Source organism: Vulpes lagopus, chromosome 10, assembly GCF_018345385.1.
Source record: "Vulpes lagopus strain Blue_001 chromosome 10, ASM1834538v1, whole genome shotgun sequence".
Taxonomy (NCBI): domain Eukaryota; kingdom Metazoa; phylum Chordata; class Mammalia; order Carnivora; family Canidae; genus Vulpes; species Vulpes lagopus.
In genome coordinates this window covers 18531029-18648358 of record NC_054833.1, presented here as the reverse complement: position 1 = coordinate 18648358, position 117330 = coordinate 18531029, and the positions used below count along the sequence as shown (strand labels likewise).

At 45.0% G+C, this 117330-nt stretch overlaps 2 long non-coding RNA genes across 3 annotated transcripts; both read left to right on the top strand.

Annotated features, from left to right (window-relative positions):
- The first annotated feature begins 40218 nt into the window (after nt 1-40218).
- Nucleotides 40219-44486, top strand: LOC121500241. 2 transcript variants are annotated; one of them, XR_005990340.1, is made up of 3 exons: nt 40219-40367; nt 41051-41235; nt 42742-44486. It is a non-coding gene; the product is annotated as an uncharacterized LOC121500241 (long non-coding RNA). The 2 variants fall into 2 exon arrangements; XR_005990339.1 differs by having other exon boundaries at nt 41051-41941.
- A 13226-nt stretch (nt 44487-57712) lies between these two features.
- LOC121499612 lies at nt 57713-116705 on the top strand. The gene is made up of 3 exons (XR_005990188.1): nt 57713-57823; nt 75724-75837; nt 116599-116705. It is a non-coding gene; the product is annotated as an uncharacterized LOC121499612 (long non-coding RNA).
- Nucleotides 116706-117330: the final 625 nt, after the last annotated feature.

The following is a 117330-nucleotide window of genomic DNA, read 5'->3' as shown; positions in this document are numbered from 1 at the left end:
ATGCCACCCTGCCTGGACTACATTGGTCACCAGGATGTTTGCTTCTCCTGTTTGTTTCTGGTACAAGATGTTTGCAAGGGGGAAAAATGCCAGCAAACCCATCTTCCAAATGACTTCACTTTATGTTGTCATTTGAAAAGTGTCTTTTTTTTTTAATTTTTTAAATTTTTTTTTGAAAAGTGTCTTTTAAATGTGATCTCTTCTTAGTTTCCTGCTATAAGCTTTTCCACAAATGCATGATACCTGTTTCCTCCTGACTTCAGCTAAATTTCTCGTCTTTCATTTATCTATTTATCTATTTATTTATTTTTAAGATTTTATTTATTCATGAGTGACACAGTGAGAGGGAGAGTGAGGCAGGCTCCCTATGGAGCTCCCTCCTGAGGTTCCTGACCCCTGGTCGATGTGGGACTCGATCCCAGGACCCTGGGATCACAACCTGGGCCGAAGGGAGGTGCTCCACCACAGAGCCACCCAGGTGTCCCTCGTCTTTCCTTTGAACAGAATCATGCTCACTTCCCCAGGTCCCACCTAGAAGGCTTCCTGGTTAGGGCAGCTCCCACTCTTCAACATTAAAGCACCTCTGTCATCCCATTGATCCCTTAGTGGATATGTTCAGGGTTGGTTTGTTTGTTTGTTTCCCTAGATTGTAAGTGCTTAGAGCAAAGGAACCTTGGTCTGAATACCCACCACAGTAAGAATATTAGCATCGCTCTAGGGCACCTGTTGGTGCCAAGCACTTTGTGTGCACGATTTCTCCGCCTCACAACAGCGCTGCACAGAACATGCCACCCTGCGACGTTGTCCCTTGGGATGATTAATCTTGTCGGGAGGGGTGATGGGGTTTTGTCCTGTGTCACCCCTGCCAGCGCCTCCCTGCCCGGCCCCCACCTGCAGACACCCCGACTGCTGGCCCCGGGGCTCCTGTCCCCCTGGGACTCCAGGCACGTGCGCCCCGCGAGCACCGCCCGTCGGATGGGCCGGCTCCTGCTGCCACCTGCTCCGCGGCTCCGCGGGTCCCTCGGTGCGGGCGGCCGGCCCGGTCCCCGTCGGCGCCGCTCGGGGACGCGAACACGTGCCCCCTCGCCCCCGGGGCCCGGGCGGCTCCTCGGAGCAGAGGCCCTGGCGTCGCTGCGCCTCGGGGTGCACTGGCGGCTCCGATGCCCCGCCCCGGGTCACCCCGACGTCCCCGGCCCCGGTCCCGAGGTCCCCGCCCCCTGCTCCTGGGTCCCCGCCCCGGGGTCATCCCGAGGTCCCCGCCCCAGGCCCCGAGGTCCCCGCCCCCTGCTCCTGGGTCCCCGCCCCGGGGTCATCCCGAGGTCCCCGCCCCAGGCCCCGAGGTCCCCGCCCCCTGGCCCCGAGGTCTCCGCCCCCTGCTCCTGGGTCCCCGCCCCGGGGTCACCCCGAGGTCCCCGCTCCAGGCCCCGAGGTCCCCACCCCCTGGTGCTGGGTCCCCGCCCCCCGGTCCCGAGGTCCCCGCCCCCTGGTGCTGGGTCCCCGCCCCCCGCCCCCGAGGTCCCCGCCCCTGGCCCCGAGGTCCCCGCCCCCCGCCCCCAAGGTCCCCGCCCCTGACCCCGAGGTCCCCGCCCCCGCCCCCGAGGTCCCCCGCCCTGCCCCGAGGTCCCCCGCCCCTGACCCCGAGGTCCCCGCCCCCCGCCCCCGAGGTCCCCGCCCCTGCCCCCGAGGTCCCCGCCCCTGCCCCCCGAGGTCCCCGCCCCCTGGCCCGAGGTCCCCGCCCCCTGACCCCGAGGTCCCCGCCCCCCGCCCCCGAGGTCCCCGCCCCCTGGCCCCGAGGTCCCCGTCCCTGCCCCGAGGTCCCCGCCCCCTGGCCCCGAGGTCCCCGCCCCCCTGGCCCCGAGGTCCCCCGCCCCCTGGCCCCAAGGTCCCCGCCCCCTGGCCCCCGAGGTCCCCGCCCCTGACCCCGAGGTCCCCGCCCCCTGGCCCAGAGGTCTCCGCCCCCTGCTCCTGGGTCCCCGCCCCGGGGTCACCCCGAGGTCCCCGCCTCCAGGCCCCGAGGTCCCCGCCCCTGGCTGGGTCCCCGCCCCCCGGCCCCCGAGGTCCCCGCCCCTGGCCCCGAGGTCCCCGCCCCCTGGCCCCGAGGTCCCCGCCCCGGGGTCACCCCGAGGTCCCCGCCCCAGGCCCCCGTGTCAGCCCCTCGCCCTCTGCTGCGCTGCCCCCGCAGGCCCCTGTGCGCCCCCAGGCCCGAGACAGTCGCAGCCCTCGAGTCCCTGGCGGCCGTGAGCGCCCTGCCCGGGGCTGCCCTGACCTTCCCCGCGGAGGAGCCCGCAGGGCCTGGATGGTGGCGTCAGCGCCCCTCCCCCCCTCAAGGCTGGAATGTCCAGCTGGGGGGGGGCTGGGGGGTGCCCTGGGCTTCCCCGGTGTCGGGGTGGTGTGTGCCCCCTGCCCTGTGCGCCCCCCCATCCAGGGGTCTCCTCCCGCTTCCCTGCTGGGCCTGGGCTCCCGGCCGAGCCTCCCGGCCTCTGGCCTTCTCCGTCCCGCCTCCATCCACCTGCGGCGTCTGTGCCCCCGGGGAGGGCCTGCTGTGCCCCCACCTCCGCGGGGGGACCCCGGGGCCTGAGACACGGCTCCCACGGCAGGGATGCCTCTGCCCTCCCGGGGCCAGGGGGCGGTGACTGTCCTTGCGGCCCTTGGACCCGCCCCCCCTTACCCCGGGCCTGCAGAGGTGGGGGCTCCTGCAGTGGCTCACATGCCCCCGGGCCACAGCTGCGCCCCCGTGACCGCGGGCGGGGGCCTGGCCGGCGTCCGGAGCAGAGTCTGGGGGGCTGTGGGTTCCCCCTCCCCGCGCCCACCCCAGGGGGGGCCTCACCCTCGCCGTCTCCAAGGAGCCCGTGGCTCCTCCTGAGGACACGAGGACACGAGAGGGGAAGGAGGACCAGGCCAGAGCATCTCACCGGACACAATGGAAGACCCCTGGAGGTTGTCCAGCCCATTGGGGGGGTCTCCCCTCTGCAGGCGCCCTCCAGGCCCCCCCGGGTCTGCCTGGACAGCAGGGCAGCCCCCCCCCCCGCCCCCCAGCTCCCTGTGAAGTTCCGTGGTGCGCACGGAGCCGGCGTCCGGAGGACAGATGTCCCCAGGGACGGGTGGCCGCGGGGTGGGCTGGGCGCGCTCACACCTGCGCTGATGCAGCAGTCCTGGGGGGACCAGTGAAGGATGCCCCTGGCAGGGTCGGGGCAGGAGCGGCGAAGAAGGGGGTGCACTGGTGGGCTTGGTGGCGCGGGGGGCTGGGGTGCAAGGCTCAGCTCTGGGGCCTGCTCTGCAGAAGTCCCAGGGCGCCCCCTGGGGTGGTGCGCCCGCCCAGGGGTGACCCTCCACCCTGGGCCCCGTAGGGCAGTATCCGTTTCTCTGGTGGGCCCGGGCGGAGGCCAGAGGGGACTTGGCCGGGGAGCTGGCCATGCTTCCCCCTGCACCCCGGGCCCACCCTCCCGCACCTGCAGACTTGCTGCCGAGCCCCCCACCTCTGCCCCAGCACCAGCCCGCCCACCCTCCTCGGCTGGCCTGGCCTGGCTCTGCACCCCCCTGGGGGTATCAGGTGGCCCAGGACCTTTCCAACAGACAGCAAGGGCTTCCCTGGAGCCTGAGGGGGGCCTCTCGCAGGTGCGGGCCCACCGTGCCCAGCTCCAGGCGTAGCTCTTGTTCCCTATGTCTACGAGTGGCCATCTCGAGAAGCAGCAAGAAAGGAGCCTGGTTAGTGCTGAGGTCTTTTCAGAGCCCGTCCCCTGGTGGCCCGGCGTGTCCTCTCCCCGGCTGGGCCGGCAGCATGATGTTGGGGCGCAGGCCAGGTTGCTCACGCCGTGCCCCCTGCCACCACCACTGTGCACACGTCAGTCCCTTCTCTTCCGTTGGGTTGAACCAAGTCAAACACTGGTGCCCGTGTCGGTCTCCCCTCCGTGGCAGCCTCTGCAGGTCCCCGGGCAGGGGCTGAGCATCCTATCCTCACTGCACAGAGGGGCTGTGTGATGCGGTGACATCCAGCCACACCCATCGGGGCTCTCTGTCCTGCGCCTGGCTTTCATCTCCCTTGCAGGGGCTGTGGGAGCTAGTTGTCTCCCTCTGGGACCTCGACCCCGCTGCCTGGCTGTGCTCCGCTGCCACCGCCCTCTGTGACCTGTCCCACCACACAGCTCTTCTCCTCGGCCCCCCCACCTCAGCAGCTGCTGCCTCAGGCAGGGTTGTCACCTGCAAGGAAGGGGGCAGGTGGATGCATGCAGGAGTGGGGTGCACATCTTCATCCTGCCTCTACTTAACTGTTGGGAAGATCAAGGTGAAGAACCACAATCTTCTTGCTTATGTCTCATCATGTCCTAGGTCTCTAGGTAGAACCAGAATCCCCAGTAAGGGGCGGGAGGTGGGCTGGCTGTCCTAGTTCTGATTCTACAGTGGGTCACTGAGAGATCGCGGAAGAAGGACCTGTGGTCATTATGTTTTGTGACCCACGATGTTAACATACAGGAATGTACAGTGACCCCTGAGCACTGGCCCTGTGTGGTTTGATGCCACCTGTTGGCGCAGGAACCTGAACTGGGGCCGCTTCTATCGAGATCACGCTGGCAGCTGATAACAAATACAGATTTGGGGGCTCTCTCTCCAAAGATCTCAATTTCCAGGCCTGAGATAGGACCCAGGAGCCTGTCTAAGCACATGTCCCAGCTAATTCTGATGTGAGTTAAACGTATAAACTCACTGGATTGAGAAAGCACAGAGAACGAAAGTGGCTAATTCAAGAGGACGGCTAGGGGGAATGAAGATCATGATCATTTTCCTGGACCCTGTGTTAGAGATTTGCCGACAGAAAGGAAAAGGGGAAAGAGGGTTCCGCTGGAATTATCAGCCACGCACCTTGTGCGTTTTCTGTTGGTGTTAAGTTCAATGACTCTAAAGACAACGCAAATTTTTAGATAAACTCCGTGTTTCCAAAGCACTGCCTCCTAAAACTGCAGTTCCCACACCCCCCACACCCCCTTCCCACGCAATGCGTACTAATCATAGAAATGAATACAATTTAAGGAGGGAAAACTTTGTGATGACCAAGGAAAGCTCTCGGGTTTATTTTTGGCACATGGGAACATATGACCTTGCCCCCTGATTTAACCCTCAGGGATTTTCCTTGGAAAGGATGAAGGAAAGGAGGGCTTTATTTTTTTGTTTATTTATTTTTTTAGATTTTATTTATTTATTCATGAGAGACACAGAGAGAGAGAGAGAGAGAGACACAGGTAGAGGGAGAAGCAGGCGGGTCCCTGCAGGGAGCCTGAAGTGGGACTCGATCCCAGGACCCTGGGATCACACCCTGAGCCAAAGGCAGACGCTCATCCACCTGGCCACCCAGGAGCCCCAGAAAGGAGTGTTGTTTTTTTTTTTAAATATTTCTTTAAAGCTTTTGTTAAATACTTTTGTACATCTCCGAATGTTTAGGGCCAGAAAAGCCATTGGGAGTTTATCTGATCATTTCTTTCCCGTCACATCATAGGTAGACACTAAGGTCGCCTGGCGTATTAGTCTCTCCCGATGCCAATACACAGACTTGAGCAACAGAAATGGACTTTCTCACAGTTGAGGAGGCCCGGGAGTCCAAGGTGAGGATGCCGGCCTTCTGGTCCCCGGCGGGAGCTCTCTCCTGGCTTGTAGACAGCTGCCCTCTCCGTGTCCTCACGAGGCAGAGGGAGTGAGCTCTGGTGTCTCTTCTCACAAGGGCACGAATCCTATCGGATCAGGGTCCCACTCTTATGGCTTCACGTAATCACCTCCTTCTAGGCCCTACCTCCAAATACGGCCACACTGGGGGTTAGGGCTTCAATATTTGGATTTGGGGGGACATGACGTCCAGCTGGCATGGGACAGAACCAGGTTTACAATCCAAGATTTCTAACTTGATTCCCGTTCTCTGCTGAATACTCGTAAATATTGCTTCTCTTGATCATGCTATCAAAATGACATGCTTATAAATTTTTTTTAAGATTTATTTATTTGAGAGAGAACTCACGCGAAGGGAGGAGCAGAGGGAGAGAGAGAGAGAGAGAGAATCTCAAGCAGATTCCCTGCTGAGCGTGGAGTCTGATGAGGGGCTCATTCTCATGACCCTGAGATCATGACCTCAGCTAAAATCAAGAGTCAGATGCTTAATCAGCTGAACCAACCAGACACCCCCATTATGGGCTCTTTAATCATCCATGTCAAATCTACTATTGCTCTAAAGCAGGGGTTGGCAAGTTATTCCCCACAAGCCAAATCCAACAGGCCACCTGTTTTTGTTGAGTCTGTGAACTAAGAATGGTTTTTGCATTTTTAAACAGTTGGGAGAAAAATCAAAAGAAGAATAGTGTTTCATGGCACATGAAAATCATATAAAATTCAAATTTCAGTGTCCAGAATGACTCTTTCTTGGAACACGATCGCACCTAATTGTTTACATATTGCCTATGGTGGTGTGGGCGCTGCAAGAGCAGAATTGAGGAGTTGCAACTGAGACGGTATGACCTAAAACATTCATTAGCTGCCCCCCCCCCTTTTTAAAGATTTTATTTATTTATTCATGAGAGACAGAGAGAGAGAGAGGCAGGGACACAGGCAGAGGGAGAAGCAGGCAGAGGGAGAAGCAGGCTCCATGCAGGGAGCCCGACGTGGGACTCGATCCCGGGTCTTCAGGATCAGGCCCTGGGCTGAAGGCGGCGCTAAACCGCTGAGCCACCCAGGCTGCCCCATCTGCCCCCCCACTTTTTGGCCCCTTTTTCAAGAAAGTTTGCCCACCCCTCATCCGAAAAGCTGGGTTTTGTTCTCTTTTCTGAAAGAATGACTAATCATGTGTATTTTTTTATTTTTTATTTTTTAAAATTTTATTTATTTATTCATGAGACACACAGAGAGAGAGGCAGAGACACAGGCAGAGGGAGAAGCAGATCCATGCAGGAAGCCCAACGTGAGACTCGATCCCGGGTCTCCAGGATCAGGCCATGGGCCAAAGACAGATGCTCAACCGCTGAGCCACCCGGGCTGTCCGTGTGTGTGTTTTAAAGAATGTAACAGTGTCTTCCAAATTTTATTCTGACAAGTTTCTGTCCATGGAGCATATTCCTATAACCCCAACACTCTTATGGGGCCAGCCTCATGGATGTCACACTGAGTCCCATGCTCAGAAGGGGAATCTGTGCTTGGCATTCAATACTCTGTCACTGAATACACTGTCGTTGCAAAAGAATTCTGAAATTCTTTTTTTTTTTTTTTTTTAATTTAACCTGTTCATGAGAGAGAGAGAGAGAGAGAGCACACAAGCAGGGGGAATGGCTGAGGGAGAGGGAGAAGTATGTGTCCCGCTGAGCAGGGAGCTCGATGTGCGACTCAATCCCAGGACCCTGGGATGATGACCTGAGATGAAGGCAGACGCTTAACCAACTGAGCCACCCAGGTGGCCCTCCATTCTGGAATTCTTAACAGCTTTTATCTTTAAATTTGTGTCTCGTTAGAGTAGTCCTATGGGACACTGGAGCATATGATGGGGTTTGGGACCTTGGTCCACATGTGGCTCTCTCACCTCCTGCCTCCCTAGGATAGCCCCTTACAGCTGTCCTGGCTCCTTGGGAGCTTGGGTGCACTCACCCCGGTGTTCCTCCGGGGCTCAGATCTTGACTTGTGACCATCCTCATGTCTGTGAGAGCATGACATTGAAAACAAAAACAAAAACGACCATGACGGGTCAAGAAAGAGATCATGAAAGAGGAAAAGAATCTTTTTTGTTTTCCTGCTTTTTGAACAAGGAGCTCTGCATTTTAATTTTTCCCAGGGCCCAGCAAATTATGTAGCTGCTCTGCTCTTATGACTCATAGCCTTGTGGTTTTATTGAATATAAGGAACTATTTGTCCAAATTAGAGAATGTTTTAGCACATAAAAAGGGAGATAAATTACTTGTCTTTGCTTTTTTATTTCTACTTACTCCTACTATTAACATTTTTAAATGATCGCTCTTTTGATTTACTAACATTCTCTAATATTTATTTGGTAATGAATCAAGGCATTTGTTTGGGAATTAAAGACTAACATCATCAAAAGTTATGAATTTTCCTTTTGGTAGAGGTTTAGTAATATTACAGATACTTAATAAATATTTCTTTTTATGGTCTTTCCACTTAATAATGATCAAGTGTTATATGACTTTACTATTTTGAGAAAAAATGTGGAGAGAGGTTTAAAAATATTTAGTCTTGGGATGCCTGGGTGGTTCAGTGGTTGAGCATCTGCCTTCGGCTCAGGTTGTGATCCTGAGGTCCTGGGATTGAGTTTTGCATTGGCCTCCCTGCAGGGAGCCTGCTTCTCCCTCTGCCTCTCTCTGTGTGTCTCTCATGAATGAATAACAAAAACTTAAAAAAAAATAAAATATATAGTTTTCATTAAATAACTATGCATAACTCGAAGGGCAATTTTTAAAATTAAAAAAAATTATTACTCAGTGCCCAGCATGGAGCCCAACTTGGGGCTTGAACTCACAGCCCTGAGATCAGGACCTGAGCTGAGATCAAGAGTTGGACACTTGAAGGCTTAGTCAGTTAAGCATCTGCCCTTGGCTCAGGTCATTATCCTGGGGTTCTGGGATCGAGCCCCATGTCCAGCTCCCTGCTCAGTGAGGAGTCTGCTTCTCCCTCTGCCTCTCCCCTATGGCTTCTGTTGTCTCTCTCACTCACTCACTTTCTCTCTCAAATAAATAAAATCTTTAAAAGAAAAAATAAAAGGAGTTGGACACTTAACCCACTGAGCCACCCAGGCGCCCTGCAAACTGTTTTTTAATAACCACTTTGATATAGTACAGATCAAATAAGTGCCCCCAAACAGGAGCATAGCATATTTACACATTCATAGAATCAGCCCTCAGAATCTCATTGTCACAGAGCCCCCAGGTAATTCTGATGAAAAGGCCTGGTCATTGTTCACTGGCCAGCCTTGGAGAACTAGTGCTCCATCCACTGATCAATCTATTGGCTTAAAACCATCAGGTTTTGATACAGTTCATTCTTCTTTGAAGGTCCTAAAAATCGTGATCTTTGAGGGATGCCTGGTGGCTCAGTTGGTTGAGCCCGTAACTCTTGATCTCCGGGTCATGAGTCCGAGCCCTACATAGGGTGTGGAAATTACTTAAAAAAATAAAATCTTTAAAAAGACAATTGTGATCTTTGAAGCAACTGTTTGATTACAGGTTGGGGAAGAAGGGGAAAGAATTGTCAAGGAAAACCAACTAATTTCTTTTATTCCATAGAGGGGAAGGGATGTAAACAGGTAGAGATTTCTCTTGATTAAAGACCTAGATGAATAAACATGGCATGTTTGTGTTTTTAGCAAACACATGTTTAGATGAGTTAATTTTTAAAGAATTTTGAGTTTTACTTTCATACTAGAAACTCCTGTCTTTCTTTATTCATGGGTCTTGCAGGGAAGAAGGCAATGATTCATGAGGATTCTTGGTTGTTCTTGATTAATAGGCAACCGGGCAATGATTCTTGATTATTAAACCGTTCAAGATTTTACTAGTCAATTTACAGTTGATATACGTCTCCTGCCTCTCCTCCCATTGCCTACTTCACCCTCATCAACATGTCCATTGTAAACAAGGGCAAGGGATTGGAAATAAATCTCAAGTATATTCAATGTTGCTGTGATCAGCTCAGAGTATAATTGCAGAATGCACTTAATATACTCAGTACCTTTGTGAGTGTTAATGCTCTCCGACTAAAATGAAACGCAAAGCAAAACCTATAATTGGATAGCAGTCAATCACACTCTAGTGAGAGTTTGCATAAATGTATTATTCCCTCTGCAGGGTTTAGAAATTTTGGAACATATCCCTCATCATAAAATGAAAGGGATCATTACCTTAAAGGGAATGATCAGCAAAATGCAGATGATAGTATAGGGATTTTTTTTTTAAGGGAGTTGGGTTCTGATAACATAGTAAGCATGCTTAGGCTGGCTTTAAGTCTGCTCTAGTCATTCTGTAGTCCCTAGGGATGGTGGGGGGACAGAACCAGTTTCTTCTCTCAGTCATCTCTGCTTCTGTGAAAGGACCAGGATAGAAGTTGGGGACAGCGGTGGCTGTTGGGGCATCAGGAAGCAGAAGCCACCTGGGGTGGGTACTATGAGCAAGAGCAGCTTAGCCCAGGGCTATGAGGTAGGTTTGTAGGGAACTCTGGATTGAAGGAGCTGTGGCATTAAGAGATATTGTGGCTTTCTGTGAAGTATGCAGGCCAAACAGAAGATTAGGATTTTTCTTTTTTAAAGATTTTATTTATTCATGGGGACACAGAGAGAGGCAGACACTCAGGCAGAGGGAGAAGCAGGCTCCATGCAGGGAGCCTGACGCAGGGCTTGATCCTGGGTCTCCAGGATCAGGCCCTGGGCTGAAGGCGGCGCTAAACCGCTGAGCCACCCGGGCTGCCTGAAGATTAGGATTTAATTCCAATTCTTTCACCAGCTAGCATGGCTTTAGGTAAGTAAAGCCACTTCTATGAATCCTACTTTCTTGATCTGTAGAAAAGGGGGACCTCTAAGATCCTTCCTGCTGATATCAGTTTAGGTCTGTGTTCGTATGAGAAAAACGGTCATTGTCATCCCTAATCAGAAATACTGTGGGATTAACAGAGCACGAGGAGAAAGACGGAACATGTGGTTTGTCTATATGGTATAATAAAGAAGACATCTGGTTTTTGCCCCCAGTTCCTGGCACAGAGCTTCAGAAAAACCCTTGGAATTTCCTGAGTGGCCAGGGTGTCTTTGTTATGCTAACGAAGTGACTTGTGGTGGGTCCTAAGATAGCTGCAGGGTAAGATCTGGTCACCAGAAAGACCAAACGCAGAAGGGTTGGAACTTTGGGCCAGCCCATCCTCTGCAGAGGAGAAGGGGCCTAAAGACTGAGTTCAAGCATGGGATCGTGTGTAATCCTGAAGCCCCAATAAACTCTCCAGACATTGAGATTCAGCAGAGCTTCCCAGTGGGTGAACCTGTCGGTGTGCTGGGAGGGTGGCGTGGCTAGATTCCTTTAGGAGAAGGCGTTCCATAGGGCAGTTCTGAGCTCCCTCCTGGCTGCCCCCTCCTCCTGCCCCCAGACCTCGCCCTACGTGTCTCTTCACTTGGCTGTTTCTGAGTTGCATCCTATATACTAAGCTGTAATCACAAGTAAAGCTTTAAGTGACCTCTGTGAGTCATTCCGGCAGATTATTGAACCTGCAGGGCTTATGGGAATCCTCAAATGTATAGCTGGCTGGTCAGAAGGGCATGTGGCCTGGGAACCCCACTTGAGGCTGGCGTCTGGAGTGAGGGCCGTCTTGTGGAGGATACAACCTTTAAGCCTATGTTAGTGTGATACTGACTTCAGGTATCACAACTGTGATAGTGTCAAAATTGTGTCGCAAGACACCCATTTGGTGTTGGAGAGTTGATACTGGTTTGCCTAGGATTAAGATGATTTTTTGGATTAATGTGATTTTTAGTATTTTATAGGACTTCTCATCTTCATGCATTATTTCAATAGAACTAACTAATGATTGTACTTGTAACGGAATATGTGAACTTATATATTTAATATAAAATTATTTGATTACAGTCCTAGACTCTGGGTCATGGATACCCAACCTTTAGGTTCACTTATTTTGATCACCTGCTTACCTAGTATGTTTATAATTTTAAAAAGAATAAGGAAATACAACTAAGAGAGTACTTTAAAAATTGTTTTGCTTTGGGGCACCAGGGTGGCTCAGTCAGTTGAGCATCTGACTCTTGATTTCAGCTCTGGTCATGATGTCAGGGTCGTGAGATTAAGCCCTGTGTCAAGCTCCGTGCTGTGTATGTTGCTTGCTTGGGATTCTCTCTTTCTCAGGCCCTCCCTCCCCTGCTACAAAAATGGTTTTGCTTTTAAAAAATAATGCGTTAAGTCATCATGTATAAATGCAAGAGCCTTAACTGATAATTCATAGGATACATGTCAACATAGAACTAGAAGATGGTACATGTCAACGTAGAACTAGAAGGTGGAAATGTTCAGGGAGAGTCCAGGTTCTGATGATTTGAGAAAGAAAGTGTCCGTGGAGAGACTAGATGTGCTCATTGCGTTCAGTTTCTCTCTACTTCCTGGGCACATGGGAAGACTTCCCAGACCTTTAGCAGTTATGTTAGGGCCACACGACCAGTTTTGGCCAATGGGTTGTGGGCAGGAGCAAGTGTCACTTCCAATCACAAGGCCCTTATGAGGATACCCAACCTTTAGGGTATCCTAAATGGATGCTCTGTGTCCCATCAGACTCTGAAGCTGTGTTAATATGGGGGCATCACGAGCTGATGGGCCACCTGTCACCCCGGATGGCTGAGTGACCGCAGAGCCTTCTGCTGACCCACGTGGGCTGTGGGACACCAGGAAGAAATAAATCCTTATTAGGTGAAGCTACTAATAGTTCAGGATTAATTCGTTACCATGGCACATCCTAGGCTGTCCTAACTGTAGCGACTTTGGGTTCCTTTTTCGCGTGCCTCTGAATACTTGTCCTCAACTGGGCTCTTGAATGAATCCTGAGGTTCTCTGTGGAAGATCTGAACTGACGTAAAAGAACAAAGAGGCAAATCTTATGATGTGTGCATGTTAGAGATAAGGAGCCCTAGTCGGCCAGCGTTACATGTTGGTTTTTCACATGGCGACCAGATACTTGAGGACCCTTCGGGATCATTCAGCTCACTAGCAGACACCACTGGTGGCATGCCTAAATCCATTCTTGCCTACAGAGTCCACGTGCTCAGGAAAGGGCTTCTCTGGGCTTCGCGGTCTAAGCTAGTCATGTGACGTCCCCCCCCCTACCCCCCCCTTTGGTAGTAATCAGCTTTTTGAGTCATGTGACACCAATCTGGTCAATGTTACCTAAGAGGCAATTTTCTAGGGGCCTCCTGGGAAAGGCTTTCCTTGCTCTTAAAAAGAGGGATCTCAGAAAAAAGCATTCACTTCTTGTACCTCGGCACGTGTGTGTGTGAAGCACGATGCTTGGAACATCAGAGAACTTTGGTTCTTGGTGGCACTCTTGGGACTCTGAATAAACCAACCCTGGAAGAGCCCCTCATCTGGACTTGCCAAGTGTGTGGGATGGAACGTTCTTGTTGCAAAGGCACCTGCAGCCCCCAAGGCTCCTATCTGATGTGCTCACCCCCATCGTTTTGCAGGTGGAATCTGCCATGTGTTGACCTGAACTCTGTTTCACCACGTATAATTGTAGAAGAAACCTGCGTACAAAATGTTTTCACTACTTTAAAAAAAAAAAAAAAAGCTTTATTGCTGCGATTCACGTACTCTACGATTCACCCACTTAGGGTGCACAATGCTGTGGCTTTTGCTATATTCGTGGAGTTGGGCGCCCCTCACCATAATTGGTTGTAGAACATTCGTACCAGCCTAGAAAGAAACCTGTGCCCCCTTGGCAGTCACTCGCTATATGAGTCCACTTGGGCTGCCCTAACAAAATGCCCCAGACTGGCTTGGGTGGCTTAAAAAGTAGAAATTTATTTCTCACAATTCTGGAGGCTGAGAGGTCCAAGGTCAAGGTAGATTTCATTCTGAGGCTTCCTCTCTGGGCCCCTAGGTGCTCCTTCTCTCCATGTGCTCATGTGACCTTTCTGTGCACGATCAGGGACAGAGGGCAAACTCCCTGGTGTCTCTTGGTATAAGGGCCCTATACCCCTATGTAGCAGGGCCCCGCTCTTCTGATCCCATTTAATCTTAATTTCCTCCATACAGGTCCTATATGCAAATATAGTCACACTGGGGCTTAGCTTCCATCTATGAATTTGGGGGGAACACTATTCAGTCCATAGTACTCCCCATTCCTTCCTCACTCCCCCCAACCCCTGCAATCACCAACCTGCTTCCTGTTTCCATAGAAACACTAGACATCCACTATCTCCTAATTGGTAGGATTTATGATACCCTTGCTCCCTACCCAAATTCAGAACAGGATGGACAGAGGGGCCAGATGGAGAGGTGATGTCAGCTTTCCTAATGCTACTGGTCTAAGGGAACAGAGCAGAAGTATGGGGGACCCCCATGTTCATCCTGAGACCTGGCGAGGCATCCCCCCTCCAGGTTGGCACAGCGGGGCACATGCAGACCCTCCCTCAGGCCCTGCTCCTGCACCACACACCTCACCCCCGGGGCCTCCTCCCAAGCTCACCCAGCAGCCGGGCCTGTCCCCAGATGAGGGGAGAGGGAAGGCGGAGACAGGAGGCTTCCTGTGGAGCCCTCCCGGGGCCCCACCCTGGCGTCAGGTGCCATGTCCCTTCCTGTTGTGAGTGAAATGACAACTTTGTTGTGGGAACTCCCCATTTGTCTTGGTTTGCAGGCATTTTACAAACTCTCCGGCCACGTTGCAGTAACATTTTTCCTCCCTCGTGCTTGAAATCCACATTTGTAAAACTGAACAACAGGTCAGCGTGTGGCCAGGAACCCTTCCTTTGTTGCCCTGGGCCCCGAGATCCAAGGGCCTCCTTCTCCTGAGGCCGCCTTCAGCCAATGGTCGGACTTCCATGGGGGCCATGGGCTCGCTTCTCAGGCCTCTGGTCTCAGAGGGGACGTGGCAGCGCGAGGGGCAGGTGTCCCCCACCCTCCGTCCTTGGCAGGCAACTGGGTGCTTAATCCCCACCCCCCCTTTAGCTAGTTCCTGGGGTAGTATTTGACCTTCTGGGAAGAAACAGTCCCCTGCTGGTCGCAGATGGCTGGACGAAAGTCCAGAGCCGGAGGTGGACGTTGTCGCGCGTCATGCAGCCATCGGGGTGGATTTTGTGGCCGTGTATTTGCCTATTTGCACCTAGTTAGTCTTTCCCCAGGTGCCAGGTCATTCCTGCCCTGGGGGCGAGGTTTCTCCGGAAGGACTACTTGGTGAAGAAGAGTCCCGGAGATCAAGAAGGGAGTGATCTTCTCTCTTGAGGCAGTAAGCCCGAAGAGGCTCTGTTCTTGGGCATTGGAATCCTGGTAGCGGCTGGCGATGGAGGGGAGGCAGGAGAGGAGGACTGGCTTGTCCGGCGCACCCCTCATTGCCTCCACACTTGCCGTTTCCACACTCACCCACCTGCCTCCATGCTCCCCCCATCATCTCCACACCCACCTCAACATCTCCATACTCCCCCCATCATCTCCACACCCACCCCCATCATCTCCACACCCACCCCCCATCATCTCCACACCCACCCCCCATCATCTCCACACCCACCACCATCATCTCCACACCCACCCCCATCATCTCCACACCCACCCCCCATCATCTCCACACCCACCCCAACATCTCCATACTCCCCACATCATCTCTACACCCACCCCAACATCTCCATACTCCCCCATCATCTCCACACCCACCCCCATCATCTCCACACCCACTCCCATCATCTCCACACCCACCCCAACATCTCCATACTCCCCCCATCATCTCCACACCGACCCCAACATCTCCATACTCCCCCCATCATCTCCACACCCACCCCAACATCTCCATACTCCCCCCATCATCTCCACACCCACCCAACATCTCATACTCCCCCCATCATCTCCACACCCCCATCATCTCCACACCCACTCCCATCATCTCCACACCCACCCCAACATCTCCATACTCTCCCCATCATCTCCACACTCCCCCCATCATCTCCATACTCTCCCCATCATCTCCACCCCCACCCCCATCATCTCCACACTCCCCCATCATCTCCATACTCTCCCCATCATCTGCACACCCACCCCCATCATCTCCATACTCTCCCCATCATTTCCACACCCACCCCCATCATCTCCACACTCCCCCCATCATCTCCACACCCACCCCCATCATCTCCACACTCCCCCCATCATCTCCACACCCATCCCCATCTTCTCCATACTCTCCCCATCATCTCCACGTCCACCTCCATCATCTCCACACCCACCCCCATCATCTCCACACTCCCCCATCATCTCTACTCTCTCCATCATCTCCAAACTGTCCCATCGTCTCCATACTCACCCCCATCACCTCCACACTCCCCCTCATTATCTCCATGCTCCTCCATCTCCTAACACCTCCACACTGATGCCCCTTATTTCCACTCACCCACTGTCTCCTGACCATGAGTTCTGGAATTGCCAATCCTATGACCAATCCATTTGGAATTGCCAGTCCTATGGAGCCAAAGTGATATCTTTCAGAATATGACTCTTCACACAAATTTAAAAGTGCAAGAGGTTGAGATAACTTTGATCACTTTAACTTCTATTTACAAGCCATCTTCTTCCTGGTTTCCTGGAGTTATAGAGCAGTTCTTGAGGCAGCTTCAAATACAGTGCATGGTGCTTCCGGAGGGGGGGGGGGGGTTGTTGTAGTTTGTACTCTGCCTTTATGCCTTCCAGTTACTGAGACTATTCCTATAAATCAGAATAGGTTCAACCTTTGTAATTGCTTGGTTTCATTTTAATATTTTAATATACACATTACTCAGGATTAATGTACATATTAAATATTAAATGTTTCACCTCTTACTTTCAGGGTTCATCTTTCCACTCTGGCCACAAGGGCATCATCATATCAGTGTGTGTGTGTGTGTGTGTGTGTGTGTGTGTGTGTGTGTGTGTGTGTGTGAATGTGCTCATACACTACTTGGCACATTTATCGAAATCTTAGGAGTTCAGATTGGATTCAAGATAAGGTGCCAGGCACATCGTGATAAGGAAACAGGTGCTTCTATTCTTCCTCTGACTACTGAGTGTGTCACTTCCCTCTTTCTGCCTCTACTCCCTTCCCTAAAACATTTTCATATCCACCATTCTCCGTATCCAGAATGCATTGAACGTGACCAGAGGAAACTGATCCTTCAGTCTCCATCTGAATCTGACTGAATACAAATGATTATCATTAAACATCTCCAGGATTGAAATTAAGTCTCCTGGAAAGGTCTTCTCAAATGACGCCCTCTCGTTTTCGGTAGAGCCAATTCCTGGCAGTGTCACTTCATGTTTGTAGTGTACTCATCACAAATCAGAATGATGTCTGGGCAAGTCTGCATCCTCATGCTCAACACCTATTTGGTGAATAACATCAGGGGTGTTGTCACGGTTCCGTGACTGGCTCTGCACCTTGCACCTTGATGGAGCTCAGTTCAGATTTCTGCAAGAATGAGAGACTGTTGACAGGTACTATGTCCCTGCACATGTCCCAAGCCCCGAATAAGGGAGACGTTTCTGTTTGTGCCCCAAGGAGGTTGAGGAAGTGAGAGGTGATACAGATATCAAGCGAGGGAACCAAAACTGTGGGTGAGCCCTCTGCATGGTTTCTCTAAATTTCATTCATTTTTTTTTCTTCATGATTTTATTCCTGTGCTGGTTTTATTACACCACAGAAGCAATTATTTATGCAAACTACTTTCTTTCGATTGCCTAATACAAAGAGCTTTACCTTTCCTAAGCACGTTTTCTACATATTGTAGGAAATGTGAGAAATAGAGACATGCCAGAAAAAATAATAATCTGTAGTCTAATTCTAGCATTCAGAAATTCTACCGCAGTTTACAATGTGGCCTTTGTCATTCACTCACTTCCTCATTGAGCACCCATGTTGAGCTCCCACCGTGTCTGTGAGTTGTTCCCGGCATCGTTCCGGGGACATAGCAAGGCACAGGACGAGATCCCTGCTCTCATGGAACTCACAGTCCAGAGGGGAGCAAGGAGCAGATGCACAAAGAAAGCTGTCGGTGATGCCACAGTTCTGTGCAGACAATGGGCGTGCTGTGATAGTGAGGGTTGGGTGATGGCTGTGGTCAGGAGGTGGGGAAGGCCTCCCCAGTGAAGGGACATCTGAGCTGGGACCTAACTGATAAGAGGCTTCTGGTTATGTGCAGAGAATGAGTGGCTGGAGAAGGCATCCCGGGCAGAGAGGCCCCAAGGCAGGGACAAGGCTGATGTGGCAGGAGCTTGCCCAGTGAGGGGGCAAGGAGCTGGTGGGGAGGCGGAGCAGTTGTGAGGTGCCAGCAGATGGTGACCTCACAGGCTATGGCCCTGAGCTGGGATTGGATCTAGATATTTCAAACATTCTGGAATCTGAATGGAGAATGAATGGAGGCCAGAGAGGGAGCAGAGAAAACAAGGAGGGGATTACATTAGCCAGCTGAGAAACCAAGGATCACTGTTCCTCCAGTGTTCGATTTATTTATTTATTTATTTATTTATTTATTTCTGTTTTTTAAGATTTTATTTATCTGTTCATGAGAGACACACAGAGGGAGGCATAGACTTAGGCAGAGGGAGAAGCAGGGTCCCCACAGGAAGCCCGATGTAGGACTCGATCCCAGGGCCCCAGGTTCAGGACCTAAGCCAAAGGCAGACGCTCACCCACTGAGCCACCCAGGTGCTCTCTTCCAGTGTTTTAAAGAAAAAAAAATAAACATGTCTTTACAAAAGGTATTTGTTATAGATCTAATATAGATTTGAATGAGATTATGCTGTACATATAGCTTTCAACCCACTAAGCTTACAGTTCATATTATGAACATGTTTCTTTGTCAGCTGATATTCTTCAAATTACCATTATAAATGGTTGGTCACTATTGCTTGTGTAACCCTGAAACACACTAGCTTCAGGAACTGATTTGTGATGACAAAGAGAAGCTGTGTGCTAGACTCTCAAGGTCCCATGAGACTAGTAGACCAAGAAAAGAACAAGCAGATTTATTTATTTATTTATTTGAACAAGCAGATTTAAATAGGTTCTCGATAATAGTCCTCATGATGATGCTAACAAGAATAGTTACCATCCAGTAAGTGACTACTGTATGTCAGCCTCAGCCTCTCTTCCGCGTCCTTCACATGTATTAACTCAGCCAGTCGTCATCTCTCCTATTCTCTGGGAGGAAGGCACTATTATTCTCAGTCTTATTCTATTGATGAGAGAAAGGAAGCAGAGAGCATTAAGTAAATCTGTGTGAGGTCTTTATCTTATTAGTCTCTTTATTAAAGAAGCACAGTATGGGCAGCCCGGGTGGCTCAGCGGTTTAGCGCCGCCTTCAGCCCAGGGCGTGATCCTGGAGACCCGGGATCGAGTCCCACGTCGGGCTCCCTGCATGGAGCCTGCTTCTCCCTCTGCCCTTGTCTCTGCCTCTCAATCTGTGCCTCTCATGAATAAATAAATAGAATCTTAAAAAAAAAAAAAAGAAGAAGAAGCACAGTAGCCAAAACATGAAAGCAGCCCAAGTGTCTGTTGACAGATGAATGGATACAGAAAATGTGGTCTATGCATACAATGGAATATGGTTCAGCTTTAAAGAGGAAGGAGCTGTGGACACATGTTCCAACAGGCGTGAAACTTGAGGACATTATGTTCAGTGAAATAAGCCATTCACAGAAGGACAAACACCGTCCACTTATATGATGAGGCTCCCAGAGTAGTCAAATCACAGAGATGGAAATTAGAAGGGTGGTTGCCAGGGCCTGGGGTGGAACGGGGGTGGGGAGTCTGTCTAGCAAATACTTCAGAGCTTCAGTTTGGGAAGAGGAAGAAGTCCTGGTGGTCGTGATGCTTGCATAACAATGTGAATGTACTTATTACCATTGAACTACACTTAAAAATTGTTAAAATGCTTCATTTTATGTTATGTATGTTTTGCACTCCCCCAATGATGCACACGGTTCCTTCTCTAAGCAAGTTCCCAGCATTTTCAGTGTGAAGCCTTCAAATTTAAACATAACCAAACCTAATATTAAACTTACATTTGTTTGGCTTAAAGGAGTATTCTTCGGTCCTTCCAAAATTAGTTGGAATACCCTCAGGCTGAATATTCTAAGCATGGAAATGTTTATCTTTAAAAGGAAATGTTTTCAGAGGGTGCAGTTTGAAATTAGGGAGTGAAAGGGAAACATTTTCCGCACGTAACTAGGTTGTTTGTTATTGTGAGTGAAGCGACAAGTAAAGGCACTTTTATTTTTTTATTTTTATTTTTTTTTAATTTTTATTTATTTATGATAGTCACAGAGAGAGAGAGAGAGGCAGAGACACAGGCAGAGGGAGAAGCAGGCTCCATGCACCGGGAGCCTGATGTGGGACTCGATCCCGGGTCTCCAGGATCGCGCCCTGGGCCAAAGGCAGGCGCCAAACTGCTGCGCCACCCAGGGATCCCAGTAAAGGCACTTTTAAAGAACCTACCCACTACGCATAGAAAGCTTTGATGACCAGGAAAATTGTGTGGGGCTGGAGATTCTCTTCCCCCAACCAAAATATTATGCTGCCCTTGTGTGATGAAACAACAGACCTGCTTTAATGGAACATGAATTTTGAGCTTTTGGATGCTGTGTGCCTGTAGCAGACGTGGTTGGTGCCTGACCTATATCTACCTCCTTGGCCTATCCCTGAGGCTGCCTGTCGACAGCCCTTGTACACATCCCTGACCCCTGCACCTCTCTGTGCCAGAGCATTCGCTGGCCTCTGGTGCGTGCCTTTGGCTGGTGCAGGCAGGCTGGAAGGGTCAGAGAGTTAAATGCTCCTGGAGCTAGCATGGGACTGCGGGTGGTGGATAAATACCCCAGCTCCCTCACTCTCAGGGGGACCATTCCTTTTTTTTTCTAAAGATTTTATTTATTTATTCATGAGACACACACAGAGAGAGAGAGAGAGAGAGAGAGAGAGGCAGAGACACAGACAGAGGGAGAAGCAGGCTCCATGCAGGGAACCCTACGTGAGACCTGATCCTGGGTCTCCAGGATCATGCCCTGGGCTGAAGGCAGGCGCTAAACTGCTGAGCATCCAGGCATCCCTCAGGGGGACCATTCTGAGGTGTGCTTTGCTCAGAGAAATTGAGCCCAGTTGCCTGTCCCAGTGGGAACCCTACATGGAAAGGTTTTCTTCCCTTATGGCACTTCCTGGGGTTTCTTCTTTAGGGAACTACTTGGATCCATATGATTTTATTTTTATCATATTATTTATGTGTATGAAGTATACATAACATGAAATTAAACATTTTTACCATTTTTAAGTGTTCAGTTTTATGGTATTAAGCTTATTCATATTGTTGTACCGCCACCATCACCATCCATCTTCAGAACTTTTTCATCTTCCCAAACTGAAACTCCATCCCCATTAAACACTAACTTCCCCATGTCTCCCAAACCCCAGCCCTTGGCAGCCATCACTCTACCTTCTGTGTCCATGAATTTGACTACTCTGGGTACAACATATAAGTGCAATCATATAGTATTTGTCCTCTTGTGACTAGCTTATTTCACTAAGCATAATATCCTCAGGTTTCATCCAGGTTGCAATATATGACAAGATTTCCTTCCTTTTTAAGGCTTGATAAGTTTCTGTGTCAGTGCACACCACATTTTGTTTATCCATCCATCATCTAGGGACACTTGGGTTGCTTGGGTTGCTCTTATCTCAAGATCGGCTTTGGAGAGAAACTAAAATATTTTGAATACTCTCCAGGAGGGAATTCATGTGATGGTTACTGGAAGTTGGAATCAACTAGTTAAATGGAAGGATCCTAGAACTCCTTGTGATGCAGCCCCTCATCTCAGCCCGAAGAAGCATCTACACCATCAATATGTGAGCCATGGAAGCAGAAGGTAAGGAACATGGATGATGTGCAAAGAAAAAAGAATTCAGTTTTGAATATTGGACCTATTGCAAATGACCTTGCAGTGGGCCCAATATTTAAGCAAGATCATGTGTTAGGCTCCGTTAAATGTCAGAGGGCAAGTGAATATTTGACTTAGGTCGTGAGCTACCAAAGAAGCGTATATGCCAATGTCACAGACTAAAAGAATATAGTATCAAGCGGGTTTATCTGGTGAGTGCTATTTTCTTTTACAATATCTATAATACACTGCTGCAAGGGGTTCTCCGGGATTTGTAAACATTTGGGACCCAGTTGCTAGTTCATTGGCATGCCCTTCCTCATGGTGTCACTAGCTTTCAGCATGAGGGGACCACACTTAAAATTCATATGTAGGAAATACATGACTTGGGACGTCCTGAAGATGGTGCCTGTGTGCATGAAGCAGGACTCACATTCACCTAATTACCCAGTGCAAATAGAAATTATCTTTCCGCAAAGCCGTGTTTATTTCCTACGAACATGTGCATATACCAGAAGGGATCATTTGTAGGGAATATGGACACCTTGTGTACTTGGATTCTCTCTCTTTTGTATCTTACAAAGAACGTGTGCGGAGTCAGGAGTATTTGTGTTTCTCTGCTGGAATCTGAAATAAAGCATCTCTTTGTAAAAAAAAAAAAAATTTCCAGATAGCATATTTGTTATATATGAACAGTTGCATTCATATGCATTATTTTATTGTTTTTTTATATGCCTTATTTTATTTTATTTTTAAAGATTTTATTTATTTATTCATGAGCGACACAGAGCGAGAGAGAGAGAGGCAGAGACACAAGCAGGATCCATGCAGGGAGCCCGATGCGGGACTCGATCCCAGGACCCCGGGATCATGACCTGAGCCAAAAGCAGACGCTTAACTGCTGAGCCACCCAGGCGCCCCTATATACCTTATTTTAAACTATTATATCTCTACTGTCTCCCAAATCAGACATTTACAACCTTAAAAAAAGAAGTGGTTTAAAACTTTTGGCTCTGCCCTGGAAATGCCAGTTCCTGTGTACAAGCAGGTGGGAAGGAGGTTATTTGCTCTGCTAAAAACTAGGAAATGGAGGAAGAACTACAGTAGTAGAAAGAGGATTCCCTCTGTGGGTCCTCATACTGGGGGATTCTATGCGGTGTTGGATAAGACCTGAAGTAAAGCAAACTCTAGGGGGACCAGAACTTTCTACCTTCAAGGCTGAACTACTTTTTATTTTTTTAAACCAAATTTTAAAAGGTATTTCTTTTCTAGCTTAATTGAGATATAATTGATATATAACATTGTATGAGTTGATGCATTTAATTGCAAAGTGATTACCACACTAGCATCAGTTCCATCCTGTCACATAATTACCATTTCTTTTTATGGTAAGAACATTTGAGATTTACTCTTAGCAGCTTTCAGGTGTATATAATACAGTATTATAAGCTATAATCACCACGCTGTCCATTAGGTCCCTCAGGACTTGTTAATTTTTTTTTAAGATTTTATGTATTTATTCATGAGAGACACAGAGAGAGAGGCAGAGACACAGGCAGAGGGAGAAGCAGGATCCCTGCAGGGAGCCCGATGTGGGACTCGATCCCGGGTCTCCAGGATCACGCCCTGGGCTGAAGGCGGATGCTCAACCATCGAGCCACCAGGTGTCTCAGAAATTGTTAATCTTATAACTGGATATTTGTACCCTTTGGCCAATATCTCTCCATCTCCCCTCCCCGCAGCCCCTGCTAAGCGCCACTCTACTCTATGTAAAGGTGAAATATTTCTCTACTAAATGAACTATTTCGCCACTATATTTCCTTTTGTTTGCCTTATTTTATATACATATATACTATATAATTATATGCTATATTCTATATTAATATATATTATGGCATTATAATCTTTTAAGGTCTTCTTACCAGCAAGCCTCAGCTAAGCTAAGCAAGGAACTGGGTGGTCCAGGAGTAGTAGGAGCCCAGGTCATGGAGGCAGGGATACTTTGCGGCTGAAGCTTATAAGGTTGGAGCTGCTGTGTCACCAGAACCCCTGATGCTCTCTTTTCTGGAGTTTCTGGGTTATTAGAGCAGTGGGATCAATGTGCCATATGATCTGATAAAAAGCATTTGTTAAAAACAGTGGGCTTCAGCTAAATTAATTGTAATTGCTTCTCCCAAGTCCCCAGACATCCTGCCAGGTGAGAGAGCCACAGAACACAACAGCCTTGGGGGATACTTGGATCATGGGAACAGGTGGGGCACCTATTGGCTGTGAGGTAACCAGTGGTGGGCCTTTAATCCTTAATCAACCGGTCGAACATTGAATGAAATGAGGATCACCTACTTAAAAAAATATATTTTCATTAAATCTCCATCAAGGTCTGCTCTCCTACCTAGAGTGCTGTACCTAGCTGGCTGATGAAACAATAATTAAATTAACCAAGGGGTGCCTGGGTGGCTCAGTCCAGCATCTGACTCTTGATCTTAGCTCAGATCTTGATCTCAGGGTTGCAAGTTCAAGCCCCATGTAGGGCTCCACATTGGAGGTGGAGTTTACTTAAAATACGTACATGAATAACTAAGCTAAGACCAGTAGTGGTTGGCTGTTCTTCCCTATGGGGATCAGTTTGTGGCAAGAGTCATCAGTCTTTGGGACCCGGGTTATTTAAGAGCAGGCAAACGTGCAGCAAAGTCTCGGGAGGCTTGGCCCTTCTCTCGCCTGTTGACTTCTTACCTTTCTTATCCCAGTGCTTCCACGATTGCTGTACCATAAACAGCAAATGAAAAGTGTGCCCCAAATGGCAAATAAGTCAGCAGAGTTTTACCCAGAGGGGGACAAATCCAAATCTTAAAAGATGTTTCATTTGATAAATAGTTTTTCCCACGTGAAAGGTGGTCTTGGGTACATAGCAAATGTGCAGATTTTACCCCAGAGATCATAAAAACAAAGTAGAGGAAAAATGAAAATTCCATTTTAGTAAAGATGATCATGTTAGGGTACCTGGGTGGCTCAGTCACTGAAGCGTCTGACTCTTGATTTGGGCTCAAGTCCTGTCTAGGGGTGATGAGATCGAGCCCCGTATCAGGCTCTGCACTGTGTGTGGAGCCTGCTTGGGATTCTCTTCCTCCCCTTCCCTCTGGCCTTGCTCCCCTCCCCTCCAACCACACCTCACTTGCACTCTCTCTTTCTCTCTCTCTCTCTCTCTCTCAAAAAAAAAAAAAAAAAAAAGATAATCACATTGATGGTTAAAGAAATTGAATAATCAGGTTGTAAATCTGTGGAGTTTTTTTGTGTTCTTTAAAAAGACGGGGTGCCTTCGAAGAGAATTCCTACTAACTTTTATGAGCATTTAATACTAAAAGGAACTAAAATGGAACACCACTGCTGGAACACTACGTAACCAGATGGAACTAGTCGGTTCTAATGGATCTATGCTCTCATGAGAAGCATCCCGAATGGCTGTGCTGTGCTGGTGGTCCCTACTGGTGGAAAGGCTCCTTTCCTCCAGGCTCTCCCACTCCTGTGGCTGCATAAACACGCACAGACACCTTGGTGGGAATAAGCAATGCACATGCCAGGGTCAAAGTGGGGAGGAGAGAGTCAACCACAAAAAGGGGCAGGGGGTAAGAGCGGTATTTATTATTTGTCGGACTCCAGGGAAATCACTGGAAATAAAACTCCCTACCACAGCAAGGCTCTCATAGGGAAGGGATCTCTAAGGCCTGCCCCGACCTCCTGAAAGCATCCCTTACTTGGCGCTTTCCATTTGCCTCAGAGCCACGTACATATGTGCAGGGGGAATGTTTTCCATCCTCTTGGAACATTGGTGATAGTTGAGGTCATTGTGTGGTTAAGTACTGATCGGAGCTGGCAGTCCTAGGACGTTAGCTTTTTAAAAATGGAACAGAAAACTCCATTATTTGGAAGCAGCAAATATACTTGAGCAACACTGTTCTCCCTGGTGAGTTTCTCCGGAAGTGAACAGGCCTGGGACCCATGTTCCAGTGGAAATGGTGGCCCACAGTCAGGGCGATTCAAGATCAGGATCAGATCACTGCTGTTTGGAAACTGTGCCCCACACCTGCTCGGGAAGAGCTTCCAGATATCCTGGCACATGAAAAACACTTTAACAAATGCATTTTACTTCTCATCCATGTTACTGAATCTTTCATTAACTTCATAAACACTGCCCTCCCCCCATATGATCTTAATACTCTCTACTAGGGATGAAAAAATACATCATCATAGCAGTTGGTATCAGAATCCTTTTAGGAGAGACACAGAGGATGTTCCTCTGAGCCCCCACAGCACTTAGCCTATACTTTATAAGATTGGTTGTTTTTTTTTTTTAATGCGGTAAAATGTACAATTATAACTGTTTTTAAACGTGCAGTTTAGTGGCATTAAGTACATTGTTATGTAGCCATCATCCAACTCTAGAACTTTTTTCAAACTCTATACTTATTAAAAATAACTCCCCAGTCCCTGCTCCCCGCAGGTCACTGGCAACCACTATTCTACTTTCTATCTTTGTGAATTTGACTTCTCTAGGTGCCGCAGATAAGTGGAATCATACAGTATTTATTTTAAAATATTTATTTATTTTTGAGAGAGGGAGGGGGAGGGACAGAGGGAGAAGGAGAGAGAGAGTCCTCAAGCAGACTCCCTGCCGAGCACAAAGCCTGATGTTGGGCTTGATCCCATGACCCTGAGATCACGACCTGAGCCAAAATCAAGAGTTGGATGCTTAACTGACTGGGTCACCAGGCGTCCCAGAATCATACAGTATTTAATCTTTTGTGTCTGGCTTATGTTATTTGGCACAGCGTCCTCAAGGTTCATCCATGTGGTAGCCTGTGTTAGAATTTCCTTCTTATCCAAGACTGATAATCCTCCACTGGATCTAAATACCACGATTTTGGCCTATGCTTTTAAAAAGTGGGATCTAATTGACATCTAACGTTATGTTAGTTTCAGATGTACAACATAATGATTACAAAATGATCACCACGGGATCCCTGGGTGGCGCAGCGGTTTAGCGTCTGCCTTTGGCCCAGGGCGCGATCCTGGAGATCCGGGATTGAATCCCACGTCGGGCTCTCAGTGCATGGAGCCTGCTTCTCCCTCTGCCTGTGTCTCTGCCCCTCTCTCTCTCTCTCTCTCTCTCTCTGTGACTATCATAAATAAATAAAAATTAAAAAAAAATTAAAAAACAAAACAAAACAAAATGATCACCACAGTAAGTCTATGCATTACCACATATAGTTACAATTCTTATAACGAGAAAATTTAAGATTTACTCTCTTAGCACCTTTCAAAAATACAATACAGTATTATCAACCTACAGTCACCATGCTGTACATTACATGCCAGGACTTCCTTGTTTTATAACTGGAAGTTTGTGCCTTTGGACCAACTTCAGTCATTCATCTCTCTCTCCTCCTACTCCTGACCTCTGGAGACCACCAATCTGTTTGTTTTCTGTATCTGTTCTTTCTTTCTTTCTTTCTTTCTTTCTTTCTTTCTTTCTTTCTTTCTTTCTTTCTTTCTTCTTTCTTTCTTTCTTTTTTTCTTTCTTTCTTTCTTCTTTCTTTCTTTCTTTCTTTCTTTCTTTCTTTCTTTCTTTCTTTCTTCTTTCGATTTCACATGTAAGTGAGATAATGTGGTATTTGCCTTTCTGTCTGACTTATTTCACTTAGCATAATACCCTGTAGGTCCATCCATGTTGTCACAAATGGCAGGGCTTCCTCCTTTTTCATGACCAAGTAATATTCCATGCATACCATACTTTCTTTATCCATTCATCTCTTGATGGACACTTAGGTTGTTTCCATGTCTTGGCTCTTGTAAATAATGATGCAATGAATATAGAGGTGCAGATAATCTTTCGAGTGAGTGTTTTCATTTCCTTTGGATAAATACATGGAAGTGGAACTGCTGAATCATACGGTAGTCCTGTTTTTAATTTTTTGAGAAACTTCCATACTGTTTTCCATAGTGGCTGCACCAATATACATTCCCACCAACAGCATACAGGGTCCCCTTTTCTCCACATCCTTATCAGCACTCGTTATTTCTTGTCTTTTTGATGTCAGGTGCTATCTTATTGTGGTTTTGAATTTTTTTTTTTTACTTTAAAGATTTTTATTTATTTATTCATGAGAGACAGAGAGAGAGAGAGAGGCAGAGACACAGGCAGAAGGAGAAGCAGGCTCCCTCTGGGGAGCCCGATGCGGGACTCGATCCTAGGACCCTGCGATCATGACATGAGCCAACTACAGATGCTCAACCACTGAGCCTCCCAGGCATCCCTCATTGTGGTTTTGATCTGTATTTCCTTGGCCTCTACTTTTGACACACTACTTACCAGCTGCTGTTTCTTTTAGCTTATAAGCTGCATGGGGATAAAAAGACACTAAGGATTCATGCTTTGAGTTCATTCACCTTGCCATGTGGCAGGGTGGCTAGCTCAACGTAAGGACATATTACACAAATAGGTCTGTGAATGGTAACATTACACACACACACACACACACACACACACTTCTCAGAATAATGTGTGGGGGCCTGATTAATTGTTACTATGACACTATGAGTGAGAGAGGGTAACCTGGTCCTACTAATAGATTAATTGCTTGACTGATTCTTTGATTAATTCATTCATCTAACATATTTCATACACTGTATACATGTGTCAGCATCTTGGTAATGACTGAGACCACAACACAGATACAATCCTTGCCCTCATGGAATTTCCAGCTGCTGGGGGAGACGTTAAAAAATAACTTCTCAAATAAATACGTAATTATAAGTTATGATAAGAGCTGGGAAAGAAAATAGTAGATAGGCTGGTGTATGAGACACAACAGAAACATATCAATCCTCTAATGATGTTTTTAAATAAAAAGAAAGCATATTCCTTGAGTGTCTGACCTCTGATTGACATTGACAGAGGGAGCTCTGATCTTGGAAACTTCTTTCCTCCAAAACCAAACAGTGTGAACAACCAAAGAGGGAGAGTCAGAAAAGAGTGATTGTCAATTACAAAGTAAGTAGAGAGTGTCCAGAAATCGGCTCCGCAGCTCCATCCCATTCCCCTCAGTCCTAACTCCACCCTCCATAGAAACACTGTCTGGGAGAAATGCGTATATGAAACCCTGACAAATGGCACAAATGACCTCCAAGCTGTAGTGAGACAGAAGAGAGGCTGCTGAGGAGTGGCAGGGAGCCAGTGCCTCCAACAGGTGACCTAGGTGACTGTCAAGCAGGATGGTGCAAGGAGGGCTGAACTAGGCAGAGGCCACTATTTAGATGTCAAGTGGAGAATTAAGGGCCAGCAAAGAGGAAGGGTGGTCAGAGGTGAAGGGGGGAAAACCAGGATGTGAGAGGCTAAGAGAAGAGGGTGTGTGGGGAGAAGGATGAGTCTGCTGTGCTAAGTGCTCTGGACAGATGCCCTGGGGTGAGCATTAAGTACTGTCATTGGGGTGAGCATTAAGTACGGTCATTGGATCTGGCAAATGGGTGCAAGTTTCCTCACCAGGAAGGCTTTGCATGGTCAGATCCTCTGATCCTCCAGCTGATGACTCTCGGCCACCTTGAAAGTCACTTTGACCAGTGGGGTCCCACTGCCATCAATCTACAGTGGTTGGTGGAGATAGATGCCTGGCGACTGTCCAGGGAGGCAGCGTCACAAGCACGATTCTCAGTCACCACCGTGGTGGTGGAATTGGATGATCGGCCTTATGCAGTAATCCGAGCATCCCCATCACGCGTATCATGTGTGCACCACACCTTTCTCTTCCGAAATTCTCTCGGTGTCTCCAGGAAGTCTAGCTTCTACCCTCTGTTGCATGAAAAAGCCGAAAATCTGAGATGAAAAAGACATGTGTCTGGTGGGGAGAGGAGCCCCAAAGCCCAGTGCAGTCTGCTGTCACTGCCAGAGATGACCCACTCCACCGCCACTCCTAGGAGTGGCTTCCTTTGGTCTTCAGGTCCTCCTCTCAGCTTCAACCAGGTCTGTGAGCCTGAGGGCTTTGTCTCCCTTGAGTCAAGGATGCTTGCTGGTTCCGGGTGAAGGTCACTCATGGAGCTAGAGGGTCTCCTGAAAGATCTTCATCTCTGCCAGGCAAAATGTGAGCTGACGAGTAATCCTTTTCCCCCCTCGGTGCCAATATTTCTAGTAATTTTGTCTTCATTTCATCACGTTTTAAACACAAGAATTATTATTAATGTGTCACAAACATTACTCTGTTGGCAGGATAATTTTGTAGCGTTGGTTTATGTTTTCCTTCCTGTGTATTTTTCTTTCTCTTCTCCCATTCAAGTTCCTTGGGTGGAAAGTAGGAGCTATTTCCAAGACTTTTTTTCCCCCTGATTTTTATTTATAAGCCTTTTTTTGGACACTGTGTCCTGCCCTTTGAGGTGGCAACCCCTCAAGGAGAAATGGGTTGTGGATCCCTAGCCTTGTCAAATATTCCTGTGCCCTGGGGTGCCTGAGTGGTTCAATCAGCTGAGCATCTGATTTTGGCTCAGGTCATGATCTCAGGGTGGTGGGATCAAGTGCTGAGTGGGGAAGCAGCCTGTCCCTCTCCCTCTGTTCCTCCCCCCTCAGGTGCACACACATTCTCTCTCTCTAATAAATATATAAATCTTCAAGAAATATTCCTGTGCCCCACGAATCTCACGGGCATATCTGCAGTGCTTGACATTTAGAGCTATTTAGACCTACAGAGGCCTCCTGTCATCAATCCTCCAAGATAGACAGAAATATCTTAATGTCTCTCTAGCATGGCCAAGTGACCTGAGGACTGGTCAGTCGGTGTCCCAGAGCTGATGACTGACACTGCAGGACCCATCCCTTGGCCTTGGTCTAGGTAAGTCCCTGGTACCTTTTCCCTGGAGATAGGGAAAGAGCCCTAAGAGTGATTGAGGTTGAGTTTTCCACCAGCCCGGGGAATGTGGGCACCACCTCAAAACTAATTTGATCTAGAAAAAAAAAATTAATGCATTTTTCCTGGCGTACTTGAACCTGAGGCCCGAGAATGGTCATACTGGTCTCACATTACGCTAACTTGAAGTCAAAGTACAACCAGCTCTTGATTTTGTGGCCCATGGAAAAGAGGTGCACACAGAAATGGAACCCACTGCTAATTCCAAACTGCTTTTCCTCATTTAAAGCCTTATATTGTTGATTTTTCACTACACGACAGCAAGATTATTTTTCCTCCGTTCTCCCTTTCCTCTCGTTGTCAATTAAAAATCACACACAGCCACTTTGAAAAAGGGTTTTGGCAGTTTCTTATAAAATTAAACATACACTTACCACATGATCTGGCAATCCCACTCCTAGGTATTTATCCCAAAGAAATGAAAACATATGTCCACACAAAGGGCTGTACATGAATGTTCACAGCAACTTTATTCATGATACACAAAAACTGGAAAGGATCCGAATGTCCAGCTGGTAAGTGGAACCCAAATTTGGTGTCTCCATATAATGAAACACTACTCAGCAAACTGAATGAATGAATGATTGACACATGCAACCATATGGAGGAAGCTCAAAAGCGAAAGCAGCTAAACATGGAAGAGTGCATGCCATATGATTCCACCTATACGGAATTCTCTACAAAACAAAACTACAGGGAAAGAAGCAGAGTGGTTGGGTGGGTGGGGTGGGGGGTGGTTGTTGAGGAGAGGGGATTGACCGCAAAGGGGCACGAGGGAGCTTTGGGGAGTGCTGGAAATGTTCCAGACCCTGACTGTGGTGACTGGTACCATGATTATGCACATTTGTCACGACCTATCAAATTGTAACTTTAAAAATTGGTGAATTTCATTGTATGTCAGAAAAAGCTCCAAAAAGCTGACAAAGGGGGCTTCCTTCTAAGGAAGGAGTAAAGATGAAAGTAATGAATGAAGGTGGTGAGTAACTAGTTGCTGGATACCTGAGAGACCTGTGTAAAGGACCCCCGGCTTGCTCATGCCAATTTTTGTTTTTGTTTTTTTTTTAATGCTTTGGCATTACTCATTGTCTCCACCCACCCAGACTCCAATGCTCCAGGTCAGAAGAGGAGCCTCTACCTTCTCCAACACCCCTTCTTTCACTTGAGAAGCCATGATGCCTTGGTTCAACGCTACTAACTGGTATCTGGCTCCCAGTATAACAGGAGCCAACCTGAGCCCTTCCCCTCATATCTTCCTCTGTAGTAGGCAGAGGGGGGCAAGCTCAGCCTTCCCCTCTTTCCTAGCTTTTGCTCCACCATTTTATTGCTGACTGCGGGCAATATTTATCCCATGTGTATTTGGGTTCTCCAGAGAAACAGACCAACAAGGATCTCTGTATTGTCTATCTCTCTGTCTATCCATCCATCCATCTATCTATCCATCTATCATCTGTCCGTGTATCTAACTACCTTTCTAGAGAGAAACAGAAAGAGAATGAGAGACTCTTATTTGATGGAGTTGGCTCCTGTAATTGTTGGGACTAGCAAGTCTGGAATTTACAGGGCAGGCCAGCAGGCTGGAATTTAGGTGAAGAGCTGATACAATCTTGAGTCCAAAGGCTGAAAACTCAGGAGGAATTTCTATGTGGTGGTCTAGAAGTAGAGTCTCTTCTTCTCTGAGGGTTCGGAGTCTTTGCTGTTAAGGCCTTCAACTGATTGGATGAGGCCCACCCACATAATGGAAGGTGATCTACTTTACCCAAAGTCTAATTTAAATATTAATTACATTGGGCCACCTGGGTGGCTCAATTGGTTTAGTATCTGACTCTTGGTTTTGTCTCAGGTCATGATCTCAGGGTCATGAGATCAAGCCCTGGGTAGGTTGTATGCTGGGCATGGGGGCTGCTGGGAATTCTCTCTCTCTCTCTCTCTCTCTCCTTCTGTCCATCAATCTCTCTACTCTCCCTCTCTCTTAAAAAAAATCCTTTTTTTTAATTCTTAAAAAAAAGTAAATGTTAATCGCATCTAAAAAATACTTTTATAGTAACATCTCAACGGGTGTTTGATCAAATAATTGGTTACCTTAGCTTAGCCAAATTGACACATAAAATTAACCATCACGCATTTTCATTAGCCTCTTGCCTCCCATTTATAGCCATTTAAAGCCTGGGTTTGCACTTCTGCTCTGCCATTGGCTAGCTGTGTTACCTTGGGATAGTGACTTGTCTTTCTGGGCCTCCATTTCTCCAGTAGAAATCCAGGGCAATAATAGGATTGTTATACAGGAATTAAATGAATGAATATGAGAGTCAATATATTCAAAGAGCCTATAGAAGAGTACCCAGCACTGTAAACTACTTACTACATGCTAGACACTAGTCTTTATTTTACATATATTAACTAATTTTTGAAAAAAAAGTTTTATTCATCTTAAAATTACATTCATGAGTCGAGAAACTTCCTAGTCGTGGCCAATGAATGACTTGAATCAAAGATCAGGGAGGGGAACCATATGTTTGAAGTAAATTGGGCAGAATAAAGAAACATTTCAAACACAAATGTTAAAAAATAAAAAGCCCCAGAACCTTCCCCTACTCACTTCCTTAGTGACATTTAATCAAGGCCTAGCATTTAAGATAACTCTCAAAAGCTTTTTGCTCGATGATATTCTTGTTTTGCTGTTTTTTTAAACATTTGTAAAAGATTTTATTTATTTATTCATGACACACAGACACACAGACACACAGACACACACACACACACACACAAACACACACACGCAGAGGCAGAGGCAGAGGGAGAAGCAGGCTCCATGCAGGGAGCCCGATGCAGGACTCGATCCTGGGTCTCCAGGATCACGCCCCGGGCTGAAGGCGGCGCTAAACTGCTGACGCACCAGGCTGCCCTTGTTTTGCTGTTTTATTTAATCACTAGTATGGCAAAAGCCTTAGATTTTTCTATTTTTGGTAGTATATAAAAAGCATTTCCCATACATTGTGTTTGAAACAGTCCACTTGTGGTCTCGTGGGGGCCCCCATCACCAAAGATCGCATTTCTATGGGAAAATGTATTCTGAGATCCAAGCAAATGACTTACAAATGAACTTTTAGTAAATATCCCATCTCTAATTTGCTGTCTACTTTAAAAACAGACAGCATAACGAAGTGGGTAAGGACGAGAGCTTTGAAGCTTTCAGACAGCTGTGAGGGTCACTCCCAGCCTGGCCACCTGCAGCCGTGTCACCCCGGGCAAATTGCTTAAACCCCAGAAGATTCAGTTCCTCAACTTGTTGTGAAGATTAATGAATTTTTCTAGCACACAAGAGTGCTCAGTAAGGGAAATTATTCTGTTTTGGATAATCTCATGATATTCACAACATTTCAATTATTTGGTACCAAGTATCCTAATACCTTGCTTTTCAAATGAGGAAAGTGAACAGAGACATTTTAGCTCCTCTTGTAAACACTCCATGCATATGCATCTATCCGCTCTTCTCCAAAGAGTATTTCTTCCCACTCAGGAACCTCCTGTAATGAATGCCCTGCTGTCTTGTGTCAGCAAGCACCGAGATTGATGATTTCTGCATTGCCAAATCCAAAGGGCAGTTTGCATTTAAAAAAATGTTTTAAAGAGACAGCATGTGAGCCGGGGTGGGTCGGAAGGGGGAGAGGCAGAGGGAGAGGGAGAGAATCTCAAGCAGACTCAATGCCCAGCATGGAGCCCGACAGGGGACTTGATCCCACAACCCTGAGATCATGACCTGAGCCGAAATCAAGAGTTGGACGCTTAAGCAACTGAGCCACCCAGGCGTCCCTGCATCTTAAAATTACTGGGCCTTTGTGCTATGTTTAACTATCAAACCCCCGTTATGGGCTAAATTTGCCCCCCACCCGGATTCTCGTGTTGACATACTAACCCCTAGCACATCAGAATGTGACTCTTTATCTGGAGGAAGGACTTTGAGAAGCTGATTAAGTTAAAATGAGACCATTAGGGTGCTCCCTAATCCAACACGACGGGTGTCTTTCTAAGGAAGGCTACGAGGACACGACAGGTACGGAAGAAAGACAGTGTGAGGACGTAGGGCAAAGACTGCCATCCACAAGTCCGGGAGACGGGCCTTATAGGAAACCAACCCTGACAACACCTTGATCTTGAACTTCCAGCCTCCAGAACTGTGAGAAAACAAATTTCTATTGTCTGAGGGCCCTGTCTGTGGCACTTGGCTACGGCAGGCCCCACGCACGTACAGAGCCTCATTTTGGAAACTTGCTACTACTCCTGCCTGGGTTCCCACAGCTCCAACTGTTTTTCCAACTGTTCTTTCTGGATCAACTTCTTGTCCTTTGCCCATTCTTAAATATTGGTGATTCTCAGGGTAAACAACCTTTCTCCTTTTATATGCTCTGCCCAGCAGATGTCACCCACTCTTGTGTTTCAACTACTGACGGTAACCAATCCGATGATTTCAGCCTAGTTGCTCTCTTGCTAGCACCATGTTTAGGTGTAAAACTGCACACCTTCCCCAAATGCTGTCCACACCCTTCAGACTCCACAGTGTGGAACCAAGGTCATCACCTTCCCCACAAACTGGCTGTGCCTCCTGCGTCTTCCCTCGTGTTCGGCTCATGTCACCATCTACGTCCTCACACTTTCTTCCGCACATGTCGTGTCCTCATGTCCTTCCTTAGAAAGACACCCGTCGTGTTGGATTAGGGAACACCCTAATGGTCTCATTTTAACTTAATCACCTTCTCAAAGTCCTTCCTCCAGATAAAGAGTCACATTCTGATGTGCTAGGGGTTAGTATGTCAACCCGAGAATCGGGGTGGGGGACAAATTTAGCCCATAACGGGGGTTTGATAGTTAAACATAGCACAAAGGCCCAGTGATTTTAAGATGCATGGACGCCTGGGTGGCTCAGTTGCTTAAGCATCGAACTCTTGATTTCGGCTCATGTCGTGATCTCAGGGTTGTGGGATCAAGTCCCCTGTCGGGCTCCATGCTGGGCATTGAGTCTGCTTGAGATTCTCTCCCTGTTCACCCAGTGGCTAGAGAGCAGAGAAGCAGTCTGGATTCCTCCCTCTTCTTGACGGCTGTGGAGGATCTCCTAAATATGTGTTTGCACCACCCTGCTCGAGTCCAGGCCGTGGACCTCTGCGGCTCAGACTGCTGCAAGCTCCTTCTGGTTCCTCTTTGTGCTGTGGCATCATTCTCAAATCAGTCCCGGCTGTGGCTACCTGGGAAATGGCCTGGACACCCCTTCACCCCCCACCCCCATGCTCTGCCTGGGGTTGGACCACACACATCCTTTAGCAGTTTGATCGGGTTATCACCTCCTCCAGGAAGACTTACAGATCTACCTAGGAAGGTTGGACAGAGAGGGACCCACTGAAGATACTATTTAAGACGAGGCTGGAAGGACCAGGAGGCACCAGTGTAGTCCTTCTGAACACCCACTGAGTGTTAAAAAAAAAAAAAAAAAATTCAGTATCAACTTAAGCTCTTGCCATTTTCCCAAAGGCAGGTCTTTAAAGATTGTTGGCTTTATGTGAAGCCATCTACTGCCACCTTATGGTAAAAAGTTGAAAAGAAAGCCCCATGCAAAAAGTTCTGCTAACTTCTAGAAGCTTGATCCTCGCCCCTGTGACATGGATGAATTATTCGGTGCTCCATCTAAGAACACCACCTGTTCTCGTGCGCTGGACCCCGTCCTCTCTCCTCCAGAGACGGTGTTCCTAGTATCTCCCTCTGTCGTGCATCGTCAATTTTCCTCTTTCTGTTGACATCTCCCCTCTTGCTCCTGCTACTCATCATCTTAAACCAACACAAATACCTGCCCTTCACCCCCCTCTCCTCTCCAGTGACCACCCCATTTCTCTGCTCTCCTTTAGGGCAGATCTCTTCAAGACTTTCCTAAATGTGCTGCCTCACTTTATCTTTCCTCTTCCTCCTCTTGTCTTGTCCTCTCTTCAGTCGGCTCCCGGGGGTTTCTGCCTCGATCACTACCTACCAGCTGAATCAAGGCCAAACGTATGACTTCCACGTTGCCATATCCAGTGATGGAGTCTCGCTCCTCATCGTGGCCTAACTGTAGGTGATGTCATTGCTGAGTCCCTTCTCGAAACCCTTTCCTCACCCCCAGACTCCACTCTCCCCTGGCTCTCCCTCCCAGGTCCCAGGCCGTTCCTTCTCAGCACCCATGGCTCGTTCCCCTTTTATCGCTAAGACTTAAATACTGGAATGCCCACCGCTCAAGCTTCTGGCCTCTTCCCTGCGTACATCGGTGCTCCCCAGGCCCTCCCACCCGGTCCCTCTACTCCCAGTAGCACTCAGATGCTGACCGCTCCAAACTGCTCCCCCTTTTCCCCTGAATTTCAGACTGGACATTGTCACCGCATGCCCAGGGCATGTCCTCAGATCGAGCATATTTCAGATTGACCTCTTGATTTCTTCCACCCTCCATCCTGCCAGCCTTTTGCCAGTTTCCCTCCTCTCAGCAAATTGCTTCCATCCCTCGCTCTTTCTCTGATGCCCACACCTGACCCCTTGGGAAATCCCATTGACTGGATCAAGCATTCTGCTGTTTCCTTCATCACCACTATCAGCAGCCTCGTTGGAGCCCTTGTCACCCTCAGATTGTTAGATTTTACTAGATCTCCCAGCGTTTGCCTTATCCTTCTCACGGCCTGTCTCTCCACCGGGAGCCAGGGACCAGCATGGTCCTTTTCGCCTGGAAGTAAGGCCATGTCACTCCTGTGCTCAAAATCACCCAATGGCTCCCCATGTCACACAGAGCAAAATACAAGGTTCTCACTGAGATCTTCAAGGCCCTCCCTGGTCTGTGCCCACTCCCAAGCTTCGGGTCTCACGTCCTATCAGTGTCTCCCTGTACTCACCCTGCCCTAGCCTCCTCGAGCATGAGGGTTGGTCCCACCCATTGCCTTCCCCTTTCCTTCTGCCCGGAAAGCTTGGTTCTTACATCTGCAGTCCTCTGCTTAAAAGTTCACATGGTAGGCATACAATACCTGTTTGTTGGGTGAATGGATGAGCGTCACTGTCCTAGGTGATCCAGTTTTCAAAGAAGGACTGTATGTATTCTCTAATCCATCTACTTCTGCTCAAATGAAGCAACAGCAGCCCTATCTTCGACCAATTTTTTGTTCACTTAAAAATCTCTTTAAGACTTTATTAAGAGCACTTTTAGGTTCACAGCCAGATACCCAAGGATACAGCAATTTCCCATATACCTTCTGCTCCACTAGATGCACGTTTTCCCCCATTTCGACATTTCCCCCCGGAGTAGAACATTGTTTACTATTGATGAACCTGCACTGACACATCGTCATCCCCCAAAGCCCATAACTTACGTTACGGTTCACTCCTGGTGTTGCACACTCAAGGGATTTGGGCAAATGTATAATGAACTGTATCCATCATTATGGTATTATACAGAGTATTTGCGCCGCCCTAAAAATCCTCTGCGCCCTCCCTGTCCATCCCTCCCCCACAACCCCTGGCAACCATAACCCCTAACCGTCTCCATAGTTTTGAATTCCCTAGAATGTCATATAGTTGAAAGCGTACAGTATGTAGCATTTTCAGATTGGCTTCTTTCACTTAGTAAAAGTGAAAGCCTTAATAAGACATAATATGCCTTTAAGGTTCTTTGATGTATTTTTATGGCTTGATGTCTCGTTTCTTTTTAGCACTAAATAATATGCCATTGTCTGGATATGCCAGTTTATTTATCCATTCACCTTCTGAAGGACATCTTGGTTGCTTCCAAGATTCGGCAACTATAAATAAAGCTGCTAATAACATCTGTGCGTAGGTTTTTGTGTAGACATAAGTTTTTAACTCCTTTGGGTAAATATCAAGGAGCACAGTTGCCAGATCATATGGTAAGACTATGTTTAGCTTTGTAAGAAACCACCAATCTGTCTTCCAAAGTGGCTGTACCATTTTGCATTCCCACCAGGAATGAACGAGAGTTCCTATGGGTTCACATCCTCACCAGCATTTGGTATTGTCGGTGTTCTGGATTTTGCCCTTTCTAATAGGGCATGTAGTGGTATCTCATTGTTGCTTTAATTTGCATTTCCCTGATGTCCTATGCTGTGGATCACCTTTTCATACCCTTGTTTGCTATCGCTGTATCTTCTTCGGTGACCTGTCTGTTTATTGTTGAGTTTTCATCTTTGCCCCCCCCCCTTTTTTTTTCATGGAGAGAAGCTGCCATTGCTAGTTGTTTCTCTGTTGAGATGCAGACAGCAAGTCAGATTTTCTCTGTTCCAGCAAGGGTTAAGTGAACTCTTTCGTTTGTGGAAATAAGCAGCAAGTCTTGTCCTGTGGGGATGGGGCAGGGCCCTTTAGATGGCTCGATTGAGGCTACCCACCCCTCTGGTCACCAAAGCGTAGAAGGAAAAGAAACTTCATGTGGGGAAAGAAATGGAAACTCCAATCTTTTCCCTTTTGAGGCTGAATGCTATTTGGATCCCTACAGATTGAGAGGGTTTCAGGCTGAGACAGTTCTACTGAGAGAAGGGACCTCCGGATCCTTCCTTAGGCCACTGGCCATGAGGGAAGGGAAGGGGGAGTCTGGCCTGGTGACCTGGGCTCAAAAGGATGGCTTGGTTGTAATAAGGGAAAGACTGTTCTGAAGTAGTGTTGGGTGGGGGCACCTATCTGCCCGGTGTGGGGTGCATGCCTGTAGGAGGGGGGTCCTTGGGAGCCCGAGCTGGTTTGGGTGTGTAGCTTCCTGTGTGGAAATACCCTTGGAAAGTGGGATTTTGCTGCCTTGAAGAAATGCTATGTCTTGAAACCCACAGTAGCACCAATGATTTCTTTGAATCAGACAAGATGAGTACTTAATTGTAGCTCTTGAGATCCTCACTGCCTGGCCAGGCAGCTAAATCTGGAGCAGCTGAGTTCTGGGGGTGGTGTGGTTTCCTTCAGACCCAAGGGCATTTGTCTCAGTTTTGCTTCATGCGACCAGAGGGCACTGGCTTTGGAGCACTGATAAGCACGTGGAGGGTGGGGGGCGTTTGGACAACGCTAAGACGTTGGCCGGAAGCCACAAGTGGGAGACGTGGAACTTCCTGCTAATCTTGCACGTTGCAGCCTGAGCCGAATTCAATTTGAAAAATAAAAGGGATACTGCCTTCCTTGTGATCCAGGCTGGTGGGGTGGCTCCGTCCGGTTATGTAAGAGTCTGGTGTCCTCTACAGTAACACACAGGGCACAGCGTTCCTGCTTCCGTCCGTCCCCAGGCCCCCTGCCAGCCTACATCATTCTGCTGGCCTTCCATCACCCCAGGTGAAACCCGGCCTGGACTACTCCGCGTCTTTCTCCTTGTTCCCACCCTGTGCCCTGGAGGACACCACGAGGCCCGGCCCAGTGCTGCTAGAGGTGTAGGACCCCCATCTCTACTACACTCTATCCTTTAACTTCTCTCTTCGTGGGTTGCTTGCTTTCCTCAAAATGACAGCTTGACCACTTCCCCCTTCACTCTGCAAATGGAAACCAACTGACAGAAACTTCTTTCACTTCCCCCGACCAAAGCTATTCCCTTAGCAACGTCTGGAATGATAATAGCTGAGCGAGCTTACAATGACCCAGCCTTGCCCTAAATGCTTCACCGGCCAACTCACTTCATCTACCATTTGGCCTTTTCCACTTTAACCAACAAACAGCAGGCACAGAGAGATTAAGTGACTGGACTGGACTAGTCATGGGCAGAACTGGGATACGATCTCGGGCAGACTGAATTCAGAGGGCCCAGCACCTGTTACGGTGCCTAGAACAGGTAAGCACAAGGGTGCTGCTCAATGAGTATGGGCTGATGAATAAATGAATCTGTGAAAACAAAGAGGTTCTAGACTGGGATGCCAGTCTCAGTATCGAATACCAATATCAGTATCAAAAGTCAGTATCAGACACACGGGGAAGATAGCAATGATTTTTGGGAGGTGGAGCTGGTGACACACAGTAAATTTATATTTTTTCTTTTTCTTTTTTTAAGATTTTATTTATTTATTCATGATAGAGAGAGAGAGAGAGAGAGAGAGTGAGAGAGGCAGAGACACAGGAGGAGGGAGAAGCAGGCTCCATGCCCGGAGCCCGACGTGGGACTCGATCCCGGGACTCCAGGATCGTGCTCTGGGCTAAAGGCAGGCGCTAAACCACTGAGCCACCCAGGGATCCCCTATTTTTTATTTTTCAAATGCAAAAATAACAATATCCCTAACTGAGGATTGCATGAAAGAATCACAAAAGTATTAAGAAGAAAAAACAAAGCCTACTTGGAGCATCAGTGATATTTGTTCTCTTCTGAAATTCCGGTATTTTTGGAAAAAATAGTACACTAGGCTTCTGTCACTTATATAACTTTGTGTGAATGAATTTGAGATCTTTTTTGAAACCAATTGGGATAAATGCGTAAGGTTAAGGGTGCCTACTGCTCATCTTTCTTTTTTCTTTAATCAACAGAGAACAGATGCAAGGAGCCCCAGTAGGGATTGAAGTATTGATTTTATTCCTGACAATAGTGCAAGTGCCCATGGACCCTTGAAGTGCCTGGCCCTGCAATGCCAGATTACAGAATGTACCTGGACCTTCTGAATCCTCCAAACCAGACCTATATGAGTGGACAGGAAGGCCTGGCCTGATTTACGGTATCTGTCAAGGTTCTCCAGACCAACAGAGTCAATAGGATGTGTACATATTTATATAGAGAGATTTCTTATAAGGAGTTGGCTCATTCTATTATGGAAGCTGGCAAGTCCAAGATCTGTAGGGTGGGCTGGCAGCCTGGAGACCTAGGGAAGAGCCAATGCTGCAGTTCAAGTCTAAAGGCCATCTGCTGACAGATTCCTTCTGCTTGGGATGGTCAGTCTTTTTGTTCTAGTCAGGCTTTCCACTGATTAGATGAGGCCCACCTGTATTATGGCGGATAATCTGTTTTACTCATGGTCTCCTCATTTAAATGTTAATCTCATACAATAGCACCCTCACAAACACTCAGAATGATGTTTGACCAGATATCTGGGGACGGTGACCCAGCCAAGTTGGCACAGAATCATACTCACCTAGGCTCAGGTATCAAAACTGGGGAATGATCCCCTTTCTCCGGCCAGAGGTCTAGGTGGCAGAGAAGACCCATGACATGTTGGCTGGAGGTGGAGAGCTCATTCTCTTTGAACTTTGACATCATCAAAGGCTCAGACACAGCTGCTGAACACAGTGTACTTGGGAACTTGGTCTAACACGAGGCCGTCCCTGGCCCAGGAGGGTGAGACACTGAACTGTAGAATGCTGGCGCTGGAACAGGGCAGGAGTTTGTCTTCTCCCCAGGTTGACCCTCATCTGCTTATTTTTCAGGTGAGAGAATGAGGTCCATATGTTAATTATGTAATGCACTTCCCAACTCTCCTCTTGTCCCGACGAGGATTTTTCTTTCTCACGGGAATTGAGTTTGATTTGTCCCTAATGTTTTTGGAAATAACCTTTCAGGGTTTTCATAGGAATGATTAGGAGGAAGTAGGCTGGCGGTGTTGGTCTATGTGGGTGAGTGTGAGGGGGATGTAGGGTGGGGTTGGGGGTAGGTTGTTAAGTGGGTACTGTTTCATCAATAGAAGAAGAAATACACACCACAGGTGAGGCAGTACGGCTGTCAGATGTGCTGTCGTGGTTGTTTGTCTGTGTCTGTCTGCCTGGCCACAGCATGCTCAGTTACCTGGTTAAATATGATTTCTGGGTATGACTGTGAGGGTGTTTCTGGAAGCGATCAGCACTGGAATCAGGGGCCTGAGAAAAGGAGATCACCCGCCCCATCCAATCTGTGAGCACCCCCAAGAGAACAAAAAGGTGGAGAAAAGGAGGATTCAATCTGCTTGAGTGTTTGAGTTAGGACATCCATCTTCCTCTCCCTTGGCCCGGGGCTTATCCCACTGGCCTTCCTGGTTCTACAGCTTGCAGACAGTAGTAAATCGTAGGGCTTCACAGCTTTCATAATCACAGGAGCTGATTCCTTAGAGTAAATATGTGTGTGTCTATCTACGTCTCTTTCGTGTACGTATGTATCTCTCTATCCATGTGTGTATGCATGTATCTATGTATTGTGTATCTGTCTATGTAATAATCTGTATTTATTCTATTAACATCTATATTTATTTCTCCAGACAACCCTGACTGCTACAGTGCCTTATTTGTTGTGCCTAGAATAATGCTCAGTATACATCCTCAGGATCGGTTCGCTTAAATGGAACGGCAGGCTCCAGGAGTCCTTGTTATTCCAGTGCTCATTATCTGACTTTCTGAAGTTATAGAGTTACACGAAAAAGCAAAAATAGACACATCGTGAAAATATTAAGTAATGGATTGGCCACATGTAAAAATCTTCCTCGGCTCAAACATCTGTCCCGGGGACCAAATATCTCTGATTGGAGTCTGGTGCTGTAAACACTCCGCGATATTGTGCCAAAGCAAGAGGGCTGCGCAGTGACGGTGCAAACCTGGCAAGAGGTAGGGCTTTTCAGGCAGCTGATGAAAATGATGGTGGATCCCTGCTCAGATCCATCAGCAGAGGAGGCTCTGGCAGCAGGAGACCAGTTAAGGAATGAAGAAGAGAACGTTTATAAGCAAATCAGGATAGATTCTTCGAAGGGGGATGATTTAAACAACCACGGATTGAGAGGATCCCTTGGGAGAACTGATGTTGTCTGCAGATATTTTTGTAAAATCTTATTTCTTCTGATTGAAGCCTGTAATTGCTATATTACACAATTGCAGATTTCAATCAGAAAAATGATCCCCCTCTGTAAAAGCCTGAGTTCTTTCTTATTCATTTTGAAAAGTACTTTATGGTTCAAATTATAATGGAAATGTTGTTAGATATTAAATAAGAAACACTTATTTAATTTTATTGTTCCAGATAAAATTTCAACCCAGACTTCCCCCCCCATTGTTTCCATGATCCTTGGATAATGAGGACTGTTTTCCATATGCCGGGGTGGGAAAAGCCTCCCTAAGCAAGAGACAAAATGACAAAGGAAAAGACTCATAACTGACCACTAAAAATTTGATAATTTTGCATGGCAGTCTGATAAAAAGCACACAACTCACTGGGTGCAAATCTGGGTAGCATTTATAATTGCTAAAGGTCAGTAACCATGACATATAGAAGCACATTCAAATCGTGAAGAAAAAGAAAAGTAACTCAGTGGCAAAATTGGTAAAATTTGTGGCTGGCGAATTCACAGAAGAAAAAGGGGAACAAGGGTGGAAGAGTGGTTCACAAGCCTGTGAAAAGGCACTGACACTTAATCTGAGGAATGCAAAATAGAACTTCAAAACACCATTTCAACCCACAGACTGCCAGAGACTGGAGATAACATCCAGTACCAGCTCAGATACAAGTAAATGCACACTCGCGCACACATTTTCTCTCTCTCGGAGATACGGCTCAGCACGGTGTAGCCAAGTGAAAATGTGTGTGTCTTTGAACACAGCAATTCCACGTCCAGGGATAGAAACCTGCGCCACGGAAGGGTTCACACGTGCTCACACAGAACTGCCTGCAAGTAGTTTGCTGAAGGATTGTCGTAGAAAAATTGGAAATATTGCCATTACTGCGAATAACAGCTAAGCCTTACAGAAAGCCTTCTCTGGGTCAGAACTTGCCTAAGCACTTTACATAAATGAACTCACTTAATCCCCCGTGACAACCCTGTAAGTGCTTTTATTAGCCTCATTGTGCAGAGAAGGACACGAAACGGGGAAGAAGCGGTTTATTCCTGGCCTCGAGCTCGCGGGACGCAGAATTGCTGTGTGATGTGACCCCGGGCGGTCTGGCAAGGAGCCTGTGCTCCGCATCGCTTGCTGTACCGCCTGCATCCAGTGTAGGAGAGCTTAAATAAATCGTAGAAAATCCTTACAAGCCATACCAAGACGTGTGTGTGTGTGTGTGTGTGTGTGTGTGTGTGTGTGTGTAAATGCACGGATGCGGGCAAACTGGAAGAAACGCGCAGACTGTTATTAGCGGTTGCATCCACGAAGGGACATGTGGCTGGGGGTGGGGATGAGGGGTGCTCGTAAAAGGAGACTTTTCATTTCTAATCTATAAATCTTTGAATTGTGGATTTTCGAGGATATTATATTTATTACATGTATAACTTTAAAATGTCAAAGCCAAACACTAAGGGGCTGCAGGTACTTCTGACCTGGCCTATGAATAGCTTGAGATTCAGGCTGGGTGATTGTTGGTAAGTTGTACCAGGGGGTAAATAGCAGCTCGTGGGCAGAGGGACCTTAGTGGTTGAGGGAAGAGGCCCAGGGAGCAGGAGCCAGGGGCTGGCGGCTCTCCCCCACAAGCAGTGCTCCTTCTCTGGGCTCCCCCCAGCCCGGGGCATGGGGATCAGCGGGCAAAGAGGGATTTCTCACCTGTTACCATTTATGAGAGGCCCGCCTATTCCTGATTGTAATAACTCACCCAGTCAGCCATGCCACGGCGCTCATTCTCGTGACTGCAGGATTTATGAGTCGAATAAGGATATATTGGGGGCGGGAGAGACATGGGAGGTATATTGACACTAGTGCCCTCAACAGGGCAGTGACATGCTTTATTATATTAATGATGTCATTTTGAATCAGCAAACCCAGAGTCTCTAACAATCCCACTTGCCCTCCTCAACTGTAGAATTCGAAAACTAAAAATACTCACTTTTCCAGACTTCCCTGCAGCTGGAGGGTGACCTTGCGACCCAGTCCTGTTGCGTGAGATGTTCGTGGGTATCACTGACTGCACTTCCAGTAAAGCCTCCTAAAGGCACAGTCTAGACTAGAATGACCCATCAGACTTTTGCTCTCCCCCTTTTTTCTCCCTGACCAGACCACAGATGTCTAGAAATGTAGCTGCCGTCCCGTAACTATGAAGATGGAAGTCCCGTGCTGTTAATATCCTAGGGTCACCGTAACAAAATACCACAGACTGGCCTAAGACAACAGAAACTTATCCTCTCCCAGTTCTGGGGGCTAGAAGTTCAAAATAATTGAGGTGTTAGCAGGGCCATGCTCCCTCTGAAGTCTCTAGGGGAGGATCCTTCCTCGCCTCTTTTTGTCTTCCGGTGTTGCTGGTGATCCTTGGTGCTCCTTGGCTTGTAGAAGCATCACTCCAGTGTCTGCCTTTGTTGTCACATGGCCTTCTCCCTGTGTCGCTCTCTCTTCTTTTCTTAGAAGGCAACCAGTTGTATTGGATTTAGGGCCCACCCTACCTACTCCAGTGTGACCTCACCTTAACACGATTACATCTACAAAGACCCTGTTTCCAAATAAGATCACATTCACAGGTACCAGGGGTCAAGACGTGGATACATTTTTGGGGGAGGGGGGCCATAAAACACATGTAAGATAGTCAATAGGAAGATTGAAGCCCTGACAGCTCTGTGGGACTACCACCATTGGACAGCCTGCCCGTGCCTTCTTGTGTGAGTCAAACACGTTCCTTATTTATTTATTTATTTATTTATTTATTTCTTATTTATTTAAGCCACGTTTAGGTTTTATTTTTGCTCTAGCTGAACACATTCCTAATTGCAATACCTATTCACCTACATAACCACCTAGTCAGCCAATTTGGGGGAGGGACCCACAGTATTCCAGACAGGGAGCAAGGCAAATGTCTTACTCAGAGTTGAGCCTGGCACAGAGAGATACTCATTATTTATTTGTTAAGAACATGCTCGGAAGACAAATTCCTTGCTTTCATGGAACTTGGAGTTTAGAGGTTATACAAAAAGACGATTAAAATGTAGGAATAGACAATGTGTGGGCTTGTACCTAACTCTGACTTGGGGCTTCAGGGAGGCTTTGTGATGATTAAGGGTGGGGGGAGTATGCACAGAAGCTAAAGAGATGCATCTAAGAAACTAAGAAAAAGTTTACTGACCCATGGAGGGTAGGAAAAGGGGGAGGGGTGAGGAATGGGAAGAGAAAAAGAGAGAGATTGTGTGTGCATGTGTGTGCATGCGTGTGAAGAGCGAGCTGGAGAGAGGACTAGAGACACAAGCATGAATACTTGGGATCATTTGTAAATATTTGAACCTGTGTCTACTTACATGGTGACTGTGGGGGAAGGACTACTCTGTATACTTTTGCATTTGGGGAGCAGAGGGTCTGTCGGTGAGATGTTTTCACTCTTCAAGTGCCTGGCTGACATGACAAAATGTACAATGCAGAGAAAAAGCCCCTTTCGATGCAAGCATCCCTCTTTTGTATTGCTTGAGTCTGCTCTCGTAAACTCTTGATCCTTGGGTCAATAGTCTGAAGCTCAAGTTTTCTATTTTATGTAACATGTGTTAACACTTAGGGATGTTTCCAGTAGGCCTTGCTTTCGCACATCATCCTTATGCAGCTGTGTTTTCTGGATGAGACCCGTGGAGAGCTGGTTTATGCCAAGTGCTCACTTCTGACACTCACATTCTTGCCTCCCATCTTGCTTGCCAAGGGAACAGGCATGGACAGCTTTCACTTGCGTGGACTTCTTTCCCCATATTGCTAAATGAACCCTCTAAAACATTCATTAAAAAACAAAATAAGATGAATGATACCTTGCACACAGAAAACACTAAAAAATGGTTGAATAAATGTATACAAATTACAATAATCTATAGTCCCATATCCTGGAAAAAAAAATCACTGTTATCATTTTGAGAGGTAATCAGAAGCAGGTTGATTTTTTTGTTTAAGATTTTATTTTTGAGTAATCTGCACTCCCAACATGGGCCTCAAACTCACAACCCTGAGATCGAGAGTAACAGGCTCCACTGACAGAGCCAGCTGGGCACCCCAGAAGTAAGTAGGTTGATTCTTGTGTTCCTTGGTCCCTAGTGGTAGGCTGGTTCTGACTCTGCCCTTAATGAACTCTCGGGCAGGATTCATGTTTCTTCTATCTTGACTGGTACTAACCTAGAGATCTAGCACTGGCATGTTCTAAATTGGGCAGATATTTAAACCTGACCATTTATCTGGAAATTTCTCTTGTGGGTTCATCAACTAGGATTTCTCATCTTCTTTCTCTTGACACGGATGAATAAATCTCTGTAACTTCTGGTTCTCTGTGAGCCCTTCACAAGTCCTTAGGCATCTGGAGGTACCTTTCTGGATTCCTTCTATTAGGGGTCCCATAGCTCAGTCTACACAGGAGGTGAAGGGTGATTCCGTTAAATATGGGTTTCCTGGCACTTCGCCCAGAGGAACTAGCATTGGTGATACCTAGGACAGTCTCTGGAAGAACTCAGAGCCACAGGACCATGGAGGTTGTCTGACCAAAGGGTGAATGAAAGTCATTGCTCAACAAAGTTTTCCCTTCTGGGTCCCATTGTGTCCCTGTGGAGCCTGGTCCCTACACTGCCTTCCCTGGTGGGTGGAGAGGAAGGTGGAGAGGGTTATTGTTTCCTGAAAAGGAGGGAAGTGATATTCAGGTTTGCCCTTAGGAAGGCTGAGAAAGGAAGAGGCCCTTCCTTTTCCACTGAACTTCATCTTGTAAAACTGAGTCTCAGAAACAGCCAAGATTTCACCTGGCTATGACACAAAACATCTGGGAGGAGCTGGTGACTCACGCAGTCTCCATTTTTAAGTTTTCTGGATATATTGGGGTTCCCTAACTGGGTTAGAGTTGAGGGTTAGGCAACACTGCCCCCTAGAGGGTCTCTGGTGCTCTTGATCACGTTGTCTCACCCACACAATCTTGGGTATCATCTTAAGGATCACAATGTATTTCATTACCTGTAGACACTCAACTACCTCCCTTGATTTGTGGTGACTCAGAGGTTCAAAGGAAGTAAGTTGAGTCTTATCCACAGGTGAGCTTCAAGCATATACTGACCTGTTCAAGGGACATGGGCCAGGACCCGGACAAGAGAGTTAAACAAAGGCCCACAACTATATGTTCACATATTTCACAGTTATAAATTAACTTAATAAACTATCAAATACAATATACTCTTCTTCAACTTTGACAAATGTACTTTCCTGATAACCTGGATGGCTAAGATCAGATTCAGAATTCTTACAACTTTTTGGATTTCCACTTCTAAACATCACAGTGTGGGAGAGCCAGTGTGGGCTGTGTGCTGCCCATCTTCTGTTTGCACATGCAGCTCCATCTGTCACTGCAAGAAGATTCAAATGCACATATGCAGACACCCTAGACCCTATTTCCAAGCTCTGTCCACAGTATCCCTCAAACAGTTGTCCCTCATCTGCCTCCCAGGTCTAGGTTACATGTACTAGAGGCACAGACAGATAAGAAGGTATGCATGGGGCCACTTGGGCAGAGATTCTGGGATCCAGGGTACTTGGAGCATAGAAGACCATGGTCTCCGAGTGCGCATGATCCCTTGGTCCCATTGACTCCTCATTATCCGAGGTGGAACATGTTTAGAAAGCTGAAGCGGAGCCCTCTAAAGCATGGGGCTCAGGATGAAGATCTTTTTACTTGAGTCTAATGGCCCTTATTGACTGGGGAGCCTCTAAAGGAAGCCATATTTCTAGGAAGGACATGTTGGCTGCCGAGAAAAAAAATAACCAGCAATGGATGAGAAAGAAGGCAGGAAGAGTTGACAGGATGAATAGCACAGCTCAGTTGACCAAGGCACAGATGGTTCCAGGTATAGGATGAAGCTATTCTCAACCCATCCTCAACCTAGAGGCTCCCCTTTCAGCAGCCCTCACCCCAACTTCTAGTGCCCATGCATGCTAGGAAAAGGAGGGCTTCCATATAAAGAAAACAACCAAATCCAACTTAGGAACTCAACAATTCTTATGCGGGAAGTCTCTTTGCAAGAGTTGGTCTCAATCAGGAAGCATTTCCCATAGGTCAGAGGAGGAGATTCTCAGAGGATGAATGTGTGGAAGACTTGTGGATACTGAGAGGTGAAGGGGTTTCAAACTCTGTGATGGTCAGGATGGGAGAGGCAACATGAAGGAGGCAGAGAAGAGTCCAAAGGGCAGAGGATGGAAAGGGCTATTGACCCAGGAACAGAGGGTCTGGAGAGCTGCCGGTGACAGTCTTATTATAAATAAGTTCCCTTGGGACAGATAGAAGGAAAGCCTAAGGAAAAAATCTGGTTACATGTATCATTTCCATGGGGACTTTAGAGACTATTGGAAAAGGTGATCCTGGGAAAAGACAGGCTTTCCTGTGGTTTGAGGCAATGAGTATCAAGTAGATGAAGAGTCAGAGTGTCTAGATATGGAGTCAATAGAACATGATTAATTTGAATGCATAAGTCAGTAAGGCCTGGGGTTACCTGGTTCCAGATGCTTTTTTTGGGAAAATGGAAATTAAAAAAAAATTAACTTATGTTTCATATAGAGGAGTCTGAGTGCATTATACACTAGTAGTATGTTCTCAATTATAGTTTAGGAAATAATGAGGCGCGTGCACACACACACACACACACACACACACACACACAAAACAGATTCCAACATCCAGGAGGTAGGGACACCCATCTTCAGCAGAAGGCAATTGAAATGGGCTGTGCCATCTCATGCTCAGCTATAATCTTTTTCCAGTTAATTCTCAGGAAGACAGATGTTTCCAATTTAGCCCTGAAAAGTACACAGTAATAAAATAATCTTCAAATTAGCATGTTGGTAGGGCCTAGTGTTTACAATCCATTCTGAATAAAAAGCTTTGCCTTTGCCTGTTTGCATTTCCATGAGGAAGACGGGGTTGCCAAGCAAGCATTATCTTGTTATCTTTTGAACTTTTATGTTCAGATTCTGATTTAGACATAACATTCTTTCTTTGAAACGCTCTGCAGAAGCTGACCAAATATTTACATATATTTTCAAACATGCAGTTCATCCTCCTCCTCTTCCTCCTCCTCCTTCTTTTTTTGGTGTGGCGAAAAAATCTGCTTTTCCGAAGATATCTCATTAAACCTTGTTTGAATATTTGTGAGGCTTTTTAGAAGACACTGGAGACCTGTTCTACTTAGTTAAGCCTCTATGGGGGTGGAAGATTCCAGGAGAACCTTATGATCCATTTAACTCAGAAAGGGTTCAGATGAGCAGCAGAGAATGATGGAAACAGCACAAGGATAAGAGGCTGGCTCATCATCTAGGATATTCCAGTGAGGTACGAAGAACATGACTGCTAAAGTATGGGCTCTGGCTGAGGCCAACCACCCCAGATCCTAAGGAAGAAGATCTCAGTTCGATCCATTAATGTTGCCCTTGAGCTAGGACTCTCTGGTACCTCAGTTCCCATTCAGGTTGCTTGCAGGCAGAGGGAGAGTATTACAATGGCTGTCATTCCCTTGGGATTTGTCCTATTGAGAGTTAGAGTCTGCTCCCCCTTCTTTTGATTCTGGGCTGGCCTATGTCTGCTGCAACAACCGAGTGTGATAGGAGCAATGCTATAGCAGTTCCAGACTTAGGCTGAGGGGGGCTTGCAGCGTCCACTCTGGTGTCTTGGAGGTCTGAGCCACTGGATAACAAGTCCAACTCTTCTACTGGAAAGACCACATGGAAAGATCCTGGGACTCCATGGAGAGGGAGGGGGATCCCTCTGAGCCCAGTATTCCAGACCGTTCTATCAAGACACCAAGCATGTAAGCGAAGTCTTCTCAGACCCTCTAGACCCAGAGTGAATAGCATCTAGTGACCCCAGGCAACAGCACAGGAACAGGAGAATTGCCCAACTGAATCCTGCCCAGGTTCCTGACACAAAATTGTGAGTGATACTTGCGGTTTTAAGTCTTTACATTTTGGACAGTTTGTTTGTATGGTAGCAAAAAACTCGGGCGGGCATAGTGGCCACCCAGGAAGTAAAGGAGTTCTGCAGACATCATCCTGGTGCACCTTGATGGAGCCCATTCCTGGGCGTTGCACTGTAAGAAAACAAACTCAGAAAGAGGGATTCTTTTATACATTTCCCCCTCTCTACAGAAGAGAGTCACAGGTACACCTCAGAGACCCAGATTTGACTTGGGCCCGAGTTCACATGTCTACCCAAGACTCTGTGCTCTTTGCTACATCTCAGCCCTCCCGTAAATAGACTTCCCATGGACAGTCTCTACAGTCCATCACATGGTGCAAGCCTGAATCTTTCTGATCATGGAGCTTGGGCTCAAGCCAGAGTCTGCCGTCAACACAGTATCTTACTTGTACCCTAGATCAGCGTTTCTGATCTGTCAGAAATGTCCTTGGATCAAATGACTCCTTCCCCTTTACTGTGTTGACAAAAGCGATGGTTGAGGTTGGTCTTCCATCAAATGTAAACGGAATCTATATAGCAATGGTCTTTAACTGGACATTTTCACCATGCAAATTCTGATAGCAAGTACAGCTATAGTTGAGGGAAAGAAAAGAACTCCGTGGAATGCAGCTTTGCAGATAAGAGTAAAAAATATCTCAACAAGTTACAAAATTTACCAGCTGTTCAAGCCTCAATATATATCACACAGACAATGAAATAAACAGAATCAATGTTATTTACTCAGTGTGAATAATTCCTGGCTCTAGCACCATGGACATGTAATTGAACTTGAGCTGCCTTTAGCTGTGTCATGCTTGTCAGGTGGTCCCCTGAATGTAATGGCTTATTAGGAAACTGTGTGAAAAAATCTGAAGGACTGGCATCACTTCTGAGGCAGGATCTCTCGATAAGGGAAATGGTGTTAAACTGATCGACATAATGAACTATATTTTAGGATTTTAATAACACCTTTTCCATTGTTAGGAAATGTAGCGTGAAACTAAATTTTCTCTCAATCAATTTTTTGAAGTTCCTTTTTCGAGACTTTTTCCTGTAAGGAATGGCGACGTTTTGATTTCAAGGATTTCTGGAAGCAAGGCAAAAAACTCAACTGGTTTAATTTCCCTAGAAAAGATTTCAAATCACATTTGTTACGCTCCTTCATTCAGTAGGAATGTCCTGGATGTAATGAATTGATATTTTGGTTTCTGCTAGGATTGTGTGTGTGTTCTAGGAGACTCCCGAGTTCTTGGTAAAGATTGATTATTTTCTGTTTTAATGTCTATGACATTAGAAGAAAATGAATATTAGCATATTCTGAATCATCTAAATGACTACACTGTAGCCAAGTACTGCCACATACTTTCGGTGCCTCTGTGTGCTTGAATTTAATTCATAAATTTGTTTTAAATTTGTAGTTGCATGAGAACTATACCTCTCACTTTAGTCCTAGCTTTGAGTGTGCATATGTATCACTTTATTAAGCTCATTTCTTGGTGCCAGGCACTGATCTCAAAAGTTTACGTGTATCATTACCTTTGCTTCCTACAACAACTTGATGAAGGAGATAGTAGTATTATCCTCATCTTAAATATGAGGGTATTGACGCATAGAGAGATAAAGCGTAAGGAAACAGAAGACTCAATTCAAAAGTTTTTAAATAGTGATAGAGATTGGTCAATTCACATAATCGACAAGTCCAGAGGTAGAGTGAGCCTCAGATATACTTTGGCCAGGGATCTGGCTCAGTTTGTGATTACTTTGGCTCAACTCCTATTATGTGTCAGCTTCATTTTCTGGTTGGCTTCTGTGAGGATCACAAGATGACTGGCTTCGTCTGCCAGGACCACGTGTTTCCTCTTCATACCTAGGGAGAAAGTCACTTCCATACCTCTTAATGGTTGTGATTGTTTTTGCTTCAAACTAGTTTCTGTAGCTTAGAGAATATCTGGCACTGATTGGTTTAGGCTTGAGATAATCCCTGTGCCAGTGAGGGTGAGATGATCCTGATAGGCCCCTGGAAGTCTACCCATGGAGTAGACCCAAGGAGACTTGGAGTCCCACAAAATTGCATGGCTGCCACACAGTGAGGGCCTGCTGAAATGGAGTTGAGGGTAGAAGTAATCACATTTTTCAACTAGTTAGTAAGTTACCCAAGGTCATGTGATTAATAAGTGGTAGCTAGGATCCAGTCCAGCAGACTGACTCCAGAGTCAGCCCTCTTAACCCCTAAATACATATCTAATTATCTTTATAATAAAAATTACTTGAGTAAACATCAAGTCCATTCCCTATTCATTTTTTTAAAAGATTTTATTTATTTGTTTTTGATAGATGGAGTGCAAGACAGAGCATGAGCTGGGGGAGAGGCAGGGGGAGAGGCAGATGGAGAGGGAGAAGCAGACTCCCATGAGCAGGAGGCCTGATGTGGGGCTCGATCCCAGGACCCCAGGATCATGACCTGAGTGGAAGGCAAGACACTCAACTGGCTGAGCCACCCAGGTGCTCCCCCTATTCAATTTAAGAAAGATTATGTGAGACAATATTATTTAAGAGGAAAGAGAAACGGTAAGTAATTCTGTATTAGTTATCTCTCGCTCTGTAACAAATTAGCCCCAAATATCATGGTTTGTCTTTTGGGATTTCTGTGGGTCGGGAATTGGCTGGGTGGTTCTGGCTCAAGTCTCTCATGGGGTTTCAGTCAGACAGTGGCTGGAACCGGGATAGTTGTGGTTAGTTGGACATCTCTCTTCATTTAGTCTCAGATACTCTCCTTGTGGTCTCCCCCCATGGGCTAGCTTGGGCTTCCCCCCAGAGTGGTATCTTCAGAGCAGATAGATTATTGACATGGTAACTCAGGCCTCCAGAAGCAAGCGTCCCAAGGGAATCAGGGGGAAAGCTTTATCATCTTTTTCAACCTAGTCTCTAAAGTCATACATCCTATTCACCAGAGTTATGAACCTCCTCAAATTTATGGGCTGGGAACACAGACTCCACATCTCTGTGGGAGGATTATCAAAGTCAATTGCAAATAAATGGTGTGGGATATGAGATACCATTGCAGCCATCTTTGGAAAATACAGTCTGCCACAATTTCTAAACTTCTGTTACTGATGTGTTCTTAAGATCTTTAAAACAGTACTAATGGGGGCAGCCCCGGTAGCTCAGCAGTTTAGCGCCACCTTTGGCCCGTGGCCTGATCCTGGAGACCTGGGATCGAGTCCCACATTGAGCTCCCTGCATGGAGCCTGCTTGTCCCTCTGCCTGTATCTCTGTCTCTCTCTTTCTCTCTCTGTGTCTCTCATGAATAAATTAAAAAAAATATAAAAAAAAAATAGGACAAATGCCTAATTGAGTAGCCTATGCAGTTGCTCGTGGACACCCATGGCTGTTGCTTTGCTTTCAAATTTCTTTTTTTTTGCTTTCAAATTTCAACTGACCCCCTCAAAACATGGTTTTAGAAGAGGGGCCCCTGGGTGGCCCAGTTGGTTGAGCATCTGACTCTTGATTTTGGCTCACATCTTGATCTCATGGTCATGAGAGCAAGGCCCACATTGGGCTCCACACTGAGCATGGAGCCTGCCTAAGATCCCCCCTTCCCTCCCCCCATGCATGCTTTCTCTCTTTCTCTCTAAAAAACAAAACATAATCATGGTTTCAGAAGACAGTAGTAATTCCTTCCCAGTACAGTTGCATCACGCAGGGGTTTACTTCTGCGTACCATCCTGTCAACTGCAGGAACTTTGTTTCTCACATGTGTGCGTTAGAAAAGGATAAAATCAGGAGGTTGGGAATAGAAAGGGATATACAGTGAGTGGAAGATCAGGAAGAGAGTTTTTTCCACTCAAACTTGGGATAAAGGAAGGAAGATGAGAAAAATCTAATCTGGGCCTTGGAACAGTTTCTCCTGTCTGTAGGAGGGAGGGAGCTGAAACATTAATCAGAGCTGCTGACAGCTCCTGATTTGCCTCGAAAGGATGCTGGGCAAGTCAAGCTCTGTAACTCTGGGCAGTGGGAAGGGGCTGAAGAAGAAATACCTACGTGCACAGGGCTACACCCAGCCTCTCAAACACACAAGTTGCTCTGTGTCTCTAGAATCACAGCAAGAAGGAAACATTTCATGTCAGAACATCGATTACCAAAAAAATGCAAAAAAATTTACATGCTCATTATCTGTGATAAAGGAAAAAAAGCATTTCACTAAAACCAGGAGAAGGAAAATTATGAAAGTCTTCTAGCTATTAGAACACGGTGAATAGAGCTTAATCTTAGAAAACCATTACCGCAGATTTATATACATCTTATTGGGAAATCGAAAATGGAACTACCAGATGATCCAGTAATTACACTTCTGGGTATTTCTCCCAAAGAATTGAAATCAGGATCCGGAAGAGCTGTTTTCATTCCCATGTTTATCGCAGCATTAGTCACAATAGCCAAGAGGTGGCTCCAACGTAAATGTCCATATGAATGGGCATATGAATGGATGAAGAAAACATGGTCTGCGCATACAATGGAATATTATTCAGCCTGGAAGAAGAAGGAAATTCTGACACAGGCCACAACACGGATGACCCTTGGGGACATTATGGTAGGCGAAATAAGCCAGTTACCAAAGGACAAATACTGTATGATTTTTCTTACATGAAGTGCCTGGAGTCATTGAATTCATAGAGACAGAAAGTGGAATGGTGGTTTTTAGGGGCTACAGGGAGAGAGAAATGGGGAGTTGCTGTTCAATAAGTATATAGACTTTCAAATTTGCAAGATGAAAAGGTTCTAGAGATCCGCTATACATCATTTTGCTCATAGTCAGCAACACTGAAAAATTTGCTAAGAGGGGAGATCTTAGGTTACGTGTTTTTTGCCACAATAAAAAAAAATCATTGGCAATTTAATTACTCCCCGTGTTGTCTTTATGCTTGATTTTTGTGCGTGTCAAGTGCTATTATAATGGCATTCACTTGTTTCCTTGCAAAGTCTCCCTTCCACTTTATTTTTGCCTTAACGTTTCTCCAAATTAAGCCATACCCTGGGGCTCCCAGCAAACCACTCTCCTGGTTAGGGGCGGCCGCCCCACAGATGCTAGCTTCTTAGGGTAACTGTATGTGGTTATAATTTTCCTAAATTAAGATTTAGCTAATAGTGCATCTGAGTCTATAATGTGAGCAATTTTCTGAAAGTATTTTTTTACCAGAGAAAACATGCAACTAAGTGGGAACTCTTTTAATTAATTACTTTCACGGTTGGTTACCCCTTCATTGCTTGTGTTTACAACCAATTTTCCGAAGCAATTTTTGCACTTCAAAATGAGCACACGAGGTCAGGGGAATGATTCAAAAGCATAAGCTTGCAAGAGCGGACTATCCATACCATTTTGATTATTTCAGGGCATACAAAAAGATGTTTGACTAAAGTGGCTTACTTATTTTTTAGAACTTGGGCTTTTTTTGTTTTCTTCAAATCTACCTTTTGATTCTCCACAAGAGACTAAAAGTATACTTTTGATCTTAGGTCGTATTCTTACAGTTTCCAAATAGACCAGTGGCCAGGGACTTTCTGAATCTTTTTTTTTTTTTTTTAAGATTTATTTATTTATTCATTTGAGACACAGAGGGAGAGAGAGAAGCAGAGACACAGGCAGAGGGAGAAGCAGGCTCCATGCAGGGAGCCCGATGCGGGGCTCGATCCCGAGACTCCAGGATCATGCCCTGGGCCAAAGGAAGATGCTCAACCACTGACCCACCCAGGCATTCCAGGACTTTCTGAATGTAAAGTGACTCTAATTTCATAGTTTTGTTTCCTTCTTGTGAAAATGGATCTTATCTATAGCCATGTTTCATATTTAAAAAATATCTAACTGCTCAAGTGATTCTTTAGGTCAAGAATTGCTATTAGTGGGGTGCCTGGGTGGCTCAGTCAGTTAAGCATCCAACTCTTGATTTCGGCTCAGGTTATGGTCTCAGGGTTGTGAGATTGAGCCCCATGTCAGGCTCTGAGCTGGGCATGGAGTCTGCTTGGGAGTCTCTCTCTCTCTCTCTCCTTCTGCTCCTACCCCCATCTAAAAAAAGAAAAAAAGAATCATTATTAATAAGAAGCCACTGTGGGTGGCTAGGATGAGTATCAGGGTTCTATAAAATCTTCATAGTTTGCTACCCCCAGACCCTCAGGGACAATTCATTCCTATCTCTTCTCTTTTTCAAACAAAGAAAAGGGGGCGAGTAGTCTGGTGCCTTATCTGACTGTGACGAAATACTGGAGCACCACGCTGGGAACCAGGAAGCCTGGGAGGTTGCAGCATCTGTGGCCTTGGCCTCATATTAGTTTGCCAATAACTAAGTAGCCTAGACTGGTTGGCTTAAACAACAGAAACTTATTTCTCCCAGTTCCAGAGGCTGGAAGTCCAAGATAAAGTGCCAGCCGATTTGGCTCCTGGTGAGAATTCTCTTCCTGGCTTGGAGAAAGCTGCTTCCCTGGTGCGTCCTCACGTGGTGGAGGTGCGTGGAGGTGGTGTGTGGGAGGGTTCTCTTCTTACAAGGGCACTAATTCCGTTATGAAGGCCCACTCTCATGACCTCATTCTAACCTTAATTATTTCCCAAAGGCCCCATCTCCAAAGACCTTCTCCTTAACACTTCAACATATAAATTTGGGGGGCAACCCATTTCATATCAACCTGCCTTAATTATCTTTCGTCTGGAATAGGCTAGGAGCTCTGATTTTCTGGGACATATTCAGGAAGAGAACTCTTCTCAGTATCTTGGTTTTAATATCTGAAAAGTGATTCTTACCAGCAACTGCTCCGAAATGTCAGTGTATTTAGATCACAACTACATATTATGGGACACCAAATCTACTCGGAGGCCTAAGATGTAAAAGTTACTCCAAAATATATTTTATTTTTATTTATTTATTTTTTTCTTTTTCCAAAATATATTTTAAATGATTGTTATCACTTTTTTTTTTTTGAGAAATTATTGCTATGTGTCTATTCTTAGTACCATTCAAAATGCCTTTTCACTTGTGGGGCCCTCTTGGTGTAGTAACATGAGAGCTGGTCTAGGTGGCTTCAAGCTTGGGTTCCAGCTCTCCCTCTAGGGCTTGCAAATCTAAGCTGTGATTTCTCCCATCTTTAAAACGTTTCTTCTCTCTGTATCATTTGGGAAAGAGGCATGAATGTCTGCCAGCAGCTCGCAAGGTGTTGATGTGACTTCTCAGAGCTCTGTGTCCGCTTTTTCTACCGTAGACTCCACCTACTTCACCGTGGGTCTCAGTCTGGAATCTGCTGACTGCAGCGTGCACCGGGTCCACATGTGGTATAAAGGACACTAGTTGAACAGAAGCTTTCTTTTCAAGTGATAATTATCTAATACCAAGCAGCTTAGAGAAAGGGGGGAATGTATTGACTCAGATAAGTAAATGGTAGAAAGAACAGGGCTCTCTCTTTCACTGCTTTCTTTTTCACATGCCAACATTTTCCTGAAGTATTGTTTTCCTTAGGGTTAGACTCATGGGTCCTGATAGCCCTGGGCATGCATCTTCCCAGCGTTTCCCTCTGGGAGGAAAGGGCTTCTTCTGGCAAAGCTGGGGTAGGGTTCTGATTGGCCTGGCTTGCATCCTGGGCCAGCTGGAAGAGCCAAGCTGGGCCTGAGAGCTTCAGTTGGGCTCTTGTGGCATGCGGTGGCATCCTGAAGCACACAGGTGGACCACGTGTTAAGCGTAAAGCAATTTCCTCAAAGAAAGAAACGCCAAGGCAAGATCCCCATGGGAATTGTAAGCTGGGCAACCACCTCATCCGCAGACTGTTTCTACTACAGTGAGACGGGCTTCACACCCCTCTTGGTAGCTCTGTGGAGCTTCTCTTTAGAGCCTTCCACACGTAGCTATATGGATGGATCCGATTTTATTGAGGGACAGGGGAAAACAAAAAGGAATGACAACCTACAGCAGGAAGAATTGCAAACGATATGCTGGCATTGTCTGGGAGCTAAGGACAAGCATGCAGATTGGTCAGCCTCTCACAGGGGACTCTGTCCTGATACACCCAGTTTCTGTATGTGGGTCCCCAACCCCTCTACCATGTATATCCTCCTTTTAGCTTCACCTTGGTTCTCCCCCTTCCATTAGGGGAATTAGGGAAACCCTATGGAGGGCACTGCTATGCCCAGGATACACCTTTTTCTACTTAGCAGTACTTTCTCAGAGTCTTAGGTAGTCAGTCCAGAAATAGCATCCCGGGGATCTGGGACAATGATGGGCTGTGTTGGTCTCGGCCACTTCAAGTCCCCCTGAACAACTCTGGCAGGATAGGGGGCTTCGGTGGGCTTTGGTGCCAGTGCTTCAGAGTATCCTATGTTGGACTCTGCTCGGACACTGTCCTGGTGGACTTCCCAACGTTGTTCTTTATGCTCTGCTCCCCAGTATGAGTTGGGGAAGTGCATATTTATTTTCCTGATTGCCTAGCAGAAAGAAGAGATTTCCTCATGGTTCTGTATTGCAAAGCCTACTTGCATTCTGTTCTGTTCACTTTGGATTTCAAGTGGTTTCTCAGTAGGTCTGTTGGGGATAGGGAACAGGCACATTACTCGGCCATATTCCATGGTGGCTTCCCTGGCTCCTAAAAAGACCTTGCCAATACACTGAATTTTCTGCTTAGAGAGGCTGGATTAACTTCTTAGATAAGGATCATGTTTCTTAATCTCCGTCTGGGGAAAAAGGTTGGTTTTTTTCTCTCCATTATGCAAGTGATTTTCCTTTGAGTATCCCCAGCAGGCTTGAAAATTTCTTTGAAGTTTATGGTTTCTCATAAAATTAATGTAAATTTTGCATTCTGCTCTATTATATATGTTTATAAGTACTGTTTTAAATTACTTCTTATTGAACTAAATATATTTTCTGAAAAGATGTGTCATATTCATCTTGTTACCCTGTTATTCTCGAGCTTTGAGTAATTCTTGGCAATCACTTGAGAAGCCTGGTAATATGTCATTACAGCCTTACTACTCCCTCCCCTCCAATCTCTAATCTTCTGAAGCAACTTGGAGTAGCCCAAGCCTTTATAAAACTGTATCTTTGGGGCACATAACCTCACCCAGATCTTAGAGGGTGATGAAGGGGAACAAATTTTCCAGACAAGCTCAGGACAGCCTTTGGCATATACAACACCCATACTTTCTTTCAATAACTTTCTAACTTGGGACTTAAACTTCATGTACTCACTGGCCGTTATGAATCATTGATTCAGATAATTCTCCGCTGAATGTAGCACCACCAACTCCTGGTCAACTCCTGGAGATCCTGGACTGGGTGTGTTTGTGTGAGTCAAGACATCCACACTCCTCTGGATCTGGTGGATGCATTTTGCTGCCCAGTATCCATTCACTCGTCTCTGATAACCACACCCCAATATCACTCTGGGGAACCACCCCTAATCCACTTTCCTTCCATCTACTTTTGGTTGTTTTGGCTCCTTCGAGATGCAGAACATATGACTCAGGTCCGGCCAATCAGCATGTCTCAGTTCCCTGGCTGGGGACCCAAAATGACTCAATCAGAGTGAATAAAATGAAATCCTATTGGGCTTAAAGCCTGGAAGATATACAATCTAGATTTCAGTAGACGTCTTATGATCAGGAAGAGAGAGACTGTCTGAGAATAAAGCCAAAACACAGAATAGATCATAGCCAGTAGACCATGTGAGAAGACAAACTGGGTCCTGGCAACATCGTTTGGCATTTACACAAAGCTATGCTTGAAGCCAATACTGCCCCTGAACTTTTCAGTTATCTTAGCTAATAAATTACATTTTGGCTTAATCCTATAAGGTTGGATTTTCATGTGTGTGTATCTTTTGGAAATGAATGAATTCTAACTATATGTTCCATGTACGTGGGATCTTGCCTGCCTAATTTATCACTGTATCCATAGAACTGGGAACAATGGTTGACAAATAATAGGCACTCAAGAAATATTTGTTGAATAAATAAATGATCAATGAATTAGAACCAGGAGTAAGAGTTAGCACGTAGTAGATTCTGGAATAGGGAACTGGCTGGGTTAGCATTGGGTGGAAGTCAGAGGAACTCCCTACCCTAAGTTGTGAAGTTGACAATACTAATTAAGCAGTATTAAAAATGTTGATCAAATTTTCACCTGTGTGTTGGCACTCACACCAGGGACTACTAAAGGTAACACCAGGAGACTTGGTAGGAAGAATTCCAGGTGTTAGAGTATGCTGGTTACTTTATGTGGTTTCAATGAGGGCTTACAATAAAAATACAAGCTTCAGCCAAGTACAGTTTGTGATTGCTTGATTTTGAAGACACTCTTCAGCCTCAATTCATGTCACTAAGAAATTAGTTGATAGAGTATAGCTCTTAAGCAAGGCATTACCTCTTAAGACTCTCTCAGATATGACTACAGAGGATAATGGACAAGGAGATCTTCCAAGAGAGAGAAACCATGAGCCATGGGAGAAAACAGTTGAGGGAGAACTTCCCAGGATTGTCCAGATCGGCTAACCAAGAATCAAGGTCCAATGCCAGGAAGTAAGCCTTCTTATTCTCATCCAGGAGAACATGATATTTGGTTTGGATTAGTGAACACTGAGTAATTTCCAATTCTTGCTTTTCCCAAATGGTTTTATGGCAATTATCTTGTTCTTGTCCTACTATTGTATACTGAGTGTCAGGGGCTGCTAAAATGATCATTTAGGGGCTCCTGGTTGGCTCAGTTGGTTATAGGAACACCTAGATGCTCAGTTGGTTAAGTGTTTGCCTTTGGCTCAGGTCATGATCTCAGGGTCCTGGGGTCCTCAGGGTTTCCCTCTCCCTCTGCCCCTCTCCCCAGTCATGTTTTTTTTTTTCTCTCTCTCTCTCAAATATATAAAACAAAATCTCTGAAAAATAAAATGATCATTTAGCTATAAGATTATGAGCCATAATATTTTGCCTTGACTGACAAGATTGCATATCTTCCAGAGATCCCAGGTTTGGTGCTGGATTAGAATTGGGTTATCTCCTTTTGGAGAAGTGGTGAATGTATTTTAAGTAGGTGCAGCAACTTTGCAAGATATGGGAGGAAGCATGCATTCATGTGTGTGTGTGTGTGTGTGTTTTTTGGGAAGCCCAGAAGAGTGGACTGTAATGAACTTTAGTTCTTGAACTTTAGTTGCATTTTGCCACCCAGCAACCATTTACCTTTATTCTGACAACCATATGTGGTTTCCCTCTGGTAGATCACCCCTTACCCATTCTATTGCTTACATATCCACATGTAGATTTAGATCATCCAATTCCCTACCTGCATCCGACCCAGACAAAGTCAAATAAACAGGATGAGCCTTCTGGAATTTCTGGGAAAGATATTCTTGCTGTTTCTAGTGGCAATTGAAGATTAAAGAAGAGAAGACATGGAAATTCTATCATCACCTTATGACCACAGAGGGAGATCTTATTTGAGGATAAAGCCAACATATGGAGGAGAATAGAACCATGCCAAAAGATAGCAATGCTGGATCTTTTTCTCTTTTTTTAAGATTTTATTTACTTATTGATGAGAGACACAGAGAGAGACAAAGAGAGAGGCAGAGACAGGAGAAGCAGGCTCCATGCAAGGAGCCCGATAGGGCACTCAATCCTGGGACTCCGGGATCACACCCTGAGCCAAAGGCAGATGCTCAACCACTGAGCCACCCAGGTGTCCCAGCAATGCTGGGTCTTGATGTTAGGTTTGAAATCCCCACATTGCAGTCTGTGCCTGAAGTCAATTCTGTCCTTAGATTTTCAGGTCAATGAGTCAATACATTCTCATTTATCAAAATATATGTCCTGTTGGATTTCCTGCCATTTTCAATTGGAGAGGTTTTGATTGATCCAACAGACAAATATCCCTACCCTTGGAGATGCCTTGAAGGTGATGCTTTGAAAGGAGAACCTGAGACAAGAACTTGCTCAGGTGCACATAGTTTACTTGGGCGGTGATTCCAGGCGTAGAAATGGGAAAGTAGGGAGAAGGAGACAGGAAGGGCCAACACACTGGAGATTTTCTGAGGACTGTGTGGAATGCACCTCAAAAGTGTCCCACCTGGAGACAGGGGGTCTGTGGCATTTATACACTGGCCCCTGTCCCAGTTATTTGAGGGATGATCCCAGGAGTCTTAATTCAGTGTGTATATGGATTGCAGATTGCTGAAGCTCAGCAGAGTTCCGTAGTTTTAGCGAAGTCTCAAAGTCAGCAAAGCAGAGTGACCCTGAGAAAGGCTCCTGACGTGGGATGCCAGCGGTATGCATAGAAATGTCCATCACAGATGCCCTGAAACCAGATGGGCCAGAGGGCTGTGGTATTGGTGTGCCAAAAGCCATCAGCTACAAGATCTATTTCCCATTTTTCTTTCCAAGTTTCTCTCTTAACAGACCTCTTTAAATCAACTATGAGAATTGAAGAACCTACTCACACCTATCTTGGGCCTAGCCTATTCTAATATAACTCTCCCACATAATCAAATTGATGTCTTCAATACCGTGGTGGTAGAACAACCCTTCATAAGAGGACTCTGGAACAAGTTACTTCTGCCCCTACATCTGCTTCTCAAAGAATCTGGTTTGACCAAGATAAATTTACTGTTGGGATATAAGACATTTCTAAAAATCAAAAACATTTAAGCAGTGAAGACCCAAACTTGGTGGATCTAGAACTCAAGAAACGTGGAATCTGACTATTGTCTTATGAGGAAGCTGACATAAACCAGGACAGCTAAAGCTCATAGTTGATGAAGTGAATCCAAACCTTGACATACTTGAATTCCAAATCTAACCTGTGCTTAATATGGGCTGGAAACCGGGTCAAGAGGTTATTACATTACAATGTGGGGAGACAACCTGAAGACTCTTGCCTTAGGCTCCTTTTTCTACTGGAAAAATATCATGTAGCAGAGGGCTCTTCCTCAGGGCCTATGGATAACTGTGTAGGCCTATGTGTAGGAATTAATCAGGAAATTTAAAAATTATGTTGGGAGCTAACTGGGCTGACAGCTGGCTTGCCAACCAGATATATCTGTTCTTGTTTTGTCCTTTAGATAAGTCTGAAAGGGGAATGGGATGATGGGATCATTACTTCAGCTGGTGTAGGCCTCTGAACAGCAATTTCTTTATCCCTTCTAAAGAAAGAGTTAGAAGGGGCAGAGGCCTCTTCAACCCAAGAGATCCGTCACCACCCCTCTCCAGTTTTAAGCATTTAACCTCACCATTTCAATTCCTGAAAATACTCTTCTGTATCTCCCAAAGGATCCGACTTTCAGGAAGGACGTGTTCTGCCAAATAACCAGTTAACACACCAGGGAAAGGAGAGCCGAGACCTCAGTGTTGCATTTTGGCTATGACCCTACTCTGTGAAATATTGATCATGGTCTGCAGAAATTTTTGGAAATCTTGTATATAGGATGGTGCCCTTTGTTGTAAAAGCTATGACATTTTTACCCAGGCCAACAGAAGTCCCAGAGAGTTAGTTTCATTCCTGATTCCTGAACTCTGTTGGCAACATCCACCTGGATTTTATGCTACTTCCTGGACCAATAAGAATATTTAGCAATGTCAGATACTTCCAAAGATGGCCTATATTATGCCCTGTGCTGGGTCTCCTTCCATTCCAGCTATAGCCACATATAAACAGATACAAGATTCTTCCTTGCAGACAATCCCAGCCATCTTATTATGGCCTACAGTTCATATCCTGATTCTGGAAAGTATTATCCAAATTCCACCATGTCCTTGAATATATCCTGGAAGAATATTTCAGTATCTATATTTATAGTAGACACAGAATCAGACAGAGATTCTCTGTAACACAGAATCTTGTAGGCCAACCAAAAGACGTGAAGCAAACGCTTGAGGGCCCCCAAGAAGCTATTCAAAGCACAGGCTCCAGACCCAGGAGAGATCATTCTAACAGGAGATGCTGCTGGCTCTCCTATGGACATACCTCCACAACCTGTCTTTACTGAAAACCGGAAGATGGTTTCCAAGGATGACTTGCATTGTGGAGGCAATCAGCCCCACAGCATCCTACATAATCCATTTTCTCCTATTTCCTGTAGTCCCCACCCCTTCACTGTTTATCCTTTTGTTCAGCTCTGTGGAATCAGAATACGTAATGGTGGTAGGGCTGGGAGGGATGGGACTCCGGTTCTACTGGCAAGATGGCAGATGTATATAGTAGGGATCAATAAATATTTGATTAATACATGAAGGTATGTTTGTTTACATGTTTTTGGCAGATATTTATAATATTCCTAGACATCTAGTACTTTAATCAAAATGAACCTCACTTCATTATATTTGGAGCACTGCCTTAAAACTCAGAATTTATCTGGGTTTCTGGAGTATATTTTCCACCTAAAGGCTGCCCTGAGTATGTTACTCATCATTTGTGCCTGAGCCAGGAGAAAACAATGTAGGATTCCATTAGAGGCATGTCTCTCAAGCACTAAATCTCAAAACTTCCACTTTGGGTTGTATCTTCTTGAGAGCAATTCTATTTGATTTTATAGGTGCCCATTTTTGTTTTTAGGTACAAGAAATACAAACCTAGAGGATCAAGCACATCTGCCTCATAAGCAGAACAATTTAGTAACTATCAGCATATAAGAGAATTTAGACTGGCTTCTTCATTTCAGAAATATCTTTCACGTCAGTAGTCATTGTATTCAATCATTTAATTCATCTGATAGTTCCCTGGCTGTCTCCATTACATTTGCCTAGTATTGGACTTGCTTCTGGTTTAATTTTCTTTTTGTTGGCATAGTTCTGCTGAAGCTGATTTCTAGATTGTCCTATCACCATCCTCACATTCAGACTATGGGCTGAGTGGAAGGTGGAGTTAATTCACTGTTACATTCCCTAAATGTCTCTAAACTGTGGCTTCAGCTAATGACAGATACAGATGAGTATGTCCCCTACTAATGGGTGGTCCTGTACTTGGTGGAGAGACTTATTATTTTCTCCTTTTTCCAGATACATTTGGCTGTTCCGTTCAATAATGTAATATGTAGATGATCAGAGACCTGCCTATAATAGAGGAGCCAAATAAGCAGTATGGGTCTTAATTTCTAACTTGGTAATTAAATAACTTAATTATTAAGCTCAGAGGAGGTACTACTGGTATTTAGGCAAGAAAGTTCTTTGGTGTGAGGGATTGTCCTACTCATTGTTGGACGTATAGCCTTTCTGGGTTCTTCCCAGTTAAAGTGATGATCCAAACTGTTCCTTCACCTCTCAAATCCCTCACCTGGTTGAGGAGCACTAAAGGAATGAGAACTTGATTTCTAGAGAGTGTCTTGGAGTTACATGGCGAATCTCTACTTCCTTTTATGAGGAATCCTAAAGGATAGGCAACAGATAAATAATGCCCTCATTCTCCACTAGAAGTAGCTCATCCTGCATGATATGACTTAGACTTTAGATTGGCCAAGCTCTTGATTCAAGTCCAGATGTTCCAGAAAATTCTCCAAAGAGATGGTAGTTGCCCACTCTCATTTCAAGGCTTGACTTTGGCTCTAGAGTTTATCCTAAACTATTATGCTTCTGGAGATTGAAAATAGATTCAGGGCATGGGACACTATTTTCCATAATTTACTCTCTGTCCCTCTTCAGGCATTCTGGAATAAGGCTGCTGTTGACCAGATGGGCTGTGTTATATGGAGGGGAAAAGATCCTGTCTTTGTTAGGCTAAAAAATGTCCAAAACTAATGAAAACTTAAGGAACCAAATGCTTATTATATGTGATTATCACAGTGAAGCATTGTTTTAGAATGTTGTTGACACAGGTCTTGGGACTGTGTGTTCATAAACATAGTGCTCTCATGGGTGGAAGAAAATTCCAATCTAGGTTATTTTTAGAGAAAATTGTAGTTCTTTGTTTCTCCTAAAATAGAAAGGATCATATTTTCAATGCCTTTGTGGCTGTATCATGTTAATGAAGATAGGAAAAATACGCGATCCTAACTGGTTAGATACAGGACCCATACGAGAGGCAGGTGGCAAGCACACTCATGTTCCTTCCTAAAATATTTAACACTTATTTGTTGATTATGTATTATGTCTAACCCATTGCTAAGTGTGGAAGGAATACAAAAAATTATGCTATATAAGATACACGTTTCTTTCTTTCCCACCAGGAGTTCCAATGAGCCACATATACATAAGGGACAGTAAAGAATCAAAGGCAGTTTGGGATATGCGCCACCAAAGGCAGTTTGGGTCACTGTGGCATTGTTCAGAAAACCTTCTGTTGGCCATATCACAGTAGCTTTATCTCCCAAGCCACATGATCATACCTCCCACATTCGTATTGTCTACATTTGGATTTCAACTCTGCATCTGTAGGAGTCTTTCCAACCTACGCGTCTAATGAGATTTAATGTTTTGGGATAAAAGCTTCTGCAATAGAGTGATTTTGTTTTCCAAATAAATGCAAACTTGAGCTTTCTGAGCACCTCTGTAAATATGTCATTCTCAACAGTCAAATTTTTTAGATAGCTATGGATCCAGTCCTCTGAGGGGATGGGGTGGACACTCTGTCCACTTTGTTATCTTGAAAATGATTGACCATTTCTGATTCAGGCTACTTAATTTCAATCCCATTTCAAATCAGCAAGCACTTATTGAATGGCAGTTCTCCGTAACAGAGCTATGGGGGATACAAGAACTACTTAGCGAGGCTCTCTCCGTCCAGGATCATAGATTAGTGATGTCAGGATCATCTGGCAAGTTTCAAAAATACTCAGACCTGCTTAATATGACTCTCTGAGAATAGGGCCCAGACATCATTTTAACTTATTCAGTTAATTAATTTTTTACTGTATGATGTCAATTATATTTGGAATCTAAAAACACTGAATTCGTAGAACTGAGGGAACAAATTGGCAGTTGCCAGAGGTAGAGGATATGGGCAGGGAAAATGTGGAGGTGGCTAAAAGGTACAAACGTCCTTATAGGATAAGTAAGTCCTGGGGATGTAATTTACAACATGGTGAATATAATTAATACTGTATTGTATATTTGAAAGCTGCTAAAAGAATAGATCTTCAAAATTCTTATGACAAGAAAAAAAAAACTATAGCTATGTGCAGTGATGGGTGTTAGTCAAACTTATTTTGGCAATCATTTTGTAATTCATACATTTATCAAATTATTATGTCATGTATCTAATGCTGGTATACAATATTATGCATCAATGGTATCTAAAAATTTATTTACTTTTCATCATTATTTTTTTAACAAGCAACTTTTTAGATGATTCTAATGGACATATGGGGTACAGATCTAGATAACCAGACCAAAACCACAACAACAGTTTGATAAATACTGTAATAGAGGTATAAATAAAATTTAAGGAATGGCTGGAAAAGGAGATTAATTTCAAATGGGAATACTGAAGATCTCTTCTTGGAGAATCCAAGTGTGGAGTGGGACCAGGTGGCTGAAATTTTGGAGTTCATATGTCTGCCCTTCATCATTTGTTTCTAGTTCTCTCTCCTATTAATCAGCTATTAACTGTCCCTCTTAGAGCTGGGGGAGTGTGTCTATTGCAGCCTATTTCTAATGTAAACTTGTTAAGCATCTGGGGCTAGGAAATTTAATTTCCAAGTTTGTTGGAATTGAATGTAAATTAAGAGTAGATAGGTTCCACTTCCCACTAAAGGAACTAGGACTCCTTAAAGAAATGGCTGACTCCAGATCAGGAAATGTGGTGAGTCTAGGCTATCTTCTTATGCCAGCAAGCAAGGAAGCAAGCAAGGAAGTTATTAAGACTAATGGGGTTTTGAGGATCCATGGGTGGCTCAGCTGTTTAGCGCTTGCCTTCGGCCCAGAGTGTGATCCTAGAGACCCGGGATCGAGTCCCACGTTGGGCTCCCTTCATGGAGTCTGCTTCTCCCTCTGCCTGTCTCTGGCTCTCTCTCTCTCTCTCTCTCTCTCTCTCTCTCTCTGTCTCATGAATAAATAAATGAAATCTTAAAAAAAAAAAAAAGACTAATGGGGTTCTGGCACAAGAACACAGATCAACTTGAGCCTCCCCTGGGCCAAAGAGGGGGCTATTTGAGTATCCATAAGGATAATAACTGCCATAGGTTGAAATAAGTTAAGTATATAAATATCCGGGGATCCCTGGGTGGCGCAACGGTTTGGCGCCTGCCTCTGGCCCAGGGCGCGATCCTGGAGACCCGGGATCGAATCCCACATCGGGCTCCCGGTGCATGGAGCCTGCTTCTCCCTCTGCCTGTGTCTCTGCCTCTCTCTCTCTCTCTCTGTGTGACTATCATAAATAAAATTAAAAAAAAAAAAGTATATAAATATCCAAGGGCTCGTAATGATGCTAAAACACAAAAACAATAAAAGCAAAAGACTCCTCCCCCCAAACCCTCCAAAAAAACCCCCCAAATCCCATTGGCAAATTGGAATTACCGGGCACTATGAAAATTCAAAAGTAACATCAAATGTTTGTCTTCCCTTTCTTTTTTTTTTTTTAAATTTTATTTATTTATGATAGTCATACAGAGAGAAAGAGAGAGAGGCAGAGACACAGGCAGAGGGAGAAGCAGGCTCCATGCGCCGGGAGCCTGATGTGGGATTCGATCCCGGGTCTCCAGGATCGCGCCCTGGGCCAAAGGCAGGCGCCAAACCGCTGCGCCACCCAGGGATCCCCTGTCTTCCCTTTCTTACATTTACCCCTTCAGGGTAAACAAATAGTTGTTATGGGAAGTTGTGCTTTTTTTTTTTTAAACAGATTTCCAGTTAATCAATGAGGAAGAAATGAGAAAAAAACATATTTTGAAACCCATAATGAGTCCAGGTAATGGCCATCAATGGATTGATATATATATCTGCCTACCTACCATCTATCTATCATGTATTTTAGTTGTCTGTTGATGCATAACAAACCACCATCATGTGGGTCCACTGGGGGTCACTACCGAGGCTACATTCTTTGAGGGGCTCAGCTAGGGCTGTGGTGTCTAAGATGGCCCCACTTACATCGTAGACTTTGGTGCTGTCACCAGGAAACTTTGGTTCTCTTCAGAAGACCTCTCATCATTCAGTCTATCCTGAACTTCTTCACATAGCGGTCAGCTTCCATGAGGGTGGATGGGGAGGTCAAAGCTGACTGGTCTCTTAAGGACTAAACCCTGCCACCTTCTGTTGGTTGAAGCAAATCACGGAGTTGGTTCAGATTCAGAGGAAGGGGAAATGAACTCCAGCTCTGATGGGAGGGATGGGCATCTCAGAATCCACTTATCAGTATCTGTGCCCTAGCCACAATAGTTCATATCTCTTCCACATGCAAAATACATTTAACTCTCCCTCAAGTGTCTCCACCATTTTGATATCTGTTGAAAGTCCAGGGTCTTGTTAGCCAAATCAGGCCCTCAGGTGTAGCTCCTGTTGATCTGAGACCAAGGGAGACAAGTTATCCCCCCTCCACACATGAGACATACAATAGGGAGCCTGCAATAGGGCACAGCTGGTCAAAAGAGGGAAGAATGGGAAACACATGGCAGTTACGTTTCCATAGCAATTCTGAATCCAAGCACACCTCACCATTTCCCACAATTCTGGGGCCAGACAGAAAAAGGATTTGCTGCTGTTGGTCTTTGGAAAGAACATATCACAGATTTTAAAATCTTTAGGTGAAAAGTTTGTGGAGAACTTCACGCTACAGAGATGAGACTGACACTGTGTGAACCTCATAACCAGTCTCAGCAGACCTCAAAGTAGGACAAGCAGAATGATGAGCCTCGTACTGTGGCGGGATAGGACGCACACGGCATCACCCTGCAACTCTTCTTGTCCCAACATTGATCCTGACGACTAATTTACAGGAAACACAAGAGCTAGAGGAGCAAGTTAAGCGACATGAAGAAGTAATTGGGCAAATTCAAAATACTCAACATTCTACAGTATAAATGATTTTGTCTCTCTAGCAAATTAACGGTAAGAAAAACAGGGAGGGGCTGTTAAGAGTAAAAGAGAAAAGGCATCTTGATGAGGTCCCAATAATTCATTTTTGCTTTTGGTTCTCTTGTCTTTGTAGATGCGTCTAGCAACAAGTTGCTATGGCTGAGGTCAAAGAGTTTGCTGTCAAAGGATAAACACAGTGATTTGATGGGGCATATGCACCCCAGTGTTTATTATTTTTTTAATTTTTAAAAATTAAAAAAAGATTTTATTTTTTCAGATAGAGTGAAAGAGTGAGAGAGAGAGACAGAGAACAGGTGACAGGGAGGGGCAGAGGGAGAAGCACACTCCCCGCTATGCAGGGAGCCCCATGTGAGGCTCAATCCAGGACCCTGAGATCATGACCTGAGCTGAAGGCAGACACTTAACTGATTGAGCCACCCAGGTGCCTCCACCCCAGTGTTTATAGTAGGAATGTTCACAATAGCCAAAATATGGAAAGAGCCCAGATATCCATTGACAGATAAATGAATAAAGAAGATATGATATACATATACATAAACACACACACACACACAGGAGTGTGCATGCACACACAAATGGAATATTACTCAGCCACCAAAAAGAATGAAATTTTACCATCTGCAACAACGTCGATGGAACTAGAGGGTATTATGCTAAGCAAAATAAATCAGAGAAACCCAAATATCATATGATTTCACTCATATGTGGAATTCAAGAAATGAAACAGATGAACATAGGGGAAGGGAAGGAAAAATTAAATACGATGAAAATTGAGAGGAAGGCAAACCATAAGAGACTCTTAACTCAAGGAAACAAACTGAGGGTTGCTGGAGGGGGGGTGGGAGGAGGGGGTCACTGGGTGATGGGCATTAAGGAGGGCACTTAATGTAATGTGCACTGGGTGTTGTATGCAGCTGATGAATCACCAAATTCTACTTCTCAAACTAATAAAAAAAGAGAAAAGAGAGAGAGAAGACATAGCAATCAAATGCAACGTGTGGACCTTATTTGAATCCTGATTCAAACAAAAGGTCCTGTCAGCTGGTGCTGTAAATCAAACTATTTATGGGTAAAATACCATAATGTCTGGGATTTGCTTTAAAATATGCCAAACAAAAGAAATTGGGTAGGTTGGAGGTGGGGTGTGGTGGGGTGGGGCAAATAAAATAAATGGGTAAAATGTTGGTAATTGTTGAAGGTAGGAAGTGGGTAAATGCAGGTTCTTTCCACCTTTGTGCATGTTTGAACATTAGCATAATAAAAGTTAAAGAGAGCATCGTTTCTGAATGAAGGGATTTTCCTGAGTAAATAAATGAAGGGCCAGCACCATGGGGCAGCATCCTCGGTTGTTCCAGGAGTGACTCAGGGTGGGACTTTGGCTGCTTTCCTAGTTCTCCCCTGGGTGAGGTGGGTGGAGACCATGGTTGAAGCTGGAAGGCACAGGCTCTGAGTTTACCTGATAACAAGGATCCACTCCTTACTCCTGGCACTTTTTATCAAGAATGAAACAATCCATTGGTTATATTAGACAAACTAGTCAATCAATCAATCATCATTTATGGGGCTCCCTTACTTTAAAAAAGTTAATATTTATTACTGCAAAGTAACACCTGCTACTTTATTCTATTCAAAATTTTAAATTCTAGGTAGTTAACAGACAGTGCAATATTGGTCTCAGGAGTAGTATTTAGTGATTCATCACTTAAATACCTCACCCGACGCTCATCACAAGTGCCCTCCGTAATGCCCATTCCCCATGCAGCCCATCCTCCACCCACTTTCAAACATATTACACACAGTTGTAAGACGTCAAGTAGTTTGACACAATTTACAATAAAAAAGGGCAAGTTGCTCTTTGCTTAACTCTTTCCCCACTTGGATTTTCTCTTGCCAGAGCTGCAACTTCTAGCTCTTGTAGTTCTTTCTCATGATTATTTATTTCCATAGGTCAGAATCTGTTTACCCTCTTTCTCTCTTATTTTCCAATTTTAGATGTAAACCTATGGCTTCCCACTGGAGAAAGTGAAGATTTAGCTCTTACATCACCCTCCACGCATACAAATTTACCTCTCCTCCTATTTTCCCAATCGCTTCGCTTTTTTGGTTGAATCAATATTGAGTGTTTGTGCTGTGAGAACCAGGTAAATAGTGGTCACGGCACAGCCAAGTGGTGAGCTCAGAGTCTATTTTCTTTCTTGTGAAATGTTTTGGTCTTTCAGATGTTAATAACGGCCTCATGTGGTCATCTCATTTGCCTCAACCTTTCATCTCATGGGCTCCAAACCTTTCCTGAGGCCGTGGAAGTCCAGTATGTTCTAAGCATACTCAGACACCCTCAGGTGTTTGATTCCTTTGCGTTCTTCTTTCCCTGCTGAAGTCCCTCCCGAATATCTCTATATTCCAGTTCCAGAATGAACAGGCCACTTCACAGATGTGCCCCGGAGCTTCCTTTTACCTCCTTGCTTTGCTAAATCCCTGGTTTCTTGGATCCCAGGCCTCTTTCCTGGTTTGCTCCCATATTTTGGCAGAGCACTTACACATGGTTTCTTGAGAGAGGGGAGTGTCCTGGGGAGTAATGAATCTTTTTTTTTTTTTAATGTTTATTTACTTATTCATGATAGAGAGAGAGAGAGAGAGGCAGAGGGAGAAGCAGGCTCCATGTCGGGAGCCCAACGCGGGACTCGATCCTGGGACTCTAGGATCGCAGACGTGGGCCAAAGGCAGGCAGGCACTAAACCGCTGAGCCACCCAGGGATCCCGGGAGTAATGAATCTTAATCTTACTCTTACGTGTAAGAGAACACGAAGAGCCGGGTGTGTCTTCTCACAGGCTAGGTTCCCTGTGACGTAGGTTCTGAGAAGGTTGAGGAGTTGAAGGTTCACTAGAGATGCTCTTGGGCATCAGTACATTGGAAGAGAAGGAGCCAGGATTGGGCTAAGGGAGTAGCTGAGCTGCTGTGCAGTCTCAGTGGGGCCCCAACAGCACTACAGTTGTTCTGGAACTGAGTGAAGTCTGTAGCGTTGTCCCAAGTTGGGATGACAGTGCGTGGCCTTCATATGCCCACAACAATTAGACATCAGATTCCAGCCCCTCTAGGAAGTGGCTGTGGTCTTGAGTGAGGACCTCTCTTCAGCCAAGAAGAGCTCCACAGGGAGCTGGGAGGGGGTCTGGGCAGCACATCACAGCACCCACCACACTCCATCCCTGAGCTACTTGAATCCATTATCTTATGTCAGGTCTGAGAGCAGTTTCTCTGGGATTCCAATGGGCCTTTTTTCCAGGGAAGCTCAGAAGATGGAAATTAGTGGGATAACTTGCAGCTCTTACTATTGAAGCTGGTCTCACTACCAGGAGAGCTCTGACCCCACCGGCCAACAAACGGGTGGAAGAGATTACTAAGCACCAATTACACATTCTGAGCCTGGGGAAATGACTCCTAGGCGGGTCTGTAAAACCAGCAGACCTACAGTGAGCTGGGCCATGGCCAGGACTGCTGGGCCCCATATCCAGTCCCACTGTCACAGGGGATGGGGCATGATACCACTTGGGGTCATTGGGTAGAAATATCAACCTGGACCCTGTAACTGATACTCTTGAAATGTTTGAGTGTTTCCTTTCTCGAGTGACCAGTCACCTGTGTTTTCTAAAAAAGAGCTAACAGACTCATTACTGTACACACTTACTACGGTATATCAGGCTCTTCTTCCTGGGGCTCGGCTTCTCCTTTAATAAATGGGTTCTGGGTCTATAAACTGTCATAGGTCTAGAAACAGAGAAGGTAAAATGACTACCGGGGCCACCATTCTCAGCATCTAGCTCATCCATCCTTGACTTTATAATTGTACAGATCCAATCATATCCCTCCTGCCTGCCCATCTATTCTGTTTTTTGGGGCCCTATATTCTGTTAACTATTTCCCGAGCTTCCCATGGGGCAGGCCCTCTGGCTGCCCCTCTGATCTGGGCACTCATGTGATAATTGCCTCCATTTCGCTCCTGATGGTGATTGCCATCACCTGGCCTTCGATTGTTGAGGGGATTTGGTGAGTCCCGTTCTGTGGCGGAGCCACCACTGAACCTCTGAGGGATGCTGGAGCTCTCACCTGTGCCTTCCTTAGTGCTTTAGGGAGCAGGGTATCCTCTAGGCTTTCTCTGTCACACTGTCCACTCCAGTGTGCCTGCTCCTCGTTCACCATTTGCCATGACAGTTCAGGCATTTCTACTTCAGTTGGTGTGGGCCATTGCTTTTCCATACTTTAAGGGCTGTTTGCACCATGTTCTGGGGCCTTGACAGGGTATTAAATCTTGCATCCCAAGAGGGTGCTCCCAAAGCAACAAACCCTTATAAACCCTTTCTTACCCAATCTTCTATCCTGGCTCCTTTGATGAAGCACCAGCATAACCAGTGCTACATGTGTCCTCCCAGCTCCTGGTAGGAAACGGAGGCCAGTGCTGCAGATCCTCCTACTTTTACCACGTAGCTGGACCAGCATATCCCAGCTGTGCGATGACGTACCTAACCCTGGTTATCGGCCTCATGGTAAGGTGGGGAGGTGGGGGCAAGGCAGATTCTGAGTGTGGGGGGGAAGTATGTGATTTTGTGGGAACAGGCCTTTGTTGTCCTGAAACAAGTGAGGAGTGCTAGCCCTTCATAGGGAGGAGTGGGCCACTTCTGTGGGCTCAGAAGGTTTAGGGAAATCTGGGAATTCAAAATTTTTGCTTGCATCCACTCAGATGTCCTCATCCCATGTGTTAGAGTCCTGTTGTTTCTCAAAAAAGGACCAGGTCTTTCTTGGTAAAGACGATTAGAACTTAAATCTACTCTTAATATTTAAAATCTTGAGTCTGTCCTCGGCCTTCTCTGCCCTCTTACTGCAAGACATTAGGATCTCTGTATGCTACCCAGAGGACCCTCTGGCTTCCACACGTAGCTTCCCCCTCACCCTTTTAACAGCAGCATCTACATTTTCTTAAAAGATTTTATTTATTTATTCATGAAAGACACAGAGAGAGAGGCAGAGACAGAAGCAGGCTCCCTGCAGAGAGCCCTATGTGGGACTCGATCCTGGGACCCCAAGATCACACCCTGAGCCGAAGGCAGATACTCAACCACTGAGACACCCAGGTATCCCTAACATTTAAATTAAATTTAAAATTTTAAATATAAAATGTATACTTTATATCTGCAGGGTTGTACTACTGTCATGACAATCTAATTTTAGAATATTTTCATTGCCCCCTCTAAAAGAAATCTCAAATCCACTAGCAGTCACTCCCCATTTACCCTTCCCCTAGCTCCTGACAGCCACTAACTACTTTCCACCCTGTAGACGTGCCTATTCTGGACGTTTTGGGTAAATGGAATCGTATAGTATGTGGCCCTTTGGGACTGGCTTCTTTAACTTAGCACAATGTTCTCGGGGTTCATCCATGTTGGGGCGTGGGTCAATACTTCATTTCCCTTTCCTGTCAAATTCCATTGCATAAATTTGCCACCTTTCGTTTATCCCTTCATCAGTGGAGGGAAACCCCACTATTTTAAGAAGGCCGAGGATGGGGAGTAGGGGTGGGTCTTTATTTTTAATTCCATATGCTTTTGTAGATTGTAGAATTTTCACAGAAAGCAAGTATTCCTTCTGTTAGAAGAAATCAGAGAGTGAAGTCGGGGGTGATGATGACGTCAAATATCAGCCATTACACAAAGACCATCATTGGAGACAGTGGCTTAGAGCTTAGAAGTGGCTTAGAGCTGCTGTTGGGGATGTTCGTGTGCAGTGGGAGGGTGAGGCCAGGTGATTGAGGACGAAGTGCGGCTTGGGGAGAGAGGAAGTAGAGACTCAGAGGAGGAGTGAGGAAAATTGGAATATATTAGGGATTGTGGTTATAAAAGCTTCTCAAATGCTACCCCCTTTCGTCATTTTAAAAATCCCAAAGAAAGACTTCTCTCAATTTGCTTACTTTGAGGAAATTCTGAAAATATACAAAGTTTGCCAGCAATTCCAGAATATTTTGATGTTGCAAATGCTAGTCACTACTTGCATTCATGGGCTAGGGCTGCCGCTCTTTCTGGAACAAAATACCAGACTGGGGAGCCTAAGCAACAGAAACTTACCTCCTGGTTCTAGAGGCTGGAAGTCAGAGATCAAGGTGTCAGCAGGGCTGGTTCCTTTGGAAGCTTCTCTCCTTGGCTTGTGCACTCTATCCATCTTCTCCCTGTGCCCTCACCTGGTCTTCCCTCTGTGTGTGTCTGGGTCCTGATCTCTTTTTATAAGGACACTTGTCAGATTAGACTAGGCTCTCGTCCTAATGACCTTGTTTTAACTTAATTACCTCTTTAGAGGTCTTACCTCCAAATACAGTCCTCTTCTAAAATACTGGGGGTTAGAACTTCAACATATAAATTTTTGGAGCAGGGGGACACAATTTAGGCCACAACCCTGGTGGCCATTTCAGGATGCAGAGCCAGGTGGTTGCCTACAACCAACATGGCCTGCCTGCCCTGCAAGAGCGGTCAAGGAGGCCACCACTGCCCACCTAGCTCCCTTCCTCCTCCCTCCTCAGTCCCTTACGTCATCTCCCACAGTGACACACACATTACACTCCTGAATCCTAAATGTGAATTGACTGCTCCTCATTTATCCTGGGTGTACCCAACTTATTTGAATCATCTTAGGGCCACTCCTATTCCTTTCCTTGCTCATTGGTCACTTGAGCTTAAAGAGGTTAAGCAAACTGTGAGTTCAAAGCCACAATATATATACTGATGTTTGGGGTTTGGGACGTAGACAGGGAACCTCCCTAAAGTATCACAATCTTCCTGGTCCTTTGGGGGGAACCGAGGCATGCCCAGGGAAAGAAAATGTGGCCCAGAGGAAACCATCCCCAGAGAGAAGTGTGCTCCTAGAGAGATATCCTGTTTACTCTGAGTCATTTCTGAGACTGTGGCAGCTCATGTTTTTTGGTAATTTGCTAATGACATGGTATCTATTAAATATGTATATAGAAAGGTAAAAATAGGTTGAGCATTTTCTAAATAGCTCTGGCTCAAAGCAAAGCGGTGAAGGAGCCGCTAGTTCTTTTTAAGGCAAAATAAAGCTGCTCTTCATCACCCCAACCACCCTTGTACTGCATCCCAGGACAAACAAGAAATGCCCCAACCAAAGAAAATGAGAATGCTGTTCTTGACTGGATTGCTTCAGAAATACGCCTGGACCCGAGGGTTCCAACTTTTCCGGGATTCATTCTTACAGAGTCTAACCCTTGTGGTTTTTTGGTAGGAGGTAATTTCTGTGCTGGTTATGATTTGAAGGAGCTGGCCCACAGCTCAACCTTGCTTAAATTGGAACAAGATGTCACCAGTGATCTTGCTCCCATAGTAGGCACTTGAAAATAGATTCTTGTAGGACTGACGGCTTCCAGGCCATTCTGCGGGACTCCTGTTAGTTTCCATGACTAGAAATGACACCACCATCCTGTCACTGCTTTTCAAGTCCCTTGTACCATGTAGGAAGTGTGAGTGTTGTGGGTGGTTTTTTTTTTTTTTTTTTCAAGCAATGAAGGCAATGGCAAAGAATTTTTCATAAAAACAAGTGACAAATTTCACTCAAGTTACTGACACATAAAAGGAAAAAATTAGTTGTTGCTTTGAAGCTAACCAGAAACAAATGGCTCTGTTTCTCCAAAGGAAAAGTTGGAGTTTAGTTATGATACATCCCCTCCCAGAAATCTAGGAAATTATACATACTGTACCCTCTGTTTATAAGAATATGAATAACATGATTGTGTGCACAGGGTCAATCGCAGTTCAGATGAGAATTTACTGCTGTTAACCAGCAACTGCATAAAGGGAGAAAGAGCTGCTGTTAACTCCTTATTCACATGGTCCAAGTGCCTTCCTTGGAAGAAACAGAAAGCTCCTCCAAGCTGGGAACTACGTCTTTGGTGTCCTTAGGTATCTCCGCACATGCAGGGCAGATGCTGCGGTGGGCACGCAGTGGGGTTCACTGAAGGCGTGAATTCCATCCAACCAAAGAGACAAGCAGAGTTTGACTTTTGCATTGAGAAATGGGAGTAGCTTTATTTTAGCTGCACTGTTGAGGGCCTTGAGGGCTGAGCCATTGAGAGCTACGGGACCCTTGAACTCGCTCTCAGGCGGGGCATTGCACACCTGCCAAATCAGGTCGTGCTCTTAGCAGCTGCCACAGTATCACCACGAGGACAAGGGCTGTGTGCGGCCTTGGTGTTAAGTGTGTCCCATGCCTCCGTCCCGCTTACCCTCCCAACCACCCAACAACAGTGGGCACTGTCTCCAGTTTGGAGATGAAAGAGGGTGAGCAGCCCGAGACCCCGTAGTGGGTGGCATGACTGGGACCCACACTGAGGCCTGTCTGAGTGCCAAGGCCGCCTCTCCTGGCTGCCCTCCATGATTTTTGAAAAGGGATCATGTTTTGTTCCTGAAGCCCAGTAGTCTGTAGGACTGTATGGCCCCAGGGGAGGAGCTTGGGACTAGAGCTTAACCAGTGGTGGGGTATTTGGGATGGCAGGTACATCCCAGCCCATGAGGCACTCCCTCACTCCGCTGGAAGGCCCTCTTGAACACAGGAATACCCAGGCAGACTTCTAGCAGCAGAACCACCAGGGACACCAGCCTTAGGAAGAGCCATGGGAGCCAGAAGATGCTAAAGGAGAGGGGATGCCCTACCAACTCAGATGTGGAGGACCAGGGAGAGGGATGGGGAGGGGAAAAGGTGGTGATTTGGGCCTCAGCCCTGCCACCAAGCCTCCAGGCCTCTGAGGGAGGATGGTGGGGCCCCTACAGGATTGTTCATAAGCACCTTAGGCCTTTTCCCCACCAGCTGATGGCGCCACTTCCCTCTTCTAGTGTGGGGCCCTCTGAGTCCCAGTGCCATCCCAGCCACCTGCAGTCCCCAAACTGGGGCAGGGGAGGAAATGCAGGGCAGCAGGATGAGTGTGTGTAGTTTGGAGTCAGACGAATCCAGCGGTGGTTTGGGGGCAGTTGTGGGCAGCTCCTTTAGTGGCCCTGAGTCCCCCGTGGGGCTCATAGTACCCACCTTCCACGACCCTGGGGAGAACAGAAATAGGAGTCTGAGCACATGAGGTTCTGTTGGATGACGCCTGGCACCCTAGAAATGGCCCATGGCTGTTTTCTTTCTACATTCAACCAACCTCAGCCCCCCTACCGAGGGCGAATATTCCGCACTGTCACGCACTTGAGTCAGCTCGAGGTGGGGTACAAGCACATCTGGGTTTGAACACAGAGAGAAGGGGAACTTTTCCTGCCTTTCTTTTCCCTGCATTTTCTAAATCAGTCGGAAAAGTGGTCATAATACACCGAGAAGCACTGATGAGCATAATCTGGAAGCTGGAAGTAACTCCCCAAGGAAGGTGTTGCCTTCCCTGAGTCTTAAAAGAAGAGCCAGTTAGGCAGTGTGGTGAGCTTGTGCTTGTCAACTTGACTAGGCTGAAATGACCTTGCCCAGAATTCCCTTCCCTGTATGGATCCGGGTTAGGATTACTTACTAGAGAAATGTGCATGAGGTCCAGGAGGTAAAGGACAAGCAGCAGCCATATTTATGCCCAGAATGTCAGCGTAGGACCAGACGTCATGGTTGCTCACACTTGTGGTTACAGATCTGTTGACCTGCCCAGTTGAGGTGAGGCAAGCAACCAGGCCTGCACCTCCATCCTCTCCCACCGGACTTCCTCCATCAACTTCTTTGACTCCTAGGCCATGTGTGTGTTTAGCTCTGTGATGAGGGATGCCAGCTTCCCTCATAGCACCACTGAAGTTTGAGGCAAGAGAGGCCATCACGAGCTCCATTCATGCTTCTGGGCTCCCAGCTTATCCATGTGGGTTCTGGTTTGTCCCTGACTCTCCCCATTTCACATCCATCTTTCCTTCCCAGACTCAAACACAGTCCTGCTCACTTCAGGCTCAGCACCAGATGCAGACACAAGAGCTGCGCATAAGCCGTTTGACCAGCACCCACAGTTGTGTAGGGTCAATTCCCTGCAAGAAACCCCTTGTTCTAGATCACTCCAGTGGTAACACCTCTTTGGTCAACCTTGGTGGGTAGACCAGTTACAGATGGCTGGGGGAGAAAAAATGGTCCAGGCAGGAGGAACAGAATGAGCAGATTCACAAAATGTTGGAGTCTATACAGGGAACCACAGGGAGCTCGGTGTTTCCGGAAGCCACACGAGAAGCAGGGAGAGGAAGATGGGACCAGAAAGGGTGGAAATGCCTGGGCGGTGCAGGGAATCAAATGCCATGCTAGACATTTGGGCCAAATGAGAAACAGCTGAATGAAGGAAGCTTCTAAATGTGTGGGAAAGCCGCGAACAGTTTATGTGATCTGTTATGCTATTTGTTGTTCTCTGAATAATGTTCCACATGACAAGTCTTCTTTAGAATAGAATATACTATTTGCTTTAAGAAATGGTGTTTTCCACTGTCAGATGACAAGAATTGGATAACATTCTACTGGGATAAGATGGGCTATGCTGTCTAATAAATAAACCACAGATTTCAGCGGCTGACTACCACAAAGGGTTTTTCTCGCTCCTGTCACGCTGATAGGATGGCTTTCTTCGGTGGCTCTTTATCAAGCAGTGTCTGGGGATTTCAGGATCCTTTTATCTCAAGACCCTGCAATCTTCAAAGTGTGGTCTGTAAGATTGGCAGGAGAGGAGAGCTTGTGGACAATGCTGCCGGCGGGGCAGGGTGGGTCACTGGGGGCCAAGAAAGTGCTTGCCTAACTTCTCAGAGCAGCACCTAGTCTTGCCTCTGCAACTACTGGAAAATGTGGGTGGGTAGGAGAGAAATAAAATGGGATCTGGTAAATGCTTAAGACTATATTTCTTACCCATCTCAGTTCGGGAGCTTTTATTTACAGCTCAATGGTAGCGACAGCATAACCATGTTAGCACATAGTTGGGCTTCTTTTTCCATGACATGAGTTAGAGTTGCTATTCTTGTTTCCATGCTTTTTATATATTCAAAGACAAAAAAAATTAACTGCAATTTTTCACATCAGAATTGAAGGCTGTTATTCTAACACTTAAAATGACTCCTCTACTTTTATCTAGATGAGCTGGCCCTTGCTTAATAAATAACCTTTATATGCAAAGAGTTTTAATAGGAAGGGTCTCTCTCCAGAACATATTTCCTTTGTTTCCTGTGATAACCCCCTGGGTACCAGGGATGGTTTGGGTCAGAGAATATCAGCTAACAAAAAGATAGAGTGACCGCTGGTCATGATTATGAAAATGCAGAGGAGAGAAGTGCCTGGCAGCCAGGAGCACATCTCTCTTTCCATTTCTGTTCATCTTGTATCCACGGTCATCCCTAATTTGTGGGAAGCTGGCACAGGCGGGATAACAGGTTTGAATATATTTCCCCACAGACACAGTCTTACAAATAAATGGTGAATAGGCGTACCTGCAAGAGGACCACCAGTCTCGCGCTTTTCTGGCATATGATGGATTAAGTAGGTGAAGTTGAACCATTTATTACATCAGTTGTTGCAATTGCTATATTATAAGTGCCAGATAAAGGACTTAAACTTTTGAAAAAGGGCCTATTCTTTCCGATTTTCAAGGGGTCCCAATTATAAAATTTTCGTGCCATTATGTCTTTAAGGGGGAGGTGATAAAGTGCTTTGAAAACTGTAAAATGTTGCATAAAATAACATAATGTTTTAATTTCTTGTAGAGAATGTCAGATTGAGCACATGGCAGCATGATGGTTAATTTTATGTGTCAACTTGGCTGGGTCATGGTGCCCAGATATTTGGTCAGACATCGGTGCAGATGTCACTGTGAAGGTATCTTTAGATCAAAGTAACATGTAAATCAGTAGACTTTGAGTAAAGCAGATTGTCCTCCAAATTGTGGGTGGGCCACATCTAATCACTTGAAGGCACTAAGAGGAAAAGACTGTGCCCCCCCCCCCCCCCGAGGAAGAAGAAATCCTGCCTCCAGACTGCCTTTGGACTCACAGCTGCCACATCCGTTCTTCCCTTGGTCTCTAGACTGTTGACCTGCCTTACAAATATCAGATTTGCCAGCGCTCACCATTATATGACCCAATCCTTCAAATTTCTCCCTCTCTCTGGTTCTCGGTGTGTGCATGTGTGTATGTGTTTGTACACATATCCTACTGGTTCTGTTTCTCTGGAGAATACTAACTAATAGAGATATTTTTTGAACAAAGGAAATAGACAATATTTACTAATTTGCATCTGAAATATTTGGAATTATACACCTATAAAATATGCTTTGAGATATACTGACCCAATTGATTAAGGAATCTACTGTTTCTTTTCTCTTTCTCTCTTTCTTTTAGAGAGAGAGAGCAGGGAGACAGGGAGAGAGAGAATTCAAAGCAAGCTCCATGCCCAGGGCAGAGCCTGATGCAGGACTCGATGCCGGGCTCAATTTCACAGCCCTGAGACCATGACCTGAGCCAAAATCAAGAGTTGGATGCTTAACCAGCTGAGCCACTGAGGCACCCCAGGAATCTGCTGTTTCTTATGGACTTATCTTTAGCCATCTTCAGGATTCTCCTATATTCTAGAAACCCATTATGATGTGTCCCACTTCCGCGTGCTGTGCTTGAAGGCAGAGAAGCCAAAACACTCTTAGGTAAGAGAACCCATAATCCAGCGATGAACCCCAAACTGTTCATTCTTAAATCTATGGAGAGGATTGTGCATACTTCTTGCAAACTCTTATTTCTACTCTGATAAGGAATTAACTTTGCGTTAGGTACACCTTCAATACATTCCCAGAAACAAAGGACATTGGCACTGACTGCTATTCAATAGCATTTAGGACACAAGCCAATGGAAGAAATGAAAATTTACAATATGCCTGACTTAGACTCCTGTGACTTAGCTCTCTGCACCCAGGCTTGGATAGAGTTCTGAACCTGTGTGATGTGCCGGGTTTGCAGGACGGTTGGAGATTTGAACAAGAAAGGCCACACAAAGAACCCAGTGTCAGTTTTAGGAGGGTGATTTGTACGCATGAGGTATTATTACCTCCTCCTACACGATGCACGAAGAAGGAACCACATCCCATAAGGAAGCCATGCAGTGTCATAGCCGCTGCCTATGCCGTGGTCCTCGGGGCACATCACAGAGCACTGGTGTCTGCTGAAGGAATTAAAATGAAACAACACGAGAAGCCGTGGAGAATCACATAGAAGAGAGGTCAATTTACAGATGTCTAATCTAGGCTACATTTTAAGAAGCGTCCCATTCTTTCCACATTACGTAAGAAGACGGTGAGTTTGAAAAGATTACAAAGGAAGGAGAGAATTAAAAAGAAAGAGAGAAAACAAGGGAAGGGCCAAGTTAGGAGTGAAGATCATTTGAAATTGTTCTTTTGTGCTCCCTTTTCCTTTCCCTCTTCTGGAAGTCGGGGAGGTAGTGTGTATCTCCTAGAGTAAAATGACCCATCGTAAACCTCCTAATGTCAAAAATCTGAGTCTTATTTATCATCCACATTAAAGGCAAAAGCCACGCAGCTGTAGCTAGGAGTGATCTGAGAGGAGCCCAAAATGAAAGCAGACAGCAATACGGGCGTGGATTGAAACTATGGCTTTTATTACAGAAGGCACAGATGAGAGCAGATGGGGGAGCAGAGAGGACTTTCGCGTGTACGGAGGAGGATGGTTGGGTGAAGAGAAGCACCAAGGTAGAGAATGAGGAGCTGTTTCGGTTCCACGTAACCTTCCCACGTGGGCTCTTGGTGGAATGACAGTCGTCTTTCCGCCTTTCTCAAGACAGTAACAACAGCAGGGCGGTGGGCCCCTGCCCTGAACATTTAGCACGGTGCCTGGGCCCCAGCAGGGCTCCCCATATGGCTGAAAAATCAGACTATTTCCTCATGAGATACTCTCAAATTAACCTATCGTATTTGGCCTTACTATGCTAAGGGATCCTCAATTAAGTCCTGGCAACTTGCTCCCCATCTTGGACTTCTGTTTCTGAGCACATGTCCTTGGGCAAGTCAATCATCTCCTCGGGCCTCTGCTTCCTCATCGGCATGGTCTTTAGATTCTCTCTGGCATCAAAGTTCTGCTTCTGTGAAACTAGCTCCAGGTACCCAAAGCTCAGACCCCGTACATCTTACTTTACAACTCAATCCAGTTCAATCACAAATATCCAAACGGTATTTATAAGTACCTAGAATGCACAAGACACCGCATTCGCTGCTTGAGGCATGTGAACTTGTGAGTGTGATAGGCCTGCTCTCGACGTCAAGGAGCAGATCCTCAGGAAGGGTGGAAAGCATGACAGGAAGTAACTGCCAGAAAGTTCCAGAAGCCCGCAGGGGAAGTATTGTCTCCTTCCTACCCGGATAGTGACATTTTAGAACTAAGGAAGGGGTGGTGTGCTGAAAGAAGGGGAGGAAACTGGAGGGCTCCCCGGGCAGGGAGTTCATTTTTCTCTAAAGATGAGGAGAGCTTCACGAGGGGAGGCACTGAGTGTGTTCAAGAAGGAGCAAGTGTTCCTCTTGAGCAGGATTACGGTGTATGTCCAGAGGGATGGGGGGAGGAAGGTGGAGGGCTCCATGTGCCCAGACACTGAACCCAACTGGCTCTGAATATTTCTGTGGAAGGACAAGAGAGGATGTACGTGACAGAGAAGTCAGCAGAGGGGAGAGGTGGAGGGACAAAGGTGTCCAGGAAGACCGTGGCAGTGGCCAGTGGTTGGACAGCTTCCTCGTGCTACACCTGGGCAGTTCGTAGAACACGCTGTAGCATGGCATGTGGTAAACGAATGTGGTTGTGAGAAGTCTCTGGTACGGAGACTCTGTGCTTCTGAGGCTGCTTGCTTGTTTTTCAAGTGTCCCCTGGAAGAAGCTTTCGGAGCCTGTCCTAGCTCATGGGTGGGTGGGTGGGTGGGGGCGTCAGCTTCTCCTCTTGGCTGGTCTGTTGCCTTTCTTTTCTTTCCTTTTCTTTTTTTTTTTTCTCCTTCTTATTTTTTATTTTATTTTTATTTTTTGGCTGTTCAGCAGTGGTTTGGTACATATCTGGGTGAAATGGCTCCAAAGGGAGTGACTGTAGATGATCCTTCCACCCCCACTTTCACCCCCCCAATCCCATAAGGACATATACCACTTCATGAGACAGGGTTGGAAATGGGAGAATCATGAGTCCCAGCCAGCTTTAATTGTTGACTTTATTGCCTTTTTTTTTTTTTTTGATTAACGTAGAGAGCAAAACAAATGAGTAAAATATATATTCTTAGCTATTCACAATAATAATAATAATGATAATAATAATAATAATAATAATAATAATAATAATAAGTGACCATTGCTATTATACCAGGAAGATAATGCAATAAGACTTTCCACCTCTTGTTTTCATTGCTTACTTTTAACCCACCCGCTCATTTCTGTTTGTTTGATTTGTTTGTTTGTTTAAGCAACTCCTGGCGGGTTTTTTGTTGTTGTTGTTTGTTTGTTTGTTTGTTTTTTAACTCCTGGCGTTTTTTAAGCCTCCTTGAAGTGGCAGTCCCAGAAACTTCACACAGCAGGGAATGATTCTGGATCCAAGGGCGTTGCGTCTCCCAGGGTATTTATCTAGGAATGGCTCGGTGAGGAAGCCGAGGGGAGCCTGGGAGGCTGAAATCCTCCCATCACCCCGTGTGCATCCCTCCCTCCCAACTGGTCAGCTTAACTGACCCCTCCTTTCTATTTTTGTTTTAGGCAGTTGAGCCTCTCAGTGGGCTTTCCTCATTCTGCTGCTTTCTTTGTCAAGATTTTTGTCTATCTTTGTCAATTTTCTGGCACAGTTTTTGTGTATATGAGTGAGTTTCTATCAAACGGTTTCTACCAGAAACTTTCTTTTTTTTTTTTTTTGTACCTTTTTTCCTATTGTGTTTTCATTTACACAATCTTGCCCTTTTGCAGGTGAAACAATGGATCATTCATACTTCAGTTTTAGATGTTTGGTTGTGTTGACACACATGGAATAACAGATGTTTCATGCAAATGGGGCTCTCAGAGTTAATTCAGCTTTGTTTGCAACCACTCTTTTTGTGAATTTGGATTTTTTTCAGCTCCTACTCTTTCCCACTTTTCCCTTTTACTTATTTGGAAATATATTTGTCACATAGTTGAATCCTATGTTATCCCTTTGTGGTGCCTCTAAAGCCACCTTTCTAAATTTTCAGCATGTTCGAATGTGATGCCTCTATGGTGGTCAGAAAAGTCCAGCTTGTGATAGTTACTTCTAAACAGCTGTTCTAGAAACGATGCACCCAAAGTTTTTGGTAAGGTTCGAGCATTGCTTTATCTGGTGGGTAACACACACACCCCACAATGCAAACCTTATAGTTGACAAAGAAAAAATTATGGTGCCCAAGGGGGAAAAAAAACAACAAAAAAACAAAGATAAAAGGCAGGGCAAAAACCTCCTCAAAGTCGGGCATTTGTTTAAAGTTGCTAAATTACACATTTTGAACCCGAAAAATGTTTGTGAAAAGTGCTCTGAAATTATTAGACCACAATACTTCTTTTGAGTCTGAAAACCATTTAGAGGTTCTGTGACGTGGAGCTCGGCTGGCCAGGGAGGCAGTGCCATCGAGAGCACTGTGACAGGCTGGGAGACCAGAATGTGGCTGAGCACTGAAGGTCTGTCGCTGCATGTTTCAAGACTGGCTGTGGTGGAAGCAAGGGCATGACAGAGCTAACAACATGGGAGCTTTCATCGGAGAAAGGAGATGTTGGCCATCTAATGCTTCAGGGGAATCCCAAGGCTCTGTGTATGCCTGGGTAGTGAAGGAAGTAGGGGTGAAGTTACTGGAGCTGAGGTGCTCAGGGATCAGTGAGGTGGGCAAGCTACCAAGTGGTCTTCACGGATGCTAATGTCCCTCAGAAGCTCGCAACTCAAGGGAGACAGAGCTGTGAGCCAGAGCAAGATATGCCTCTTCTTATCACTCTCTGTAACTAAATGTCAATCCATCATTCAGGCAACACTCATTTAAAAAATAGACGTGCCTTGAGTACCAATCATATGGCAGCCACTGCTACTGGAGTTCCAGAAGTACCTTGGGCATGGTTCTGAGCCTGGGGAGCTGACTGCCTGACTGGGGAGGGGGACACATGGACTAGTTATCTTAAGCAGAGCTTGAAGACTCACAGGACTTTGGGGGGCAGGCTGGCCATGTAAATGGTGGCGTCAGCAGGTGTAGTAAGTAGAGAATATGTGGCAACTGCAGTGAACCAAGGCGCTCATAGCTTCCCTAAGGGAAGCAGCCACTACTCCCTCTTAGCAAATCTTCTAATTTTCTTTTCAAAGTCAGAAATGCAGACATATGGGGGTGTAATTTCCCAACTTTAAGATTTGAGCAGGTGATTAAAAAATTAAAAGCACAGTATGGGCCAATGATTTGTGAACTCTGAGTTAAATAACTGGAGCTGCAGGCAACCTTGGGTTCTGACTCTGTTTCTGGCTCCAATCCACTGGTTATCTTAAACAAATCACATGGCTTCTCTGGACCCCAGTGATCTCATTTATAAAATGGAGCAGTAAGCTGCAGAGTTTTTCCTAGTTCTATGAGTCTATTATTTCAATGTCTATATAGACCTCTAATTAATTTTTGTCTGCAAGGAAGGTGGGAAACACAAGGACCATATCTTTTATGTTCTTCCTCTGAAATGTGTAGTGTCAACAGGAGGCTGCCACCCTGGGGGGAATTCATTATGGTGCCCAATGCTGGCTTCCCGGGTTCTAAGAAGAGGCCAGGTTTGGAAGCTACCGTGATGAACTTTGTATCTCTTGCTCTCTCCCATGCTATAGTCAACAAGGGTGGCAGGATGGTGTAATGGAATTGTCCAAATGGGCAATTTGCTGGAATCTCAGACTTGTTTCTTAATGATCTCTGTGATTGGAAAAATCATTTCCCCTCTGTCCCAGATGTCACCAGCTGTAGAGGTGGAAAAAAAGAATGTCCTCCCATAAACATTGTATGCTTCTCTCTGTCAGAAGAGAAACACATCATCTCTTGTATGTGTGTCTATTTGTTTTTCTGTTTTGCCTTGAATGCTACAAAGCTTACCAGAATGCAAAATACCTGGGTCAAGGTAGCTTAATTGGCCAAAGTATTGCTTTGACTAAATCAGAAGTTAATTAATTAATTATTTTTAAAAAATTATCTTCAAAATTGCCATTAAAGGCATTATTCAAAAGTTGCTCAGTGTTTCTTAAGTGGGAAGATAAAGGGACATCTTTTGTGAAGTAGGATGCAGGCGGTACTCTCAATGGCCAATTGACTTCCCACTGAGCTTGCACTTTGCTGAGTGAGGTATGGTGGAAAGGCATGAGCGGAATTGCTGCAACTAATACAGAGGATTTTTAGAGGTGTGGGTGAGGGGATGGGGAATAGCAAGAGAGAACGGAAAGGAAACTTAGCGGAAGGGGAAGTGGAGAGGAGGCCTTGGGTTGGACAAGAACGGAGATCATGGCTAATACAAGTTGGAGGTTATGTCTTCTGTGTGACATAGTCTTTTTTTTTTTTTTTTTTCATCTTGCAAAACCCTTGGGAAAATCTTGCTAATGATTTTTGCTGCTGTTTTGATGTGATGAGTGATGGGCCAACCTCAGGTGTGCAGGGTGAACAGAGACCACACAAATGGTCCAGCCACCCATGGGTTACACTGGTAGAAGGTTCTCCATGATATTTTCTTGCCAAATGTTACTGCCAGGAAACAGTAGGTCTTGCCAAATAAAACTGTATGCTTCCTTCTGCCTAATGAGAACTATATATGATTCATCAGATGCTTTATTTGTTTAGCTTTGGCTAAACAAGGTTAGAACAAGATTTAGTGCTCCATTGTATAAGATCACTGGTTCCTAGTGCATTGCTTTTTCTCTCTGTTATATAATTTCTGATCTCTCTTTCCTATATTTATTTTAATTGTAGATCTTGTATATTTTAAAAACATCTCAAATTACTGTGTTTTAAGACACTCCAAATCATTTGTGGGGGCCAAGGAGGGTCTAAACAGCACCATCCAATGTAATGTTGTACAATGACAGAAATGTTCTATATCTGTGCTGAACACCAGTGATCGCCATTAGCCACATGTGGCTCTGGAGCATTTGAAATGTGGCTAGTGCAACTGAAGAACTGAATTTCTAATTTTATGTAATTTTAATTAACAAGTTGAAGTGTAAGTAGCCACTTGTGGTGAGTAGCTGCCATATTGGACAGTGCAGGCCTAACCATTTATAAATAAATGCTTCTGAACATCTGAAAAGGGGTCCTTCTCAACTGTAAATGTTGTTTTCTTACAGGATTGATTAACTTGGAAAAATCTTTTTGTAAAATAAGGAAAGATTATTGCATTGCATTTGTATAGTATGAAATTATAAGGCAGCTTAAACTCCATTTATTTATAAAAATAACAAAATTAACCAAGTGCTTTCTATTTCTTAGAGCTTTGATAGTTTCACTATCAATTTATTTTTTATTTTTATTTTTTATTTTTTAAAGACTTTATTTATTTATTTATGAGACACACACACACACACACACACACATACACACAGAGGCAGAGACACAGGCAGAGGGAGAAGCAGGCTCCCTGTGGGGAGCCCGATGCAGGACTTGATCCCAGGACCCTGAGATCACAACCTGAGCCAAAGGCAGATGCTTAACCACTGAGCCACCCAGGTGCCCCCCACTATCATTTTATATTCCAATTTTTATTAAATGAGTGTGATTTCCTAATCATCAAAACTAACTGATAATTCTTATTTTAAATAGGATGGTTGTGGGAGACAACTTAAAATAATAAATTTTAGTTCCATTTCTTGACCTGGGTGGTGTTTACCCAGGGATTCCCTTTATAAGTGTTTAAATGTCCTTATATATTTTATGCACTTTTCTGTATCAATGTTAATTTTCACAATAAAATACAAAAAAAATGGTTAGTCTCTTTCATGTTTAAAGGCATAATGTGATGAAACTACAAATGTTCATTTCATAGACTGCTTAAGGAAAAATCATGGAGAATCTAGAAGTAGACCCAACAACAAGTGGAAATTTATTATATAAGAAAAGTAGCATTTCAAGTCAGTGGAGAGGAACTATGAATTGCTTAACAAATGGTGATGGGACAGTTCTCATGTATTGAGGATAAACTATGCATTTGAGTTTGCATTTACTATTGCCGTTGGAATTCACATTTTTCCCAGTGGGGTTTTTATAATGAATGGTGTTGCATCTACTGTTTAGCTACTCAAGATCAAATTGTGTCATTTAAATTTGCATTTATATCCCAAATATTTAATTTAAGAACAGACCTCCATACCACATTTCCCCAAGAGGTCCCTGTTACATTCAGTTTTAAATATAGCTGAAGAACATAAAAAATCTTAAAAGGTTATAAAGCCAGAATGTGGTAGCAAATGAAAGTGACTAAAAAAATAAAACAAAACAAAACAACCTCAACATTTAAAAAATTATTTTGGGAAAGAAGTTCATTAACCTCAAGAAAATTTTCCCTACCTTTTACCTGCAGATTGCAATTTCTTTTCTTAATTTTAATCTCAGTAGGTTGAGAACTTTTCCTTAGTTGTTCCCCTCAAGATTCATTCTAGGTAGATCAGTGTTTACACAGAAAAAAAATGAAACAAACAAACAAACAAACAAAAAGAATAGAAAACATCGGTGAAAAGGGTTTCTTTTTTAGAAGTCCTGAGTGAAAAAGGGCTTTCTAATTATAACACCAACCTCAGGAACCATAGGGAAAAGTAGTCATACATTTGACTATAATGGCAATCAACAGTTTGATTTCCATAAGACACAAAGAGCTTGTTTGTTTGTTTGTTTACTTATTTATGAAAGAGAACGAGAGAAAAAGAGGAAGAGAGAGAGCATGCACATGCATGTGGCTGCTTAAGGCAAGGAAGGGTAGAGGAAGAGAGAGAATCAAGCAGACTCCCCACTGAGTGTGGAGCCTGATGAGGGCTCTATCTCAGGACTCTGAGATCATGACCTGAGATTATGACCCGAGATACAACCTGAGCCAAAATCAAGAGTCAACGGCTTAACCAACTGAGCCACCCAGGTGTCCCACAAAGAGCTCCTTCAAGTTTCTTTTAAAAATACAAATAGAAAAGGAGCAAAGTATCTAAACAGGCAATTCACATAGTAAGGGACCAATGAATGGTCCAAATGGCCAATGAATGTAAGGTATTCAACATCAGTTATTAAAGAGATTGAGATTGAAAAGAAAGTTCATAATTTTAAAGGAAGTGGAATCCTTTCGATCAGCCTGCAGAACTATATTAATGTACATATTTCTTCCTTAATTTTAAACCTACTTTTTGTGTACCATTAGCAGAATCTTGGACAAATGTTCTCTACAAACGTGACCTCTTCACCAGTTAGAATGGCTTTTTAAGAAAGAGACAATATTAAGTGCTTACAAGGATGCAGGGAAATTGGAATTCTCAGCCATTGCTGAGGGGAATGAAATGTACAGCCACTCTGGAAAAAAACGTTGGCAGTTTTGTTTTGTCTTTTTATAAAGTTAAACATATACCAAACGTATAATCCAGCAACCCCACTCCTAGGTTTTTACCCAAGAGGACTGGAAACTTTTGTGCGCAAAAAAACTTGTACGTGAATGCCAAAAGCTGGAATCAATGCAAATGTCTTGCAACTGGTGAATGGATAAACAAATCATGGCACATCCAAATACAGGGATACTCTTCAGGATGGAATAAAAGGGAACAAATTACTGGTTCGCGTAACAACATGGATGAATCTCAAATGCTTGTGCAAAGTGAAAGAAGCCAGACTCAAAAGACTACATTTTGTATGATTCTAATTATATGACATTCTGGAAAATGCAAAATTATAGGAACAGATCAGTGGTTGCTAAGGGTGAATGTGGGGGAGGGGGTCAGCTGCAAAGGGGCAGCCCAAGAAAATCTTTGGGGTTGAGAGCGCTGTTCTGGAACTTCATAACGGTGGCCTGATTGCATGCATTTGTTCAACTCCTAGAAGAAGACACCAAAAAACAGTGAATTTGACTGTATGTTAATTTAAAAGGTGGATAAAAAGCTAATGGGTTTCTTAGGTAAATGTTGGATTGAGAACAAAATGACATCTATTTTTTTTTTTTTACTTAGATTTGGTTATCTATGCTCTTCTTGGGGGGAAGTAAACTTCTATATTGATGTATAACATATATATAAAAGTGTACAGATTATAAATGTGCAGCTTGATTATAAATATCACAAATATCATGCACAAAACTAGCCATAATGTGGATCAAGAGATAGAACTTCACCAGAGACCCCTCCTGTCTATCCTTCCTCCTTTTATTTTTTTAGAGGTTTTATTTATTTATTCATGAGAGACAGAGAGAGAGGCAGAGACACAGGCAGAGTGAGAAGCTCCCCGTGGGGAGCCCAATGCAGGACTCAAACACAGGACCCTGGGGTCACGACTTGAGCCAAAGGCAGACAATCAACCACTGAGCCACCCAGGTGCCCCTCTCTCCTTCCTCCTTTCTAGAAGGAGCCAATATTCTGCTTTCTAACACCACAGACTAGTTTTACCCATTTTTGGATTTCATGTAAATAAAATTATATTGAATGTATGCACTCTTACTAGGCTTAGTTCTATTTCAAACTAGTTTTCTATATAACTAAGTAGAGATATGCCAAGTAACACTGATGAGACTGGACTGGGTAATCACTATGATTTCTTCTAGTTCTCAAATTTGGAGTCTGTGAGTCGAGAAAATTATGAAATATTTTTTGCTTGAAATACGTTTTTGGCCAACCAAACCAACCATCATTTTTTTTTTTAAAAAGCTAATCTAAAGGCATTTGGAAAATGCATACCATACTGTTTCTTTACAATCTCCAGAATTATATTTTTCTCCAGTATTATATTTCTAGCATGGATAGGCATCAGTCTTAAAATTGGCCTGATATACTGATCCTGTCATGTGATACATCCTTGGTACTTCACCAAATGATGATCTATGAACATTTCCTGCTTTGTTCTTTTGAGATCATGCTTGACTTCTGCGCAGCTTATTTAAAGCTGTGGGGAGAAGAGACTTCTTGAAAACATGGTACTGAAGTCTGCTCTAAACTTGAATATTTGGAAACTTCCAGTGAAAATAAATCCATATGGCAAGTCTAGTCCCAGCTTGATTCCTGTATGATTGGGTCCAATATCCTCTATGAATGGGGTGTGTATATATATGTGTGTGCGTGCGCACGCACAATCTTGTAGGTGCCCTTTGTGGTGTAAGGCAATTACGCTGGTCTTTGTTTTTGTTATTCTTTCCAGTGAGAGAACCTGGAGTATCAGTTCTGAGTTTCTGGGTTGGGACAGGTTTTATTTTCTTAACAGTAACCAAGCCACCAGAGGGAAAAACAAAACAATCTCTGACAATTAAAAAATGTCTTAAAAATAATATCAATAACAAATACTAACTTTTAAGGGGCCAATGTATTCTCTAACTAACTCAAAGCCTAAGTTAAATATTACACTTAGATCCTTTTTCACAAAGCCTGATGGACCAGCTCTTCTTTCCATTGTTGGAGTCAACCACAACCACACAGCTCAAGTGAAGGGTGTCCCCTGGCTGGGTGTGACCAGCGGGGCCACCAAAACCACAGATTCCTTGATCATTATAACTCACAAATGCTCCAAGGACTGGCTTTTGTGACCAGTGCTCAGCCAGGCGACTCTTCAATTGCGTTCCCTCCTTTCCCCTCTCCGCCTTACTGCGCTAGAATTCTAACCCCGGGTCTCTTGCCTGACAGAGTTTTAATGCAGCTAAAATGTTTTGTTGTTGTTGTTGTTAGTTTCTGAGTTCGAGAACGTGGCATAGTACAGATACCTAATGCTAAACTACCCCATAGGACTCAATAAAAGTGGGAGCTGATGGTCTATAATTAAGATTAGTGAATGTTGGTGTTGGAAGCCTACTTTTTCGTTCAGCATATACATTACTGGGCAGGTTCACGGCTTCCTGAAGGTCCCATGGCTAGTTAGTGGCAGAGGAAGGCTAGTACCTGGGAAGTCTTCAAGTACCTTTTCCTGTCTTACTCTTTTTTTCCCCCAGAATCCACTGAGGTGGGTTGGGATTACTGCTACAGAGATGTGTACATTGGGATAGTGTCTCGGAACTTTTGTTAAGATATTTAAAGGAATTTTTTCGACCACATAACTGGATAGTCTGGGGGAGGATGGACTTTAGAAATGGTTTCATCTCACAGCTCAATGATGTCTTCCAAGATGAGACATTTTCCCCTATTTTTTCATTTTTCCCATGTAGTTTTCCATGGTGTCATCTCTTTATGGTTATATGACAGTTGCCATCAGCTCCCTGGTGTGCATGCCTCTTCATCAGGATCCAAGCCGTGAGCAAGGGGGTCATTCTGGAAGACCCCAAGAGATCTTCTCATCAGACTGTTCCTCACATCTCGTTGGCCTCAGTGGCTGATGGGTCATTTGTAACCTGCAGCTGTGTTTGGGTGATCAGGTTATGCCGACTAACTTAACCTCAAGTCATAGGTATTGTTTTGAAATCACACTCCTCTGAAACAGGCGTAGGACACTGGTGGAAATGTGGACAATAAATTGAGGTGGGTGCCAAAAAGGGGAAATGCAGACAAGGGGCAGCCCCAGTGCTTACTAAGGGGGTAAATATCAGAAGTCACAGGGACACAGGTGTGTCTCATGGAACCCGAGGGCGGGGAAGAGTGTGGTTGTGGGAAGGGTCAGGAGTCAAGAACCTGAGAGCCATCAGACACCAAGAAGTCACTTCTTCCTTTCTCTCCTTCCTTCTCTCCTCCGCTCCCTACCTGCTCCACCTTTCTCTCTCTTTGGCTTTATTTCATCATGGGAAGGTTTTTTTTTTTTTTTTTTTTAAAGATTTTATTTATTTATTTGAGAGAGAGAGAACAAGTGGTGAGGAGGGGCAGAGGGATAGAGAGAGAGAAGGAGAAGCAGACTCCCCACTGAGCAGGGAGCCCAACCCAGGGCTCGATCCCAGGACCCCGAAATCCTGACCCGAGCTGAAGGCAGAAGCTTCACCAACTGAGCCCCCCAGGCACCCCTCATCACGGGATCCTTACTGTTTACCTGCAGGCCAATCGGATCCTGCACCTCAGTGTGGGAGACAGCCACCTCTCACCTCCTGAAAATTTGTGGCCCTCCACCTCCAGTCACATAAACACACGGACTGAGTAGTGGGCTCTGATTTCCAGTTCCTCCCTCCTGGCCGGACATTCTGGGCAAGCTCAAGCCACCTACCTGCCCTGATGGCAGGACATATGGTGCCAGATGAGGCTGCCAGGGCCCACCTGCACTGGGTGGGACAAGATGGGGCGACCCAGCGGGGCCAGTGGCCCTTTAGAGAAGCCAGGCCATGAGGGCACCCGGGAAGGCCATGGGCAGAGGGATTTCAGGCCCGGGGTGATGCTTGTCCTCCGAGGGGCTCCTGGGCCCGGGCGGGGTGGGTGGGCCAGTGCCTGCACAAGGGAGGCTTCCTTTGCCAGCTGCACCAGCTCTCCCTGGGGGAAGCACTCAGGTCTGGGGTACAGGGAGGGATGATGGGGGCCCGGGGGGGTGGACACCCAGATGACCTGGTGAGAAAGAATAAATAATTTCAGAAACTGGAGGAAATCCTACTTTGCAACCATAAAACCGAGATGAGGTCTCTGCTGAACCGCAGGCCAAATGTTCTGGCGTTTGGACTAAGACCCAGACGCGTGGAGGGCAGGGGGCCGCCGCGACCTCCTCCAGACCCAACTGTCCACACTGCTGATCCCGGTGGGAGCCTGGTCCCGGGGGTGGGGGGGTGCATTCCCAGGCTTCTCAGGCTTAGGTGCTCTGCTCTGTTTACCGTGGGCAGCCGCACCCTTCCTCCGGGAGGGTGAGTCACCGGCTGGGTGGCGGTGTCTGCAGTCGCACCAGAGTCCCATGTGCCCCTTTGGGGGGCTTAACGTTGTCCCTTGCAGGAAGGGGTCGCTTTGACCTTCCTGTGGAGGATAAAGCTATCAGCAGGGGGTTTTTTGTTTTTTGTTTTTTTTTCCTTCTGTTTTACTGTTTTACAACTTCCTCCTAAGCCTAGAACAATAGCCTTATAAACGGGCAGGAAACCTCGTGGGTCTGTGCATTGCAGGGAAGGGGAATAGGGCAGCCCGTGGTGCCTGGAGGTTACCCCCATGGTGCGGCCTGGGCCGCTCAGCCAGAGCAGCCAGAGGGCCTGAGGCCTTCACCCGGGCCCGAGCTCCCCAGAGGAGCGAGTGATTCCAGGGGACCTCAGGCTGCCAGGGGGCCCGTGGGGGCAAGCGGCTCGGGTTGGCCAGCGTCTGGGGGCTAGGAACACAAAGGAGCTGTAAGGTAGAGCTCTAAGGAAGGAATGCTAAAGGCCGAGGGGGCGGACAGCAGAGGAGGAGATAGCCGGGAGCCCTGGATCAGGACAGATCATGCTGCCATCCTTCTTCTTTTTTTAGAGATTTTATTTATTTATTCATGAGAGACACACACAGAGAGAGAGAGAGAGAGAGAGAGACAGGCAGAGACACAGGCAGAGGGAGGAGCAGGCTCCATGCAGGGAGCCCGACGTGGGACTCGATCCTGGGTCTCCAGGATCAGGCCCTGGGCCAAAGGCAGGCGCTAAACCTCCAAGCCACCCGGGCTGCCCTGCCTCCTTTACCCTCAGCTGTGAACTGATTGCTTTGGATACTTGTGACCCATGACACGAGTTGGGCAGTGATTTTTTTTCCGTAGCACCTTGGACTTTACAAAGCTCTCTTGCTGCACTCACCGCATCCTTTCGGCCTGAAGCTGCATTCGGAGGTAGGCATCGTCCCCATCTGGTGAGTGAACAAAGTGAGGCTCAGAAGTGTCCTGCCAGCAGGCACTGGAGCCGGGACACAGACTCAGGTGCTCCATTGCCTTACACCGCCTGTCTTGGTGTCCTCTCTCCCTCTGCACAGGCAAGAGGGTCTTCGTTGTCTCCCTGCCTTCTCACCATGGCCCGGTAACACGGAGAGCTTTGCTCCTCTTACATGGATGAAGAGGTTCAGGAGAACTGACAATAATAGTCGACAGGTGCTGACAGCTCCGTGCTAAGTTCCCCATGCTTATTATCCTCCTTGACATCTACCCCAATTCCAAGAGCCTTCATTTTATTTTATTTTATTTTTTAAAAAGATTTTATTTATTTATTCATGAGAGACACAGGCAGAGGGAGAAGCAGGTTCCCTGCAGGGAAGCCTGATACAGGATTCGATCCCGGAACCCCGGGATCACAACCTGAGCTGAAGGCAGATGCTCAACCACTGAGCCACCCAGGTGTCCCCAGGATTCTTCATTTTAAGGCTGGAGAAACCGAGGCGTGGGGAGGCCAGCTGGGAGGCGCTGCAGGCCGAGCTCCCCCGCGGGCAGGCCCACTCTGACCCTGCCTCCCAGCCGTCTGCCGAGGGTGTTGACACAGGGTCATCGCTGAGCCTCAGATGCAGCCTCCCGGCCCTCCGAGCCCAGTGAGTACAGCTGCGTGATCGTCACCACGCCCAAACCTCGGTCAACGTACTCACTTACTCATTTCACAAACATTTAGGAAGTCCCTATGAAGTGCCAGGCACGTTCTTCCTAAGTTTCCTCCTTATGAAGAAAACTTGCACAAAATACGCTTCTGTGCTCCCAGAGCTCACAGACCGATGGGGACGAGGGACAGTGATTTTCACAGTACGACCAGGGCTGTGAGAGTGTGGACACAGGACCACCTGCACCCCCGGGCCCGAGAAGCCTTAATGTGTGTAAAGGTCATTCTTGCCCAGCCAGTGGGCACAGTAGGCTCCGTGCTGGGAGCCCACAATACTTACCAATTTGTGAAAATGTCTGAATTTAACTCTCACGTTGAAGATTTCGCCTTAATCTATAATATTTGTCTTTACACCCGTGCAGTATATAGACATGTAATATAGAATATAAATAATGATTGTATATAATATACATTATATAGAGAATGGAGAAGGGACCAGAAAAGCAGAAATCCCTGGGGCCCACGGGAGTGATAATGAGTCCCTGCTTAGACTAATCTGTTGTAAGGCAAAGCCCTTGCCGGGTCTTCCACTGGGTTCTGCTCTAAGCTTTGTGACATGTGACATGTGACATGTGCTCCTTCAGTCCAACTTCCAGGTCTGCTGAGAACATCCTACTCATTACCCATCCAGGGCCTGCTCAGGTTTGTGTGGTTAGCTAACTTCCTCAGCTGCACTGGGGCCGCTCTGCAGGGACCGGCTGACTGGTGTCAGGGGCCTGGGGAGGGAGGCCTTGCTTATACATTATCATCCTATCCTCCTCGTTCTGGAAAATATGCCTAAAAATCTTTAAAAAAAAAAAAACCACTTTTCCCTTGTAAGAACTTTGCTTACAGTTTGTTCTCTTGATGCAGGATGTCTTAAGGGTGTGAACCTGGCTAGGCCTTCACTAGTCAGAAGTAGGCATGAGAGAGAGGAAGGCACTGGAAGCTGACTTCCAAGGTGTAGGATGTGCAGTGGGGTGCTTGTGGGAGTCCGTGAGGAAGCCCGCTTGGGAAGGTAGACTTCAGAGGTAAACCACAGCGGGGTTGCTCTTTAATTTTATAAAGTCTGAGGCTCTCTTTCACTCCAAGCAAACCAGAATGTAAAAACACCTTCTGGAAGGATGGCACCAGCTAATGCTCTAGCATCCTGATAAGCAGTCTTCAGTGGGGCTCTTGAGAGTCACCCGTTACCTTACACAAGTGTTCTATTTGGAGATACCCAGGGACTGAGGCTCCTTGGAATCACTGGCTTAGCGAGGGCATTGGACCTGTCTTGCCAGAGCTCCTCCCCGTGTTTTGGAAATAGGTAAGTTGGGTTGGCCAAAACCGACATGACTAATGGCAAAGGTTACCAGGATTGGGTCAAATCACAGTCTTCTATGACCTTGAAGAGAAGAATCATTGTCTGTCCTCGCTAGGAAACTGGTGTGTGTGCCAAGTTTATCCTTAATACATGTTGCTAGGGGTATTCCTAACAATAATTAATAATTAAGGCAATAATTCATTTTTGGATCTCCCAGAGTTTTGTTTTTTCTTTTACTCAATCATTAGTTGCATGACAAGAATAAATCTGAAATCTGACAAAGTCGCCCACTACTTACTCATTACTACACCTTAATGGCTTCCTGCTGTTCTGGGGAGAAAGACTAAATGTCTATTTAGTGGCTACTAGTCCGTGCACGGTCTCCGAGCCTCCCAGCTCACCAGCCTCCTCTCTGACCCCCAAGTCCTTCTCGGGCTCTGCTGTGCCCTGGGGCTACCCAGACCTGCCTCTAGTTCTCCTGATGCAGGGGATTTGCACCAGGAAGCAACAGTTCACCTGGATTGCTCTTCCTTCCCTCTTTACTCAAAGTAGACTTTGTCTTACCCTTTCACTCTCTGCTCAGCTACTACTTACTTAATTTAGAGAGAGAGAGAGAGTGCAAACGAGGTGAGGGGACAGAGGGAGAAGGAGAGAGAGAATCTTAGGCAGACTCCCCACTGAGCAGAGACTGACATGGGGCTCGATCTCATGACCCCCAGATCATGACCTGAGCTGAAATCCAGAGTTGGCTGCCTACCCAGGTGCCCCATTACTTGGAGATGGCTTTCTTGACCTCCCTGATGAGCTTCAACCCTCCAGCATCATGCTCTACCAAATGTGATGTTTTTCTGAGGAGTCCTTATTACCATAGCTTTGCCAAACTTATTTGGTGAGTCACGTCAGTCTTTCCTACTAGACTCCCTGCCACAGGGCTGATGCTGCTCACCTTCGTGTCTCGATGCCTGAAGTGCAAGAGGTATTTAATGCATCTATGTTGAATAAATGACAAAAATGAATAAAAAAGAGATCAGGGTAAAACAAACCCTTGGTGAGAGATTACAAAACCAAATATTACTTAAATACACACATCATTTTTTTAAAGGAGAATAGGCTTAGTACTATGATACATTATTCTTACAACACATAGGTTTTGTTTTGGTGTTTGGGTTTTTTGTTGTTTTTTTTTTTTTTTTAAATCCCATAACTAAACCCCACATACAAAATGATAGATGGCTATTATGTATTTTTTCCTTCTCTGTATTTTTCTTAATGGAAGCAAATGGAACTTTCCAAATATCACTGTATGATTGGAAAAAGTGAAGCAGTCTGTAGTGCCATGTTGGGGGGAGTAAGCAAAAGAAGAGGAAAAGCTTCTGAACAGGGCTTATGTTTTCTAATCAAAGTCAGATGTAGAGCTGATTTCATGTTGCTTGAGTAACAAGCTTCATTTTCTCCATTAGTGGTCTGGTCCAGCATAGGATGTTCAGAGGAAGTGCCCTGAAGATAAGCGTGTTCTTTTAATGCTGTGTATTTTATCCTCTGAGCAGTCTGCTCACTCTGGCTCTCAGCAGAGAGCCAGACCCAAGACAACTTTGAATAAGAACCTGCTTGAGAAAGATTTCCCTTACAAGCTAAATGTTACATTTCCACTCAACAGAAAGGTACTGCTGTGTGGCCATAAAAAGCTGGCCCAAACCCCGTAACCTTTGCAGCTAGCCATGTTATTTTTGGTTCGTGCCAACATGGATCACAGCTGTGACTCAACAGAGCCACTGAAGCAAGAATTCAAAGAGTTTAAGGAACAGCAAACTGAAAAATGACTTTTTTTTCTTATGGTGTCATTATGCAACATTTCTAGTAGTTTACCTTTTCAAATTTACCAACTCCGTACAGATGAGCTCAGTTGTTATTTGGCAAATGAAATCCTGAGTTGCGTCAGCACGCTTCCCCAAATCCCACTGCAGGCTGGGGATGATGAAGCTTTCCTTTCTGGGGTGTTTGTTTTACGTAAGCAGTGACTTACTTTTCAGAGGTAAAAGAAAAAAAAAACTGTGTTGATGTATTTCTGCCTCAAATAAACCAAAAATAGGATTGGGGTTTGATTTAAATGTTTGTGATTCCCTATTTGAAGAGGACAGAAAGCCCCTATCAACGGGTTCTGGCTTGGGTTTTTCCTCAATCTTTATGAACTAAATGGAGCCATGAGCTCATGGCTAACCAGCTGGAAAGCAGGCATGAACTTCAGCAGACAATGTATTAGTCTATTTATCATACGCCCTCTCCAGTTTGGGCTCCATTTTATTAGTTACTCCTTAAATTTGAAGAATATCCCATTTCCCCCTCTTTGAGGGCACATAGGAAGGAGGACGCAGAAGCAGCAATGGAACGTGTCTCTTATCTACTAACTGCAATTTTTTAGCTGTGGGCTTAGGCTTAAGAATTGTAAGGACTGAAGGAAGTCCTGAAGTGTTATTTTTGTTGTTATCTGCTAGATTAGGTCATTAATCTAAATTCATAGAGCCAAGGAAAAAGAGCACCTCTGATCACTGTTCTCTTTGGGAAAAATGGATCCCGAAATGCTGCCACTGAGGCCAGATGTGGCTTTTCATTTGGGTAGTTAAATGGAAGCTTAAAATGTGGAAACACAATTTTGGAGCTTTCCTTCCAATAGCAGGGGTGTTTGTCTAAAAGAAATTACATTTCTGTGCTACTCTTTGGATGTGGGAGGGAGCCACCTCTTTAAGCAAGTAGATAAACCCGTCAGGCACTGTCTCCTGGGCCCTTCTGGGTGCTTCTCTACTGAGTGAATGTCTCATCTTGGGTTGGTCCAGGGCCAGCTCAGTACATGGCAGCAGGTAGTCCTCTTTAACCTGATGGAGCTCCTGCTTCCTTTGGTGCGGCTCTCTTGTTTGTAGCAAATTCTTCCCTATACTTGAAGATTCGACTGGTTTGGGAAGTAGTATTTATTTCTAACAAAGACGGATAGGATTTGGCTCTAGGAGAGAATGCCAAAATCATGTAGGCTTACCATCTTCTTAATAGAATATAGAAAGTAGCTCAGAGAGGTTGAGAAACTTGCCTGAGGTGACACAGCTAATATGTGGCAAAATTGGGGATTTGCAGCCCTGGTTCAGTGTGTCCCTCAAGCAGCCACACCACCTGCTGTAGAGAAAAAAATCTGCCCAAAGAACTGACTGCTTCAAAGAATTTGGATTTATAAATCTTTCGACAAAATAAATTACATGTATCACAAATGTCATGAGCAAAATCACTGATTGTTGAGTAAACATTGAGACTGCTAATATCAATGGAAATTGGGACTATTTAAAGAAAAATAGTGTTGCCTGTGTCCTTATGTATATAATTATTTTAAAATTATTTTTCAGTTGAATTCAGTTTGGCAAAGCAATCAACCTTGAAAGATGTGTTAGTAAACTAAAGTTTTATTTATGACCTTCTATAAACAAGCGAGCCCTGAAACGTTATCGCTAGGAATGAGGATTCATTTGTTCCCGGCAGACATTAGGAGGCCGACAAATATTTATTGAATGATCGGATAAGAACTACCATGTTGTGGACGTTAGCATTTGACTATAAACAGATTAACGAAGTACATAGAACACAATGTTGAACAGAACAAACCAGACACAAATCAGCATACTGATTCCATTTATATGAAATATAAAAACAGGCAAAATTACTTAGACTGTTGGAAGTCAGGATGGTGATTCTCCTCGGGAAGAGTAGTTGCTGGAAGGGGGTCCGAGAGGCTGGTCACGTTTCTTTGATCTTGGTGCTGGTTATATGCATGTGAGCAGTTGGAAAACATTCACCAAATAGTGTGTTACAACGTGAGCACTTTTCCGCATGTACCTTTTCTGACTGCAGTGTATGTAGAGAGGAATGTACCTTCGATAAAAAGTTTAAAAATATGTGTAGCATCTCATCTTAGAAATAGAGCAGGTTAGTAAATGCTTAGTGCTTGGGAGAAATCCCCGTAGCATGAGTTAAACAACCAAACAGAAGTTGGGGTGAGCGTTTTACTTTCCATAATGCTGTAAAATTTGCAACTTTTACACTGTCACAGAGTAAATAAAACCTTGACTTTGCTTTCAGAATTTAGGCAGCTGCCTCCATGCACTTTTGACAGTTTTATCACATATTGGGTAGTTACAAAGCATGTTTTAGACATCAGGATGATGTCCAACTTGCAGATACTTGTAATGCTTGCAGATATTGGTAGGGCTTATATATCCATGATCTTGTAAAACTGAAGAAATTTGCAGCAAGCATGAACCACTCTGCCTGTTTACTGAATTATTTTGCCAGCTTTATGAGAAAGCACTTTTAACATGATTGACTCAATGCTGAGTCAATGATCTTTCTAAATCAGTTTTTGAAACATCCCATTTCAATGAATACCACTTTAAGAAAGAATGTGTTAGACATATTCATGTATATCAAATGGAATTTTAATTTGTATTTATTTACTTAAAAATATTTTATTTATTTATTCATGAGAGACACACACACAGAGAGGCAGAGACACAGGCAGAGGGAGAAGCAGACTCCCTGATGGGAACCTGATGTAGGACTCGATCCCAGGACCCTGGGATCATGACCTGAGTCAAAGGCAGACGCTCAACCACTGAGCCACCCGGGTGCCCTGCAAATGGAATTTTTAAAAGAAACAGTTGATCCCCCTCAAAGTTGACATGAGAGTAGAAATCATAGTTCTGAGCTTCCAAACGTCCCCCTTTGGTTGGAGCTGGAATGTCTTGTGTGTCACTGAAAGGAGAGGATGCCAGGGATCATGGGTGAAAGATGCACATAACCCTCTCATGGGAAACTTTCTTGGGGTTGTCAGTGGCTGTACTAAAAAAAAAAAAAAAAAAATACTTGTTTAGGGTTTTTACCCACTCTTTTCCAAGAAAGGCTGATGTATATTTATGTAGCCATCATTTAGAATTAAAGAAGTATACAATTTTAAGACTCCTGCAAGGACACAGCCCTCCCTCTTTCCCCAATATACTGTGCCTTGAACTAGATGGCCTTTCAGCTTGGCCATAACAGAGGAATCCTTTTGCTTAAGACATTTGCTCCTTCAACTTTTTATGGCCCAGGTCCTTTCATATGTCAACATACATTCCTTGTAGGTGACTTCCCATTCCAACATGTTGGTCTCAATAAATTAATCCAATTGATGCATCCCAAAATACAGCTTTTTAAAGAATAGAGGCTTTCTCTGTGTGTGTCTCTCATGAATAAATAAAATATTTTTAAAAAGTAGAGGCTTTCCACGATTTCTCCTCAACAGCAGGTGCAGGGTATATTTCTAGGTGAATCAAAAAATAGGTGTGAACTAGAGCCAGGTGACAGGTCTATATTTTTGCAATACTTAAACAACCAATTGGCCTATTTCTTTGTAAGGAAAACGAATAAGGAAATAAGCCTCCTCAACAGAATTAAATCTGACGGCAGTGTCATGTTAATAACTATGTTTATTTAGCACATTGCAGTTTACAAAGCACTTTTCCTATTTTTTTTCTTTATTCAATCCTCACGATAATTCTATTAATTCTAGTTAGGTATGATGGTTACCCCTATTTTACAAATGAGAAAGCTGTGACTCCGGGCAGAGCCAGAGCCGTCTCCCTGTGTCCCCAGATGGGTTACAACCTTTCCACAACACCATACCATCTTGTGACCAGAGAGGGGAGGAATTGTTTTCTATTTTTTTTTTTTTTTGCAGATGATATAATTAGGATACTGAGAATATAATGCTCAAATTGTACAAAGTTATTTCAACATAGTGATTTATTTTAGTCAATAGATATTCGTTGAGCACCTCCTGGGAGCCACAACAATGCTGGCTCCTGGGAGGAAAATAAACACAGACCCTGACTTCTTGGAGGTGACAGGGTTGTCGGCAAGATGTGCGTTAAGCAATCATGCACAAATAGATAAAGAGCAAAAACTATGATAAATCTTACAAAGAAAATCTAAAGAGGGTTGCAAGAACTAATTATAGACTGAGAAGGTGTCTTTCAGGAAGTGGCATTTAAGCATTAAAGTAGGTTTCACCTAGGTGAGGAGTCAGGGTGAGGGAAAAAGAGTATTCTAGACAGAGGGTACAAAATGAGCCAAGACCCTGAGGCAGGAGATATAGCCACCTTCTCAGAAATGGAAGGAATCTAGGGTGACAGGAGGGCAGTGAGCATTGGAAAGAGGGGCATGATTTTGAGGCTGGAGAGCTCGGCAGGATTTATTGAGGCTTTTGGAAGATTCAAGTGGGGTTCTTACATTTAAGACCATCATGGCTGTAGGAGAAGGGACTGGAGGAAGGGAAAAGACAAAGCCAAGAGAGGAGGGTTTCATAAAAACCAAGCGCTGAAAGTATTTCAGGAATAAGCTAGAGACTGAGTTAATGGCTTTGAGACATTTCCAAAGATGCTCCTGCATTTGACAATGTGGAGGCAGGTAGTGACCGAGCCTGCATCGTGGGGGTGGAAGCCAGATTGGGGTGGTTGAAGTGGAGGCAGCATAAGCAGACCCCACTTTAGAGGAACTTAGCCATCTAGGGAAGGGGAAAGATGGGGAGGGCCCCAGAGGGGGCATGTTGGGTGGGGATTGAAGGTAAGGTCTTGAACGTGGAACATACTAAAGCATTTGGTCACAATAACCAAAGTCATCTGCCACAGAAGGGTGAGATTGCTGGTGAGGATGGTGTACGGATGAGGGAGAGGATGTCAGACACATGCTGGCAGCTAATCAAAGGAGCAACGTGTTTGAGAAATGACAAGGGGATGTGACCAAGGGCACGGGGTGAATTCTGCTCTATTTTATACTGCCCCTTGGATCAGAGAAGAGTCCCCTCCTTCATTGTGACAATGAAGGAAGAAGTAGAAAATGAGTTTAAAGAGTTGACGTGGGAAGGCGACCACATTTTTTCCCAATAGGTTCGCCTCTATAAGGTGTGAAATAAGGTCATAGGGAAGAGCAGAAGGGGAGCTGGATCCACAGCAGGTTGAGGAGGTATGACCCTGACATTGCACAGAGATGGAGGGAAGGCTCCACAGGCAACGTCTGGGGGAAACCACCGAGCATGAACCTGATGACCAGTCTCCACATGGGGTATTTTTCTTGAGCAGCATTTGGGGATCATCTAGATTTGGAAGAATGGTGGAAGAGTTATTGGTTGATTCAGATGACTGCTAATTTAGTTAGGCATGCTTCCAAAGATGCTCATGGTTTCTATCAAAATGCTAGATGTGAATATTTCGCTGCAAGTCAAGTGGATCCACAGGTCTTCAGAGACACTGTTATAGTATTCCTGGTTTCTATATTCCTTTTTTTGGGAGGAAAAGTAGAGATTTAGGCAAATAATTGAAGCTTGCTTATTTATTTATTTATTTATTATTTTATTTTATTTTACTTTATTTTATTTTTTTTTACCTATTTCGTCCATCTCCCCTACCCACCTACCCTCTGGTAACCATCAGTTTGTTCTCTAGAGTTAAGAGTCTGGGTTTTTTGTTTGTTTGTTTGTTTCTCTTTTTCCTTTTGTGCATTTGCTTTGTTTCTTAGATTCCACATATGACTGAAATCATATGGTATTTGTCTTTCTCTATCTGACTTATTTCCTTTAGCATTATACTCTCTAGTTCCATCCTTGCAAATGGCAAGGTCTTATTTTTTTTTTTTTTTTTGGCTGACTAATATTCTTGATGGACACCTGGGCTGCTTCCATAATTTGGCTAATGTAAAGAATTGAAAGTTAGATGTTGGAAATCTCTGGCTACCAAATTCTACTGAAGTATGACAGACTTCATGACAGTGGTAAGTAAGCTTTAGCAAGTCCCAGGCTAACATAAATACGCATCTCTAAAATTCCTGGTCATCTCAGCATGTGGAAGGGTAGGAAGCCCTCAACATCAGCTTCTTACCCCTTCTCTGAATTAAAGTGGAACCCCCAGCACGCCCTCTTGCCCACACATACCATCCTCTCTTGACCTCGAGTCCCCTCCAGCTTTTATGGTCTCTTTCTCTTCTTTCCTTCCCAGTAGCCTTCTCCTTCTGCCCTCTCTACTTCACCTTCCATTAACTCTTCAGCACCTTCTAGATATGATATAATATGGTGGTTACATCCAGTGGAAACTCTTCAAATGCCTTCTTACCTGACCTCTCCTATAGGAGTTTCTGTGGCACTATTCTCTCTCTCAGTTCCCACCTACCTCAGGGGTAAATTCTTAGTGGTGTGTGTGTGTGTGTGTGTGTGTGTGTGTGTGTGTGTAGTTTCCTCCTCTTCTTCCCACTCCTAAAATGTCAGTGGTCCCTAGAACTCTATCCCAAGTTCTCTTATCACTCTATATTTACCCCACTCCCACTCATGGCTCCAACATCCAAATCAACATCTCCAGCCAGGATGACACTGGGGGATGTTCCTGCGTGTCCAACCAGACAGCTTCATGTGAATGTCCCATAAAGATCTCAAACCTAGTATATCCAAAGCGGAGCTTCCTGTCTTCTTCTGCTGAGCTCTCTGTCTTTGCAAATATCATCCACCAGCTTCCTCAATTCAGAAACCAATGGACCATTGTAAATGTCCCTTCCTCCTCTTGCCCTGCACCTAATTACTCACAAAGACCTTGTCTGGTCTATCCTAAATGCCTTTCACCTCCACTCATGTAGCACATCACAGCCACTAATGCTCTAGAGCAAGCCCTTCTCCACTCTCACTTGAGACAGATTGTCCTCTTTCTAGATGCAGCCCCATAATCTCCCTGACACACTGCCACAGAGCCCCCTTCCTAAGCCCCCACTGCAAATTGGGTCTTGTCAACTCTTTTACAAAAAATTTTTCAGTAGACTCTGTATCACTTTGAATACATATTTTTTCCTCTTCGGAAAGGCGGCTAGATCTTGTCACATTTGGCTTTCTTTTTGTGTCTTCAGCCTCATCTTTTGACTCAGGTCCTTGCAAATCAAGCATATGGATCTACTTATCTGTAACCGTGGTCTTTTGATGCTATTGAAAGGCCTCTTGGCTTTGGCATATGCTATTCTCTTTCCCCGGAATATCCTCCAATGATTGTCTGCCACACAAAGTGAGACATTTACTATTTTCCTGGCTCAGGAGCTGGGGTTCCAAAGTAGAGGTTAGAGAAGCAGTGAGTGCCAGCAACTGCCCACATTTAGAGCCAGACACTCCGTCATGGATTATTAAAGAGGCTACAGAAGCTTCCCTACAATCCTCAGCCATGATTCCTATCCTGCCCCCATATTCCTAAGTAGGGCAGAGAGGGGGAATCTATGTAGTCAGGAGTCATTGGCCTGGTGGGGGGAATGCCTGCCTTTTCTATTTTCTCTCCATGGAGCCACGGGGCTGTTTCCCACAGTCAAGTGTGTGCAGGGAGCATCCAGAGAGTCACTTGCAGAGGTAAATGAATTGCAAGAAGAGGAGGCTGGTGTCTCACTCTTTGGCTTCATGGTTCCAAAGTGGAAACCTGTTGTTCTATTCTGATGCCTTCCATAGAACCAGAGGGGAACATGATAAAGGGGTCTGTGGGAGAACTTGACATGTGTCCCCTGGCGTTTAGGAGCATATATGTCTATAGAAACAATGTCTCCTCTGCCTGACATTTCTAAGGTGAGAGGCCTTCTAACCCTTGCCAGCAGGGCAAGTAAGGCCCATGGTTTAACCTGCTTTGTATGAAGAACATGGATGTTGGGGAACCTCAGTGTAGTTCCTTTGGCCTTCAGGGAATGTGGGAAAGGGCTTTAGTGGCTTCCATGGCTCAACATAAGGGAGTCCAGAACTCAGATGAGAGGCTGGAAGGAGGACTCTCCAGGAAGCCTCTGGACCAGCAGGGGATGTCCAGCTTGGGGAAGTGATTGAGGGTGTAGACCACTGTCAGGGACAAAGAGACACATGGTGCTCCTCTCTGAAGGGAACCTCAGTCTTGGAGAAGATAGGGGTGAACCTGACACCAACCCTCAAACCACATACACTGGGTATATATTATAAGCCACCATATTAGCAGAGGGTACCAGCATCAGATGAGACAAAATGGACCAAAGATGCTCCCCATCACCACCACCAGGAAGACATCAGTTGCTCAGGATAACCTCTGCTCTCTTGTTTGTGTCTCCAAGTCCTCATCCCCAGAGGGGAGACTCAGAGAGAGGGGAAAGATAGGTTGTAGAATTGGATCACATCTTTATGTCCAATTCAAGGTACTGGCATGGGAGGAGGTTGGGGGAAAATAATAGTTCTGAATTGCACACACACACACACACACACACACACACACAGTTTTAGTAGTCAAGAAAATATATTTGGAAATAAAAATAATTCCAGTGCTCAAGCACTCCTATAGGTCAGCCTATCCCAGGCTCTCTTAGGCACTGAATACATTTAAATGATAAAATTGATACGATGCTAACAGGAGCACATGAGATATTTTGCCAACTTGGACTAAAGCAGTGAACAAGTACTGTCTCACTGATAAATTAATCCTTCCAAAAATCCTTCCAAATGCATTCATATCAGCTAAAACATTAGAAATATTAAGGAAAAAAAACCCAAGTATCAAAGACATGGAGTGCTAAACAAGACATCTAGTACATATCAATGGTCATCAAATCAAATCAAGACATACATGAGGCAATAATAAATTTAGGAGCATCAGTAGACAGATGAAAGCCACGCAGTCACACACAAAGGTTCTCAGCATGTACTGATTATTATTTATTTTTTGGGGGGGGACACACCATTTTTAAAGGCAGGTTTTATCAAGAATGAAGAAACACAACTCTATAATGTAGTCAGACATTTTTCTTATAGTTGTTCTTATAGTTTACATGAATTCTAGAGAAAATAGAAAGTAGCATATCCTTCTGGTTTTGTTTTGGCAGAATTATAAAGAATATGCTAAGGAGCCATAGTATTCTGTGGGATACCCTTGGTGACACGTTATTATAACGGTTTAGAGCACTGGTTATCCAACCTGTAAACCACACAGATGGTTTTGGGGTACTCCTTCAAAATCTTAGACATTTTAATTAAGGGATTGGCATGATAAATCATATGGGCTTTTAAACTGAAAGTGAGTGGCGAGTTATGATTTGTCCCCCAGCTACATGAAGGAATGGGCAATGAGGATTGCAAGAGCAAAACTGAATGCATAGATTGGAAAAAAATATAAAATATTTTATATTTTGACCCCATGGAATTGGGACTTCTTTTTTATCCAAGATTTTATTTTTAAGTACTCTTTATACCCAAACTGGGTTTGGACTCATAATCCCTAGATCAAGAATCGCACACTCTACTGTTTGAGCCAGCTAGGCAACCCCCTAAATTGAGACGACTTTTTCTTTCTTTCTCTTTCTTTCTTTCTTTCTTTCTTTCTTTCTTTCTTTCTTTCTTTCTTCCTCTCTTCCTCTTCCTTCCTTCTTTCTTTTCTTTCTTTCCTCTTCTCCTCCTCCTTCTTCTTTGATTTCTATTTTATATTTTAGAAAGAGAGCAAGAGCAAGGGAGCGACAGAGGGAGAGGAGGAGAGACAATCCCAAACAATCTCCATACATAGCATGGAGCCCGAGGTGGGGCTTGATCTCATGACCCTAAGACCATAACCTAAGCCAAAGTCAGGAGTCAGATGCCTAACCAACTGGGCCACCCAGGTGCCCCCTTGAGGTGAGACTTCTTAATAACTGGGTTATTTAATGCTGTCAGTCCTACCATAATTCTCTAGTGAACTAAATTTCTCATTTTTCAAGATTCCTGTTCCTTATTTTCTTCTCCGTATTAGTTTTTTTAAATTGCTATATAACAAATCACCCCAAAGTCTAGCACCTTAAAACAACAACCCTTTGTCATCTCACAGTTTCTGTGGGTTGGGAATTTGGGTGCAGCCTACCTGGGAGTCTCAGACATGAGGGTCTCTTATGCATTTATGGGCTAACTGCCAACCCAGGCTGCAGTCTCATCTGAAGGATCAAGTGAAGGAGGAGCCCTTCCAAGCTTGGTCATGGAGTTGTTTGCAGGATTCAGATCCTCATGGGTTATTGGACTGAGGGCCACAGTTCCATGCCCTCTGTTCCTTGACAGGTGGGCCTCCCCACAGGGCAGCTCACAATATGGAGGTTGACTTCCTTCAGAAAGAGTGAGTGAGAGAGAGAGTATCCAAGAAGGAACCAATTCATGTCATAACATAATCTTAGAAGGAATGTTCTGAGATTCCATCCCACAAGGAACACAAGGAATGTTCACTTTCCATCCCATCACTGCCATTTTTTATTTATTAAAGGTTAGTAAGTCCAGGAGAACCTGGGTGGCTCAGTTGGTTAAGCGTCTGCCTTTGGTTGAGGTCATGATCCCAGGGTCTTGGGACCAAGCCCCACATTGGGCTCCCTGCTCAGTGGGATGCCTGCTTCTCCTTTTCCCTCTGCCCCTTCCCACCCCTGCTTGTGCTCTCTCAAATAAATGAATAAAATCTTAAGAAAAAAAAGGCTAGCAAGTCTAGTTCACACTTAAGGGGAAGAGATTACACAAGTTCATGACAAGCAGGAGGTTAGGCTTATTGGGAGCCATGTTAGTGGCTTCCTACTAAATTCTCTTACCTCACACCACAAGGTCTCTACTCTCTGCCTTTGATAACTTCCACTCTAACCTGATGACTTGGCCTCTGAAACTTTAAGAAAATTGACAATAAGCCATCTTTTATTTCTTGCAACCAAGTCTCACCCTTTCATTTTTGGCCATTTTATCCATCTTTCCTCTTGTCATCACTGACAAACTATCCTTCTTCTTGCCCAACTCCCTTGTCACAAATTAAAAAAAAAATGACCCTAGTCTTCTTGTCCTCCTCAAACTATCATCTTACTGCTCTACTTCCCTTTACAAAAAACTTTTTGAATAAGTTGCCTTTACATGGTCCCTCTACACCTCAATTCCCATTCACTCCCTGACCCTAATCCACCATGTTTCTGTCCCATTAATTCATTGAAATTATTTTCATCAAAGCCACCAATGATTTCCATATTGCTACATACAAGGAGCTCTTCCTTATTTTTTATCGCATTCAACATGTTTAACCATTCCTTCCTCCTCCTTTCTGGATTTCCATGACACTACATTCCATTGTGACATATTTTCGAATCATTCTGGTTCCTTTTTGATCTCTTTTGTTGGTTTCTCTTATACCCGCACCCTAAATGATAGTGTTTCCCAGGGCTCGGTTCTGTGTCTTACTTCTCTCCCTCTTTCCATAAGTGATCTCACCCACTCCTGGGGTTTTAAATATTACTTATGTGTAGATGAACCTGAAATGAATTTGTGCAGCCAATGCTTCCTCTGAACTTTGGAATCGTTTCTCTAACTGCTTACTTGGTAATTCCACTTGGAAATCTCAAGGGGCCTCAAACGTAATGTCTATAACAGATCTTCTGTTTTCCAACTTCTGTCTCCTTAACTTATTTCTCTCCTGAGTTCCCCACCTCCCCTCCTCAGTGGAGCCACTAGCCATTCTGTTTGCTTGAGTATAAATCCTTAATTATTCTTCTTCTTCAATCCCTCATTCCAATCTATCACCAAGTCCTATACTTTGTCTACTTCCAAATATATGACCACTCCAGCTGTTTCTCCTCGACTACTATCTTTACCCTAATCTAAGACACCATCTCGTCACCTAGTTTACTATAGTTGTCCCCAACCGGCTTTTCTGCTTTGCAAAGCAGCCAACTAAATAGTTTAGAAATACTATCTCAGACTGTGTTTCTCTTAGATAAAACTCTCTGGTGTTGTCCCCTTATCCTTTGTAAAGTCTAAATTTCTCAAAAATTTTTATGATATGTCTTTTGTTTGTCTTTTCAACCTCAGATCATTGCATTTACCCTGCACTTACTATTTGTCAGCTGCATTGGCTCTCTCAATTCTTTTTTTTTATGATATTATTTATTTGAGACAGAGAGGGGAAGGGAGAGAGAGAGAGAGAGAGAGAGGAAGAGAGAGAGAGAGAGAGAGAGAGAGAGAGAACAAGGGTGGGGAGAGGCAGAGGGAGAAGGAGAAGCAGACTAGCAGACTCCCCGCTGAGCAGGAGCCCAATGTAGAGCTCAATCCCAGGACACGGAGATTATGACCTGAGCCCAAGGCAGCCGCTTAACCCACTGAGCCACCCAGGTGCCCCTCTCATTTCTTAAGCACACTGAGTTCTCAGTTTCCAGTTCTTTGCACATGCTGTTCCTTCAGCTTGTAATACCCTCCTTCACTCCCCCACAGTGGGCTCATACATTTGTCAAAACTAGTAATTACAGATTTAGCCATTTCTTTATTTATTACCTATTTTGTAAGCCCCAAATGGACAAAGCCCACATTTGCTTTGTTCACACTCATATACCCACCACTAAACACTTTGTAAGTACTTAGTAAATATGTGTACACATGAATAATCTCCCCCTTGTGCTCCAAGTCTGAACTGAAAAACTATCTTCTTAATAACTTTCCCAGGTCATGGAGCCTTCCTGCATTCCTTCAGGCTAACCCAGGAACTCCTCTGCTATATTATTTATAAACATTACATATCTCCACTGGTAGCCGTTGCCATGACATATTGACAATTCCTTGCACGTCCATCTCCATGAGAGACCATAAGCTCCTCAAGGGCAGGAACCCAACACCCTCTTTACAGTGCCTGGTGTATACCCAGCAGTCTGCTTTTCCCTCTCCCTCTGCCCCACCCCCCTGCTCGAACTCTCTCCCTTTCTCTCAAATAAATAAATAAAAATCTGAAAAAAGTAAAAAATAAAAAATCAGCTTTAGTGAGGGTGAAATTGATGCACAAAATGCTGCACATATTTGATATACACAATTCAGTGGGTTTCGACCTATGTGTACACTCATGGAACTATCACCACAATCAAGGTACTAGACATATCTATTCCCTCCAAAAAGTTCCTTATGTCCCCCTCCCTGCCTTTTTTTTTTTTTTTTTGGTAAAAACAGTTATTAGGAGATCTACCTTCAGCAGATTTTTAAGTGCACAATAGAATATATTTACCTATAGGCACAATATTGTATAGCACGTCTCTAGAACTTACTCATCTTGCATAACCAGAACACAACAGTCTTGAAGACAATGTTTGAGTTGTTCTGCTAAAAAACAAGAGAAAATGACATAGAGCAAAGCTTATTATGGCAAAATGCTTTATACGGCACACACACTTCTGTAAACTTGGTAAGTGATAATAACACAATTTTCTTGATTTAGTAAGTAGCATTTTTATTTCCCTTCAGCTCACTTCTAATGACAGGGATGGATCCCATTCTTTCCTTGGCAAAGTGCTTGGATGACAGGAGCCCCATCCCACTGATGTCATCTGGAAGAGCTTCCTTTTACTGATTCTGGGGAGTCTGAATTTGAAACAGGTGGATGTATGCATTTGAAAGAATCTCTTCCAGATGCCAGAAGATTCAGTTCTGTTGAGAGACGTGAAGGAAAGTTGTGAGAACAAGTGTCCTATTCACATGCTAGGAAAATAAATGTTTTACTAATCCTTAAATAACATTTTACTCTGAGGTGTATTGGCAAATTTTAGTTTTATTTCTGTATGAAAGTCTCATTTTTATGGGTGTGATTTAAGTAGTAGAGGTGACTGCTAAAATTAGTTTCTGTTATCCCATGCTAATGTCTGTGTAGGAAGAGAATAATATACATACTCTTGAAGCCCTAACATTTTAGTTGTATTTCGTGAATATTTTAACACTTATTATCATTGGCTACAATTTAGTCTAAGGGTTATAAATGCACATACTTTTTCTATGTTACGGGGTCTTCTCAGGGTAGAGGAAGTATGTACCAGGAAGGGGTCCTATGTGTTTTCCTTCCTGAAGGCCAAGTCTTTAACCATTAAAATTCTATCATTAAACTCATGTTTAGGGGCAGCCCAGGTGGCTCAGTGGTTTAGCGCCGCCTTCAGCTCAGGGATGATCCTGGGGACCTGGGATCGAGTCCCACGTCAGGCTCCCTGCATGGAGCCTGCTTCTCCCTCTGCCTCTCTCTCTCTCTCTCTGTGTCTCATGAATAAATAAATAAAATCTTTTAAAAAAATAAACTCATGCTTATTTAGCACTTTACTATGTGCCAGGCACTGTGCTAAGTGCTGAGATACAACAGAGCTTACTGTCTAGATTTCTATGTGAAAGTGAGGTGTAGTGGATTCTCACTAATCAGACTAGATATTTGGAAACTGACATAAGTTAGCTGCCTGCCACCTGTTCTGTCCACCACCCCGGGTCACTCAATGAATTCACTAACCTCCAAAGGAAATTTGGGGAAATAATATCAGAATAAAATCCAAACAGCAGTTTCTACTTATTTCTAGAATATACCACAGGAGCCATCCTAGAGGAGATCTGGCTTATCCAGGTAAGAGGAAAAATGAACATATATTCATCAACAGAGAGAAGGAGTGAACACATTACACAGTCGTTGGAGGAAGAGGTCCTGGAACCAACATTGTGTGGGTAATCAATATATGGGTGTTTAAGAGTTGACTTCAAGATATCCTCTTCATATATTTTTTTAAGATTTTATTTATTTATTCATGAGAGACACATACAGAGAAGGGCAGAGACATAGGCAGAGGGAGAAGCAGGCTCCTCACAGGGAGCCTGATGCAGGACTTGATCCCAGGACCCGGGGTCATGTCCTGACCGAAGGCAGATGCTCAACCACTGAGCCACCCAGGTGTCCTGATAAGGACCTTAAATAACCCGTCTCCATCAGCACCCATGCTACAAAAGCCAATCCGAATAAACAGTGTGTACCCACGAACAGTTTCAAGACAAGTCCCCTAATAGCTTTGCAGCAAGATTCTCTATGTAGTAATATAACAGCTCAACCTCTGAATATAAAATTTCTTCTAAGATAAGAAGTTTGGCCACTAACACTAATATTATAAGGATTCCTAAAAATATTGTATCCTGGGTGGAATACTGGAGCACAAAAAAGGATATTAGGTAAAAGCTAATGGAATATGAATAAAATACAGAGGTTAGTTAATAGTAATATATCAATATTGGTTTATTAGTTGTGACAAATGCACCTTGATAAT